The following is a 144179-nucleotide window of genomic DNA, read 5'->3' as shown; positions in this document are numbered from 1 at the left end:
TTTCAACTCTAATAACTTTTGCAAGGATAGTGCTACTGCTTTGAAAGTTGGCATTAATTATGGACAGAATGTGTTAATGAGACATGCTTAATTTCAGTTTAATCTGATAATCCCTTCATTGTTGTTACTCCAGTGGTTTACTTCCTGTTTTTTGTCCCATTCATCGCACAGCCAGCACGGTTTGGTAAAGATTAAGCGCTTGAATAGACACTGTACTTCAGAGCCTCTTTTCTTAGTTCACACTTTTTCTGAGGTTGTGCTTTCTTTCCAATATTTAGATAGGTTAGGAGAGTCCATTTGATTTGAGTTATACATCATTTTAAAGCTTAAAGTCCGCTCTTTCAGAATATGGTCTTAACTAAAAATTCATGTCTGGCGACTTTTTGTTTGTTTTGAGGTGCACTGTCACATTTGTGTGGGAGGAATCTCCTGCAGAACCGGCATAGATAGAAAACTGAAAAAAAAAAATCACTGATGTGCGCACGTACGCACACACGACTTTTCAACAACACCACGATTAATGGAAACCGGATAATTCTCAGACTTTTACATTTAAGCAACTATAAATTGTCTTCACTTGGTACAGCGTTTTAGACCTGATAGTGACCGGAATAAGAAATAAGTATGTTTTCAAAATATGATGAATCAAAGTAAGAAAATAAATTACTTCATCCGGTCATTGTAGTTGAGGAGTCGCTCTAGTCGTCTTTTTTTGCTCTGCTCCACTCCACTTTTCGACCTTTTACAGAAACATCGATAGCAACATTTGACAAATCTAGATATCAAAATGATAAATATGACAGCTATGGTTGTGAGGAACGCTACAACGTCCAACATTAAATACTGGAAGGTGTTGAGGGAGTGGATGGGCGATCGCAGATACTCGCCGCCGTGTCTCCCGATGTGTTCGATCCAGAAGGCCGCAGTCTCGGCTGGTGTCATTGGGCGGTCTCGAAATACACGGGAGAGTTGCTTGACGTTGTTTACATAACTGAAACATGAAGTATCAAACACAAATTTCATTACGATTTAACCAATAACTTTACTCACAATTTAATGTCAACATTTAGGTTCGGGTGTATCTATAGAATCTCCTGTTTTAAGCTGTGACATTAAATGGGAAAGCTATGCATATGAATAATCTGTCTTCAGTGAATCTATTTATGAGGAGAAGGCAAGATATCGATATCTCCTCACTCTGATAGTTCTGTAGTGTGGGTTCGAATCTTGCCCGACGTATTGACCCGCCAACATGATGATGCTTTACTCAATGTCCGTCAGCTTGACCATTGTTGTCCATGGTGTACAGGTTGGCAGCCCTACCCTTCAATCCTGGGCAATGTTGCTGGGCTAATGGTAATTGCAGTATAATCATACAGTGCTATACGAGAGGGCACTCAGGGCCCTCTCGTATAAGACTATGTGATTATACCAATGTGGGTAACTTGTTTACGTGAGAGCATTATCATTATCAGTGGTATTATGAGGTAATAACAACAGCTATACGCCATAATCACTGAGTGTCCTGATGCTCTAATGGAGGAGTAAATACATTTCAATTCATTTCATTCATTTTATTTTACCACGGACAAAAGTGCCAAATCGGTAAAATCTGTTTTTCAATGGGGCCGTGAATCAATGTACATGAATCATATCAACATAAAAAGAAATGATTTAGATAAAAACAAACAAGAACATCGACCTTTGCAGCACTACATCAACAGAGGGAAGAGTTTGCATAATATGTGTCGTAACACAAATATACAGAATAATTACAGAGTGTACCCAAATATCAAATATATAAATTATGAATAAAAACTAATATATAAAAATAAGATTCAATTAAAAATAATCTACGAACTAATATTGTTTTTTGAGAACTGACCTATAAAGATACCCCCGCCCCGCCTCCCAGATCATCTACCCTCCCTATTCATCGATAACAATGCCGAAATATTTTATATCAATCACATCACCATCTAACGATATTGTATTTTTCAATCTTTTACCATCTTAAAGGGAATGGCTAGTAACTGATCAGTGGGAATCAGTGAGAATGCTGGGGATGATTGTTCCAATCCTTGTGGTTAGCATGCCTGTAACAGTGACGGGGCGATTGTTAACGGCCCGTTTGGCCCGTTAACATTAAACTGCACATTACTTGAATATGAGACCATTCTGAAGTAAATAATTTTCACACAACAATAGACATATAATGCACTCTTAAATGAATCCCACAGGGATTGGAACAATCATCCCCCAGCATTCCCACTGATCAGTTACTAGCCATCCCCTTTAAGCCGATTTCGTGTGCCAACTAATAAAGAATCACATTTAGCTAGATTCAACTTAAGTTTGTCACAGGAAAAAGAATACGTAACATACATCAGCAAAGTTAACAATGGGTAATAACAATGATAGGTCCCTTTTATAGAGCAGTGCATATACACACTGGAGACGCGTCCATTGCTATATTATAATAACTATTATTACCCGAAACATTATTGAATATTTGCTCGATACATCGAGCATGTGTGTGGATGCTTCATGGGGAAGTCAATGCATGCTGATATGTCATAAATTAATGTTTGAAGCGCTCTGTCGCTGTTTCAATTAAACAATCGTTTGGAGGTTGTGAGATGCGGGGGAGGTAGAAATCCAATTTTAATATGATAATTTTCATCGAATGTTTTGAGATTTAAGGCACTGTGCAATGCAAATGCAGGTTGACTTGTATTGATTCATAGTACCTTTATCATCACTTATGTGGTGAAAAACAATATCTGAACATGTGCCACTTATTCTATAACAAATTTTATTCATTTTTTTTTTCAGATTACTTGGGTGTGCCCACAAAAACTCCTGTAAACCAAGATTTGCCAGTGATGTAAACAATTTTTATAGTTTTTGTTATGATCATCTAGACATCGGAATGCACCTTACCCTAGACCGAGCATAACTTGCGCGTTTGCATGCAATGCCTTTTGTAGATCATATTAGTTTTGATCAATCTAGAGAAAGGTGCATTCCAATGTCGTTTGTTAATCATATCAGTATTTAAGCAATGATTGACAGATGATGTCACTGTCAAAATTCTGGCTTGGATTTTTCTTTTGGGCGTATCCAAGAAATCTGAATAAAAATGGTGGAAAAAATAACGCCCATTCAGACATTCATTTGACCACATTAGGGATGCTGAGGGTATCATGAATCTACTCAACTCAACATGCATTTGCATTGCACAGTTCCTTTCATTGAAGACATCAAGGCAATCGGGTGATGCTCGGTATTCCGAAGGTTCATTTAATCGAAAATAAAAATAAATGGATTCGTATTTTCGAGGGTTTGATGATTCGGAAATGGGAAAGATTTTGCCCATAAGAACATTTCTGGTGTTTATACTCGAAAGGTTCGTGAATCGGACATTGAAATATTATGATAATAGTATGTTATTCCGAATGTTCGTTTAATTATCTAATTATTCGAAAATCTATGATTGGAACTTCCGAAGGTTTGTCGTTAATGTAAACATAAAATAAGTATTTGATAAGGTTCTTTATTCCCAAGGTGCTGTAATTTAAATATCAGAATAAAAGGTTCGTTAATCCAACAATGAAAATAAGCTTCATTAATCCGAAAATGACGTAAGGTTTGTTATTCGCCAAATTGTAACAATCTGTGGCCAAGGGGGGATGGTCATCGTTTCTATCACGAAGTTATGAGGGTGGGAAGGGGATGACCAGGGGAGCACGCAGGATACCTTTCGAAGGGGATGACCAGTATAGTGAGGTGCCCGCCCCTCGTCAGGGGCCCGAATACCGTCACCCCGCTTAAAATGGTTTTGAGCGCACTAAACAAGAATGCATGCCCCTGACTGTGTTCTGTACGCTTGAAACTTGGCAGGGCTACCACAACCAAGCAAATTGTGGTGAAAACCGAACAGTTTTTCGCGAAAATCTAAAATTTTCACAGGGCTATAGGAATACGTGTTATAAGTCACCCGTACGCATCTTTTACGTGTAGGCCTATGTCTATGGGAACATCACGGTCACCCGCACACGTCTTTTACGTGCTAAGTCTATGGGAGAGCGGGTGACGAGTTGCGGGCCCCTTCCTTAACGCGCAACTTTTTCGCATCGTTCGCGTTTGACGACGATAGCTGCAAATTTTCAATATCGATCCGTGAACTTGTGATTCCATTGGAATTTTCAGCATTTTTCCTGTATGTGAGTTGGATTTCAAAGAATTTCAGTGGCGAAATACGATTCAAATATGGGCAAACATTAACGATGACGAGGTGCGGGTCACCCAAGTATACATGCATTTGCGATTTTTTTTTCTCTTGCTTTCTTTTTTTGTTTGCCTTTGAGTGGCCACCTATAATAACTGTTTTACGTCATGCATGGTCATCCCGATCTTGATGTAGAAGACGAGAGAGGATGGCATATATAAAGAGGAGGAGGAGGAGGAGGTGGAGGAGAAAATACTTCTTGTTTTCATTAATAACACAATTACATATTAGGATTGTATTCCATAGTTCGTGTATAGTGTGTGTTTGTGTGTGTGTGTACATACTAGGTGTTTCAAAAAAACATTTCCCACTTTTGATCATAAATATTTCAAAAACTATTCATTCAAAAAAACTGTCATTGATATGAGTAATAGCTGGATAGTGTACAATTTGGTTGGAGGTGATTTCCACGTGAAAGCATAAATCAGTTTCATTAAATCTAAGATTGATTTTGAAGTAAGGTTTCAGATTTTGGTCAAATTTTAACCCTCTGTACAAAAATTGAACTTGGCACAGGAACCAATGATGTGTATGTGAGTGTGTGCTGACAATGGGGCTGAACAATGGACATGCCTGAACCACCTGTTGACCAGGCGTCAGTCTGGCACTCCCTGGCACATGAATGCTTAATCAATAATTCATTTGGATTGCCCTGGGCACTGCTAGTCTGAATTCATGCACGGTAATAAACACCACATTTCATTCCAGCTGGCGATCATTTTCAAATTTTGCTTCACATATCACTAAAATTAATTTGGGATATAAATAAGCATAGATGATCTAAAGTTCCTCATTTTAATATAACTGTCTACTAATTAAATAGTCTGACAATTTTTCTGCTTTTTCGATAAAAAGAGATCATTTTTGGTAAAGAGTTCAGCAGCATTTATCATTGGGGCGATTTGTTTCAGAGTAAATCTATTTAAGGCTCCGTATACACAAGTGTATAATACTCTAATTTATTTTCTTTACTTCCTGTCACCACGTTTACGATAGAACAGAAGGTATTCATTGTAATTTTGTTTTTCAGAAGTAGGGAGAGCACTGACGCGACTCAATGACAGTATCGACAGGCGTTTGACTTTACACAGATACTGCCAGAGGCTGAATAAAGACCAGCTGTGTTAGTGGAATTTCTCATGAATGAATAATGAAGCATTCAAACCCTGACCATTGTTCAGGACCATTGTCAGGGTGTTAACCACACACTCCCATACACACCCATTGCCCCCTGTGCAAAGTGAAATTTTATACAGAGGGTTGAAAATAGAGCAAAGTCTGGTACCTAACTGTGAAATCAATCATGGATTTCATGAAACTTATTTACGCTTTCATATTTAAACCACCTTCAACCAAATTGTACACTATTCAGCTATCACTCATATTAATGACAGTGTTATCTAATATCTAGTTTTTGAATTATTAAGAATCAAAAGTGGAAAATGTTTTTTGAAACACCTAGTACATGTTTGTGCATGAATGTGTATAGGTGGGTGTGTGTGTTTTATTCAATTTCCATTGCATAATATCCGTATCCAACACCGTATGTTGTCACTAAATGCAGCTTATTTCATTTTCGAATTTATGAACCTTCGGAACATTACGCACCTTATTTCGTTTTCGGATTAACAAACCTTCGAACCTAACGAACTGTAACCAAGGCAATAGTGGAGTTCTTGCAAGACATTTAAAAAAAAATATGAAAGAGAATAGCATGTAACGTGAATACATTCAACCTCTTTAGTTAAGTCTTGACTTGTTCAAAGGTTATTAACAGCCAAAAGTTCCTAAGGTCCTTTTTTTCTACTAAGCTACAATGTATGTGGAAAGGAAACAAGTGACGTATCATGGCAATAGAGGCTGTTTGACTTTTTAATTGAAATTGAGCTTTCTCATTTTAAGAGAGATTAATGACATTGCATGATGGTAGGGTAAATGACAGAAACATTCTGTGGGGAAAAAAAAGATACTTTTTGTGTTTCAGAAGTTAAACAAGCTTTTTTCTTTTTTGCCAAAGAAAACCTCGGAGAGGACTACCCTGCGGCAGCGAAGGGTCACTGTCTCCGTACTTACGTATCATCATTTAACACTTCGGTCAAGGTGTCGTAAATGATATCGGCGTTGACGTTGTACTTGCTAATCATTTTCCCGATTCCCTTGGCTTCGACCCTAGCGGCGATGTCCCACTGGTCGGCATTGATCGGGAAGACGACAATAGGAACGCCATGGTAGACGGCTTCGTGGTAGCCATTGTTGCCCCCGTGGTACACAAACACACGAGTCTGTGAAGCACCTTAAAACATATGTGAGTGACTGTGATACTTCTTCGTCCAATGTGCTTTATATCATCATTACACTTCACCTTCAACATCATGTTAATATCTATAAACCAAATAACCATCATACAATTCGAAGGAGAAAAAGGAAGAAGAAGAAATGAATATTAATGCACAAGATCATTCTATGTCCATTAGGAGTGACGGACACTTTGAATACTTACAAACAAGAAAATTTCAAATAAAAAATCGGTAGCAACATCATAACAATAATTATTCAATTTTCAAACATATCCGCACATACCTTTTGCAATATCAACTATAAACATCAAACTGAAACTATCAATGCTGCCATCTACGACGACTGATGCACGACACGGAGTTTGCCTGTGCAACTGACATGCCTCACAGACCAAACATCGGCAAGGACATAAAGTAAAATTTCTCGGCTAACCTTATTCTGTTTAATTGATTGGTTGGTTGTTTGTTTGCTTTTTTAACAGATTACCACCAGTCCTCCCGGTTGACAGATGTTGAGAGACCAACTTATCTCAATCTTTATCAATGCTACGATGCCTGACAGCTCAGATGAATTGTTACTCGGGTAATAGAACTTTGTTTAATGTTACTACAACAGTTAACACTCATCAAATTTTATGATAGGATATTTGAAAGTAATATGAAACGAATAAGTGATTACACAGAGAATGACCCAGTCAAACACGTCATTCTGTGCAATGAGGAGGAAACAGAAAAGAAATCAGATAACACATATCTGAATGAGTAAATTATAATGATTTCTTTATCACTCATGGGAAAAACCTTCTTTCCTGACCACTTTGGTACAAAGTAAATATGCAAAATATGCATCACGTGTTGTACTTGATTTATTTTGTTTGTTGTAGTATATTCTTGCAAGCACATAATGAGACACTAAGTTGAAGCTATACGTTCTTTTTTTTTTTACCATCATTTCATATTCAATTTTCTTCAAGGCAGTGATAAAATGAACTTGCTCCCCCACTCGCAAATTACTCTGTCAGTCCGTGGTAAAATATATCAGTATAAAAACAGTATACAATGCATTCAAAGTAAAAGTTTTAAAAAAGATTGTACGAGGGAGGGGGACATGTACAGAACAAAATACAAATAAAAACAAGAAATAAATGCAAAACGGCAAGAGTTGGTATTTGTAGGCGGGATTTGTCGTTGTTTCAAAATGTTAAATTGCACCTTCTGTTGCTGTAAATGAGACCTGAAATTATTGAAACCCATCATTTTACATTTCATTTCATTTCATTTCATTTATTTCATTTCCAACAACATTTTCATACACAAAATAACACAACATCAATGCAATGTAGTAACAAAGAAAAATACGTGAAGTTGACAATACTACGCATCACAAAAGCAAAGTAAACAATGAAAATTGAATTGAAACTAAAGTTGCAGGAAATGGAGGAGACATGCTAAAAAGCTAAGCTTGTATTTTGCAGTCTCCTCGTGGACAAAAAGACTAAATAACATCAAAAAGCAATTAGCTAGACATAATATATCGGTGTACAACACAACAGACCTATACATATAAACAAACAAACAAACAAACAGACGGACAAGCAAACACAAGCAACCTCTCTTGTAAAGAGAAAGATAGAGAGAAAAAAAAACACAGTAAAGGAAAAAGAGGAAAAGAGGAAATTATTTTGAAAGAAGAAACAGAAAGAGACAAGAGGACAGGGAAAGGCGAGAAAGGAGAAGAGATGAAGGGTCTATACCAGCACACGCGAGGCACATGATGCGGTGGATCACCGAGGTATATGTACATAATGTAGGAAAGGAATAGATAAAAGAAAAGAGTGGATATAACGAATATAAAAGAGAGCTCAGGATTAAGGCTAATTAAAATATAACTCATTCAACTATATAAGAATTTATGAACAACTTCTTCAGTTTAAATGTGAATGTGTTTAAACTTAGAACTTGCTTCATACTATTATCGAGAGTGTTCCAAAATTTGGGGCCAGTAAAAGAAAACATGGATTTAGCAAACATAGTCCTAGTTAATGGCAAATGAAATGAGTTGGATTGCCGGGTAGGATAAAAATGAACAGACCTATTTTTAGTGAACATGGACTCAAACACAAATGGGAGAGAATTATGGGTAAGTTTGTACATGAATTGTCCTAGGTGTAACAAATACAAATCCTTAACTTTTAAGATTTTGTTTTCATGGAATAACACATCAGTATGACTTCTCCACGATTCATTGCAAATAATGCGAAGAGCTTTTTTCTGTAACAAAAGTAGTCTTTCCAAATGAGAAGAATGTGTGTTTCCCCAGGCGAGTATACCATAATTCAAATAAGGTAAAATCAGAGATGAATATAACATTAAAAGAACATTTTTGGGTAAACAAAATTTAACTTTGTTTATAACACCTATATTTCTTGAGATGATACGGCTTATGGAATCAATATATAAATTCCAAGTAAGTTTACGGTCAATAATCAAACCTAGGAATTTGATTGAAGAAACTTCTTCAATAACTGTATCATTCAGATATACATTTCTAGGTACATTTTCTAAAGAGTTACTAAAAATCATACATTTAGTTTTTTTAATATTTATGGACAATTTATTTGCTCTTATCCATTGAAGTAATTTATCCAATTCAACATTTAAAACATCAATTAACATATTAGGATCAGAATGTGATAAAAAAACATTAGAATCATCAGCAAATAATAGAAAGGAAAGAATACTTGATGAATTCGGCATGTCGTTAATGTAAAGGATGAATAAAAGAGGTCCAAGCAAACTTCCTTGAGGCACTCCACAATTAACATTTTGCATAACAGATGTATGCCCATTAACATAAACAAATTGCTTACGGTTAGAAAGGTAACTTCTAAACCACTCCAAGGCCTTTCCTCGGATACCATAATATGATAATTTATAAAAAAGTATATTGTGGTTAATGGTATCAAAGGCCTTGGAGTAGTCCAGGAAAACGCCGATTGTATGATGAAATTGATCAATAGCTTTTGAAACTTTATCTAAAAAGGTAAGTATTGCGTGGGAGGTGTTGTGGTTTTGCCGGAAACCAAACTGATAATCAGAAATTATTTTATGAATATCCAAAAACTTCAATAATCTAAAATGAACAACTTTTTCAAGTAATTTCGAAATAGAAGTCAACAAAGATATAGGTCGATAATTGCAAACATCTTCCCTATCCCCTTTTTTATAAATAGGAATTACTTTAGAAATTTTCATGTCCTCAGGGACAACTCCGTTACACAAAGACAAATTAAAGACGTGTACTAATGGATCAACAATAAAATTGATAATATTTTTCAAAAGAACATTATCAATACTGTCATGCCCGGCACTTTTCTTGTTTTTCAAATTCTGAACAATATCTAACAATTCATTTCTCTCTAAAGGAACAAAAAACAGTGAGTTAGGATTACGAGTTTGTAAAAAATCAAAAAAATTCTTTTGACTATCCGGAACATTGTGAGCAAGATTATTGCCAATTTGTGAAAAATACTGATTAAAAATATTTGAAATGGATGTAGCATCATCGATAATCAAATTGTTATGTTTGATTGTGGTAATACGCGGTTTCTCCGTATTTTTATTAATAGCTGTATTAATAATTTTCCACGTATTTTGAATATCATGTTTAAACAAAGATAACTGATTAATAAAATATTTACGTTTCTCGCATCGTATTACTTGCGTGAGAACATTCTTATATGAAGTATATTTATAATGAGATTGTTGAGTGCGTTTAAGTTTATCGACATAATACAAATTATTCTTACGGTTAATCGATCTCAACAAAGATTTAGATATCCAAGGCAGCCTCGGATATCTTTTGTAATTGTTACATTTTTTTCTAACAATGGGAACATGTTTATCCAAAATGGAAATTAACCTTTGCATAAACAAATCATAAGATTCAGTTGGATCCTCTTTATCATATACATCAGTCCAATCCACTCTGTTTAGCTCGTCTTGTAACCTAACTATATTGTCAGGTGTTATTTTCCGGAAACTTACCATAGGAGGCTTTAAAGAAATTCTACGGTTAAGGGGTATATAAGTGAAGATGGGATAATGGTCAGTTAAATCTGATAAAATAATTCCAGAGACAGGTAAAGGGCTGATGTTACAAAATATATTGTCGATAAGTGTTGCAGAATGATTGGTAACACGAGTTGGTTTTGTTATAAGCGGTAAAAAAGACGAGGAAGTCATTATATCCAGAAAATTTTGGGCATTGTTTAAAGTCTGAAACTTTGACAAATCAACATTAAAATCTCCCATAATAATACAATCTTTATTATTAAAAGTTGGGTTTGATAATAAGGATTGTACGTAATCAAAGAAATCATAGATATTTGAATTAGGAGGCCTATATAATACTGACACAATTATATTCTTTGAATAAGAGACCTTAATTTCAATAACAAGTGATTCAACAATTTCACTCATACAGTTCAATTCATCATGAATAACATAATCCAGATTTTGTTTTACATATAAGGCAACGCCTCCGCCCATTCTCTGATTTCTACTATTATGTATGAAATCATAATCTGGGAGTGAGAACATAGAAGTAGAACCATGAGTGGTCCATGTTTCACTAAGACCTATTACATTAAAAAAGGATCCATGAGTGCCATCCATAAATAAGCGAAAATTATCAAAATTATGATTCAAACTCCTTATATTCAGATGCATTAAAGACAGATTATTGTCACAATCATTACCTTCAACGAAAGATTTGATATTGTTAATAGTGAAATATTCTGAACTTGGATATTGTTCATTGTCATTCTGACAAAAATTAACACTATCCTCATAAAAATTAAAAGGTAACTGATAATCTTTACTAGAGGGGTCATTATTTGCCTGTGTTTCCGTGTTATTACTGAACATTTCAAAGAACTCATCACTGTTTAATGAATGAAAGGCAAAGTCTTCGACTCGCATCATCTAGGAGTCAGAAAGAAATAGGACGTACTCGGTGCCATCGAGCGCCAGTGTGCGTTCGAGCATGCATGGCAGAGACCCCAGGAGGATGAGATAAGAGAGAGCATAAAAGAATGTAAGAGGACGAGAAGGAGGAGGAAGGAACAGAAAAAGTGGTAGAAGTAGAAATAAGAAAGAAAACGTAAATACCGGAGAATTACAAGAGAGCAAAGGACAAACAGTAGATAAGAACAAGACAAACACCACAAAAAACACATACCTATCGACTCATGACCAAGGTACATTTCCGAAAAACTAAACCCAATCATCGCTCTCCCTGCCCCCCCCCCCCCCCTCCCCGAGAAAAGTATGTCAAAACTGGTCAGGCAAGATAAGACTCCGAATAATGCATTTACAATCCTTTTTTTGTGTACAGTATTCAGTTAGTGCACTGGATGAAAGTTGCCAGTGAACCCGATGTTACACTTGCTCGTATGGGCTAGGCTGAAAGGGTGTGTACAGTTCTTGTCGAGGTGTAGATTTAGCTTTTAAAATTTTGCGAGATATTCAGAAACCACTCTAAGAGATGTCAAAGAGCATGCAGTTCTAAGGGGTATCAAAAGTTTATTCGATGAAAATCGATTTTGAAATGGCTGAGATATCCAAAAACAAGGTGAAACAAAGAGATCCTAATAAAGTTGTGGCATGTCGCCTTTTATTATGAGCACTTTTTTGGATATCTCAGCCATTTGAAAACCAATTTTCATCAAATAAACGTTGAATCCTTCTTAAAATAACATGCTCTTTCATATTTCATAAGAGGATTTTCATTATCTCACTTAGGAATGTTCAAAACATGAATCCCTACCTCAACCAGTACTGTACAGTCCCTTGAAGCTTTTCATTGGTCGAGCCTCGTCACGCCACGCTACTCCGTCACCCAACACACAAACTTGACGAGAATGCGTTCACTGGTGCATGTATTGTAAACCTTCGGTATGTGACAGTTATTGTTCCATCTCAAAACTGAACAAGATCAAAGCGTTCGTTACCAGTACATTGTCAAATACATCGTTAGATTTCAGTGCATCTGGGCAGGGGTTCACCGAACCACGCCCCTCTGTCATTTACATCTCAGTTCACACATTATCATATTAACGAAGTCTCATTACGAACACACTATACAGAGACTTGTCCAATTGTTAATTTCTGAGTTCAATGCCTGTACCAAAGTAACAATGATATATTCCCGGGCGGATCCAGAAATTTGCGACAATAAAAGGGGGTGCATGCACCCTCCCCCGTTTTCTTTTTGTGTCTTTTGTTTTAACAAAGTATGAAGGGGGGGGGTGCGCCCAGTGCAGTCTTCTCTGGATCCGCCATTGTATCCGGAAGTCATCTGCCCGTGACATAGGTTGTCCAGTGCTCCTATAGAGCATAGTCAAATAAGATGACATTGTTATAGAAAACAAAAACAAGAACAAGCTATTCTCAAGGACCTCATACTATAGAAGACTATTTCCACAAATATACATAACATTTTAGTAAAGATGTGCAACTCAAATAACTCGAAGCACACCCAGCCAACACAACCGATTGGAATCAAACATTAACAAGTATTTTAAATTCAAACCCTCAGTTGTTTGTTGTTTATAACGTAATAAAATTACTGAATAAAACATATTTATTTCAAAACTATCGAACAGTGTGTGAAAAAAAAACAACAACAGCTTTCTCAAAATTGCACTCAAAGCTTTACTGAATGTCTAGCAATAACCCCAGGTGGATCAATGGCAATGCACAACTGCAATACACAAAGGCCCGATGAAATATAATTAGAAAGATCAACAGCAACATCAGGCCATTCTTTTCAAAATATTCAAATAAAAGGTATGGTCCCTGTAGTCATGATAATTATCTACATAAAAGGATAACAAATACGTGACCTGTGTTTATTGACTTCAACTTGACTTCCGAAATGCTATGCTTATTTGAGGCCATTGAAGTTGTCATTGGAGCAGTGAACTCTCGATACATCCGAATTGTCAAATAGCCTAAGACCGCCTAAATAATCACACATAAATGAAAGGCGGTCGGTCTTACGTGATAATGATTTGAACATGAACATTAAATGTAAGAGTGAGAGAAAAAAAAGAGAAAAAAAAGAGAAGCAGCCAAGCCTGTAAGTCTCAAGAGAATAGAGAGTGAATACTCTGAGCGCTAAGAATACACAAAGACAAACTTGGAGTTCATGATGTTGGTATATAAAGACAAAACGAACTAGAGCAGGGAGGTGATCACCTCCCTGACTAGAGGGATTCCTTTCTACACTCTTGCCACGGGGCTTATCGGGCAGTGAACTCTCAATTATATGACAATAATAACAAAGAAAATCGAGTGCGCTGAAGTGCGCTGAAGTGTAAGGCGGTCAAACCTTACATAATAAATCAGCATTTAACAGATGTAGTACATACGCAATGAACGAGTAAAATGAACATGAACCAAGCCCAAGAAGCCTGGAATTCTCAAGCGCTTGGAGAAAGAATGCTCGGAGTGCCAGTAATAATATGCACATAAACAAATTTATAGTTGTTGTTGCAGGTACACAGAGGAAAGAACGAAAAAAAGCACAAGAAATTCCCTTTCCATATTTGTCATGGAACTCACAGGGCAGCGAACTCTCAAATACCGCATTAACAAAAAGAAGAAGAAAAGAGAAAAACAAAATCCAGTGCACTGAACTGAAAGGCGGTCGGTTTTACGTAATAAATCGAAATTAGATGTTGAACATGGAGCATAACGTCGGGCGCAAGACCTCGCATCAACAAAATGTCAAATGTTCAGGAGAGCCAGAAAACATGGCGGCCAAAGCACTAGAGTGAATGGGAAAGCCTTTCACTTGACCTGCCGTGGTGGCTTCAATTTTTGGAGTAAAACAGTTGGAATTGAAACCGGACATTACTTAACCCATACATTATCTGACCATTAAACCAGAAGAGTCATTTTCACCAAAATTTCAGATGCGAGGTCCCGTCACCCCAGCGGCGATACCCCCCCCCCCCCCCGGAAGTCTAAGGCTCATGAAAAGAAAATGCTTAAGCTCGAAGCGTCAATAATACGCATTAACAAACTTGGGGATCTAGTTGTCTTAACTAAAGACCTATAGGGAGAGAGAGAGAAAAAAAAAGAGCGATTCTTTTCACAAGTACACGAAAACCACTTTGACCACGACACCCATGTTCGCGGTGCACTGTAATTAAAGGCGGTCGGTCTTACGTAATAAGAGTTTGAACATGAACATTAAATGAGAGAAAAAAAAAGAATAAAGCAGCAGTGCCTGAAAGTCTTAGGCGAATAAAAAGTGAATGGTCGAGGTGCTAAGAATACTCACAGACAGGGACTTACGTATATAAAGAAAAAACAAACAAACAACTAGAGGGATTCCTTTCTACAATTACCATGGGGCTTATAGAGCAACGAACTCTCGATTACCACCTTGCTTGACCTGGAATAATAATACTAGTAATAATACAAATTCTAGTGCACTGATCTGTAAGGCGGTTAATCTTACGTAATAAGTCAGAGTTAGATGTAATACATGAGCAATAAACAAATAAAATGTGTTGAACCATGCCTGGAAGTCTCAAGCTCATGTAAAAAGAATGCTCGGAGCGCCAGGAATACACATAAACACTTTGGAGTTGTTGCTGTAGGTATATCAATAGAAGAAAAGAAGAAACTAGGCAAATTCCTTCTGCTAATTACTATGGAACCTATGGGACAGCGAACTCTCAAATACCGCTTTAACCAAATAGAAGACTGTTGGTAAGAAAAAGAAAAAAAATTCCAATCCACTGGACGGAAAGGTGGTCAGTCTTACGTAATAAATCACAATTATTAGATGGTGAACATGTGCTTGGAGTTCTTTTAAAGGAAAAATCCTTGAAAGAAGGGAAAAAAAGAAAGAAAAAAGGAAAGGTTCTTTTACATACAGAGTCGTGTGTGGTCACATAGTTGCAGGCAACGTCAAAAACATGACTTGAATTCTATTAAATAACAATTATGCATTTGAAAATCAGAATCCATTGGGCTATCAATCAAATGACACATTTTTTTAAAAATATATTTTGCAAAAAATCTTATCGAAAGATGTCACTTCTTAAGGGGATAATTTCGCGGAAGAAGAAAAAGAAGAAGAAAAAGAAAAGGCCAAAAAAGCAAATCAAATTCCTCGATGTTACATTACCGTAACAGAACTAAACAAGGGAATCAAGGCAACAGTAAAAAGGAAAAGAAATTCAGTACCAAAAGCCGATTATGTCGTAGGTTATCAGAGTATATGGCTTTGGCCGATGTGTGAGAAAAGGGCAAATAATCAGAAATCCAATTAAACGTATATTTTATTGTAAGGAAGTTATATTTTTAGTGTCGAAATAAAATTTGGTGGTCAGAACACATTCAACAAAATTATCAATTATTTCCATGTATATTTTAAAACTCATTACTGTCAACACTAAAACCTACGTAATGACAGTTATCATGGTGAATCACGATAACAACATGACTATTCACTCCATGACGCATCAGTACATGAGCCCAATTTTTCACAGATTAAATAGTTCAGATGAAATTATGAGGCGTTGGCAAAGAAAATAGTTACCTGATCAACACCATTCGATTATCTGTTAAACTCAAAATAGAACAGAACATGGCGTCCATCGACTATCTTCACCCCGCTTAAATAGTTGGTGCTGGCGTTGGACTTTACCGAAGGCTACTCCTCCTAGACAGTTTGGCGGGTGACGATATTGTAGATGTTCCTTACTCTATGATCCTCACAATTTATGCTTCCAATCAATGCACAGCGAAAAACAAAGAAAAATAGAAGAAAAAAAGCACAAGAAACGCACTGAAATCCATGGTACCATTGCCTCCGCGGCTTACACACTTCCAAATAATTCATGTAGCTAAAGTAAGACCTTAGCTGTTTCCGCTTCCATCGACTTCCATCCCTCCACTGGCGCTGTCTCCGGCTTTGTTGGTTGAATTGGCGGACGGCCTGCCGAACGGTCGGCCTGTGGCGATGGATGATTCCTTCCCCTGGCTGCCCCATCTCTCGACGAATTCCTTTTGGTCGGATACTGGTAGGTGGATCCGGTCCACAAGAAGTTTCCATGGCTCTGATTTGGAGAAATACGCCAGCTTGCCGGCCGAGCGAGCCGTTCTCAGGGCTGCTAGCTGTGTCATATCGAATTTTATTCCACTCTTTACCTCCTCTATATTATAAAATTTCTGCGTTCGATATTAATCAAGAACTTACAGACTGACAGACTCAAATATTAATATGTAAAGTACGTCTGAAGTTGCTATTTGTGCAATTTCAGCGAAAACATTATTTTCCTATAGCCTACCTTTCCCTTATCTCATTAACTACCTAACCACTCATTTTCCCATACGACATCACAGTGATGAACATTTCTTTGTCTAATACTCATATTTATAAAGTCTGTCTTTTGTGTTACGAGGTTAAAAAAAAATTCCTCCACTGATTTTTTTTTCAATGTCGCATGATTACAATATTTAGATTTTCATCAATTATGACTCCAAGATAATAGTATTCGTTTGTTGTTTGTTTGTTTGTTTGATTCTGATGATGCAATTTGGTCATAAAGGTATTTTACATTTTCATTCGTGTTTTTGTTTCCTTGTGCAGAGTAATGAAAACTAACATTAGTTTATGTTAGAATAAAAATGTTATTCCATTTGTGCTAGTGGCTTGCTTCCAAGTCTTTGTTGCGTGTTTCGACCATTAATTCAATATTCTTATGTGCAGTGCCATCGGCATACGAAGACACGTTACATTGATCAAGGCATTCCGCTAAATTGGTATGTATTCATAATGCTCTCCTGTGGAACGCCACACTCAATTACTCGCTTGGAGGATTGTGCCCCTTTTACTGAACGATTTCACAAAATGCTTAATAGGCGTTTTCACATCAGCCCGATAAAAATCCAAGCTCGAGATATTTTTTTACTTCCCAAGTCAGAAAATAGCGCGCTATTTCGAAACATCGGGCTGATGTGAAAACGCCTTACGCTACGCATCAGGACATTCCCATTGTCACGAGTGGAGTGACAGACGCTCTCCTCCACTGAGGTCAATTTGCATGGAATTTGTAAATAGGTACTTAAGCATGCAAATTGATGCAAACTTTTTAACATGTCAATGGAAGACATTCCAGACCGCTCTCGGTAGAGCCACGGTAGTGCTATGTGTGGCAAGGAGCGGCAGTATGACATCAGGCCTTGAAGGGGACATCACGCTGTGGTGCTGTCTCCGTGACACATGGTATGAGAATGGCCACTCGGTAACGGTGACAGGGGCCGCCACCCCAGTCAGTATAAACTAGAGATACCCACAGATAGTGGTAAGTGCATTAATTTTGAAATGTTTATGTATTCAATTGGCATAATTCGTTTGTGTAATGGATATCCGAATTGAGAGTGAATTGTGATAAATGTTCCAGTTAACATGTGATATAGAATATAGAATGGTTGTTATTTATGGTTGCATGAGCCGAGATACATTTGTATATTTATAATGAGGTAATTTGAACGTTGATTAGGATAATATGAATGTGCTCAAGTGCTCTGGCTGTAAGTGATCTGAATATTTTAATATTTGAAGGGTTTCCGGGTTTCCCGAAGGGTCAAGGGCCCACTGACACTGCAAGAGGCAGGTGCATAAGGGCGTAGACTGTCGACCAGCTCCGAGGCAGTAAGGGAGCATAGACTGTCGACCGGACTTCATTCCTGGATGCTGAGGAGACACCGCTACGACGTCCGTCGGGAGAGCGACCACGCGAACGGCAATCGCGAAGAGTTGCTACGACAGACCACGCGACAGTCCATCCCAGCACCAGCGTAACGGGGCCCCGTCGTCGACCGACATCGTCATCGACCTGCATTGTCATCGTCATAAGCCATCGTCACGCAACGTACACCCGTGACAGCCATTCGAGGTGAAATAAGTCCAATCTAAGTTAAACATAATAAAGTCCTAAGAGCCAGAAAGCCACTGAGCAGGAATAATTTATGTTCGTTTTTTCTCTTTTTATAATTTGCTGTAAAACGCAAGACTCACAGTTATAGACAATTAAAATATTTGAGTTAACTGAATGCACATTGTTTCCTCCGTTTCATCTTGTATGAGTTACAGCCTGCCAACAGTTCTCAGAGGTTATGAAAATTTCTTTGTTCCGTTTATTTCCATATATAAGGATGGAAATCGGGCAAATTCTGTGACAATTGGGGGCTTGTCCGGGAGAGAGAACTTGGCAAGGTTTATTCATACAAGAATTTGAGACGTGATTTGTGTAATTTCATGTTGTGTGTATAAGATATCACAATGGAATTAGAAAAGTACATACAGTTAGGTAAAGATTGTGGACTGCAAGGTGCAGAACTAGTGGAGTTTGCCCGCACTGAAAGAGACAAGTATCTCGAAGAAAAGAGACGAGATGAAAAGTTAGAAAGAGATGAAAGACAGGTACAAAGGGAAGAAATAACCAAGCAAAAGAGGATTGAGTTAGAAATAGCTCAATATAGGAGTGTCAATGTGAAGGGAACAAATAGTGTAAGGAATAGCTTACCAAGCTTGCCGGCGTTTCGCGCTGACTCTGACGATTTGGACGCTTATCTGTTGCGCTTTGAAAGATATGCAAAACAAAGTCAGTGGCCAGAAGAATGCTGGGCTCCTGCATTGGGGAACCTTTTGACCGGGCGCGCTTTGGAGGTTTATTCTCTCTTACCGGCAAATGAAGCTGATGACTATGAGAGTCTGAAAGATACACTCTTGCGGCAGTTTGCGCTAACCGAAGAAGGCTTTCGCAAACGTTTTCGAGAGGCGCGGCAGAAAATGGGCGAATCATTTGGGCAATTTGCAACGCGCATAACCGGATATGCTACTAGATGGGTAGAGATGTCGGGTACAAGTAAGTCCTATGAAGGGCTACTAGAGCTAACGGTGCGTGAACAGCTGCTCGAATGTTGTGATCGTGGATTATCTGTATTCATTCGTGAGAGAAACCCACGATCGGTGAAGGAGATGGCAGATATCGCAGATCGGTATCGGGACGCACACGGGCATGGCGGCTCCGGTAAACGCGCACGCGACGATAATAAGTCTCGTAACCAGGGCAACGAAGCAAGCCAAGCAAAGAAAGGGGGCGCTACGTCACGTGACAACCAGGGTTGCTTTGTTTGTGGTAAGCAAGGACATTTTGCTTCTAAGTGTCCAGACCGTAAAACTGACCAGTCGAAAATTACTAACAAGCAGTATGTGCCAAAGTCAAAACAGACGGGGGCAACATGTGTGGTAGGAGTATGCCCTACTCATGATGCTCACGAGAGAGGGAATGTTAGTGGCACACCTTCTGTCAAACTGATGTGTGGTCACGAGTTACCCCTTCTTAGTGGTGGGTGTAACGTAGGCACAGACATGCCGACATGTGAAGGTATGTTAAATGGTAAAAGAGTGAAGGTGCTGAGAGACACTGGTTGCAACACCGTAGTGGTGAAACGTCAACTGATAGAGGAATCACAGCTGACTGGTGAGATTCAAACTTGTGTGCTCATAGATGGTACTGTGAGAAAAGTGCCACTAGCAAAAGTTGAAATCGATTCACCATACTTTGTTGGAACAACACATGCTTTATGTATGACGAATGCTATCTACGATCTAATCATAGGTAATGTTAGTGGTGCTAGGCAGCCTGGTGACGAGGACATCGGATGGAGCGGAGAGGATGCTAGGGAGAAGCCGTCAGCTGAGGAGATGACGACCTCCGGTTCAGAGGCAGAGTCCGCGGAAGCAGGGTCTTCGAAAGGGACAACGCAGAACGGCATCACAACGACCTCCGACAGTCGTGATCGTCCCCACACTGACGAGAGTGTGAAGCAGACACCGACACCCCTACCTACAACCAACGAAAGTGCAGCAGTAGAGACAAGAGGCATGAGGAAATCGAAGGAACGGCCCTGGAAGAGACTAGGATCAGCAGACCAGCCGACGATCACTGCAACCAGGGAGGAGATGATCAGAGATCAGGCACGAGATGCTACGCTGGAGAAACTTCGAAAGTTCGCGGAGAAAGGTGAGGCTAAGGCTGTAGGGAAAGGAAGTGAGGTCAGATATTTTTGTCGTGACAATCTTCTCTTCCGTGAATACAGGTCTCCCTACGTCGAGAGAGGAAAGACATTCACGCAGCTAGTGGTGCCCCAGCCGTATCGCAGTGAAGTGCTCCGACTAGCTCACGACTCCCCTCTAGCAGGTCACCTACAGACGAAGAAGACGGCTGACCGGATTCTTGCCCACTTCTATTGGCCAGGGATTCAAGCCGATGTCAAGCGTTACTGTGCATCATGCGATTCATGTCAACGCACCACGTCAAAGGGTAAGATAGGGAAAGTACCGCTGACCATCCCCCCTTTGATTGATACATGTTTCCGTAGAGTGGCGGTCGATTTGATCGGACCACTGGAACCGATCACTGAGAGAGGGAATCTATATATCTTGACGATAATCGATCTTGCTACTAGATACCCAGAGGCGGTAGCATTACCACGAATCGAAGCAAAATGGGTAGCAGAGGCGTTAGTTGAAGTATTCTCGAGGTTAGGCATTCCTAATGAGATACTCTCTGATAACGGCACTCAATTCGTTTCAGGTGTGATGAAAGAAGCAGCTCAACTTCTGGGAGTGAAGCAATTTCACACCACACCATACCACCCGATGGCGAACGGCGCCTGCGAGAGATTCAACGGCACTCTGAAGCAGATGCTGAGGAGGATGTGCCAGGAACGACCTCGTGATTGGGACCGCTTCCTGCCAGCTCTTCTCTTCGCATATCGAGAGCTGCCTCACGAAAGCCTTGGCTTTTCTCCTTTCGAACTCATGTACGGCAGAGTGGTGAGAGGACCCATGACAGTACTGAAAGAGCTGTGGACTAAGGAGATCCCTGAGGAGGAAACGAAGACTACGTACCAGTACGTCATCGATCTCCAAAACCGACTCGAACAGACGTGTGAACTCGCCAAAGAGGAGCTGTCCAAAGCATCAAGGAAGTACAAGAAACACTTTGACGTGAAGACGAAGGAGAGACGCTTCGAGTGCGGCGACAAAGTGCTACTCCTGTTACCGACGACGAGGAATAAGCTGCAAATGCAATGGCGAGGTCCATTCGAAATCGTGCAGCGAATTGCCAGAGACGATTACCGATTGCTAGTGAACGGTAAGGAAAGGACCTACCACGCCAATCTCCTGAAACGGTACATTGGGAGAGAAGACGAGAAAGTCGACGACCTCGAGAACGAAAACCAGGGACAACTGGAGGCGAACTACGTCAGTGTCGTGGACGACCAGGTAGATGATGACGGATCGGTGCCCCTCTCATTTCCCTCCATCGAAGCGTCGGAAAGCGTGCATGACGTGAAGTGCAGTGACGAGCTAGACGAGGAGAAGATGAAGGAGGTAAAATCCCTCTTGCTGGAGTTCTCGGATGTCATGACCGATGTCCCAGGACGGACCGACATCATCGAGCACGCCATCGAACTGAAAACGAACGAGCCGATACGTTCTCGCCCATACCCAGTCCCCCGGTCACTGAAGGAGACCATCAGAGAGGAGGTCAACACCATGTTGAGGATGGGAGTGATCGAAAGGTCGACATCGCCATACGCATCCCCCGTGGTCCTTGTAAAGAAAAAGGACGGGAAGAATCGCTTCTGCGTCGACTATAGGAAGTTGAACGCCAAGACAGTTGTCGACAACGAACCAATCCCAAACATCGAAGAACTGATGGCAGAGATAGGAAATGCAAAGTTCTTCACCAAGATCGATTTGGCCAAAGGCTATTGGCAGATACCCGTGGTCGAAGAAGACCGGAAGAAGACCGCGTTTGTCACGCCAGACGGCCAGTACGAGTTCAAGGTACTACCATTCGGGCTAGTAAATGCCCCAGCAGTGTTCACTCGGATGATGAGAGCTCTGCTGGAAGGCCTGCCCCATGTCGTCCATTACATCGACGACATTCTGATCTACAGTTCCTCATGGGAGGAGCACCTGAACGACATCCGACAAGTCTGCCTCCGACTACGACAGGCTCACCTTACAGCGAGACCGACAAAGTGTCATGTCGCGTGTAAGTCCGTGGAGTTCTTAGGACACATCGTAGGACAAGGAAAGATGAAACCTACCCCAGAACAGATCCAGAAGGTGATGGCGACAACGCGACCGACAACCAAGAAGGAGGTGAGAGCATTCTTGGGGCTCGTGGGATATTATCGGAAGTTTATTCCAAACATGTCCACGATCGCTGCTCCCCTCACAGACGCGACGAAGAAGAATGAGCCTGACAAGATAAGATGGGACGAATCCCATGAGCAAGCATTTTGTACACTACGAGACAGACTAGTCGACTTCCCAATTCTAAGACTACCCGATGACGACAAGGAGTTCGTTCTACGGACCGATGCATCCGATGTGGGACTCGGCGCTGTGCTGATGCAGGAAAGCGAGGGGAAATACTTCCCCATCAGCTACGCTTCTCGAAAACTGCTGCAGCGCGAGCGCGTATACCCAATCGTAGAGCGCGAGTGTCTAGCTCTTGCGTGGGCGGTCAGAAAGTTTTCTTACTTTTTGTATGGCCGAGCATTCCAGCTGCAAACTGACCACTACCCGCTTGCTTATCTAACACACGCGCGAATGCAAAACCCAAGAGTCATGCGCTGGGCGCTTGCACTGCAGGCATATCAGTATCGTGTACAGGTAATCAAGGGCTCAGAGAATGTTGGGGCTGATTACCTCAGCAGATGCCCTACTGAGTAGAAATAGAGGTGTAAACAGCCCATGTTATCTCTATTATATGTGGGTTAATCAGAATGTAATTTTGCAATGAATTTATCGTTATATACATTGTATGCTAGGAGGTATATTGGAAAGCTACAGCATTACACAAATTATGTATGCTGAGTATGAGGTAAGATACGCAGTTGACTCATACATCTCTGAAATTATTTGACTGCCCTGAATCAGACACCCCAGTAAATACCGTGCATAAGAAGGTTTTGCACATTACATTTTATTTTGTAGCAACAGCTAATGCACATAATATGCGATTAGCACAGGTATCATAATATTCTCCAATGTTATACTGGCCAACAAGAAGAGTCTGTTGAAATTGTGCCGAAAATGTCAATTTTGTATTGTGCGGTGCAAAAAAGGTAATTTTATTATTGAACTGTGGCTGGTATAATAACGCAAAAGAGTGTTAAAAGAGATATGATGAAGTTTATATGTTATCTAATTGACTGAGTAAATCAGATTGTATAGTATACTGTGGAGTTTGTTGGTTCGATAGAATACTCATATAAACTGTCTCCATGGACAGCAGCCGATATTTGGAACAGTAGTCTGTAATGTATCACGACGAGTGAAGTTGTGAAGCAGTGAATTGTTATCAAGAATATAATGCTTTTGATTTAGAAGAGTAATGGTGAGAAAGTACTTACCTGCTACAGACATTTGATTTTTATTAGAGAAATGGCTATTGTTTCAGAGCGACTGTCATCTTAAATGGGGGGTTATTTGTCACGAGTGGAGTGACAGACGCTCTCCTCCACTGAGGTCAATTTGCATGGAATTTGTAAATAGGTACTTAAGCATGCAAATTGATGCAAACTTTTTAACATGTCAATGGAAGACATTCCAGACCGCTCTCGGTAGAGCCACGGTAGTGCTATGTGTGGCAAGGAGCGGCAGTATGACATCAGGCCTTGAAGGGGACATCACGCTGTGGTGCTGTCTCCGTGACACATGGTATGAGAATGGCCACTCGGTAACGGTGACAGGGGCCGCCACCCCAGTCAGTATAAACTAGAGATACCCACAGATAGTGGTAAGTGCATTAATTTTGAAATGTTTATGTATTCAATTGGCATAATTCGTTTGTGTAATGGATATCCGAATTGAGAGTGAATTGTGATAAATGTTCCAGTTAACATGTGATATAGAATATAGAATGGTTGTTATTTATGGTTGCATGAGCCGAGATACATTTGTATATTTATAATGAGGTAATTTGAACGTTGATTAGGATAATATGAATGTGCTCAAGTGCTCTGGCTGTAAGTGATCTGAATATTTTAATATTTGAAGGGTTTCCGGGTTTCCCGAAGGGTCAAGGGCCCACTGACACTGCAAGAGGCAGGTGCATAAGGGCGTAGACTGTCGACCAGCTCCGAGGCAGTAAGGGAGCATAGACTGTCGACCGGACTTCATTCCTGGATGCTGAGGAGACACCGCTACGACGTCCGTCGGGAGAGCGACCACGCGAACGGCAATCGCGAAGAGTTGCTACGACAGACCACGCGACAGTCCATCCCAGCACCAGCGTAACGGGGCCCCGTCGTCGACCGACATCGTCATCGACCTGCATTGTCATCGTCATAAGCCATCGTCACGCAACGTACACCCGTGACAGCCATTCGAGGTGAAATAAGTCCAATCTAAGTTAAACATAATAAAGTCCTAAGAGCCAGAAAGCCACTGAGCAGGAATAATTTATGTTCGTTTTTTTCTCTTTTTATAATTTGCTGTAAAACGCAAGACTCACAGTTATAGACAATTAAAATATTTGAGTTAACTGAATGCACATTGTTTCCTCCGTTTCATCTTGTATGAGTTACAGCCTGCCAACAGTTCTCAGAGGTTATGAAAATTTCTTTGTTCCGTTTATTTCCATATATAAGGATGGAAATCGGGCAAATTCTGTGACACCCATAAATCCACGGAGTTCCAGTCTTCACAATTGAGACGACAGTTGTACTCCGTGATCGACCATGTTGAAATCTTCTGTACATCCAATATTACTACCCAAACTAGATTATCCCGATCAAGTTTATGAAAACATCTATTTGTTATTTCTTTTTAACAAGGCAGCAGTAGTCAAACGGCTGAGTTTAAAACCTGATTGTTGGTAACAGAGAGCATAATTAATATTTTGCTAAATAGTTATATATCTGGTCGAATGTTACTGTATCTTTTCAAAGATGGTGTCGGTCTGTATCATAGGACGACAATGGTTTTACATTCAGTATTTAACCTCAGCTGCAATCATTTCTATAGCGATTCGTCACTTACATTGTAGGTCTGGTATAGCAGTAATTTGAACACATTTTGCAGGCAGTGTGTAATCTCTTCACTCTGTAAAAGTCGAGCGTTTCACCAGGGTGAACACATTGGGAATCATCAATTCAAAGTGTGAAACAGATCGTTACTATTTGAATGCCCTGCATGTGAAAAAACCACACCACAGTGTGAAATGATTTTCACACTGTTCAATTCGAGCGTTTCCACATAGTCGACTATGTGAACACAGTGTTAACACACTGTTGGACACTGCGTTCTTTCCACCAGGGAATTTAGTGACGTACGCATTTTATCAATATTTCTGGTCATCAGCAAGCAATTCAAATGAGAGAAATTCGGTCCTTTCTTCAGTTTGTATAGTTTGAAGTCGTGATTCAACGGCCTAATGTCTCGCCTTTTCTTTTAAGGTGTCAATATTATTTTCAATATCAAGTTCAATTTTAAACTTGATTCCATTTCGTCATGTTTTTGTAATTGATGGGCTTTATAATAGTGGCATTGCGTACAAATCCTATCGACATGTTCGTTTGCTTTTTTTTTGTTAATTGTCAGTGTTCATTCATTGTTATTATCTGTTATTTGCTCAGAAACATGGGCGCCATACAATCTTCTTTTCATATTATCATTATCATTATTATCATCATCATTGTTATTACTTTATAGTAGACATCTCTATAGTATACTTTCACCACAGTCCAATCAGTGTTCGCTGCATTTAACACAGAGAAGGCCTATTTCTCGAGTACTTTTAACCTCTTTTCTCACTGTTACGACCAAAATCACTCTGAGAATGATCGCACAAAAGAAACAATCAACTGATGTTCAGGCGGTTTATTAACAGTGATATTGTGGGTACAGACTCGTAATCGGTTTTCACATCAGTACAATAATGATCACTAGAAACAAATATAAGTCAGTAATGGAATCACTTACTCACTAAATCACGAAATCCCTACAGTTTCCTGGTAGTGTCCAAATACGATGCTTGATGCACAAATGAATGATCCGTGATGCACCGATGAATGATTCCTTCGACGTAAATCCAGAGACGCAGGTTGCGATTATCCTCGGTATTAATCCAGGTATATGTCCATGTGATAGATCCACAGTATAATGTTCCCAGCGAAATGTGCAGAATCCAGCGACCACGTCCAGTCGATGCGTTGAATGATGATTCACTTTATATTGTCCAGCTAGGAATCCAGCCCGTCACAGCTTTGCCGTAGCAATGTCCGTTGACATTAAAATATGGAGTCCAATGAAGGCACACTAATTCTCTGCAGGCAAAATGTCTCCCAGGCCAAGTATCTCCACAAACATAACAGGTCAGCAGGTAACACAGGACTGACTATAACAAGTCGCTTCAGAGCCAGAAGTGACGTAACTCTCAGAGCAGAGGTGTTGGGTACTCTGCCTACTGCAGAATTTCTCTAGCTTATAGGCCTATACTATCTACTCACCCCTTCTAGCACATTCTGTAACTCTCTCCAACCTGGGGCCACACATTCTAGCTAGTCCAAGTTCCAGGAATCCTGGATGATTCACTGCCTATCTATGTACAAAACATCATTGCCAAGAGTAACTTACCAATCACATTGGGCTACAGGGACAGTGCCTCACTCAGCCAAACATGTAAGCACTTCCCAGAACTTTCTGGAATGGGTGAAATCATTCTAGATTGAGTGAGCTATAATGTATTTCCTGTTACATGCATGTACTGTATAGCTACATTGTATACCACCTAGAAAATTCTCCACTTATCTGGTCAGCCTGTATGTACTATATCTATACCATATAGAATGTTCTCCATGAATCTGGTCAACCTGTGTACATACACATTAAAACAGCCATGCATACAGTACACCATACATATGTACATAACTACTAGTGTGTACATTTGTGACATCACAGAGTATGATAGGGACATCATATCATCATCTTCAAACTCACCCAACAAGTCATTCTGTGGTAGCCATCGCGCTGTCATGATGTTTGGCGGTAGCGGAAAAGGCAACTCAGAGGGCATCTGCCATAATACGCGCTGCGGCAATCGGCCGAACGCCTCGGCGAAGAACCGGGCTATCTCTGGCTTCTTCGTCGCCATGGTAGCGAATATGTGACCTAGAGTGAAGACAATCACGCCGTGTTCCCCTGACTGTTCAAGATAATCTGTATAATTCTGAGAATGACAAGAAACAAGGTGCCTCACGGAATGAAATATTACTGAATATATCAAAAAGATATTAATTCCTGTCATGGGTTACATTTTTTTTTTCGTAAGGAGTCACACAATGTCAAAAAGTATACTGGTTGGACCTAAAAATGCGGTTTCATTTTACCAGCAAAGTATTCGTAAATTATAATCATCTACAGATAGTTTTCCGATTCTTAAGCTAATCAACAGTTCATCGAAGAGCTCTAGCCTAATATTTTCTGCTTTAATATACATTGTATATAATTTCTCAGTTTATTTGATGGAAATGAAAAACGTAATTGAATTTTAGCTTGAACTTGAACTTGTCATTATTTCAATTGGACAATTTTCACTAAATGTAAGAATTAGTGTGGTAGATCAATCAGCCTCAAAATAAGTGAAAAAAGTTCTAATTATCATAGTCATCACGATAATCACATAAAGAATTACATGCACACTATTCCACTAGTACACTACTCTAAAATGTCAGCATACTTTCACATTAGTTTCTTAAAACGAAAGTGTTTCAAGTGTGGTCTTGAATTGCTTGCACAGCTCTAATAATATATTTGATATAATAGCTTCAATCGCATACTACATACAGTAGTCTGTATGAAATTATATATATTGAATACATTGCGCGTAAATCGGACCTTTCTAACGATTCAATCAATGTGCACAAATGAAATGGCGACATAAAATACCTTGTTGAGATTCTGTGCGGGACGAACAGTCAGTCCGCCAACATTCATCACGTTGGGCATTGTGGGATACGGGATTTCCGTTGTGAAATGCGAGTTGAAGAGATACAGATCGTACGTACCAGCCATGTGGCATCCTTTTCGAACGATGGGCGCCAGGCCCAGCTCGCTCGCTAGGTCGCAGTACGGAGCGAAAAAGAGCAACTCCATTGGTTTAGTAATAATGACTGAGAAGAAGAAATTGAGTAGCCTCTGGGAGAATGTCATAGGGTAGGCTAGACCAGTGAGACCATCTGGTCGATACGCCGGGTTATAAGGCGACCCAGCGTCTCGAAGCATGAAGGAGGGCGATGCATAGGGGATCAGAGCGACGAGGCGTACCTGTCGCTTCATCTTGCTTTCAATGTAGGACTTTATAAGGAGCCCACAAGGCAATGATGGGTCTAGTACAATCACCTCCACGCTCTCAAGTCGACGTAGTAAATCCTTGTCGGTCATGATGGCCCTGCATTCGTTGAAGAAATGTCCATTTATCATGTGAACCACTTCCAAGAAGCGTAGGCCGGAGAGTTCCAACATGGCGTCTACGGCCCTGTCTTCTAGTCCCTCCACCTCCTCGGGTGGTAGTGAGTGCGTGTAGACCTGGAAGGTCAAGTTGGCAAAGTGCGGATCACCCGCTCGATATCTGTATCCCAGTTCACCCACTAGTGCCGTTACATTATGCCCTCGATTGACCAGATTGTTACCCACGTAAGATGCCACCAGAAAGTGACTGTCCTTTCCTGAACCAAAGGACAGTAGTATATCCATTCCGTGACCCTCTTCGAGCATTAACACATGCATGAAAAGAACAACAAGTCTAACTTGTGATATCTTGCTCCACATGAGGGCCATCTTATTGGAACAAGTGCACGAACTTTGAAGCCGACCTACGAAGCTATAAATTGCTCATATTTGAATAGCTCTGCCGATGCGAAACAGGTTGGTGCTTACACAGAAGATAACATGCTGCAATATCATAACACACGAAGCACACAACGCGGGGTTTTATCGAACCTTGTTTGACCTTGTTTGAACTGCAGGCAGGTCGGTGTATACTGAATCTCACCGTGACTCCATTCAGTATAAAATCCCCTCCGCTTGCAGTAAGAACCTATTGTACGTACTTGAATATTAATAGTTTCCCGTATCTGCTGTGTTTGATACGTGATGTGTGTTGCTGAACCAGGGGTAGAATTGAAACTGATCACCGTTTTAGCAAATAAAGCCAGGTTGAAAAAAATGTTGTTTCGTCACTAACAGCTTGATAAGGAACACCCGTTCAAGAAGGAGGTACACGGTTCAACTACAAGAGTGCATATTGAAAAACATCGTCTCCACTTTTTATATTTGTGACCCGCTACAACAAAATGGTCCTATAGTCGGGCGCGGTCGATTATTTGAAAATTGCATGACACAATTCCCTAATCTTTCTGCTTTAAATTGATATATAACACATCTTATAAAAATAATCGGCTGCGGAGATATCGATGTTTAAAAGAGAGCATATCGAGACGTCTGGGAAATCACTGTTTCGAGAAAAGCGCCCTAAAAGTTCTCCTTGCGAAGCAATCACAATCAAGGGACACGCTAGTCAGTATTCACCTCCGGACAATAGAAGGTAAGCCCTAGCAATCCCCAAAATGCTCATTCAAACACAGCGTCGGCGGTCTCCTCACCGACCAATCAGTAACCAGGATGCATAGCGCACCCCGCTAGCACGCACCAGTCGACTGGACAGTGTGCGAGCTTCACGCTTCGGTTAGCGGCAAGCAGCGAACTGACCAATGAGATCACTCTGGTTGTTGTTAGGGGCGGAGCCTACGTGTGGCGCTCAATTCAAATGTTCGCACCCGTTTCTGCTTCGTTGAAACGGCAAAAAAAAAAAAAAAACATGGCCCAGAAAAACGCTATTTTTTGGTCTTTCCTTTAATAATTTTCCTTCAAAAATTCGACAGATGATAGAAGACATGTCAGACTCTAATAATATGTCAAATTCAGAAAATCTTAAGTTTTGACCAATTTTGATGCTCTGACTTCAAACTCGATTTTCACGGCTTCGACCATGCGCGACTTTAGGACCATTTTGTTGTAGCGGGTCACATTTGTTTGATAGATACTTTATTTTCTGCAAATCAATATACATTGTACATAAACTGAATAATCGTGAACATGGGAAATATACAAAGTATATTTGAAACAGAGTCGTTTGACTTGCATAAACAATGATATAAAAGGAAATTAATGATATTACAGTATGCATGTCTATGCAGCTGGGATTACAATAACAATATTATATTTAGGAAATGATAATGCAGAGGGCCGCCATTGTAAGCATTGCTTGAAAAGATGGCCGGCCCGAGGAAAAGGTAGGTAGGTAAATTGGTAAACAATACAAATTCTGCTTAATTCTGCAATATTAAAGGGTAACTCCATAACCTGTACAAATTGATAATGGTTTAAAGAGTAAAATGAGACAAGTTTATAGAGTGTAGTACGTCAGTGATTTTAAGCGGACCTGAAATAGAGTTCGAAAGATGAGTTGTTGTTTTTTTTCACAGTATAGTTTGATAATTGACATAACGTATGCAAATGAGCTGAGGTGGTCAGGTCATCATTTACTATTATATAGGTCCCACGTATTTCCCACAGGTATGTAAACTAAGAAATTTCTACATGAAATCAAGTTTTTGATTAATAACATGTAGTCGTTTCCTTTACAGGTCTTCATTCCTGGGTTATTGGCAATTGAAACACACAGCAACGACTGATGCGAGGGGTACAACATTTTCTTTTTTGATGCTATGTCAAAGAAAGAATTTCCATGAAGGTTTTTTGCTTAGATCAGCGGGGTACTTATATTATTACTCTATCTAATTTGTATATGCAAGGCTTACTATAATATACTGACGTAGAGCTTTCGATAAAACCTGTGAAACTATAAAATCATATGACTTGTTTTATTTGATTTATGAGAAACCTTATTTTCAGAGTTTAATTTCTACTGTATTCATTACCGCCAACATAAAAACTTTCTGGAAATACACTGGAGAATTAAAGGGGCATTCCAGACAATTTTCATAATTTTACATCATGTAGTACATAAATCGACAGCTCCATGTATATAGATTTATCGAATTTATTGTGGTTCTTGAGCAGAGAAACCAACAAACTGAAAATCTCAAACAAATTACACTGAACAGTGTTGATGACATCAGAACCTCACACATTTCAGAAATGTAGCAGTGTGATTCCACTACAATACCGCTTGCTCAACAAGTTCACCTGTGAAGAATCTATGCATGCCTTCTTCTTTTGTTCTGCTTCCTCGAGCCCCAACTCATGCATTCTTATGGTATGGCTGCCATGTCATTGTCCTTGTTCATTGCAATTTGTTATAAATTTTGAAAACATTCTCATTCCTCTTCCCAATCACTATGAATTCTGAAACTCTGTACTCATTTGAACTAATTTATAGTTGTTCAAATGTAAAGGTCTGAAAATCATCCGGAGGTCCCCTTTAATCTTAAAAATGCAAGGGAAGAAAGACTGCCATATTTTAGAATTGATTGTGTTTTCAAATTTGTATACCAAGACCCGTTTTCCAGGAACGAAATAATTTGCATTTCATTTGTTATAACAAAGGTTTCATTCAGTTGACAATGATTTTCAGTGGTGAAAATAAATCACCCCTATGGGAAAATTAACTACATCTGTCTCCTTTTTTAAAAATTCTCTGTAATGCTTGTCTCAAACTCGTAGATTTCTCCTCCTCTTTTGTTCCCCTTGCTTTCACCCATTCTTGTCTTATTTGTAAATCATATAACTTCCTTGAGATAATGAGTTAACAGTGCCCCTTTGAATCCTGATCGATCCATTGTCTGTTTTTTTTTTCACTTTTCAGGTTTATGCGGGTATACTCAGGACGCATTTTACAACATTACATTGTGACGAAAATACAACCCGTATACCAGTCTTGCGTGTGTTTCGGTAGCAGGAAAATGGCTAGATTTTAACTTTTTGCATAATACATGCATTATGGTTACAAGACGCTTTATCAGCTCGGGTAAAATGTGATTTTTTCTTTTGTGGTTTCCTTCCTCAGCCCACAATTTCCCCTTTGCCATCGAATGGAGACAAAACAGATATAAATAGAACTGCCTGATTTTTTTTTTTTACTGTTTCAACTAAAGCTTAACGTTGAATAGACATGTATTAACACTATTATGATAAAACAGAATTTCCCGAAATTTCATTATTCTTGATTATACTTTTGCATTTACCGACTCCACAAACATGTCCAGGGAAACTTCCCCTCTGACTAGCATTGAGACATGTTGATCCTAATAGAACAATACTAAATTTGCCCCCCCCCCCCTCAAAAAAAAACACACCTTACAGTCATCGTTGTTTGTATATGCCTGATTCTCTTTCATGTCTGCATCACCAATGCCTATATGCAATTAAAAAAAAAACAGTCACGTGACAATCTGCTGTACTTTGACGTACAAAGAACGCAATAGTCAAAAAAAAAAAATCGAAGACAGTGAATAGTACAACCTTCCTTTACATACTCATTGTGTCAAATACATGTTAACCTGCCCGAGTATACGCTCCGGTATTCTCACACCAACTCTTTCAACACTAATGGAATATTCCACAAACAAAAAAGAAGAAATTTGTTTTGCTAGTTTCAGTTTACGATGTTCTCGATCAGCATAAAGTAAAGCTAGATGTTACACAGACTTTTCATAATTTGTCGGTGATCATTAACATGATTTAAAACAGATCATCCTTTGCTCTTCACAAAAGTCCCCTTAAAGGCCCCCGTCACACTACAGCGAATGCCCAACGAATGCCAAGCGAAAGCCAAACGAATTCGAAAATGTGAAGACAGTTTGAATGTCTGACGTTCTTTGAATTCATTAGCTATTCATAGGGATTCGCAGAGATACGCTGGAGATTTTAGACATGTTTAGAAAATAAAATCGGCTCCAGCGTATCTCTGCGAATCCCGACGAATAGCTAATGAATACAAAGAACGCCAAGCATGTTACGAACTATTCTAGTATTACCAATGGATGTTAACATATCTTCAAATTTTCAAATTTATTGGACATACGTTGGGCATTCGTTGGGCATTCGCTGTAGTGTGACGGGGCCTTAAGCTAGGTGCAAACCATTGTGCGAGAGGAAAGCAGTGCAAGAGGAATGCCATTGTCAAAGGCCGATGTACAGGAAAAAATATCCCCAAATCGTGACTCCCCACTTCCAGTTTTGTTTAAAGTTATTGTTTTAACAGTTGAAACTGTAATTTGAGAGATGCCTCAGCCATATTTAGCAAAAGTAAGGGTTGCCGTTGCAAATCTTCGCCAAATTCACTTCATAACAATTTTATTAAAGTCAAATGTCTACCTCTGAAGGTTGAGTTGTGTAATGATATTAAACTAGCCGTGAGTAACTCTTGGCCATTCAATGTTATCCAGCAAAATCTATGGTGTCAATAGCATGATAGAATTAACATTTGTCATGTTTGTATTATCTGAAAGCACCTGAATGATATGGAATAATATTGAGATTATGGGAATTATTATCATGGTCATTTTTGCTGTTATTATCATTATCATTATCATTATCATTATTGTTATTACTATTGTAGTTATTATTATTATTATTATCTTATAATTGTCATTATTATTTTCATTATTATTATTATTTTATTATTGTTATCATTATTATCATTATTATTATTAGTAGTAGTATTAGTATTATTATTATATCAGTATCATTATCATTAAGATGCATTTATCTATATAATGAAAATAAATAGTGGTCGTTATTCCGTAGTTTCAATGGTATGAAAATGAAGAAGGTCCGTACTTCAGATTTTAATGCAAACCTTATTTCATTTTCGGTTCAACAAACTTTCGAAATAACGATTCTTCGAAATATCGATTCTTCGGAATAACTAAACATGCTAAATTGTAACGAGGAATCTTGGAATAACGAACTGAAACCGACGGTATCATACTTGTAAACTATTTCCGAACTACCCACTTCTGCCCTACCTGTGGGAGAGGCTTTCTTGCCCAGATTGGCCTCATCAGCCACCTCCGAACCCATCGAGCCAATTGATGTCATTGGTCATCCTCGAGAACGAGGGACGAACACACACTGCCTGTGGGATATTCATAGTAAATCGGATTATTCACCTATTTTTCTGTCTTGCCATTAAGTGATTACTGTCAACATTACTTTTTCAATAACTTTGGTTCGTACAGATGCTAGGTTGTGTGCAGTTCCAGGCAGCTCATTATTTTGTTTCCAGCATAATTCTTATTATGAATATATATATATATATACATCCACGAAACATGAGAAGTATTGAGATTTTTCTCAATACACTGTATTGCGCACAATTGATTAAAGCTCTGCAAGAGGAATCACAAAGGGAAAGGCGTTCAAAGATGATAAAACGGCATCAATAGTCTTATACTTTTAGAATCGACGTATAGTTTGTCACGCAGATCAAATTAAGCGAAAATGAAATATTTGGAGAAAGGATATTGCTTCTCGTTTTACACGATTGGAAGTTTTTTTCTGAAAGTAAATAGCAAGAGAGAGAGGAAAAAACACCGGATACTTTTATAATTGTCATCCAATCATTAAAGAGTTATTCGAAATGTGAACCGGTGTTGGTTCGCATCCTGCCTGCCGGTCGATTTAGATTTCGTTTGAATTGACTTAAAGATAATAATAAAGTTTTGGTACCTCAAAAGTTTCCCTGAATTTCCTTGTCTTAGTTTGTGTTTCAGGTTAAAGTACCTTTCATATAACTAACACTGTGAGACTTACTCGCCCCAAAGTGCTCTCATGTCTTAGTAATCATACAATAATGGTTTCGTACCAGAGCAGAGCGGGCTCTGAAAAATTCAAACGAGCCGTTCGCATTGAGTTTGACTCGACGCGGTACCGCGAGAATCAATATACACGTATTGTACGAAACCATCATTGCATGATTACTAAGACATGAGAGCACTTTGAGGCGAGAAAGTCTCACCGTGTTAGTTATATGAAAGATACTTTAACCTGAAACACAAACTAAGACAAGGAAACTCAGGGAAACTTTTGAGGTACCAAAACTTCATATATCTTTAAGGAAACGACCTTGTCTTGGTCTCTTACAGTCATTGGTTGTTTCCGCAAGTGTACATTTCTTAGCCGTCTATCTAGCTTTATAAAATGTAGGTCTATTGATATGTCTATACCTATATCAGTATCAATTTATCACTCTCTCTTTAGACTTGCCCACAAACTACACACAAACACTTACATGTATCACAATATTATATACATATATATATATATATATATATATATACATATATATATATATAATTCATAACAGCTTAAATGCAAATAAAGGAAATAACTGAAATAATATGGGATGATTTTGGAAAAAAAACCATGAAATTGGTATTTGTCTTTATTCATTCAAAGTCTTGATATAAGTCTGTATATGGGTATCTATCTCACACTGTATAGTTCTTGCTATGATAATAGGGCAGGCCTATTTCCCTAAGCATGACAGTATCCAATCCAAGCAGAAAAGGGCACGATACATTATGTACGCCAAGCTTATAAGATTTTATAGGCATGTATAAACATGTCAATATATATGTACATATATATGTATATACATATATGCATATATACATTGACCCTATATTTATATATATATACATATTATATGTATCAATATATTATATATATACATATATTGTGCGTGTGTGTGTATGTGTATGTGTGTGTGTGTGTGTGTGTGTGTGTGTTAGTCGGTGATGACCGCAAGTTCCTGCTATTTTCGTTTGAATACTTCGATAAAATTCACTTTACGGGTTGTGTTTGTTTTGTTTTGTGTTGGTTTTAAGCTCATGTCAGTGTACAATCGTAATGCGACAAACCACACATCAAAAGGCTTTCACAATGTCAAACACACAGATCTGTTATCGTCATCAAAAGTAGGAAATGTGTTCCTGACCTGGAAGTGTGTAAGATTCCCGCAACGATAAAACAGTGACGTACAGTGTGTAATATTCGAACAAGCCTTGACAGTTATTGCAGCGGAGTGCCAGGGGCAAAAAATTGATAGAGCCGCAGATAGGATCAAAATGGATCACTACGCTTCCACAGTTTTACCTGTTCTTGTACTTCTTGTTTCGTGCCATTTGACATCGGGTGTGTCAGCGCTAGAGGAGAATCCAAACTTTGTAGAAAGCACCACCGCTGATGGAATACTAAGAGGGATTGAGAGAGAAGTGTCTGGGGTGAGGCATGTCGTATACCTCGGGGTGCCGTATGCTGAGCCGCCTGTCAGACCGCTGCGATTTATGCCACCGAGAGAAATTTCCCCGTGGACTGGTATCAGAAATGCTACGGGGTAAGCTATAAAAGCATCTTTACTATATTACCAAAAGTTACCTCTTAATTTCATATAACATTATGATTACTTATACAGATTGCAACTATTAACAATAAAGAAATAATTGTTACTTGTTAAAAAATCTGTTCACATTCTGCATATCAATTCCCAATACATTTGAGATTGCGTCCAATTAACATTGTAGGTCTATTCTAGTTTGGTAATTTTCAGAAAAGTGAAACTTTAAATTACTGTTCCCGTAGCTGATTATTCAATGTTACCGTATCTTGAAGCACCCAATTTGCGGTTGGCCTTGCGGAAGTACATGCTCACAGCAGCCTCTCATGAGCGTGATAAAAATGTGACTGTTCGGAAATGATAGGGCAGGGCTATTTATAACGTAACCATGTGTTATCACATGAGATAACCAACACCTTAGACTTGTATCACCCCTAAATGTAATATCAACGCTAAATGTAATATCGACCCTAAATGTAATAACAACCCTATAAATGTAATACATTTTAGCGCTAAATGTAATAATCGAGTCAACCCTAAGTGTAATACATTTTAACCCTAAATGGAATAACCGGAGACAACCTTAAATGTAATACATGTCAACCCTAAATGTAGTATCGACCCTAAATGTAATACATCTTAACCTTAAATGTAATATCGACCCTGAATGTGATACATTTTAACGCTAAATATAATAACAACCCTAAATGTAATACATTATAACGCTAAATGTAATAACAATCCTAAATGTAATTCATAACAACCCTATTAATTGTAATACGTTTCAACGCTTAATGTAATTAAGACCTTAAATTCAATACACCTCATTATAGAGAGTGTAACCAACGCAGAATATCGGGCAAAAGGTCAGGGGGTATACGAAGGGGATATAACGCAACTTTCTCTCGCACTCTTGAAAGTACGGCAATAGTTGCTTAGATTTGTGTTTGTTGTTTACCCAGGTAATAATCACACAGTCTTATTAAATCCATTGTTTGCTGCAAAGTTAATTAGATCCATGTGACATAGTTCTTAAATCTATTACCTTTTTCATACAATCACACAAACATTTTGTATTCCAATCTTTATTCAGTGTTCATGATTGCTTACAGTTTCGTTGAAAAAGAAAAAAAATGGGCAAAAGTTAAGTCAGTTTGCCTTACTCATACACTCATATATCAGAGGAAAGTCAATATACAAATGGTGACTCAAAGATGATAAAAAAGACATCTATTTCCTTTTGCTTTACTGGCATTTTTAAATTCATTTCGAGTACCCTCCCCACGACAACTTGTCCAAGTTTCGTGTCACTAAGTATAGTAGTGATTGCCAGGAGTAGTGAACAATGTCATGAGGCTAATATTTCGGACAGTGATTTTTGCTGCCATGTCAATGTGTGACAGATATTTCGTCATTGAATCATTATAAAATTATAGATAATGATGGTTCATAAAAAATTGCAAAATCTTTCTAAATCTTTTTAATTTCTAATTTTCTCAATCTACTCGCTCTATCATCCCGTTTCATCAGTAGGTTTATATATTTGTTTCTTGCAATATTATTCATATTCAGAATTTCCTTGCAAAGAATTTTTACCCATTTTTAAATCTTTTTCATCAAAACTGTAAACAATCATGAACACTGAATGAAGATTGGAATACAAAATGTTTATGTGATTGTATGATAACGGTACATATTTAAAAAAAAACTATGTCAAATGGACCTAATTAACTTTGCAGCAAACAAAGGAATTGATAAGACTGTGTGATTTTTACCTGGGTAAACAACAAAAAAGAAAATCTATGAAAATATTGCTGCTCTTTCAAGAGTGCTATAAAAAGTTGCGTCATATCCCTTTCGTATACCCCTTGACCTTTTGCCCGATATTCTGTGCTGGTTACACTCTCTACAATGAGGTTTTTAAATTTAGGGTCTTAATTACATTAAGCGTCAAAATGTATTACATTTATAGGGTTGACATGAATTACATATAGGATTGTTATTACATTTAGCGTTAAAATGTAGGACATTTAGGGTTGTTATTAAATTTACATGATTTAGCATTAAGATAGATTACATTTAGGGTCGATATTACGTTTAGCGTTAAGATGTTTTACATATAGGGTCGATATTACATTTAGGGTTAAAAAGTATTACATTTAGGGTCGATTATACATTTAGGGTTGACATGTATTACATTAATGGTTGTTATTACATTTAGGGTTGACACGTTTTACATTTAGGGTTGTCTCCGGTTATTACATGTAGGGTTAAAATGTATTACATGTAGGGTTGACTCAATTATTACATTGAGCGTTAAAATGTATTACATTTAGGGTTGTTATTACATTTAGGCTTAAGGTGTATTACATTTAGGGTCGATATTACATTTAGCGTTGATATTACATTTAGCGTTGATATTACATTTAGGGGTGATACAAGACTTTCATTTAGCCTCGAACTTGGATAGTCATTTTCTTTTTCTTTTTATTATTATTGTTTAATACATTGAATAATCAATCAATGCAGTTTGATGTTATATAATCTAATTAAATTCTTTTCAGTTCATAATGAGTTTTTCTAATTATTTCCTTTTCCTTCTTTTTTACTTATTTTTGTAGGGGTGGAGGGAGGTGGAGGAGGGTTTACGGAATATGAATAGAGTGGCTATGATAATTAGCTACCAAAATACTATAAAAACAAGTAACGTGATTTTTCTCGTATTTTCAGTTTATGGGTATGTAATGTCAGCAAAATGAGATGTAAAGCAGTCATTTCAATGGTTATCTATATTTCAATTTCCTTGCAAGGGGTCTCCAAAGTTGATCACCAGATTTGGAATTTGCCGTTATGATATACCCCCCCCCCCAAAAAAAAAAGAAAAAGAAAAAAAAAAGAGTGATATATTTCGTGTACGTTGAGTGCAGTTACTATGGTAACCATGATCTGATTCGTCAAAAAGGAACACAGAAAAAGAACCAGATCAGTTCTGGGGTAGTCTAATGAGCGATTACCAGACTGACTTGCAAGGACCAATAGACAAGATAAGAGCGTGTGAATTTATCTATTAGCAAGCACTGTCATCTCTGAAAAAAAAAATACAAGAAATGTAGCGCACTGGTCGTGAATCAATAAACATGATAGGCCCGTATATACCATTATGCAGATAGAAAGAAATCGAAACTTATGATTTGGAAAACGTATAGACTGTCACTCTGCAATATCTTACCTAAGTTCGATGATAGACACAATAACCTGACGTTAAACATGCTTGCGACAAACATTATTTTACATAATAACGTTAACAACAGGGCCGCTGACCCGTGTATTCAGCAACTGCGACCAACACGTGACGATGGCGGGCCTCGATTTAGCGGAACTGCTGACTGCCTGACGCTGGATATCTACGTGCCATCCACAGCCGCGGGGACCCAATCTGGGAATGCGAGTGGAAATGCCTCCTCCTCTCATGCCGATGGAACCGGAAGAGGAAAGGCTGTTCTAGCCTATATTAGCGGTGATCCGGAAGTAGGCAGGGACGGTTCAACCAAGTTGACCCGCGATGAGATCATCGTGGTCGTAATAAGACATCGCTTCGGTGTCTTTGGATATCTGTCTGTTGGTGCGTAAATGCATATCACTTTAATCAATGTCCATATTTCCCACTGTTTCCGCCACATTGTTGTTCACTTAATTGTTTTGACATCATAAACATTAAATCATTTGGAAGCAGCTGTAAATGCAGTCACTGCATAACCGCGTAACCAGTGTTAAGGTTTCTATTGTATCTATACTAATAACATGTTTTGAAAAGAGCTGTAGGTGTATTTTTATGGGGTTTTAATCTCACACACCTCTGCACAGCTTGGGATAACGCACCACAGATTTAAAGTCAGTAGTGCCGACAAACGATGTTCATTCCAATCCTTCACAAAATAGCAATAATATTTTCACCGTATTTTCACTAAATCTCAGCATATGACACGTACTTTTCTTGTTCCTAATGTGAGTGTAGTTGTTAAAACTCTTCGTTATAGTACACGAAACTATGTTTTTATGTTATTATCATCTTTATTATCATTTTCACCTTTTGTGTGTTTAGATATTAATCAATAATTTTCATAGTAGGCCTATCACCTTCTCACAACATGATTTGCTTTTTCTCCTCCTTTGGTCTTCTCTTTTGTGTTATTTTTGTAGTTAAGTTTTATTACAAGCCTCCCATTTGTTTTAGCTTTACACTCCTCCCCCCCCCATATAATAACGATAATATCGCATAACAGACATGACGATCAATTGAAGAACAAAATAAGAAACTATCGTGTTGGCAACTGGAAGAAAGGGAGAGAAATCAGGAATATTATTGTGCATATAAATGCAAATTATGATGCATCCATCAGGTGGTATGATAAAACGCGTAAATGAATATGTTCGATTGGACTTAACCTTGAAAATCAGAGAGAACATTTTCGTGACTCAAACGTACAAGTCGGTGATCCAGACAATTCCTTGACTTCCAAACAATTAAGGTAGTAACATCGCCCTTTTACCCGTCACGGGTGAATGCTCTGAATGCTCGCCAGCCAGAAAAAGCTGAAGAAGTGACTCTAACGAGTCATAGAACTGTTCTATCCTTCATTTTCACAAGTGCAGTCTAACAGATTTATTTACCCACTTTCAAATAAGAAATGACATATGTTTAATATCAGTAGTTGATTGTATGTTGTATTTTGGAATCAGTACCCTTCATTACTATTATTATTATTATTATTTTTTTTTTTTTTTGGGGGGGGGGGGCATACGCAGGTACCCCTGATGCTCCAGGAAACCTTGGTCTCTTAGATCAGGAGCTAGCTCTCAGGTGGATACAGAGGAACATTGGCTCCCTTGATGGCGATCCTCATCGAGTTACAGTGTTCGGTGACTACCAGTCATACGTCAGTCTGCACCTGTACACCACGAGCAACACCGGCCAAAGACCGCTTTTCCAACAGCTAATCGCCGACAGTGGAGCTACGACACCCGCAGACATTCTACAAGAACCACCTGTTGATGCCACGTACAAATTGGGCCTCCTGCTTAACTGCACTGTCTCGGAGAAAAGTGCGATTTTGCAGTGTTTACGTTCAAGATCAGAGGATGACATTGCCGCTGCTGGGGCTTTGCTGAATGATGATGACAATGTATCAAATATCTGGCGACCATTTTTCGATACAAACGTATTGTCAACGTCTATTACTCGGCAAAATGTCGACGTCATTGTTGGGTTTTCCTCTGCTGACAACGAGATTGGTCTACGAGCGGCAAGAAATCGAAATATTGACTACGTTGGTAACAGTATCCTGCCTCCATTTTTAAACAATGCCTCTACGAAACTCTCTCGTGTTGTACCCGGTCTTCTGCAAACCCTCATCCGACAGCAATATGGTGACTGGTCACAACCGGAAACGCAAAGTTCATTGGGATTTATTAGCTCGGCGGAAGTTGTGAGTGATCTCGACATTCTTTTGCCAAGCTATTCTTTCCTCGAAGACGTAACCAGTGAATCTGCCACATCAGAAGTGTATCTATTTGTGTGCGAATCAAACATGACCAACCCACACAGATCTCGCCTGCTGGACGTCTTAGGGTTTCTCGGCACGAACTTCAGCCAGACATTACGCTTGGTTGAAGAGCGCCAACTATCGGATGACATTCGTCACTACTTCATGAATTTCATCATCGATGGGTATGTAGTGTGATCTTTTTCATATTTGTGAAATGACGATGTCATGACGAAAGGAAATTGGGAAATTCAGAAAGAAGTCAATTTAATTCAGATTCACTCTATGAAGATGATGATGCGTCGTCTTGGTTCAAGGTGCATTGTATGTGCTAGAACGGAGTTTAGTCCGCATTAAGCACCAGTTATGTCTACGTTATTGCTGACTGTTTTTAGTACTCGTGATTTTAGCTACCATTATTATTTACCAACGTTTTTTTTTTTTTTCAGCGATCCAAACAGAGGTCGATCTGGCGAAATGAATGACAGCCTTACTCCAAACTGGCCGACGTACGATACAGCAGACAGACGTCATCTTGCGTTCACACTTACCGGCATAGAGGTCGGCGACTACTACAAGGCGAGTGATGTGGCATTTTGGAAGGTAACGGTCCCGCAGGTGGAGAGCTACCTGGATACAATGGACTGTGATATCACCTCACCTGGCAACGTCGTAACGACTGGAGCAGAACTGAACACATCTCCTACATTGATATCCGACTCCTCTTTGTACAATGACACCAGCGGAACGACAACGGGTCCTTCAGATCAGGTTGTTGTCCACATACGAAAACTTCGTTTGGAGCTCACAGCTCACCAAGCTAGCACGATTATCCAGGTCCTGCTGGCATTGTCAATCATCTCATTCTGTCTAGCCATCGCTCTCGTTTTCGTAGTCGTGAAGACTCGGCTGGATCTGCGAGCGAGTCTCGAGAAGCCTCCGAGTCGACCAAAGAGGGGAGCGGCCGCGAAAAAGAGCATCCGTGGCTCGAGCACGGCGTGGTTGTGGAAGCCCAGAGATCGTGATGATGCCGCGGCCGATGATGCTGAGGAGGCCCAGAGTATTCAGGACATACTGAAGTTGGACACGAAGATTTAGGAATAATGTTATTCACAGCAGTGTAGTCTAGTGTACTTATACTTTTGGAAATATCCTAATGACTGCTGAAAATCAAACAAAACCAGAGAAGTAACATAAAACAAGCAAACCCAAGTCGAATGAAAAGAAACAACAACAACAACAACAACAACAAACGCCATCTTACGCATATTTGTGACTCTGCACCTCAAAACAAACAAAAAGTCGCCAGACATGAATTTTAAGTTAAGACGGCTCTCCTAACCTATCTAAATATTGGAAAGAAAGCACAAACTCAGGAAAAGTGTAAAGTGAGAAAAGAGGCTCTGAAGTACAGTGTCTATTCAAGCGCTCAATCTTTACCAAACCGTGCTGGCTGTGCGATGAATGGGACAAAAAACAGGAAGTAAACCACCAGAGTAAAAACAATGAAGAGATTATCAAATTAAACTGAAATTAAACATGCCTCATTAACACATTCTGTCCATAATTAATGCCAACTTTCAAGCAGTAGCACTATCCTTTCAAAAGTTATTAGAGTTGAAAGTGAAGTGTGTGGACAAGGTTTTTCAGAAATGAAAAAGGGATTCTAAAGACACACATAATCACACTAATCTACCAAAAATGTTCGAGATAAACTGCTAAAAAAACACACTTTCCTGCCCGTTTTATGAAACCAAATTTTAGCATACTGTAAAAGAAGACCCGCTCTTTCAGAAAATCTGAAAAAGTCAAGTTCGGCTAGGTTGACCCATTTCACTTATTTTCAGTCCTCACACAAATTCAGTGTGTGCGACTTTATGTTTGTTTTGAGGTGCACGGTCACATTTAGAAAATATTGCTGAATAATGTCTAAATATTTTTGTGTAATTTTTGAAGGGAAAAAAGCATTTAGAGGTTGAGATAATTTTTTCTTCGAGGGAAGTCAGAAAGAAGCAATTCTCGCGAAACATTGGAAATATTCTTCGTATCAAAATGACCATGCACCTTAGTTTAAACCACTGTGGAAAATAATGAAACCATGTGTACGTAAGAGTGTAAGTTCTGTGAACGAGAGAATTTGATTTTTGTTATTGATTGCACTTTTATTGTAAATTCTCTGGGAACTCATCTGATTGAGTATAGCTACTGGTAACTGACTGCAAAAATATTTTCAAGACAAGACATTGTAGTTGGAAAGCATTTATGTGATAAATCGTTTTCATCCTTAGCCTGGAGGTAGCGTCAATGCCCGAGAAGCAGCAGATGATAGGTTCGATTCCCGATGGATACTTTTTTTTCGCGACATGTTTGTTAAAATATAGATCAGCAATTGCGATCTTTCAAATTTCATTTGAACAGAGGGCAGACAAATTGAAAAACTCATACCTCTTAGAGAAACATGTCTTTGTAATAATATGAGATTGCATTAGTTTCACGTTGAAATGTAATTTTGATAATGTATATATTATTGCTTAAAAAATGGACTGTGCGTGGCTGCCGGTAGAAATAAAAGAACAAAAAAGAAGGAAAACCAGATATTGGACACCGTATAAGACATTCTTAATCGGAAAAATTTTATTACTATCAGTCTTTATCATACAAGAAATGTACAAACAGCCTACATGGCGTATATATACAAATAAGTAGTTTTCTATCACTTTATCATTGTTGAATTACTCTTTTCTTTGTTCTTGACTTTCCTGTAAACAAGTAATGATGCATATTATTTATGAGCACTACACAAAACATTTGTTTGCCGCGAGTTACAACACCTGCTCGTATGCAAATCAACAGCTTCATCCACAAAATATAAAGTAATACTATTGTGATACCACTTGTTTCTAATTGCTAGATAGCTTTTCCTAATCTTAAGCGAGTTATAACTAGGTCAGATCTTGTTCTGCTGCAGATAGTGAGTAATAATTATTGCACCTTCGAAACACACACGGACAAAGTAACTCAAAACAGACAAAGCTACGCAACTACACAGAATAGATTATGTCATCATCTCTCCATTATGAGCTTTCAAAACATTCAATTCTCTCAAGATTTTCTTCATTTTGAAGAGCTGCCTATTATGCAAATTTGATAAATGATTTGATATATCCTACTTTGGAAAAGACCAAAAATATCGTGATAGATATTTACGTTACCATGGTTACATAGCACGCTGATATCAAGGAATTGTTTTAGTATGAATACAAATAACCATATAAGCCGTAGAGAGAGAGAGAGAGAGAGAGTCATCTTATTTGAAATTTCATCCACTTTTGACATTTTTAACCAATATTAAGTATGAGTCTGGCCGACACTGATTGTCCAATGGAAGGTCGCACTAATTAGACTTCTAAAACGAATTAGTCTTGCGTTTTCATCAGCCAGTCATTTTAAGATAGCATAGGCTCATACATGGATCATCTCCTTACGTTACGTGTTCTTTGATTTTGTCTTTTGTCTGATTTTTGTCTCCAAATATGAATTCCCTGCAGATTCATATCATATGAGGCTCGTGCGACAATTGCCCCGATCTTATTTTCACCAAGGACTCCGGGTTATGGTTAGAGTTAAAGTTGTGATAAGTGTTTAGGTTTAATTTGATGTGAGCATTAGGATCAGGGTTAGGGTTATGTTTGTGGGTAGGTTTATAAAGTTATATTTGGCCAAGCTTGCAGATGTTTCATGGGAGCAATTATCGCAGAAGCAAATGTCTTGGAACCAACACTTGAATGAAGCTTCCACTGTTCTATTATTTGCACCAGTGATGTGCTCAAGAAATGAAAAAGGAATATCGGTATGCTAATATGCATACATTATAATTAATGCCTATAACACAGGTATAATTTACATGCCCTTGGATATTGTTAGCTACAAAACATTTTACAGTGTGCGGCATGGTACGGGAAGTCTGTTAATACTAATAAAAGTAGGGCGTTTGCAGATTCGATAGGTATGGGTAGTTCATGTGGACTATCGAATAGTAATGACATGTCACAGTACTAATACAACTACATTTTTGTGTACGTTATCTACTGAATTTTGATGAGCAGATAGGTAGTGTCGAGCTAAACGCATGCCCACAAGTACGCATAGTATTGAAAGGCTTCATACTGACTTCCGCCATCGCTAAGGAAAGCCACAGAAATTCAGTGCGCTCGTTTTCTCCGGATTTACAAGCGATTACAGCCATACTTCATTTGGGACATACACGACAAAAACAAGCATGCATTTGCAGCGGAAGGTAGAAAAGAAGGAGGTTAAGCGATTTCAATCCTTCTACCTTCTTGGTGAACAGAGAGCCCCTAGCTGTAAGTTCATTGTTCGCTCTGAATATTTGTTCATTAATTAGTGTTCACTTTTCAACTGCCTGTTGGCCTTAGATAGAATTTTGATCCTCAGAGATAAGCACAAATCGTAAAGCATGGTACAGCCTGCAATAAACAGAAATCGTTTGGTCCCAAAAGTTGTTCATTGTTCGAACGAGAAGTGGATTACATAACAAGACATGAAACGTGTTCATATACTTAGGAAGAAAATGTCGCAACAGTAATCATTTCAATGCATTAAATACTTGAGTCACGTGGTGACCTTAGGCGTTTATTTGATCGTTTGTAGATATTTAATCCTTTTCCAAAATACAATATTGTTCGCACGGAAATGTGCTTATCACGATTGTTACGTTCAATGATATCACAAGATTTCACATTATACTGCATCTATATGGCATGTATTATGCATACAGGTACTCAATACATTAGTAGTCATGAAGAAACCATCATTCCTAAACTCTGCCTGGTTTCTCCATGTGTATTTTTCAAACAAATTTATGTAAAACATGAGTCCTCAGAGAAAGAATCGATCACAAAAAAATTTACATAATGATACCACTATTGGAAAGGATCTGAGCCCATAAGGTTGAGTCCTTCCGGGTACTACATCCGCAATTGGGATGAAAGTGAAGTTGAAAAATGACTACCTGCCAAGCTAACATAATGGCAGGGTCCCTATTTCTGCGCCTTCCTTTCAGACACTATAACAACGAATGGTAATTATGATGATGATCTCACAGTAAGGCTGACCTCAAAGGAACGATCTCACAGTAATAACTTAATAATGTCATTCTTGTTGTCACGATTGTTATAAGTAAGTGTCTAAATAAATCTATTGAGAACGAAATTGATTTGTAGGTTTTATTTCGTGTCACAATTTGCGGTACTCATGATGAATGTACAGATTTTTGCAAAATGAATTAATGACTAGTTATTGTGCTTTCCTGTCTGTAACTGTAATATGTATATATGTATAGAACGTTGTATTTTGCTACTCAGATATTTCTTTCCGTTTGGTGGTCTGATCGTGCGCCTGAGATTCCAAATAGATTGTTACATGTTGTTTTTTTATCTAGGGCCACCAAAATATCATTTTCAAAGACTTTAATGGCCCGAACGGGCCACCAGAGGTAAAAGTTAGCGTCTAGCTCTTGCTAGTGAGATGGAGACAATATTATGCTTCACGTGTATCACTGTGAAGTGTCCTACCGTTCCTATCATTAACAATTATCACCATGCCATTATCTTTTTATCACCAGTATCATGATTTCTAGCGATTTCTCAATCCGACTCATTTTTACTTGATGTCTACTATTTCATTCTTGTAAATTGTTCTGTTTTCTATATGTACACTGGATTATTGCAAGCGTTGAAATGTTATGTAATAATGGTGCATATTGATGAACGCGTCCCCGTCGTTGTTTTCAGGTGTGCTTAGGTTAAAATCAGAATCCAACAGTGAAAGCATCTTTAATCCGGATACCTATAGCAGGGCTCGACATTAGAGGTGGCCCGGGGCTACCAAAGATTAATGCCGGATCATCAAACGTCCAAAAAGGCCTTCCTTTGGTGGCCCGATCTGGCAGCTATCATTCAAAAAGTAATTGTTTCATTTTGGGCAAGTACATTTCTTTTTTTCGGGCCACCAAAATTTAAAATTCAAAGATTTAAGTGGCCCGAACGAACCCCCAGTAAGAAAAAAAATAGTGTCGAGCCCTTCTTATGTGCTAATACTCACTATCGGAGTACTAGCTGTTTGAAGAAACAATGAGAAAAATGCACATGATATTCTGCGCTATCTACGTTTACAATTGACACAAATATGTAATAAAGTAAATAGCAGTCACTACAGCATGAACATCTCAGCGTAATAAATGAGGTATATCACTAGCTTATGACGACCTCTAGTGAGTAAACTGAAGACATCTTGTAATGATTATTTATATGTTAATCAGCATAGGTTTTCAAACTCATCCATAATTGATTCTTCACGATAACGAAACGACGACGAAAGCCAGAGAATCAGGAGAAGGTTCGTTCTCTGCTTTTCATTCTGACTCGGCAGTGGCGGATCGGGGGGGGGGGGGGGGGGGGGCACCGGGCGGGCGCCTCCCCTTTATTTTCTATGTTTTAATAAGATAGATAAATAGGAAAAAGAAATGAAAGGAAGCGCGTGCGCCTCCTTTAATTTTTCAAAAAAAAAATATCTTTGTCAGCCGATTGTAGCGGCACCAGAAAAAAAAAACCAACAACAACAACAACGAAAAAATGCTTGTCAGCTGATTTAACGAAGAGGTGGCGCCATAATTTCTTTTGTCCCCCCCCCCTTTTTTTTCGGAATTCCTGAATCCGCCTCTGCTCGGCAAACACACACACACACACACACACACTCATACGCTGACGCACACACACGTCCATACATTTGCATTGCTTAATTTTTACAACGGTCGCATAGGCTTTACAAGTTCCACGAATGTTTCCGACACACACTACCAATGTATGTATGGAAAGTTCAAAATGCTTTGATCTGCACAGAAGTCTCTTACCTGCGAATGGTTATATTATGAGCTAGTTTGTGACAATTTTTGAGCACTGCTAAGGAAGGCACTAGATATGAACGCCACAACCTTCTCTGTTCGATATGCCTCAGGTGTATTGGTGCCCATCCCTCGAATTCGAAACATCATCTCAACATAAATATGACGTGGACATGATAATCACTCTGCTCGAGCAGTAACCTACCTCTTCAGTGACAATCTATATGAAAACAAACAAGAAAAGAAACTCAGTCTTCTGGCCTCCTGAAAGCAAATGGCCTTAATGCATCTCTTTGTATTTCGACACCCATTGTAACATTGCGCTGCTTCAACACCGTGGAGACAGTACACTGGTATCAGAGGGTCAATGACGTTAGCAACATAGTGATAATTGCACTGGAGTTTGGCACGCCCTCTTGCGATACTATTTCCTTTTTTTTTTAACAGTCGTCCACCATTAAACGCTCAAGCTTGCGACACACTCATACAGCGAGTGCTCTGCGAACAGCACTGAGGCCGTTTTGCGTTGTGGTGCGCTTAAAAAAGGAGAAGAAGGAGAAGAAGAAGAAGAAGAAAAAAAAAAAGGTTGCGAGCAGATTATAGCACAAGATATTAGGTGATCATGTCTAGTGTATGAACATCCCTAGTAAGCCATGTTTTTCCATGTTGAAAAAAAAAAAAACAAAAACGGGAGAATTGCTTGCGCTTTTATTGCGATGTTTACATTGCTGCGCGCGAAAAACAACGACAAGCCCTTCCTTCCCCCGCCAAAGAGGAGGCATTTAGAAGAGGTTCTGTCATCCAAAGCCTTGACCCTATCAAAATTTTCAGGAATAAGAATATTTTAAAAATAGCAAACACAGATTGGCTGTACTTGATATACTCAAAAAAAAAAAGGGGGGGCGGAGGATGAAGAGCAACGCTGAAAGATTATACCTTACTGACTCTAAAATTTTTGATTTGCGGTTTGAGAATGTTAATCAAACCCTCGGTAGTACCGGCTACATGATGAATATGCACAACCCATCATGCAAATCTATTGTACCTGAAATAATAAAGCGGATCGAATCAGTTAATCAGTTTGATAGCTCGTAAAAGACAATCTACAAATCATTTATAGGCAACACTTTGACCTATGCTGCACCAAATTTCGATCATTACATGAAAATATGATTTGAAACCAGAGCTGGGATGTGCATATTGCATGGTTACATTTATAGCATAATTGCTAGTTCTCTTTTTTATTCATATTTCCTAGTTTTTCTTCATCGTGCATCACAGCGCTTTGACAATGCTGCAGTTGAATTAGATTGCAAACATTAACGAAACCTCACCGTCGTTAGAGATTCACCTTTTAGATATTCATATACATTCCAGCGCGACATGCGACCATAACATCTATGAATGCTGACATATCAAAACTATCATATCTTATGTTACAAACTTTTGCAATATAAGGAAAAGGACATCTATAGTATATAAAATGTACAAATGTAAACGTGTCAGCCTTATATGAATGAATTATCAGAATCGAAGTCATGTACTTCTAATTTGTTGAGAAAGCATAGAGTCGATAAGTTGTTCAGAGTTTTTTGTTCTATTTGATATGGAATTTCTTTGTTCTCTGTTTCTCTTGGTTGGTTTGATAACAAATTACACTTATTTCAATACGAGCACTGCATATTGGACATAATTTCATGAGTTTTAGTGTTCGATCATGAAACATATCCCCTGTTCGTATCGATTTCCGTATCGAGTCCTGACCTCGGCGTCGCCTCGTTGTTCGACTGTGAGCTCCTTATTCCTTTTGTTTTCTTCTCGAGCCTGGTAAGCCGCTGTTTGAGTTTCATCTGCGAGTTGCTGTATTCCTGCAAGAGACGATGGAACCGCGTTTGAAGACGGGTCACACTCACATCGAGTCGTTCCAGCTTCTCGATTTGTTCCGCCTGCTCTGCGGTGCGCCCGCCGCGTTTTGCCGCCTCCTCGTCGATGAGTCCATCTTTCATGAGTATTGTGCGTCCGCGCTCTTCCAAGATGACGCGCGCTTCGGGGTATTCTTTCAGCGCGTCGAGCAAATCGTCCTTAGACAGACAAAAGACATCCGAGTAGCCAACGCTGCGCACATTAGCTGTCCGCCTATTTCCCGATAGACTTCCTGGTACGTTCAGAATACTGATCTCCCCAAAGTAGCTGCCATCACTCAGAGTCGCAAATACCGTCTTTCCGTCCTCCCCGACTACCTGGAGTTTTACCCTGTTTAACGATGTACATCTCGCGACCAATGTCCCCTTTGCGGCACACGTAATCCCCAGGACTAAATACCTGCGGTTTTCAGTTTCAACACGAGTTCCACAAGAAGACCGGGTTCACAATCAGAGAATATGGTGACACGTCTTAACGTGTCCATATGTACATGTATAGCAATTTCTGCACGAAGTTTCTCTGGTAAGGTATTCAGAATAGCCTCTTCGTCTAGAGTCTTTTTTTGTTGGACCATATGTAGTCGAACCATTTGATGATGCGTTGCTCCAGCTCTTTACTAACTTTCCTCAAACTCATGTAGTGCTTCACGCCGTCGATGCGGTTTTGAAAGTCCGCCTTGCTCGCGTTCATGTGACTGATCATGGAACCGACGTTACCGACGATGGTAGCAAAGATGAGAACGCCGACCAGGAAGTCGACAACGACGAAGAGGTGTTCGGTATCCGTCACAGGTTTTGGCGTCTCTCCTATGGTGGTCAAGGTCAAGGTTGACCAATACAAACTATAGATGTATCTTCTGGTCAGAGAATCTGTAGGACATTTATTGCCATTGCAGTCGGTTAGATTGCTGTCGTACACCCAGGTGTCGCTTCCGAGACCAATGGCTTTGGAGATGGAGAAATAGATGCACGCGTTCCAGTGGATGATGACGATGATGTAGATGACGAGGTTGACAACGCGGAACACGTTAGGGAAATTCGTCACCGTCTCCGTGCGCTCGAAGAACTCCAGGGCTCTGCCGAACCGCAGCAGCCTAGGCAACCTCACAATAGTGTAGATGGGTCCAATTTGAATGTACAGCAGATCCAAGGGAATGATGGAAAGCATGTCCAAGTAAAACGTCCACTTCCGGTCCTTCATGTAATTGTTCCTCAGCTTTTTCGAGTCTACTACCAACATGCCTTGTTCCAGGTAGCCTGAAAAGATAAACACATGGTAATGAAAACCAAAGGTAGATTATTGAAGTCATTTGAATCTGACAGCACTGAAAGACAAAAATAGAGAAAAGAAGAAGGAAAAAAGAAGAAAAAGAAGGAGGAGGAGGATGAAGAAAAAGAGGAAGAAAAACCACAGCATGCAAGAAGAAGGGGCCCTGACAGGTAGCGGTTTACTGTAACTGAGAATGACGGTCAATGTGGTGAATCTATCAAAACGGGAGAATAAGAAGCGAGATTACCACAACACATTACTCATACGATTTATTGCTTCATAATGAAAGATTCAACAACCTCGGAAATTCAAAGAGTTTAATAAGCAGTTGGTTGCTCAAAAGGAAAAGAAGGCACTAGAGACACACCTTCACTCTAGACTACAAGACATGGAACTTCGTGTTGTCCCGATTAAGAGTGGAAACAGTTTGAAAGTTTGATTTAACTATGATGTTTGCATATATATATATATATATATATATATATATATATATATGAGAGAGAGAGAGAGGGGGGGGGGGATGAAGGGAATTCGAGATTGGTCATGTGTTTTGTTTTGTTTTTGTTCAAAAGGTTCTTACATCAGAAGTATTTGATTTCGTTGTGAATAAATTTGAGTACATGTGTGCGAGTGTCCGAAAGTAATATGCACGTCCAGGCGTATGTTGGAGTGGAATACACAAGTGTCTTTGATTCTGTACTGTACGTTCTACTGTATACAGTGAAGCCAAAGTTAACATATTCTAGTGTTACCAGGGGCAGATCCAGGAATTCCGTAAAGGAGAGGCGCCTTTGCAAAGGGGAAGGGGGTGGGGGAGCGCGCACCCCTCCCCCGACATTTTTTGAATTTCTTTTGTTTTCACCAAAAATAAAGAGGGGGCGCGCGCCCGGTGCGACCCCCTCTGGATCCGCCACTGGTTACATCATAAAAACCGGAAACACATAGTCTCTTCTAACTTTGAAAATATTTATGGACAGCGTCATCTGTGTAAGGGAGGTAATTGGCACATTTGCAAATAATCTGGGCAGTCGTGAATAAATGATACAGCTAGTCACCGGGTTTGAAAATATTTCGACAAAGCTAGTCATTAAGGCTATTAGTTTATTCCTCAAAGTTCCCTAGGCTCAAAAACACCTCACAGAGAGGAACTCATAACCCGTATTTAAGGTAGTGAGGAGCGTTAAGAACTCGGCACACCGAGCACGGTAACGGCAACGGTCCGGGTTTTTTGTTTTCTTTTGTTTTTGTTTTTGGTTGTTGTTGTTGTTGTTGTTGTTATGGTGCGCCACAAGGAACCATGTCAGGTTCTGCTACAATATCACTTCTTCGGTAATAATTTTGTCACAAAATAAATCTTCAGCTGGTGATTTTGATGCTCTTGATTTTGACATAAGAATAAGATTTGGGATCATCGTACCGGATTATTTTTAATATTATTATAATTATTGCTATTATTATTATTATTATTATTATCATTATTATTATTATTATTATTATTTATTTATTTATTTATTTATCTATTCATTCATTTATTTATTTTCTTATCTCATTTCTTTTTACATGAACCAGACTTAGTTCCTTTTGGCGCACTATAGCAAATAACAGGACCGTTGCAGTTACCGTGCTGGGTGTGCCGAGGCCTTAATTGTTTAAACAGATAACTGTCTATTAATTATCAAGGAGTGCGGAGGAGCTTCTAACGTGTCGTGTCTCTACTTTCCTCTTGATAAATTGATAAAGGGTCATAGTCATAGCTATAAGGCTGAGAAGCAATGTAATCAAAGAATCTTTTAAGAATGCATCATCTTTAGGAAATTAATGTCTAAAGAAAAAGAAGAAGAAGAAGAAGAAAAACAAGCAATCACAAAATCGATGTTTGTGGATATCGTCAGCAGTTGTAGCGGGCCGCAATTACCCCGTCTAAAAAAATTAAAAAAGAGAGAAAAGAAATATCTTTTTCAACTTTTTCAAGGCCATTACTTCATTAAATGATGTTACATTGTATTGTTAAATGACTATTTCTGTATAAGTCATATAGATCTTATAGGTATAGGCCTTATAGAAAAATTAAGAAGAGCTATATAACAATACCCCACTCGTTTTTGATAATGGAAACTCATCTCATTCACGTCTGAGGGATGTTGATGAATCACTGTGGACTGCTATTGTAACGATTGATTATGCACTTTGTGAATACAGTGTAACATGTGAAGTTGTTGTCAAACTTTAATCTCAAAACATAAGTAGAAGGTTCTGGACCGGGAACCTCGATTATTTGAAAGAGGAAAGAAGTACTTTACATCAACGCCTACCAACTTTCTCCAAACAAAGACGAGGGGGTGGGGGTGGGGATGGGAAGGGCCCTACAAACTTCCGAGAATCAGTGACCCACACATCGACCGTCACGTGATCAAGTCGAAGACGGGTCATTCTACTGATGAAGGTTGAAGCATTGACAGGTAAAAAATTGGGAAGTAAGTGGTTTGTACGGAGATCAGAAGTTTAACACCAATTCAGATTGATTTCCAAAATTCGTGAACTTCTACTGTAACCTTGTCTACCGAAGGATTAAAGTGTGCCCTATGCAAATAGACACTATTATTGTTATCAACGTACATGCGGCAAATTTGGGAAGATGAAATGAAGTATTGAGTATGACTATCCTGAGAAAGGAAGACAACAACAACAACAACAACAACAAATCATTACACGTACGTATATAACAATTATTTCAAAGTGAGTTTTGCTGGTACCTGTTCTGAGCTGTACACATATGTCAAGGATGTAAATGACGTCGCAGATGTAGTCCAGCGAAAACCACAGCACTGAGTACTTGGTCTGAAGTTGGGTGAACGACGCACGAGCGATGATGAGATACCAGTTGTAAAGCACTGCCAGTGTGATGATGAAGAGCCAGCGGGTGTACATGGTGCTTGAGCGGTCAAAGACAATGATGCGAGGCTTGGCCCGCTGTGCATTCCTGCAAGTTTTGGAAGGTTGCAAGAAAAGATGTCAGGTGGTATTATCATATAGTTATTAAGATTATTATTCTGATGTGGCATTCTGTCCAACTGAACTATAATAGTCTGCATTTGGACATCATCGATGAGCATTGCACATATCTCTCTCTCTCTCTCCCTCTCTACCCCCTCTCTCCATCTCTGTCCCAGACTCCGAAGAAATATCGGTTTATTCGTATGTGTTTGTTTGTGTGTGTGTGTGTGTGTGTGTGTAAGGAGGAGGGGCGGAGGTTCCAAGTTTAGCGGGCTTGACGATCGATGATACTCTTCCACAAGCACCACTCCACAGCAAGTGTTCCTCTGTAATACCCACTGCCCATGAGGGAATGTATAGGGGATTTTGTTAAAGGTATTGTTTACCATTGGGAGCAGTGATTTTAAAAAATGATTTTGAGTTATCACATTTGATGTATATGTGTAGGTTAGTTGTATCACAAAACATCCTACCATATAAAAACGTCGCAATAAAGTCTAAAATAGAAGATATCCCTATTTTTTTTTCACTAAACCATATAACCTTCTCACTATACAGCCATAACTTTTCCAGACTAACGGTTTAGTCTAGAAACAATTTCATTATGACTGCTGTTCACATTTTGTATATTTAACATTGATTGTAAAATATTTACATTGGTTGTTTCTGTCCCTAACTCACATTTTAGAACTACTTTGTTAAAGCACTAAAGCTGCGTTTTTGTTTCATCTGCACATGCCTTTAAAGTCGATGGGTTTTTTTCACAATCTCATAAGGGGGGGGGGAACACGAACCCTGTTGAGCACATTTATTTTTCCTGTCACCTTGATCATAGAGCATGATAATCATTGAATATCTAGTATCCACCGGATAAAAATCTTAACATCTCTTAAAGATGGGCCATCCCTTTGGCATTCCTTCTCAAATAGCACAGAACATGATATATTCCACCAGAACGACAAGACTATTGTAAAGCTATAACATTTCTGTGATATTTGAAGGTTTTTGTTAGCCTGTAAAATTCAAATAATGCACCAAACGCTCACCGTAACATTATTATGTGTACGAGGCACAGCTGCATACATTAATCCCCCTATGGTTGTAATACGATACTTTTACTTCGAACAAAAGATGTGTATGTTAAAGTCGTCAGAAAGGAATAATTCACTATCTTATTTTACTGTGTTATCTATGGCAAATCACAACACATCACTAACATGAACTACATAAGTGCATCACACAGGTCTGTACATCTAGACTAGTAGTTTAGATTTGTATTTTTTCGTAGTACGAAATAATTATTCGAATCTTAACGGTCAATTTAACTCAACAAATAAAGACCCTCTTGAGTTCAAGATTTACAGGAGGTTTCCAAATAGTGTTTTCTTCAATACCTAAGTGTTCTCACCAAATTTTCAATAATTTGCATGAAAACGGATGACCTATCTTTAATATATTTTCATCTATGCAGTAAATATATTTTTTTAATCTGTGTGTGTGTGTGTGTGTGTGTGTTTCCATGCCTGGAAATGCCCATATATTTTATAGATAGTATCACTATACTTCATCTTTGTCACTATAATCACCATCTCATCAGTTATTGTCACTCCTGGTTCAGTTGAAATCATCCCAGGGTTATATACTGCATACGGAAATCTTATTCAACATAATGAACATAATATACCACTCTCAAATACTCGTATACAAACGCATGCAAGACAACGAAGAGCACTTAATCTAACTCTTTCAAAAGACAATTTTGGATATTAACATTTGTCTCAGTAAATGTCAGTGAGGGGTCAAGTTAAACCGCACCTTTCATTAAAGAATACAAATTTGTGAAATGCTGTTAACATTTTGTTGAATTTTTCTACTTCTTTGACATCACAAATTATCGTTAAATTTCTCATTTTGAAAGGACGGCCGTGCACGAAAAAAACAAAACATATTTTGTACAGCTTCATCTCTGTTAAAGCAGATTTCAGTCAATTTTCTTCAAGTGACTGAATGTTTTTGTCGCCATTTATTTCTGTCTCTGCTGAATTCACATATGATTATGTTAAAGGGGAATCTTTGTAAGCAAGTTGTTATATTGACACGTGCACTGTTGGTTAATTGGTTTGGTTTATTTCTGCATTTTCTCTCTCCAAATACAATAACAAAGGAAAACAAAGTGATACAGAGTATGCAAATAAAGGAAAGTATAACACACAAGTCAATGTAAGAAATGTCGTAACAACATCAGTCTGTGATAACATTATGAATCAAAGCAACATGTTAAGGCATACTGTATTTATATATGAACAAAGGAGAAATCAATATATACAGAGGACCGTCATCATAAGCAGAGCTTGACGTGGATGAGGCCCGATCTTGAATATACGAATATATTACAACACCAATAAACCTACACATAATTATGTGGTCTATTGTTCAGACCACATCATTATATGCATTGTTTTTTTTTAATCGTAACAGTCTTCCTCGTTCGATCAATTTGAAATTGGCAAAACTAATTTTTCGAGTAAATAATTATGCTAACCTAGCTTGTTTTCTTCTTCAAGCTTTTTTGGTCTCCAGTTATGTTGACTGGACAAAGAACAAAATTAGTACAGATGATGAAGCAGAAAAAAACAACAACAGAAAAAACCTTTAAAAAACCCCAAAACACTGGTGCTAGGACTACGTGGTGACAGACAAACTATTGTAATGCTTGATTTTAGAATTTTAGACAACATTGGAGAAGCCACGATTCAGTAATCTGTACAGGTGGTTATAAAAAGTCAACATGTTTTCGTTTAAATCGCAATGTCTCTGTTTGTGGGGATAGTAAAAAAAAAAAGGGGGGGGGGGTGTGAAAGATTCATTCAGAAAGCTATACGGGATCTTTATATTATCATCTCACCTGTTTTCATGAAACAGGGATTGTACTTACAGATTTATGGTCAAATTTGCAGAGAGGATGAGCAGATGAGTTCATTACCTTACTTTTTTATTTTATGAGTGTGCACAATGATATTCTGAGTGCATCTTTTTCTTAGCCTAGCAACTTAGCTTCGCATACAACAAAGACGTCACACTTGCAGCTATATCACTACAAATGAACTATCACCGCAAATGTTTCAGTGTATGCAAGTAAAATAAACATCTTTATGCGAGAATGATTTCAACTAAACGCAGGGTACGTGTATGAATATTTCCTTGATGAGATTATGTTAAAAGAAAGGAAACACAGTGGAAAAAAAAAGTATGCACGCTGGCGGAACACTATCTAAGTGATGACGTCATATCCTAGATCAATTTATGCTGAAAATGAACATTTAGTAGAGGCAGGTATATGTACGCTGATGGGATATTTTTTTAAGGGATGGCATCATTGTCGCATTCAATTTGCATGTGAGTGCGGCCATGAATCACCATTTCGTGGTAGCACAGAATAACCAAACTCTCTTAATTCATTATCTATCAAGGTTATATTTGATAAGAGAGGTGTTATGTCTCATCTCCCTGATTTGATACCACTCTTTTATGGTCAATTTTAATACAGTAGGCCCTTTCTCATAATAACAGGGAAAGATTGAGTCGACATAATGTCATCGATACATGTGTATGCTATACTACGCCTAAGCGTGTGGGTGTACGTACATCATAAGAGTAAAAAGTTCGAAACATATTGATATGGACAAAAGCCTACACACATGCATATATACACTTTGTCTTACACCTACATATATATATATATATATATATGTATATATATATATATATATATGTAATATGTTTTCTTTAACTTATTATCCTACAGCGTTGGCCTATTCAGTTGTACAAAACTACCTTCCAAAGGCGCCCTGAAGTTTTGCATGGATTTTTACAAATGGGCCATCATGAAATTACGTTGAACTTAATATGTACATGAATAACACAAATCAAACCATTGTGATTCAAACAATATCCATGTATCATACAGATACACAATCAGAATGTCAATATCATATAACTGAACCGGGAAGAAACTGAGATATCTGAATGAACGCAAAAAGGTAAACTAGTTAGAAGAAAGAAGATAAGAAACCCATCAGCACTGATGGCATGCACACAGACGTGCGCATAACCTTCCTCTCAAATCAAATTAAATTCTACAGCTTTGTAATATATATATATATATATATATATATATATATATATATATATACATATATTTTTAAATGTGTGTGTGTGGGGGGGGGGTGCCGTGCAATATCATTACACGGGAGTGCATTCTAAAAAGTGTATGCGAATGATTTTGCTTTGCATTCCTTGCATTCCTTGGATGGGTTACTTGGGGCTGGGAGAAACGGTATTGAATATCGCGTTCTAAATACATACATGCAATGTACATGCATAATTATACGCATACATACGGTATGCGTATTTCCTGTAAGAACATATTCCTAAACGAACATACTAAATACCAATGCAATGAAAATATGTATTAAGAATAGAATATCAAACGATGTTGCAAACATCATTTCTAATTTCATCCATGTTCAAGGGAGATAAATGCATTAACAGACTTATTGGCATACCTGTTCTGGTGATGAATTATGAGTAAGAATTCCGGGGATGTGGGGGGGGGGGGGGGGGGGGGGGTATACTACCATGACTACTGACTTTGCTATATATTACATATAAAAAAATTCTAATGAATGAAATTAACAAACCCTGACGTTCAGAGAAACGACACTTTCGTACGGAAAAGGTCCGAGCAATTATCATAATGAAAGCAGAGACATTAGGAGCGAACCCTAACCTCGATGCGTATACTGAGTACTGGCATTTTGTGAAATTGCTTCTACATCCCGTTACCATGGACACACAGTGGCATAATCTGACAGGTCTCTCTTCCTCCCCTCCATCCCTCCTTTCTTTCATCTCTCTCCTGCTCTCTCTCTCCCTCCCTATTCTCTCTCTCTCTCTCTCTTCTCTCTCTCTCTCTCCGCATTTTGGGAAGACTGCATCGGGAGCTGCATTGCCTGTATACAAACGGATTTAGTTTCACTCTTCATGGTCTTCGCTGGTTGATTATTACACATTCTTTGGCGAGCTCTGTAAATGGAAAGGTGACTGTAGGGGTTTTTGCCAATGTGTATTATACATATATCAATGTGCGTAAATCTATTCATCCCCTTTTGTCACACATACCTGCCAATTTCTATTTCTCTGTATGAATGTATTCATTTTGGTGATTGATTATCTGTAAAGCTGCATATCTAATTATCTTCTACAGCTAACAGGTCATTTTACCAGTCATCCACTCATTTAAATAATTTTGATTCGTAACAGAATTGCTAGATGCTGGATGCTGCATGTATCATGGAATTTGCCTCCCTGACAACACACACACACACACACACACACACACATACACACACACACACACACACACACACACACACACACATATATATATATATATATATATATATATATATATATATATATATATATACAATGTGTATATAAATGGGTTATTGGTATACCTGAGGTGGCAAAACCTTTTTGGTGTCAGTTTGCTTGTCGGGCATAGATATGCTTATCAAGCTATGATAGCATTTCCAAATGAGTAGCTTAGTCATAATAAATGATTTTTAACCAATTTGGTCTCGTTTTTATATCCCTATACTTCTGAATCGAAACGAACAGCTATACAAAGAAGAGCACTGTCTTCTGCATGTCCACAGGTGTTCTGTTGTAAACGCGGTGTTCTTGGTCTTTATTCAAGGCAGCGAAGGGAATATCCAAAGGGTTATGATGTCCACATCTGTCACGCAGTGCGTGTAGTCTTTATCTACATCCATGTACCGTTATCATATCTAAAGTTCATAATAAAAGGGATTATCTATGCTGTTTTTATGCTACCCTCTCAACAAATACATCAGTTTTAAACAAAAATCACTTTGTTCATTTACAATATTATTTATCATAATGTATTGTAGTGTACCGGTACATTGTTTTTGTATTATCTCTCATTGTCAGATGGAAATAAAGCGACATTGGCGTGGCATTAGCGTTTTCACCGGAAAATGATAAATAATTGAAAAATATGGTAAAATTCACGAGGAATTGCTTTTTGTTGTTGTTGTTTTTAGATAAAAGGATATACACTGTATCATAAGCTTTGGATATTCCCTTCGCCGTCTTGAATAAAGACTAAGCGCTGTGGACCTCATAACCTTTGGATTTTCCCTTCGCTGCCTTGAATAAAGACCAAGAGCACCGCGTTTACAACAGAACACCTGTGGACATACAGAAGACAGTGCTCTTCTTTGTATAGCGGTTAGTTTCGATTCAGAAGTATAGGGATATAAAAAAGAGACCAAATTGGTAAAAAATAATTTATTATGACTACGCTACTCATTTAGAAATGCTATCATAGCTTGATAAGCATATCTATGCGGGGCAAACAAAATGACACCAAAAATGTTTTGCCACCTCAGATGGTACCAATATCCGGCCTGGCCCATGGACTAAGTATGTAAATTCATTATCTGCTCCTACATCGCAGATATAAGGTGATGATAAAAATAGAAATGCTGCAAATTTTGTGCTGCTATAAGACACAGTATATAATATGATTGTCATATAAAATATCTTATTTAGTGGGTGTGTCATACATAAGAACATCCTAAAAATGGTTGTTGTTAGAATGCAGATATTACACGATACAGGGGAAATGGGGAAAAAAAGAAAACAATGACGATAACTCGCAGTTCTCATAGGCACATGATAAAGGAACTCATGAGGTATAAATTGTGCTAAAAGCGTCTCACTTTAAGTTGATGATCACATCACGTCGGGAGACTCGTCACGTTTGGAATGTGTTTGGAGTAATGGTTTAGAATAATCATTTTCAAAATATTGTCGCGCTGATATTAATCAGACATCATCAATGCCTACAATGGCGATAAGATCAGAAATACGAATTATGTATCTCAACATGCATACATACGTACATTCATACTAACTCAATGCACTATCAATGAGAAAGGTAGAGGTTTCATCATAAGGTAACTACCACGTCCTAAATGATTCAAAAACATATTTTTTTTTTTTTGTAACCAGATTGGTCCTCATTTTTGTTCGTTTTTGTTTAAAGATTAAGGGGAAAAAAGTCGTCAGACTACATGTAATTTGAATCTAAATGTACCGCTGGTCTGTAGGATACAGAAAGCAATGCTCCACTGGACTATGCGAGATAATTGAAATGGTTTTCAAGTGAAGTGCTATTCGTACAAGTACTACATTCATTATTCATTATCTATTATTTATTAGAGAGCAGAGCACATGTCTGATCGCGTGAGAGGTTCGTAGTGGTCGCGAGTTAACCATTGAGATGACGACCCACTGCAAGACGAGTCTCGTGCCCCCGGGGGGAGTATTTTGACACGAAGGTAGGTCAAAAGTGTGAGAAGATCTCAGCGGTCGTAATCACCTTAATTCATTTTTAAAGACATACATGCCACAGGTGCCAAACGCTTAGGAGAAGGTTCTTTAAAGTACATGCATACATGGTATATAATTTTACCTTGCCCCAGTTGTCAGCCAATAGCGTGGACATCATACAAGTTTGTTTCGGGCATAAAACTTTTTTAACTGTCTGAATAATTAATTAGTTCCAAATCAGAAACCAATGCTAGGCAATCTCATCAGGATTTTGTGAGAAATGTTCATATACATGCATGGTTATTCTTTATCAATATGTAATTTTATACGTATGAATATGATATATGAATAAATACGTCATTATTATTATCTAGAACGTATAATTTTAGATGTAAGCTTTAATAATATATTGAAATGTCATAGTTTTAATTCAATAAGGAGAAAATATGAAACAAAAAGCATGATGTTTATGCGATTGTATGATATTCCCTCACATGGACTCCAATATCATGTCACACAGGATTTTGTGAGAAATGTTCATATACATGCATGGTTATTCTTTATTAATTTGTAATTTTATACGTATGAATATGACATATGAATAATAAAATTACGTCATTATTATTACCTAGAACGTATAGTTTTAGATGTAAGCTTTAATAATATATTGAAATGTCATAGTTTCAATTCAATAAGGAGAAAATATGAAACAAAGAAGCATGACGTTTATGCGATTGTATGATATTCCCGCACATGGACTCCAATATCATGTCACACATCATTGGCAATTGTGACTAATGTAACACATTATGATTATTCAAAACACTTGTTTTTATATTTAAAAAATGGCTTCATGGTTTAGAGCACCACTGTGCACTCGATTTGAGCAAATTGATTTCACGTGATGCAGTTTTAACCAATCAGAAGTCATGTGTAAATAGGTGTGCTATTGCACGCATTTTCACATAAACTAGGTGTTACAAAAAAAACATTTTCCACTTTTGATCCTTAATAGTTCAAAAACTGTATATCAGATAACACTGACATTGATATGAGCAATAGCTGAATAGTGCGCAATTTTGGTGAAGGCAATTTTGAAATGACAGCATAATTCAGTTTCATCAAATTAAATATCAATTTTTCATTTAAGTTTCAGAATTTGCTGTATTTTCAACCCTCTGTACAAAACTTTAAATTTGCACAGAGGTCAATTGGTGTGTATGGGAGTGTGTAATTGACACCGAGACAATGGTCCTGGACAATGACCAGGATTTGAATGATCTATTATTTATTCATGAGGAATTCCACTATCACAGCTAGTCTTTATTCATTCTGAAATATGGTGTATGCAAGCACTTGGAAACATGTGCTTACTTTTTTCAAGTTCAAGTTCAAGTTCAAGTTCAAAGTTTATTTCATTTTTCAACAAAAAACATATGTTTCACTTCATTTTGTAACAGAAAATAAGGTAAGTAGAACATAGTGAAATAAAAAGAGTATAACAATTGAGGACCTAAAGTAATCATACATTGTATTGCAAGAAAGAAACATAAGTGATCAAAGCGAAATACATGTATACCGTTGTTTTAAATGCGAAAAATGGAGGGACCCACTAAAAAGACAGAGCTTGTAGTATGTGGGTCCCTCTGGAGAAGAACATCAACGAAAAGATCCTAAATTGAACCGTCGTATATACAAACAGATAACAAAGTGGAAGAAGTCTGGAAGCCCACTAGAAATTAGATTAACAAATAAATACATTTACATAGACGCGAACTAACATAAAACAGGACTAGACAGCAAGACAACTACTAAAGAAAAGGTTGTAAAGGACAAAACGGGCGGACAAGACTGACGAACTGAAGACAAAATAGCAGACAAGAACGCAAACAAGAGACAGAAACAGTAACAGAACAACAGAAACAACATAAACATAAACAGCGATCTTCGGCAGAAGCATGCCGAGAGAAACAGAAGATAGTTGCTGGGGAAAGCGAAATTTTGACGCCTTGAAGAAAGACAAGAAAATAGAAAATAGAGGGGTATATGAACCGAGGTAGCACACGGAGAGTCATCTACTAGACTCTATGGGTAAAAAATGGCATAGATGACAACATTGCAAACCTCTTCGAGTAGGGGGCAAAGTAAACAGGTTAGTATAAAAAAAAGCCAAAAGGTTAATTCAGTATTGTAGAGTCATACGATTGCAATAAAAAAGACTTCAGTCTCCTCTTGAAAGAGTATATGGATGGAGCATCTTTTAAGTCATGATTCAAAGAATTCCAATAATTTGGGCCTACATAAATAAGTGAGTTTTTAGCAAAAATCGTTCTTAAAAGAGGTAAATGAAATTCACCAGATCGCCTAGTGGGATATTTGTGAAATGATTGATTTTTGAGGAACATAGAATCAAAAATAGATGGAAGCAAGTTATTACAATACTTGTACATAAATTGCCCTAAATTAAACAAAAACAAATCTGTCATTTTTAAGAGCTTGTTGGAGGCAAACAACATATTTGTATGAGAACATACAGAGGAATTACAGATAACACGAAGAGCTTTCTTTTGTAAAAGAAACACTTTGTCTAATAAATTCTGATGAGTGTTGCCCCAAACTAATACTCCATAATTAAGATGAGGCAATATTAACGACGAATATAACATAAGTAATGATTTTTGTGAAATATAAAATTTCAATCTATTTATTATACCTATATTACGTGATACTATATTACAAACATTATCAACATGTGATTTCCAGGAAAGTTTGTCATCCACAATGACACCCAAAAATTTGGTATGTGAGACTCTTTGTAGATGAGAGTCATCTAATACTATATTCATACTTAAACTGACAACAGTGTTACTAAAAAGCATATATTTCGTTTTTTGAGCATTGAGTGATAGCCTATTGGCCCTGACCCAATTTGTCACTTTCTTCAACTCAATGTTGATTTTATGAACAAGAAAATCAATATCATTATGGGCAAAAAATACATTTGTGTCATCTGCAAAATGAATAAAAGAGAGGCTGTCGGATACGCGACAAAAATCATTGATATAAATAATGAACAATAACGGCCCTAAAAGACTTCCCTGTGGGACGCCGCATTTGACTTCTCTGACATCTGAATCATAGTTTTTAATTGTTACAAATTGTTTTCTATCAACTAAATAACTCCTGAACCACTCCAAGGCCTTCCCACGTATTCCATAATGCGATAACTTATAAAGTAAAATATCATGATTGATAGTGTCGAAGGCCTTGGAGAAGTCCAAGAAAATACTAACTAAATGAGAATGGTTATCAATTGCATGAACAACTCTATCAACAAAATGCAAAAGAGCATGCGTAGTACTATGTTTCTCGCGAAAATCAAACTGATAATTCGTAATAACCTCATGTGCCTTCAAAAAATTAATCATTCTCTTATAAATGAGTTTTTCTAAGACCTTGGACAATGACGATAATAATGAAATTGGGCGATAATTGCTGATTTCAAACTTATCACCTGCCTTAAATATTGGGATTACTTTAGCTAATTTCATTTTATCGGGAAACACACCGTTAAGAATTGACAAATTGAATATATGAGCATGCATGCGTTTCACCCTTTGCTAGGAATTCATACTAGCAGTGCCCAGGGCAATCCATCATGAATAATTAATAGAGCATTCATGTGCCTTGGAGCAGAGCTCTGAACAGGTGGTATCCTGGTTCATTGTTGAGGGTCATTGTAAGTACAGACTCGCATACACATCATTAGTTCCTGTGTAAAGTTCAGGTTTTGTACAGAGGGTTAAAATTTGATCAAAATCTGGAACCTAACTTTGAAATTAATCACGGATTTCATGAAACTGATATAGGTTTTCATAATCAAATCACCTCCAACTAAATTGTACACTATTCAGCTATTACTCATATCAATTACAGTTTTGTCTGACATACAGTTTTCCAGCTATTAAGCATCAAAAGTTTGTTCAATTGACTTTGTACTTCATTTATGAATGAAAAAGAAATTCAGAAATAAAATCAGAATCAGAATCAGAAAATGTGGGAAATGCTTTTTTTTTGTAACACCTAGTACATATAGTGACAGCAATGGACTAAACCAGAACATGAAGGGGCGGTGCAAGGAGGGTTAAATAATATTGCCAGCAAAACTTGAACACATTTTTGTAATGATTTTGTATGCGGACTAAAAAAAAGGTGAAACGGGTCAATCTAGTAAATCTTGAGTTTTTCATATTTTCTGAAAGAGCAAGTCATCTTTTACATTATGCTAAAGTTTGGAATTATAAAACAAACGGAAAATTTTGTTTTCAACAGTTTTTTTTTTAACGACACCTGTTTGTAGAATAGTGTGACTAGGTGTGTCTGAGAGTCCCCTTTTCATTTCTTAGAAACCTTTTACACACTTTTCATTGTCAACTCTAATCACTTTTGGAAATATAATGCTACTGATTTGAAAGTTGGTATTTTAATAGTCATGGACCGAATGCGTTAATAGAGCATGATCAATTTCAGCTTAATCTCATAATCCCTTCATTGTTGTTACTATGAAGTTTTACATCTTTTTTTTTCGTCCCATTCATTGCACGCAGCCAGCTAAGGGTCAGAGTAAGCGCTTGAATTGACCCTATTCTTCAGAGCCTCTTTTCTCATTACACACTTTTCCAGAGTGTATGCCTTCTTTCCGATGTTTAGATAGGTTAGGAGAGTACATTTGAATTGAGTTATACATCTCTTTTTTTTTAAGCTTAAAGTCTGCTCTTTCAGAATCTGCTCTTAACCTAAAATCGATATCTGGTGACTTTTTGTTAGTTTTGTGATGCAGGGTCACATATAATACAAGTATTTTTTTTTTAATGATAGCTACCATTTGTGGGTGCATGCAGATGCAGTTAAATAATGTGAAAAGAAACATGTATCCTACGCGGACTTTTAGCATCAAATTTCTCCACTCTCGCTTGTGGATGCTCCATACTCGTTTCATTTTTCAGTGAATGCAGCGAATCAAACATTGAAAAAAAAAGGTTATTTGAAAACGTTTGCGCGCATTACATCTCTGACTAAATAAGTGTAATGTTAGATTATATTCGAGTAAAATAATGGAGGTTTATATTGTGAGTGGACATTAGAGGTTGTTCTATCACACTGCTTTATACTATACAGTACCTGCTCCTTACTTTGTTTTGCTTTGTTTTGTTTTTTCATTGATGATATTTGTATTTGTAAATAAGTATTTCAAATGATTATTTTGAGTGGTTCACAATATACAAGCTTGCTTTTTAGTGGACCTCTCAATTCTTTTTTTATCTCAACTGAAGCATAACTTTGTATATTGCCAGCATGTATTCTTATGTTTATCTGCATCATTTATCCTTTGCAAAGTCGAATGTTTGTTTATGAAATAATTTCTGATTTATTCTGCGTTATGTTTTGTTGGAAAAATAGGTGATGTTTGAACATACTTAATTATTTATCCTTTATCAGGAATTCGAAGAAATTGTGAGAAGCTATTCAAAGAGGAGAGAATGCCACAAATGCCATCTCTTCGACTTCAGTGATGATAAACAAAGTGTGAAAGAAATAGGAGGCATGGTTTGAAGTAAAATTTCACATCACATGTATACTAAAGTTGGCTTAGTAAATAGAGTAAAATGAGATAAACAGAATGGTGAAATACATTTCATGAGAAATAGGATGAAATATATGGAAGTTAGGAATTTATGAGTTTTAACAGGTCGTCACAAAACAGCGACATTGGACGCAACATTGTACACTAAAAAGTATGTTAAAGTGCTGCAGTCAGTTATTACCTTCAAACTTTGTCATCAGCATTTTGCACACACAAACATTAAATTGATCTTTTTTTTTCTTAATCCACGGTTCAAGATACTGTTTTCTTTTCTACTTTCTTCCACACGTTCGTGATTACTGTGCTATAACAGGACTACAATAGCATGGCGGAAAGAATCTAGCTTTTTTCTTACTGATTTCACGTTATGAAAGAACTTTCGCTATACAACATTGTAAACAACGTATGGATACATACTGTCGAAAATGTGTTCATGTACAATGATAACGCAGAGACGTATAAATCAAATCAAATTAAATCAAATCAAATGTAGTGAAAATTTATTAACAAGTCGATAGAATTGTGTTCAGACAGGGTTATTATTATTATTATTATTATTATTTTATTTGGCTTTCAATCACAAATACATTTTTCGAAATCAGAAAATTGTACATTGGAGTGGTAAGGGGGCACCAGGTTGGGTAGCCCGGGTCTGGAAAGAGCCAACTAAATGACTTAGGCCCTCAGGCCATCCTCCCCAACCCACCTGGTGCACTCAAAACAGTCAGTTTACAATATAAAAAATACAAATTCATTAACAGGCATACATAAAAAACAAAAACAAAACAACTGTTTCTTTGTAAGTGTCAATTTGAGATATGTGAACCTTCCAATCTTTCTTATTCCATTCAGATATCAGAGGTCATTTTCTAAATAAAATACTACTAAGAAAAAAAAAATTATACATTGCATATATGTATGTCAGCTCTTAAATGACTACCGACATCAAAACCTATACTGCGTGTGAAAATGCATACAGTTAATGAACAATGTATGAATTTGAAATTTCCATGTAAACTTTGGATACCAAGGATTTTTAAATGAAATGCTAATACATTACATGACAACCCATGAGCCAAATCCCACATTGATGGATTTCCTCTTTGTTGGCCTGCGTAACAAAGCGTCAATGAGAGTATCGATTTTCCTAATGATAAAGAGAAGCTGTCGTTTGATGATGTATTGCGATAGTCAAGATGTCATTGGTTGGATTTGGGGAAAATTCGATGCAACATTTTTGTTCTTGCGGGGTTTTTTTAAAAGTAAAATGTTCTCTTCGATTTTAGGTAAATTCTAATGAATATTTAAACTAAACAAACAGAACATTAAAATTATCCGGAAAAGTGGACATAATATGATTAAGAATTCAATGGCCTTAATGTTCACAAATTTTCCGACAACAATGATATTTTTCATAGCCCCTTACAGATGATAATAATGCAAACTTGACCGTTACTGTTCGATATTCTGAAGGTTCGTCATTCGCAATGTTTGTTACTTTCTACATAGAATAAGGTTCGTTATTCCGAAAACGAATGAAGAATGTTCGTAACGAAGGTTCGTTAGTAGACACCGTCTAGATTTTCGGTTTAACGAACTTACAAAATAACGAACCTTATCTCATTTTCGGATCAACTAACCTTTGGAACAACTAATCTTCGGAATTACGAACCTTGTTCTGTATTTGAATGATTGAGCCTTCGGAATATTGAGCTTTTCTTCATTTTCGAATTAACGAACCTTCGGAATAACGAATATCGACCGACTAGATGAGGTGATGACGTCATGTCATAAATAATCTTTGCTTCCAGACAATCTTCAATAAGTGTCAAAATTCAGCAATGACGATTTTGTAAAGGGAGATTACAAAGTGACTGATGTACTGAAAAAATATCTTTAGGAACACCTCAAAGAAAGCGACAGTTGCGAGGCCATTACGTCACATTCTTGCCTAACTTGTTTATATTGTTGCAACTTGATTATCGATGTTTGTAAAAACATGTTTTAAGTTTCAACGTTTCATGTTATTACCTTCCAACCTTTATACGATTTCTATAAAATTGTCCAAGTCGCGTGACCGTGATGACCGTAGCGTTGTTTGTTTTTCTTCTTCCTTTTTTCTTACATTCATTCCTAATTTTGCAAGGAAGATTGTTTTTATTGCTTTTTCAAAGTGAAGATGACTAAAAGATATCGGTGAAAAACAAACAAACCACAACATGCAGGCATAAAATATGAAACAGAACCCCTCGCGACCTTTCATAGTATTTTGGTCCAGTGCGTGATGGTGGTATAGGCCCAGTGGCCAGTACAGCCGCACATGATTATATTCAATTTGTTAATTGAGAGCAGGATGGTGGCATTAAATAGCAAACACCATATTTAGATTGCGAGGTGTGCCTTTAGCGTTGCCATTATCACCCGTGTTGAAATTCCGTGGGGAAGGATCTGGGACGAAGCAGCTCCAAGGCTTCCGAAACGTAATTTGTGGATGTGTGCTGCCTGTTAATCAAATTGATGAGTTCATGTCTATACGCCTGGTAGGTTCCTTTGACTCCTGCAGATCGTCACCATGGTGAGGGGATGGCTGATGATGGTAATATTTTCCATTTTCCACCAAGGGTTTTACCAAACGGCTGCCACTCTCCGAGGCAAAGTAGTCCTTGAAACAAGAGACTGTTTGCCACGGGCTCCCGTGAGCTTTGCCCGTTCTGGCTGATGAGCCTGCAGTGTTTGTTGTTATTATCGCGCTCAGGAGCCACGCAAAGATGCCAAGTCGTACGTGCAAAGGCATACTGCTGACTGTCTGTGAATAGTCGCAACCTATTCTTCATCAATCAATCATGGATTGGATGTTGTCAGTCCCAACAATCGGTTCCAAAACCACACCTCATACACGTGACATTATGCATTATATCAAGCGAATTCTTAGTTTCATCACGGACACACACAAGCAAACATGCGTTTTGCTGCAATGTTCGTTCTAATCAATTTTCATGAATAAGTCTCCCCTGATTTACCCAGATACACATGTAGACATGCACGCAAGTATTAAGATTACATGAGTAACAGGACTTTTATTTGAAAGGCTCTGTATGTACCAATGTGTTTCTGCCTCTTTTTTTCAGTGCTCTGAATGTGTGTGTGTGTGTGTGTGTGTGTGTGTGTGTGTGCGTGCGTGTGTCCGCCTCCCTGATGTGTCTGTGTGTGTATGTGCGTTTCGGTGATTTAGTAAATTGTAGTTTGAAAAGCTTCTGGTAAACGAATTCCTTCCTATCACAACACACTACAAAAAACTGCATTACGCAATGGGTCAAAAACTGGTTAGCCTCCTGTCACTTTGCTCATCATCCGACCACTGCTGAGTTTATGTGTAACATAAAACGCGATAAATATAGTAAGCATTATTCTAAATTCGGCAACATCTCGTCGCTCATTGTTCGGATGCCCGACAACTCTGTATACCGTGGCGAGAGTCCGAAAGTCCCGCACTTCACGTTTGAGTGTCGAAAGACAGCCATAATTACCATAGTCCTCGTGATTGCTCGCCGGCCTTTCTCACTTTCCTACATAATGCAGGCGCATGCAGTTACCATAGTGACGCGCCCGCATCACTTTCAGCAACGGTGGATGGCGGCGCTCAATCAGGCGACGTACCATCCCTGCTAATTACATTACGAGCTTGCTGTCTATTTGGTTAGAGACACGAATAGTTAAGTGTATTCGTGTAATGCAAATTATATTACAATTCCCTAACTGGAAAAGGGAGTTGGCTATTCCGCTTTTTAGAGTTGCCAATAAGTCGTTGGGGGTAGACAGTAGGCCTACTGGTGAATTGAACAAAAGCCTTGTCTTAATCTCGAGTATTTGTCTCAGTGAATTAGGTAGCGTTTGGATTAAAAAAAGTGTTTTCTTTTCTCATTTTGGGGTTTTCAATAAAAATCATCTATTCTTTTCCGTTTCATATGGCCTCAGTTGGGTGATATCAAGTGTATAAAGTTTTACTTCAAGATGACTGCACTCGGAGAATCACGTCATGCATAAGCGTGCCAAAATTAACCTAATTGTTGGCATCTTTAGTTTTCGTTTTCTTCTTTTGTAAAGAAAAGTAAATAGAAGTCCATATACATTATGAATACCTACCCCTCTCTACAACGAAAGTGGTATTACCGCTGTACAAAAAGGCAGCTAACAAAAAGATTAGATAATGAAATATCGCATGTCTCACCATTGTATCCTAACTTTAACCAGCCATACATTAAATACATTAAAGATCCTGTTTACCTTTGGGAGCAGTGATTTTAAAAATGCTCAAGATATCACTTTTCATGCATATGTGTAGGTCAGTTGTATCACAAAACATCCTACCATATAAAAGTCTTGCAATAAAGCCTGAAACATAGGGAGATATCCCTATTTTTCTTATTAAACCTTAAGACGATTTAGTCTGGAAACATTTTATTAGAACTATTGTTGACATTTTTTTATATAACAATACTTAACATCAATGATACTGGTTCAAATTTTACATTGCTTGTTTCTATCCCTAGCTCATATGTTAGAACTATTTTGAAGTACTAATGCTGGTTTTTTAACTTGTTTCATCTGCAAATGGTAAATTATGCCTTAAATGACATGTTAGGTAAAGATACCAATTATTTAGTTACTGAATTTTTAATTTCCAAACACTTTTTTTGTCATTGTAGGAATCGCTTATTGCTCTCATAGACCTTAATTGTATTTTAGATTACAGCGTATTGTCTTATAAATGTTAATATTTTTAGTATACTGTTTTGGTGTATTCGTTAGTCTAGAACAGACGCATACTACTGTCTGCCAGTAGTCACGATCTATTCTTCAGTTATACTTCCCTCATGGATTTGATGATGTCAATCCGAACAATCGCTTCACAGAGCACACGACGTACAATCGCTTCACGAAGCGCACCATGTACACGTGACATTTTCATTAAATCTTCTGGGGGATTTTATGTGTGTGTGTGTGTTTTGTTTTGTTTTGGTTTTTTTTTTTTTGGAATCGTCATTACAGACAGTCGTTAGACACACACAAACAAGCATGCGTTTGAGATAAATATATATCGTCGCAATCAATACCAAATGAAGTTTTTCCCTATTTGCACGGATACAAATGCAGACATACCCATACATGGCGTAAGTACTATTGCGATTAATGTTCTAGAAGTAATAAGACTTTTATTTGGAAAACTGTCTGTCTGTAAATATATCTGTGTGTCTGTCCCTTTCTTTTAGTGTGTGTGTGTGTGTGTGCGTGTGTGTGTGCGCGCGCGTGTGTGTGTGCGTGTGTATGAGCGGTATTTCGGAGATTTAGTAAACCCTTTATTATTTACTGTAGTTCGCAGAGCTTGACGTTAACCTTTACCTTTTTATTACAACACACTGTGAAAGCGGATAAAAAAATACCAACATCGTGCATGTGCATATCTCCTTACAATTTAGAGCAATGTTTGGCAGAATTAAAATGGTCTTATGATGATAGCGTCATAAAATTTTGATAATCAAAATAGGTTGACTGCAGAAAACGATGTGAAGCATGAAGAAAAAAATCCTTATTTCAGCCTGGATAATGGTGCTTTCATTTCGAATCTGGGTAAATTTATGAAGTGAAGGAACACACGTACATATGGAAGCAATGGTTAGATGGTAATCAAAAGTGGTTGAGTGGAATTATAGTTTCAAAGCTTTTTTTTTTTTTCGAGTACACCAACTTGTTTTTCTGTAGTCCTGGAATTTACAAAGGTTTACATCTGGAGGGTCTTAAAAAGGAAAACTAGTTTCCACAAATGGGAAAAATACATAATCATGTTTTGATAATGTACGCCGAAACAAAAATATTTCCTTCTAAATTCAAACGAAATCAAAATCAGCTTCGAAATGAGATTTATTTTGTAAATGAATTCATCTTTATCTACCACATGTATACTCAGTTCTCACAAAGCTGATATGGTATACTTTTAAAACGTTTATTTTAGTATTTGTTCTATCACTGTGCAGGTGTGCGTTCATATAAATTTCATGATGAAAATTATACTGATGCGACCTTTCCCAGAAATCAGATATCAAACGAGTGATTATCTTCCCGCGTATAGCGTTATCCTTCCAAATACTCTTTGTACTTTCGCGATTGGATACGCATGACATGCATGCAACACTGATAGCTATAGACTCCGAGTTTGAGGACAAAGGAACAGATATTTGAAATGCTACCGCTTTCATAGTCGATGTCAAATTTTGAGAGTTGTATGTCACGGTGGTTTGCTTTTTTTTTGCGGGGGGGGGGGGGGGGGACTACTCTATTCCTGAGCGCCGTCTTGAAGGTGAAATAACATTACAATCCAGTAACTGATATTCGTGCATTCCTCCCTCTTTTTAAGTCTTTCCTGAGTAATTCCGTGCTGTCTTGAAACGTAGCCTGATACCGATTAGCCTGGTGCTATATCGAATTTTCGAGAAAAAAAAAATGTACACAGTTTTATGTTCCACCACGAAAATAACAGCACAATATATACTCCATAACAAGGGCCATTTATCATTGCAATAATGCCTCACACCTAGGAGAAGACTGGTAGCCTTTTCTGCGTACAGATTCTTTCTATCTATGGAAATTATATAAAACTGATCATGTGTACTGTATACATGTAATTTTGAAAGGCATATTATTTCAACATGCATTGCCAGTAACTGGAAATCCCTATTTCCAAAGACCATCAATATCAGACAGAAATCAATGCATATTGATTAGATTGACGATTTCGGAGGATTTCACATTTTGCATTCTCACCAACAACTCTAATACAAATTCATGAATTCATTAGCTACACAAGTGACAGACTTTAAATTAGTTTGTCTATTGATCAGCTGATTTTGAGGTGCGAATATGCTCTTGTTGAATTCCGTTCATTGGCATTTTCAACATGAAAAAAAGTAGAAAGTGGCTAAAAATAAAAAGGAAAGAACCAGAAAGGGTAATCTCATCAGGCAACGGAGTAAAGTCTGTAGAGCCCCTAAATACCTTATCCCTCGGCGATGGATAATGTGTATGCCAAACGTATCTATTTTCCATCATTTCAGCTCTGCTTGAAGGTGCTTAGTGCGAAGACTGTGGCGGAGTTATGAAAACTACGCAGTCACGTGACTGTATTTCCTTTGTTAAAGCAGCTTTAGGTCGTTGACTCCGAAGTCCTTCAAAAACGTTCAAGACAATGAGATGAAGTAGCTGTAGTCTCTCCAATATCATGGAATCAAAATATCTAATCCCCTCCTTCTGGCTGTTCCCTAATTGAAGTCAAATGCGCTTTCAACACTCTTTTTCAAGAAGGTAATTCGGTGCGAGTGATGTAACCTGAAAGTTGAAGTAAACATCAAATAATGTCGAAAAAGGTCGAAGTACAAGAATTTTGAATGTATGACAGTTGAAACCTTCAGTCTGGAGGAGTATTATAGAGTGTAACTTTATTTTCAAATCATTGTTTTTATTTCCACTCGTGTATTCACGCTGATGTTCTGTCCTTGTTTAAGCAAGGCCTGCATTGTTTTTCTTGTTATAATCCAAACATGTCTTTCTACCTGCTATATACTTTATGTCTGACTTCTCTTCCCTTTATATTGTTTATATTCCGTCTATATGTCTATCTTTTTTCACTTCGTTTATGTTATTGGAGCTCTTATTCGTCTTCTTCTCCTTTTTCTCCCTCTCTTCTTTTCCTTTCTTTGCTTGATTGCGTTATATGAATTATTTCTTTATTTTAGTTTTACTCTTTCTTATAATATGTGAACACTTGCGTATATAATTATGCTATACGCTCATGTATTGCACCATCCCGTCTGTTAAATGAATAATACTGAATAAAATGAAATGAAATGAAATGAGAAATACTGGAATAATTATATTATTATTTTGGTTAGTCCACGCATTTAAAATGGAATGTCATAGTATAATTACATTGTTTGGGGAGTGTAAGACAGTTCAGAAACTGTAGATTGCATCGCACCACAATTTGAATATATATATATATATATACATATATATATATATATATATATATATATATATATATATATATACATATATATATGTGATAAAAACCTAAAATGGCAATAGATCTAAGGTTTTTATCACATATATATATATATATATATATATTACGTGTGTGTGTGTGTGTGTGTACATTGCAATTGGAGGCTATCTGTGATTATGACCGAAATATTTTATTTTTTTATTACAGAATATGCTAAAACCAGGGAAATTTTCAGACATTCCAATAATAATTCATCTACAAACTGTAAACATCGCGTCCAGTGCTTTCGCATAAAATAGTCCAAGTCTTGTTTCCGTCTGCCTTTTGTTTGGTCTGTTTGTGAGTGTGTGTGTGTGTGTGTGTGTGTGTGTGTGTTTGTGAGTGCGTGTGTATAGCTATTATAACACAGCCGACGCGTTCATGCCCACAAGGTGCATTTGTGAAGCTTAACGGATTGTCACTTTGGCATAGAATTTACATGTCGTTGAAGGACAGCGTTTCTATCATCAAGTAATTATCATGGCAGGTCGAGGTCTGACCGAGGCGAGTCTTTCGTTATTCTCGTTGTTATCTTCATTATTGTTTATCGCGCTATGGAAGAAAGTAATGGACGCGATTCATATGAGTCGGCTTTTCATTGCGCGGAAGGCTGGATAAAATGCATTATCTTAATTACGCGTTTGGCAAATGGGTTCCTCCATCTATTCGCATCCACCCCGTGAATCAAATTTGATGGAATTGGATTCCGACGTATGGGGTCCCTATATATATTCCGTCATACCGTTTTGCCTTTACTAAGCTCCATGTAAGAATTTGAATAGTGAATTACGTCATGAGTATTTAAAAAGTGTAGCAAGAAGTCCCGGAGGACAGCAACATGTCTTGCAAGAATAGCGGGGTATGAATTGAGTCTTTTCCCTTGTGACATTTTTCCTTTTTTTTGTTGTTGTTGCAAGATCCAGGTGCATCGTACAAACACATCTAAGATGTGTGTGTGTGTGTGTGTGTGTGTGTGTGTGTGTTTGATTCAAAGTTTTATAATGAAGATATCCCTGAAATAAACGCACATACAGACAAGAATTCTCAGGTGACGTAATATCATTGGGTGGTAATCACGTGATATTTACGCAGTCAGATGACAGTTCTGTGGCCCCTCTGACGTCTGACATTCGACTATGGTTTACTCGCAATTCCATCGTGACTCTGATGTAGGAATAAAATCAATTTTCCGAAAGGAGCGCTATCTAATAAATGTATTATATAGTCAGCATTAGCTGATGGATGTAGTCATGAATTTCCTTCTTGTAACATTCATTTTGAGAATGAATAAGAAAAAAGTAATAATTCTAGAAATGTTATCCCATTTGGACTTCTTTTTTGTTGTTGTTTTCATTATCAAATTGAAGTTGCTGCCAAGCAAATGAAAAAAAAAAATCACCTTCAACTAAAATACATCGTTTACTTGATCATGCACATCTACACTTACGCGTTCAAACCCATACAAAATTTGACATGCGTCTATGCCCATACAAACGACTTACGTGCACATTTACGGAGACACCTACACATATCATACTAAAGAAGAGGTGACAAATGGAACATGGTGAAAAATTTTGCGGTCGGTGTCTCAAGGCAGAGGGGAAAGGAAAGAGGAAAGGAGTGAAAAGCTTGAAGTGGTGGTATATGGTGGATGGAGGGGCGGGGAGAGGGTATCGTGAAGTGAGCGCCATTTATGTTCCCCCAGTTTGTAGATTCCCCGTTACCATGCACTGATGCGTTTCCTACTTTAACAGAGAAATTTCTAGTCTAGCTGATCATAATAACTGAAGCAATATAAAGCCAACGACATGTGAAAAATTCTCCAAAATTCAAGACTTGACTCAAGGGTGAGAAAACGTTTCATCACATTAACGGTGATATCCTATGCATCAATGTTCTACTGACATTTCACGTAAAGGATATACTTCGATTATCAAAGTCGACTGGTCGTACAAAAACACATCGCTCCAATGGCTGCCTTGCTAAATGTCTCATGAATATTTATACAGCTTTTTGGGAAAAACAATAGACTTTATTAATATTGTTTTCTTTGCGGCTCATCTGTCAGGGCAGCTAGACGACAGCCATTCGAAATTTGAGAGCCTTGGAAACTAACATTCGATTTGAGACTTCTTCATACAGTCGGACCTCTCCTATCCGGACATGTCGGGACCGGCGCTCATCCGGATAAGGGATTTGGCCGGATTTGGAAGACTCAATGTTTAAAATACACGTAGCTGCCTACCCAATTGTAGCTATATGTACATGTATCAATTTTGCGTGAACATGTAACATCCTTTTCAATTCAATTCAATTTCAATTTATTTTCATATTTCTCGATGAAAAATTACATCAAATATAACAAAATTTAATTAAATACATGACATACATAGAATATTGCAAATAATCATGTAAAACATAATAGTGGTCGATCTGTTAAGTTTGGAATCTGTGAATGAATGCTAAAGAAATATGAAGGAACCTACTTAAAAGCGAGCTTGTTAAGCGTAGGTCCCGGTTAAAAACGAGTTTAAGATTGAGAAGGGGAGCACAGGTACAACAATGACCGGAACATAAGAGAAAAACAAAATAAAAAAGTACAAATATACAGTTATATAGCAAGTTCTTCTCTAGTGCAGGTTGCGTTCAGAATTTTCTGATAACTTGCTCTATGACCAATCGCCTGTACCGTGCCCTGATTTTGAATAATTAAAGTTTTCTGTCCATGTTATCGCTGTGATTGGGGGCAGTGTATGCCTGAATGCATGTTATTTAGATGAAAATTTGATGTAAATATATATAGGTTTTCCCATCCATTTTTGCACTTTTGTCATTCAATTTCGTCCCTAGAAGCACGTGGAATGCAAATCCTAACTTCAATTTCGTCAATTGTCATTGTAATTCGTTTTTCGTCAAACATTTTCGAAGACATAGCATTCAAAAATCGTCAATTGTCATTCAAATTCATCCCTCCCGCTGACGGATCACAGAATGTGAAGATCAAATTCGTTTTTGTTTACACAATTTCATGAATTTTTCATTCAAATTAGTGTCAGTGTTTTTCGTATGCGAGACGGTACGTCTGTTTTGTATCAGTGTGTACTCGGATTGCGTGTGTGTGTGTGTGTGTGTGTGTGTGTGTATGTGTGTGTAGGGGGAGGGGGGGGGGACACTTGTGTGTACTCAGTATGTTAACTCCTGAATGTAAAAAATGTGAGCGGTTACAGAAAAAAAAAAATACATGAATGACTGGGAAATCACACCGGATAGAGATATGAGACGAATATGAATTGAAAATTAACGAAAATGATTGACACAAAAAAAACAAACATAATCGATCCTGCTGTTTGAGTGCTGCCAGTGAGACTGACGAATTTGAACTGTAAAATGACGAAAATGTATGCCAAAATGACTAAAGTGAATGGACCTTTATTTGAAAATGAACGACGATAGACGAATTTGAAAGTAAGATTGGCCTATTCCCAACATCCCGCGACGAAATTGAAGTAAAAAATTTGTGAAATTGAATGAAAGAAGTTTTGAAAATGAATGGGAAAACCTATATTAATTATATTTTGAATAATATGTAATTCATGTGAGTTTGTGCAGGAATTTTGTCTGAGTTTAGAATCCCCTCTCCCCCGTAATTATCATACACATTGAAAAAAAAAATCCCAGCGAAATCGCGTTAGGATAATTGAGAGATCCGGATGAAGAGAGGCCGGATAGGAGAGGTCGGACTGTATTCTTATGAGAAATGCAACAAAACAAAACGATAAGATACACACTCATACACACATACAAGTGATCAGCAAGCATGTTCAAGCAAGATGGTTATTACTTTGCGTTTCTCTCTCCCGTATGGCAAGCCCATATTACTTTTTAAAAAGTTTTTCTGATATCACGAATTCCCTTTCGTGATATCAAAAATTCGAAATTTCTGATATCACAAATTCAATTTTTTGATATCACAAATACCCATTGGTTTTACACGTAAAACCAATTTTTGATATCACGAAATCGAATTAGTGATATCACAAATTAAATTCGTGATATCACGAATTCAATTCGAGATATCACGAAATCACATTCTTGATATCAAGAAATACATTTTGTGATATCACTAATTCCAATTTGTGATATCATTAATTTACATGGAATTTCAGCACATATCTTTCGCAAAGAAATAATTTGATTTCGAGCATTAGTTTTGCGCTGAAATTCAACCGTAAATTCTAGCGTTTGTTGAGGGCAGAAATACACAGGGAATTCGAGCTTTAGTTCAGTGCAGAAAACCAACGGGAATTTGAGCGTTAGTTGAGCGCAGAAATACACACGGAATTCGAGCATTAGTTTTGCGCTGAAATTCAACTGTGAATTCGAGCGTTAGTTGAGAGCAGAAATACACAAGGAATTCGAGCATTAGTTTTGCGCTGAAATTCAACTGTGAATTGGAGCGTTAGTTGAGCGCAGAAATACACAGGGAATTCGAGCATTAGTTTTGCGCTGAAATCCAACTGTGAATTCGAGCGTTAGTTGAGCGCAGAAATACACAGGGAATTCGAGCATTAGTTTTGCGCTGAAATTCAACAATGAATTCGAGCGTTAGTTGAGCGCAGAAATACACTGTGAATTCGAGCATTAGTTTAGCGCAGATATTCCTATGGAATTTCAGGTGTTATCTTTTCATAGTATATAACGATAGTTACAAAAAAAAAAAAAAAAAACCTAAATGAAGAGTTTTGGCAACTCGTCTTCATTTAAAGTGATTAGGAATTGGTTTTAAAAGAATCGATGAAAATAAATCGTTTAGCAACATATCTAAAATGCCATTATTGATATGTCGTCAATTACTTCAAAGGCATTATTATATTTTTTTTTCTCCATTTCTCGCCACTGATTTGACAGAGACTGGTTGACTTACAACTTTTGTTTGCGTTTCTCTTTACTCTGTCACGTGAAAGATACTCTCTCCCGACCTCCCCCTCTTAGTCCTCCGAGGTTAATAAGAGAGATTTCTCATTGCGCAGATTAACAAAAATGAAGTCCTTCGTACCACTGTTTTTTTCTTACTACAAATTCTAACTGTTTGTTTACCATGGATACTGCTGCATAAACTCCTCATAAGATCTGGATATCTTCACTCTTCTTGATCTGGTCTGAAGACTTTTGGGCTTGTGCATTCCAGTTTTGTTCTCCCCAGTTTTGATTCTTGAATAAACTTGCCTATATGATTACACTTTAAATTATTTTACAAAATCATAAACATAGTGGGGCAGGCAAACTGTACACCCAACACTATTGGTCTTAATGGATACACCCCTTTGTTTTGGAGGACTGATTTTGAGGAGTGAGAAAATGTCTTTAGGAGAAACACGTTGCTTTATGTGACCACCAGCCGACACCAGTGGTGGACATTAAATTGGCAAGTTTACGACTCCCTCTCGCACCCCGCATGACTCACAGTCTCTCTCTCTATATTCTCCGCTGCTGACATACACAGACCAGATTGTTGATTGCCCTCGGTCGGTCCTCCGCAATACAAACACATGGTATATGCTTTTATAACACACATACACATACAACCGCACATAGTTATCATCGATTTGGTGGAAGAGTCTTACTGTAAAGGGGATTACCACATGAAAAATGTATCATAATCCACAATAATGTGGTAATAGATGACAATTTGAGGACCAAAACGATGAATTAAATGTAGGCCTTAAGTGAACATAGTATCATTGAATTCATGATAACATGTTGCAAAACAATTGATTTGTATCAATAATTCATCGAATATACCTTGACGATTATTTAGGGAATGATGGATGTGTAAATCTCTCATATATAGTTATTGGTATTTTGAACATTGTTCTAAAAAAAGTTAGCAGTAGTATACCTTCCATCTGAATATCAGCTCAAAAGTAATGTTCCAATTCCCTGTGTATTTCTGCGCTAAAAGAACACACAACAAAACAAAACCGCTCGAATTCACAGTTGAATTCCAGGGCAAAACTAACCCTCGAATTCCCTTTGTATTTCTGCGCTAAACTAATGCTCGAATTCACAGCGAGTTTCTGCACTAAACTGACGCTCGAACTCCCTGTGTATTTCAGCGCTCAACTAACGCTCGAATTCACTTTGTATTTCTGCGCTAAACTAATGCTCGAATTCACAGCGATTTTCTGCACTGAACTAACGCTCGAAATCCCTGTGTGTTCCTGCCCTCAACTAACGCTCGAATTCACAGTTGAATTTCAGCGCAAAACTAACGCTCGAATTCACTTTGTATTTCTGCGCTCAACTAACGCTCGAATTCACAGGGATTTAGTGCACTGAACTAACGCTCGAAATCCCTGTGTATTTCTGCGCTCAACTAACGCTCGAATTTACAGTTGAATTTCAGCGCAAAACTAACGCTCGAATTCACTTTGTATTTCTGCGCTCAACTAACGCTCGAATTCACAGGGATTTACTGCACTGAACTAACGCTCGAATTCCCTGTGTATTTCTGCGCTCAACTAACGCTCGAATTCACAGTTGAATTTCAGCGCAAAACTAACGCTCGAATTCACTTTGTATTTCTGCGCTCAACTAACGCTCGAATTCACAAGGATTTACTGCACTGAACTAACGCTCGAATTCCCCGTGTATTTCTGCGCTCAACTAACGCTCAAATTCACAGTTGAATTTCAGCGCAAAACTAACGTTCGAATTCCCTGTGAATTACTGATATCACAAATTCGAATTTGTGATATCAATAACTCAATTCGTGATATCACAAAATGGAATTTGTGATATCAGAAATTCGCATTTGTGATATCACAAATAAGAATTCTTGATATCACAAATTCAAATTAGTGATATCACAAATTTATTTCGTGATATCACAAATTCGAATTTGTGATATCAAAAAATCATTTTGTGATATCACGAATTACCATTGGTTTTCACGTGAAACCTATTTTTGATATCAAGAATTCGAATTTCTGATATCACAAATTCATTTAGTGATATCTCAAATTGAATTTTAGATATCACAAATTCGAATTTCTGATATCACAAATTGAATTTGTGATATCAAGAATGGATTTTGTGATATCACAAATTCGATTTCTTGATATCACAAATTAAGTTCATGTGCTACACTTACGGGAATTTGTGATATCACAAATTTAATTCTTGATATCACAAATTGAATTCTTGATATCAAAAATTTTATTTTTTGATATCACAAAATGGAATTTGTGATATCAGAAATTAACTTTAAATGTAAAAAAGGCTTGCCATACTCCCGCTCCGTCAACTCGGCAAAAGTTCGAGAAAAATACTAAAGGTCAAGTGTACACATGCATGCACGTCCGATGGCGCAGCGCCAATTCTCGCACGATGATGCACCAGCGGAGGACCATCGTAGGATGTGAGTCGTTTCCATGACAACTGAATGGCTGTCAAGGACCAGCGCGCGTGTCGGAAGTGAACAATGTTATAATTCTCGGTCCTCTTGCATCGTATTCGCGTAAGTATCTGTATGTGTCAACAACTAACTTTATGTAGAAATCACACGAGCTCTTCGCAATCTAGATGCGTCTCCAACTCACAGCAATAGTTTACTCAGTTAAAGTTGAGAAAACTACAAAATAAGACAGTTAGACAAATTATATACCATCAGTAGTCTTTGTTTTGGGGGATCAGAAGCCAGATATCCAGGAAGTCAAAGGCTAAGACTGTTTTTGAAATTGAAAACATGTAATGATCATAGCATTGATCTGTTTTTGTGACTGAATACCTGGTCTCTTGCACACCTGGAAGCCGCTCCAAATCAAAACCGATTAAAAAACAAACAAACGAACAAATAGAAACAAACAAATTAGCAAAAAATTTTGTCTGGTTTCAGGCTTTCTTGCAATATCTGAGATATTTCTTATTTTCTCTGTTTATTTATTCGTTTTTATGACAAAGTGGAAGAACTTATGCATCACGAAGAAGCTACGATATAAGAAACACAGCAACCATGCAGGAAATCCCTATTCTGTGACTTATCATCACCTGGCCTATTCCGCAATGGGAAGTTAGACGTCTGCATGTGGGCTTACTGAGTATGATACTGTTGTTTGTTTGGTTTTCTTTTCTTTTCTTTTTTCATTTTTTAGTAGTTTTATTTTCACCAGATAGCGATGAGCTGATGTAAATTGTTGAGTAGGTGTAAAGTTCCATTCTTATTTCTGTGAACCTACTTGACCGATATAAATCTGAAAATGAAGATATCTTTTTATTAATATTCTACTTTCTTTTTATTAGCTTTATTCCGGCCGAATGTCGATGAGCTGATGTAAAGTGTTGAGTAGGTGTAAAGTTACATTCTTATTTCTGTGAACCTATTTAACCGACATAAATGAGAAAGCAAGGATATCTTTTTATTAATTTTCTATACTTTCGTTTTAGTAGTTTTATTCCTGCCGAATGTCAATGAGCTGCTGTAAATTATTGAGTTGGTGTAAAGTTTCATTCTCATTTCTGTGAACCTATTCGACTGATATAAATCAGAAAATTAGAACTTTTTCTAGTTTAGTCAGGTGTTTGCTTTCTCGGGCAAACGTTTGTTACCATCATGATCATTACTTTGTCTACTTTGTCATATGGATGTTGAAACGTTAGGATCTGGTTAAGGTTTTTTTACTGACATAAATTACTTTTTATGACAGCCTCATTGGGTCATCATGACATGATTATTTACTGTTTTTAGTGTTCAGAACGAATAAAACATAAATTTGTAACCTAGAGTGCACAAGAAAGCGGTCCTTATTAGAAGATGCTTAAGATAACTCTGATATCTAGCTAGCACCAGTATTAGCTTGTTTATTACAGCATTAAGCTTTGAAAGTGACAATTTTTCAAAATAGCCTTGGTCACCTGGAAATGAGCACTGCTACGTTATTCTCACAATATAGATGAGGGAGTATGCAGTAACTCATCGACTTATACCATTGATTTTTTTATGTATACTTTAAGATCGCATCATTCTGGCACCTATACCACTGATGTCGCTAGAGGCAGAAGCGGAAGTGAAGTAAATTTAAGATAGAATTTGAAATTGAATATTTTACAAATGTGAGAGTTACAAAATAAAGATGTGATTAAGATTTGCATATTGTAAATATGCCTAACATATTTCTACACGGTTCACCTATACAAATTGTACATGAACGTGGACGCATGCTCGCTCACGCGCGTGCACACACAGACACACACACAAATATAATATGTACACATACATATAATTCTACATTATACAACACGTAAAATGAGTCAATTTCTTGATGTATAGATACACGATATACATTAGAACTAAACCGTAGAATTATGACAAATGAAATTAAGATGAAAGAGACCCCCCCCCCCCAAAAAAAAAAAAAAAAAATTACCCTGGCAGACAAAACAGAAAAAGAAAAAGAGAAACTTTGCGGAGACAAAGACATACAGTATACCAGACATAAAGGATAGAATGCTCGACTCATCATAGACGAAAATGCTGAAGTCGATATGACTGTGCGTCACGTGCAGAATGAGGTACATGACTGACATAAAGTTATGCTTTTGGCAAGGAATAACAATGAGTGCTAGCAAGGTTTTCAACAGGGGATGTGGTTATTTTCCAAAGGTCATTGTACTGCACCTTCTCTCTATACGGCTGTGAGAATTAAGTTCCACTTTAATGCTTACCATTACAGGTGACTACAATAGACTTACTCCCCAGCAGTGAGGTAGCTCTGGAAAGACTGTAGAACTTGGTTTTTATTTCATCTATCGAATACCCTCATAAAAATACGATGTACAGTGTTCAGTCCTGTCCTCTACACTTTTCTTTTATAGCTGTATGAAGAAAAAGTGTAAACAGTCTCTCAGTCTAATCCTTCCACCATTATCGTAATCCACCTACCTCGCGGCTTTGCCTGTAAGAGACAATGATAATCATACCTTGTAGACGTTCCCTTTAGTCAATGTTCCACTTCCCCGAAGTTATATATCCCCGACTTCTTTGGTGAACTTAATATTTTTAATCAAAAAAGCATATTATAGGAAAGAAGAAATGAATGATACGCCAATTAGGTGTTTACAGTCAGCATCGAGCCCTGCGCGTTGCTTGATATTGACCGAAGTTAGAATATAATTGTTAATTCTTTTATTTCGATGATGTAAGTGAAGGCAAGGTATTATATGCAATTGTGCTCTCTCTTTCTAACTCCTTTTTTTTTCTCATACGGCAATATCAGTGAATATCAATATCCCTAGGGTGATGCCAAAGTAACATTTGTTGTTTCATTTCTTTTTTGCTTTGCTTGCTTTCCTTTAAAAGTGAGATTCATTTCTTGATATAAGTCATGTTTACCAAAGTGAATACGAAACTACCTTTAAAGCTAAAGTTAAAACCTATATAACTAAAAACCAGTATAAAAATATCTTCTCAGCCAGACAAGGATCACTTCGACTCTATATAAAGTTGTTTTTTTTTCATTCATAAGGATACTAAATAGTCTGAAATTACTATAGGTTTTGCCATTCATTTACAAACTTTTTTTATTAAATTTCACAAATTTCTACTTCAATTTCGTCGCGGGATGTCGGGAATAGGCCAATCTTACTTTCAAATTAGTTTTTCGTCGTTTATTTTCTAATAAAGTCCATTCAATTTAGTCATTTGGCATACATTTTCGTCATTTACAGTTCAAATTCGTCAGTCTCACTCGCAGCACTCAAAACAGCAGGATTTTGTCAATCATTTTCGTTAAATTTTCATTCATATTCGTCTCATTATCTCTATATCCGGTGTGATTTCCCAGTCATTCATGTATTTTTTTTTTTTGCTGTAACCGTTCACATTTTACATTCAGGAGTTAACATACACACAAGTGTCCCCCCCCCCCCCCCACACACATACAGACACAGACACACACACAAGCAATCCGAGTACACACTGATACAAACAGACGTACCGTCTCGCATACGACAACATCTGGCTAATTTGAATGAAAAATTCATGAAATTGTGTGAACAAAAACTAATTTGATCTTAACATTCTGCGATCCGTCAGAGGGAGGAATGAATTTGAATGACAATTGACAATTTTGAATGCTATGTTTTCGAAAATGTTTGACGAAAAACGAATTACAATGACAATTGACGAAATTGAAGTTAGGATTTGCGTTCCACGTGCTTCTCGGGACGAAATTGAATAATAAATCTTTGAAATTGAATGACAAAAGTGCGAAAATGGATGGGAAAACCTATACAATAGTTGCATAAGCAAGTTCGCAGTTCCACTTTGCGCATGAGCAAGAAAGGGTCAATCGTGCAAACAGGCATGCTGGTTTTTAAATTCACTGGGATAAGCGTAATGATCATTCATGTAACCCTTATAAATGCTGTTTGCCAGTGCATACACCTGACAGCAAAAGTGGTATTTGGCAATATCAATGGAAAGAGATTGTTACAGCATACAATGCAAAACAGTGAAATGAATGATTTCCAAAGTGTTAATTAACAGATTATTCTGCTCATCTGGTCTTTTCATTCTTTGTTTGAACAGGATTGATTATTCCCATGCATGGATTGTTACGTAAAGCTTAAATGCGTTTTGTCGCTCTGAAAATGAGTGAAGTGCCCCTAACCGACTGAGAAAAAAGAAAGAAAGGTCATTCGTACCAGCCTCCCAATAAGCTAACTCCGAACTGGCTTATTGAAAATGATAATTTCATTTATAAGATAGAAATAGTGAAGAGTATACATGTCAATGATAATACAGTTGATGAAAATGTTGTTTTATTGTAACTGTCATTTGAGGATAATTTCGATTCTAATGAAATTCATGACAATATTATGTGAAATACTTGCCACAAATGGCAATCCAGTGCACACGATTGTGAATCAAAACCGCAGTCAACCACTGAATGGTACAGGCCATTTCGTGCGTGCGTTTCTCTTCCCCCAGTTCTGCACTCTCGAGGTCTTTCCTAATCATTAATATGCGGCAGACTTGCCTTGTCATCTCCTCGTGAAAGAGCAGTCCTCGAGGCTCTTCCAAAATCAATTCCAATCCCAGCGCAAAAAGATTGCCCTCGGCTATTCGAAGATCGAGTAAAATATCGCGATGATTATATATCACGTACGCATTCGTTGTCCAGTGAAGACACCGGCGCGTGTCTCACAGCACAGTGTCCGTTGCGAGATCGCGGATTTGTGGCAATTTACTGCATGGTGCACACTATTGGATGGTATCGTGCCGCAGGGGGTAACAAGAAAACGCTATCAAACGCTTATCCCTGTATTCTTACAGTTGTATGTATTTATTATGTTTTTTACGCGACTTTGTCTTTTATCGAGTATGTTTTAACATCGATTATTTGGGGATTCAAGCTGTGAAATACTTGTGAAACCATTCATGAGTTCATGTTAAGTTTTGATCGTAATGCTATTAAAAAAAAAAAAAATCCGAAGAATTCTGAGGTTTAGGAATCATGCAAAATGATACTTGCACCTGAAGTATTTTCACAACACAGTTCAAGGAAGAACAGTTAATGGAAATTGTTCAATGGCACATTCACCTTTATGGCAGGAAGAGAAACAATTATTATATCATCACGTTCTTAACGTATATATCCTGTCGGTTTCATGTCAACCTAGTTCTTTTTGTTCGTGTTTGTTTGTGTGTGTTGTGTGTGCATGCATGTGTGTTTATCAAAATGGTATTGTAAATCATTGAGACTGATGACCAAGTTTGTATCCGAAGACAAGGTTGAGATGATAACACATCTAAGAGTGTACTGTTCAGATTTGATCCCGAAGTTCCTTTTACATTCTACAGTGAATGTCACAATTTGAAATAATGAGTGCAGAGGAATTAGTTGATATAACTGGATAATTTTTAATAGTCAGCAACCCATGGCTTCAGCTTGTTATTAGAAAAACACATTTGCTCATAACATACAGAGAAATTCACTTAATGATACTGATGATTTTATGGATACACTACAACATAATTATTTTCATACACATATCCAAGGCTTTCATTTTGTATTTGCATTTTATACGGTGTATCGCTTTGTTCTCAAATTAAGATGAACGTTGTAGATTGATGTGGAAGACGCAAAGAAAAGATTTGTGTGTGAGCGTGTGATTTATGTGTGGAATATAGTCATTGTGTGTGGGGAGCAAAACGTCTTAACCACTTAACGACTTTTTGCGTCTTGTGTTCTTCGTTTAATTGTAATGTCCCTAGCATTTTTTTTCTTTTACATGTGACCTTTTTTTCAGTGATGTTGACTCAATTAAGTGTCTGTGCTTGCATACTGGATCATTCCATCTTCTCAATATCAAAATAAAACTTAGAATTCGGCAAGTAAGCATGGCAAGACACGGAATAAAAGCCTCCCTGCTGAGCTGGATGAGCCCAGTGTGACGTATAATAGACACTGCTGAAAGGAAGATGGCGACCAAAGATTTGAGCGCTGCCTATTAAAGGCGCGACCTTAGTGCCTTCAGCACAGGAAGACTGGCTCAACATTATGAAAATTAAACCAACCCAACCACAGACCAGGCCAATGACGTCATCGCATTGATCTTCGCGTAAGAACAGAAAGAATAAAAGCGCGGGTTACTCGGACGAAAATATATCTTCCCTGCCGTCCACTGTATGTATACAATCGCAGCACATCGACATAGATTAGTGTCAGCCGGTTGCATAGCAACTCTTTGCCATTGTGACACTAGATAATATTCCGTTGACGACCAGTGGAAAATCCAATATTTGTTTTGGTATTGATTTCTCCTATAATTTATGTGATTTACAACTCGAGGAGGGGAATAGTAGTAAATTTTCCCACGACTGGTAACTTGGATCAGTGAGTTCATGAAACACAATAAACAGAGCAGGAAATACCCTGTTCCCCCGCAATCACACACACACACCCACACACCCACACACACACACACACACACACACACACACACACACACACACACACACAAAATGACTAACTTAAACTTAACACACCACATATCCAGTTTTATTCATTTTGATAATTAATGCTTCTCCACCTACTTCAATGCATTTTGCATGTACAAAAATGACTTGTAACTCCAAGTTTTAACTTAGCTCGATCTCTTTAGGTTCAATAGAAGATGATTTTTTCATATTCTTCCACACATCTAACATCCAATTTTATTCATTTTGATAATGAATGCCTCGCAATCTTTTTCATAGAATACTACTTAAATAACAGGTATCTGTAAGATTTACTAGTGAGGTGTTTTAATGCCTGAAAAAATAAGACAGTTATAAAGATAAATCCCAACACGAGGTCTGTTCTGTTTGTCAAAAACTCCTAATGTTTGCATGGGTGTGTATATGTGTGTGTTAACGATGCAATGGAAATCCTGCTTTTTGCATTGTCATGATTTCCTGGAGCGTCCTGTGCATAGAGATACCCGTCCAACCATAAATCCTCCTCCACGCCTCACTCAGCATTCAATCATACCACATCAGCATAGATGGCTGTATAAAGCGTCGCTTGGCAACCGCATCCCGCGCGCGGGCGGTCTCCCCCGAGTCTTAGCTCTCTCGTCGAGAATTTCAACAAGCATAGGCAGGCAACACACAGAGCGAGGCAACGATACACGTTGGAGGAGGAAAGGGAGAAGGCGAGTCCATGAGGAGAGACGTGATTTGCCTCCTGATCTGGTGATTAGTATTGCGACGCTTCGATTCTCATGATCTAACAGTAATATTGAGGGGGACTATACAAGAAAGAGCATTTGCTCGCAATGTTGTTTAATCTCCCAATCAAACATGTCGTGCAACTGCCGTATGGGGAAGTTTGCATGCGCGATATTGTTAAACGTCAGAGAAATCGGAACATGTCTGACTCCCCATACTGACTTACACGCAGTACTGTTACTAGGAATGTTAACTCAGCAGGTTTTTTCTTTTTTATTTGTGTTGTCTGCTCTTGTCTTTGTTTTTCGGCGATGAACCTTTCATTCTAATCCTCTGAAGGAGTGAAGACCATTTTCATGATTTTTTTCCCTATTTTGACCTGAGTTTTCAGTGGGTTTTGTTTTGAGAAGAAAGAGTAGATCCCCCTCATACGACTGAACCACAAGCTGGTCAAATCTCAATAAATTTACTGCATCAGTCTGGCAAACACTGTAGTTCTTTCGACTTGTAACTCATAGTATTAACTTAGCTCGATCACTTCAGGTTCCACAGAAGATAATTTTTGCGTTATTATTCTCTAACACATCTAACATCCATTTTCATTCATTTTTATGATGAATGCTTCGCAACCTTTTTCATGGAATACTACTTAAGTATAACACTCTTTAGGATTTACTAGTGAGGTGTTGTAATGCCTGAAAAATAAGACGGTTATAAAGATAAATCCCAGCAGGTCAAACACCTAATGTTTGCACAGGTATCTCGATATTGTGTGTGTTAACGATGCAATGCATTATGAGTGTCCTATGTTGTCACAAATACTACAACTAACATCTTTTTTTTTAAAATTATAGGTTTTCCCATCTATTTTCGCACTTTTGTCATTTAATTTCAAAGATTTGTTATTCAATTTCGTCCCGAGAACACGTGGAACGCAAATCCTAACCTCAATTTTGGCAATTGTCATTGTAATACGTTTTTCGTCAAACATTTTCGAAGACATAGCATTCAAAATCGTCAATTTTATTCCAAATCATCCTTCCCGCTGACGGATCGCAGAATGTGATGATCAAATTCGTTTGTTCACACAATTTCATGAATTTTTCATTCAAATTAGCCAGATGTTGTCGATTCTTTATTTTGAGGATGAACCAACTTTAAGCCGACATATTTTTACTCTCTCTAGTAAATTGTATCCTTACACATTATGTTATCCATTCTTTGACATTAAACAGGATACAATTCTACACTTAAAATTTTGTCTTTCATCATGTTTGCCTAGAAATCGTTTGTCAGTGTTTTCGTATGCGAGACGGTACGTCTGTTTGTATCAGTGTGTACTCGGATTGCTTGTGTGTGTGTCTCTATCTGTGGTTCTCTGTGTGTGTGTGTGTGGGGGGGGGGGGACACTTGTGTGTATGTCAACTCCTGAATGTAAATGTGAACGGTTACAGAAAAAAGAATACATGAATGACTGGGAAATCACATCGGATAGAGATATGAGACGAATATGAATGAAAATTTAACGAAAATGATTGACAAAAGACGAAATCGATCCTGCTGTTTTGAGTGCTGCGAGTGAGACTGACGAATTTGAACTGTAAATGACGAAAATGTATGCCAAATGACTAAATTGAATGAACTCTATTTGAAAATGAAGGACGGAAGACGAATGTGAAATTAGATTGGCCTATTCCCGACATTCCGCGACGAAAATGAAGTAAAAATTTGCGAAATTAAATGAAAAAAGTTTGAAAATGAATGGGAAAACCTATGACAAAACAACCCCTCCTTTTTCATTCTTCTTCTTTCTCACTCGTTCCTTTTGTGTAGGATTTTCTGTATCTATGTTATACGAGTCTTATTAATTCGAAGAAACTACACTCCAATTAGGCATAATGCCAGGAAAAAAAAATCTCAGTGAACAGACACGCCATAATGCAGATACCACAGATAAATCCATTGATGAGATATAGAGATAAGGCGCTTTGCGAGTCTGCGCTTAAAGCTCTACCGACGAATACGTCCATTCAACATTTCTTTTTTTGAATTCATCGTGGCGGCTGCATATCTGAAAATCTTTAACCACTGCCTCCTATTTGACGTAGTGCATAGTCGACCAAATTACATCTAGACGCACAAATACGGCATGAATTAACGGAAAAACGTGCAGACACACCCATCGGACATGCAAACTCGGTCACTGCATGAATGACCAGCTTTGTGAATGATGTACCTTTTCATATAGACGTGTAGCTTAGATAAATTTCTTTCAATATCGAAAAGAATTCCTTCGGCACCCACCGCCAGTTTTCAGGCGTTCCAATATCTTTAATTTGTTGACATGGATATCCAGATATCTACACCGTCCTTCTATTCGTTTTCGTTCCTTTTCACAGCTTCTTTCCTGTTCTTTTTTTTTCTCCATCTTCATACTTATTTTCTGATTTTGAAAAAAAAAAGTTACACTTATACACAGAACTGTACAAATACACTCGCATACTCACATGAAATGAATGATTAAACATGTATTATCTCAAAAATATTACTGGAGTGATGGCACCAAATAAGCTCTCTTTTTCAGTGTGGTGGTGGTAATTCTAGTATATAGAGAAAAATAGGGGAAATTAGAAGTAGCAGTGGTAAATAAATTATCCAACATCACAGAGGCGGTGATGGGGGAGGAGGAGGAGGAGGGAGGGGGGGGGGGGGACGAGGACGAAGAGGAGGGGGATGAGGAGGAGGGGGGTGGGGACGAGGACGAAGAGGAGGGGGATGAAGAGGAGGAAGAAAAGGGGGATACAGTCGAGAAAGGCTTGTGCACTTATCCATGGTGAAAAACGAGGACACACACACGAACTTTACATTTAAACCTAGGACGCACAGAAAACCGAGGACGTCCTCGCTTTGCAGACCATTCCAAACGGTCTGCTTTTGCATGCAGGGGTACATGTTTGTAGGTCCTCAATTAGCATTATTGTAATAAGTCCTCGGTTGAATGGTAATATACGAATGAGTCCTCGGTTGACAGGAGTCGTACTTACACACAGGTCCTCGGTTATGTGGTAAAATTCTTGTGGGTAAAACAGGTCCTCGGTTTCCACCATAGACGCGTATGTGTGCACACGGCTTGTGTAAACGTACCCATTTCCGGTTGTGCCTCCACCGGACATGTTGTGTGTTCCTTCCATCTGCGGTCCTCCCAGGGCGAATCTCTCGAGGAAAGAGTCTGCTCTCCTCGTAGGCTCCTCCGTACCACCTCTGGTCATCCATCCTTTGATCACCTGGAAAGGTTAGACGGAGAAGAAAATACTGACAGTTAACTGCGCTTGAAGTACTAGGAATTAATGTAAACATAAATAGAGGGTGTGTCTGAGTATGTGTGTGAGAGACAGACAGACAGACATACAGAGGAAGAAATAGAAAGTTAGAGAGTAAAACCGATTTTTATATCAGAAAGTGATGCTTGGGAGATGGTGATGATTGATACTTATGATGGAGTGAAGAAATCGAATACATGCAGAGAAAGCTATTGATGTAGACGATGACGATGATTGTATAGATGTATTTATGAGATTTCAAACGTGTGTGGGCAAGTTCGTGTGTCTCGGTGATGTATGTCCTATGTGCGTTTACTTTCATCATAATTATGTATATACGTATACACGGTTTAATTAGTAGTGTCTGTACATTGTAACATTGTTAACTTAGTATCAGATACCGTGCACTTTGAAATAGTAACTGTTTGTTACAATAATATCCTTACTAGGTTTTTTTTTATACATTTGACAGCTATATTTTCGCTGCATGAATAGTTTCTGAATGATACGTATTTTATCTTACATATGAGTGATCCACGTTTTACACTTTTTTTTTCTGTCTTCCTTGCAAAGTATATACAGCTACATTGGTTATTCTACATAATATCACGTATATGTTTTATAATATACTTCATGACTCACGTGCCATGATGTACTTCTTACACGTCGATAAAGCAATATGATTCATGGAATGTATGCTTTGTATCTTGTTTCAACCTTTTGTTGGATGGAAATGAATGAAATTTAAATTTAATTGAAATTGAAATTGAAATTGAATTGATATTAGTGATGATGATTTTGGGTTAAAAACATCCAACTATTGTTCAAGGTAACGGTGACAAATTTCACTCTGATGATTGATGTAATCGTTTGGTTAATGAAGTGCTATCTACGCTGATCAGGGGAAACTCGTTACACGCATTCATGATTAATTGTAGCAAAGACGCTGATGAATTTTGCGATAGATAAGTAATGAATCAGTTGTAAGATGATGCTAGAGAATTGGAGACGCTGCATGTCCTGAGGAAACAAAAATGAATGAATGATAATAGTTGTTGACGAGTCAGAGATTTCCAGTTGATCGCTAATAGATACTAATCCTGTTTTATCATAGTCATTATCATTTTTGCTCGATGTATGAATATCTTCATTAAATCATAAAACGGAGATAACAACATTAACTGAATACCTGTATAGCATGCCTGTCCCTCACATGAGGTGTATGTTTCTACTACGCACCATTTCTCCTGAATGGTCTTGTTCTAAAAAAAAAAAAGAAAAAATGTAAACAACAGAATGCCATGTTCTTATTGAAATGTGATTGGATGCTCTCAACTACAGTGAAATTCCAATGCTAAAATGTATTGTGAGCAGTGATCTAGAAAATGTTCGAGTTGTCACATTTGATGCGTATGTGTAGACTAGTTGTATCACAAATCATCCTGTCATATCAAAATTTCGCGAAAAAAAAGCATGAAATATAAGGAGATATCACTATTTTCATCAATAAACCATAACTGTAGACGCTTTAGTCTAGAAACACTTTTTCTATTGCTCACATTTTATTTAAAAGGATGGTACAGTACTGGTGGAGATGAGAAGTGGGCTTTTAACTTTTTGCGAGATACCAAGAAAAAAACATGAAATAGTACGTAGCATTCCATTTTAAGATTAATTCAAAGTTTATTTGATGAAAATCGTGTTTGGAATTATTGAAACATCCAAAAACAAAGAAAAGCAAAGCGACCGTAATAAACACACTTTATTAGAATCGCTCTGTTTTGGATATCTCAGCCACTTCAAAACCAATTTTCATCAAATAAACGTTGAATTCCTCATGGAATTACATGTGCTGTCATATTTCATAAGAGGTTTCTCATTTCTCACCAAAAAAATGTTAGAAACCTGAAATTAGGTCTCAACCAAAACTATACGATCCCTTTAACAATATACTTTACATTGATTATAAGGACTACTTTTTTTCTTTACATTGGGTTGTTTCTATCCACAAGTCACATTTTTTAACTATCTTGATGCACTAAGGCTGGGTTTGTTTCATTTGCAAATGGTAAATGATGCCTTTAAAGGGACAATCCAGACGATTTTCATAATTTCACATCATGTAGTACATAAATTGACGACTCCATGTATAGAATTGTGGAATTTATTGTGGTTTTTGAGCAGAGAAACAATACTTTGAAAAACCTTAAACAAATTACACTGAACAAGGATGATGACATAGGAGGTTCACATATTTCAGAAATGTAGCAGAGTAATTCCATTACGATACCGCTTGCTTTCGAGTTCACCTGTGTATAATCTATGCATGCCTTCTTCTTTTGTTCTGCTTCCTTGTGCCCCAGCTCATGCATTCTTATGGTGACTCTGCCATGTCATCATCCTTGTTCATTGCGATTTGTTCTAAATTTTGAAAATATTCTTATTCTTCATCCCAATTATCACAAATTCTAAAACTCTGTCCTCAGCATAAGTAATTTATAGTTGTTCAAATGAAAAAAAAACCCTGAAAATCATCCGGAGGTCTCCTTTAAACCTTTCATTGTTACTTTGGCTTCATTGATATTGCTGTAGTTAGTATTATCACGATTACCGGTACCGTTCTGCAGTGTTTGGTTAATCATCATTAGTATTTTCATTATCTTATAGACTCTGTATCATACAATTAAAAGGCATTCGTTATTTACCAACGAAACCACTGGAGGCGGAGTCTCAGTTCCATTCGACTGCTTCTGTGTATGAAATAGGACTTTGGCCTGTTTCGAAATCAGGGCACATCGATGACCATTACATTTTTACGCAGCATTATTGCTACAATTACCATTTCACTCTCATCATCTGAAGAGTGAAGACTGATATTGTTTGAACAGAAATACCAAACAGTCAGCATCTATTCACCATGTTCACGTGTGAATGGATTCAAACATTACCGAAAAGCCAGTATTGTATGTGCGCTGCTTTTTCATCGCTATCAGCGTCATTTCCAGGAATGAACTAAATGTAAAATTAATGTATTTTTGAGGAAATTCTTTCATAGTGATATTTTACTGCTGATGTCATACGTACTTTTATGTACAATTTTGGGATGGAAAGTCACCATGATGATTTTAATCTCTCCTACTGCATTCGAGAGGTCAGTGCGATGAGTGTTCCGTTGAAAATCTTAATTAGTTTTCAAAAGGAGAGGGAAGCACTGGTGTTATTTCAAAACCTTTTCTCATTTATCTCGTACGTTAGGCAGTGTTTGTCTTTTCGATGGACATGCGTCTCTATTGCTTTTTTTCATGTTTTATTTTGATCTATTTTATCTTTTGCAAATCAAAGTGTTATATCTTGTTGATTTCGACTTCATTGTCAAGACCTTGCACTCTCTTCCTTCGGAGAGCTAGTTATGTATACTTATGGACTGAGTTTGACATACCCTGCTTGAAAGATACAGTGTCCACAGTGTGACACAATAATGTGAAACATTATGTGAAACATTATTTGAAACACAGTGTGAAATCGCTCCACACTGTTAAAATCTAAGCGTTTTAATATTACAAACACATTGTAAATCATCAATAAATTCACAGTGTGAAACAGAACATCATTATGTGAACACTGTGCGACAAACCACACCACAGTATGAAATTATCTTCACACTGTTAAATTCAAGCGTTTTAATGTAGTCGACTACGTGAACGTATTACGAACACACTGTGGCATACTGTGTTCTTTCCAGTAGGGCAATTTCAATGTTAAGTGATATATAGAAACATGTTTCAAACTTTAATGGTTTTACATGATTGTAACAATGCATTTGATGTGCGTGAAAGCTGCAATGATTTCGCTGCATGTTAGCAGTACAGTATGTTAAACATTGTCATGAACATTCAGTATTCTAATTGGAGTCATCATTAATATTGCAATAATTTACCATTATAGTTGGTACCCACTTCTTTTATTATTCTATCATCAATCATTTTTCTAAGTCATCAGCAAAATTTATCTTCATTCCAACTGTTAGCTATCTTGCGAGTTACTTGAAGCATTAATATCAGGCCCAAACATGCTTCATAAGGTTCCCTAGGCACACTGTGGGATGATAGTACTCAATTCATCCCGTCTGTTTGCTTTGGATGTTTGAGGCGTTTGTCTCGCCTGCTTGTAACTGCCTTTTAAAAGTGACATCGTATGAATCCGTGTCACGTCCCATCCATCAAAACGTACGCAATGGGAGCACCATTCACCATGTTTACACACGCCATTTATCCATCAAAACGCTCTCTCCCGGTCCCAGTACACCACGGGATGTCCGTCATGTCCTTCTGCCAGTGCGCATGCATGCACGTCAGTTGCTGTAAACTCGCATTAACTGTGTACTTCTTCTCGTTCTTTTTTTTTTTTGCAACAATGTTACGTCTCAGTCACAACTTAACACATGTAATTTATTATCATTTATATGATTTAAAAGAATGTAACACAAGGTGCACATTGGAAGACCATTCAAGCACTACACTTATTCATAACACCCGTGGTTTGCCTCCTTGTTTCTTAATCTGTTAGTGATGGAAAAATACAGGGAATGAGTAAATCAGATAAAAACGGGATTTGTGGCAATTGTTCCTGAGGCAATTTTGAATACGTAGAGATAATAACATTCTTTCTTTCAGGTAGACTCAGTCGGTAAGCCTAATGATGTACATCTCCCAAGGCAAATAGCCAGTGGAAGTGAACGTGTGCCAAGATTTTGCAATGGTTGTTACAACAGTGTATTGAAATTGCATCTTCTATGATATTTGAATGGAATAGGGTAGATAATTCGATCGGAACAGCTTCTTCTTCAATTCATTATTCAAGAATTGCTTTAACAAAGTTGTAATTTGTAAACAACACAGACAAACATAGACTAGTTCATATTCTGTGATATTGAAACGATTTGTGTACATAATATCCATTTGGTTAATGTTCATTTGAAATAAAGAAATTGTTGGAATTGATTTGATTTTTGTCATTTTTCTTTTCTACCGCCATTCTGTTGAACTCATGTCATGACATACTAATATTCATTTACTTTAGTTTGTAATATATCTTTGGTTTGACCGTGTCATTCTATTTGAATTTCTTCGGTATATACTTATATATCTTTACATTTTTTAGGGCCACATGAAAGGCCATATGCATTGCTTATTGGTGAATGGGTAATACTGACAAAAGACTTGAAATAGATGTTAAAGGTCCTGTTTAATACCTTTGGGAGCAGTGATTTAAAAAATGTTCAAGATATCACATCTGATCCATATGTTTACGTCTGTTGAATCACAAACATCCTTCCGTATAAAATTTTTTGCAATAAAGCCTAAAATACAAGGAGATATCAATATTTTTTCTCATTAAACCGTAACCGTAGACGGTTTAGTCTGGAAACATTTTTTATTATAACTATTGTTCACATTTTGTGTATTTAACAATACTTAACATCGATTATACGGAATCAATCTTTTACAGTGGTTGTTTCTATCCCTAACTTACATTTTAGAACTATTTCAAAGCACTTATGCTGGGCTTTTGTTTCTTCAGTAAATGGTGAATTATGCTTTTAATAAAGTATTGATTTTAAACTACTGTAAACCATCAAGTTTGCAAATACTAGTACATAATTCAGGCTTTTTCAATTGTCACATACGTAATCGGATGAATAGTAGGCTGAAGAGATAGAGAGCTGCTAAAGCTACAACAATCTTTGCCAATTAGTTTATCAGATTTGACTCCACATCCAATTCTGAGTGATTTAGACAGAACACAGACCGGTGTTTCCCCGACTGTAAACCTAGCGAGTCAACCGAACAAGCTGCATTGGCATCGTGCGCTGCATTCACTCAAGCATGGTCTACTATGTTTGTGACTTTCTATTCCAGTGCATTGTCTGTTTAACGCAGAGAAACGATATTTCATCTCCATTTCCTTACGAGGAAACTAGATGCAGGGTTGTTCGCACACATATCGAATTCACCCGTGGTACCACTGCCGCGAATAAATGCAAAGATGTGGCAAATTATCATAAAAATGATCTTAGAAGAGGCAGTCGACAACCAGTCAATCGGTAACACAATACATGTTTTTTGTGGACTGCGCGTTCGATGTACGACGGACCCTGCTTCCAGGTATACTGTTTCTTGCGTCATGGTAACGCGCATCACGGATGCAGACGTTTTTGATTGCTCGTTTTCTCGCCTGTGCGGTTGGCAGCGTTCTTACGAGTGAGAGGAGAATTGACAGTGGTATGATCACATTGATCGGAATGTAACTCAACAACAACAACAACAACAATACTACTACTACTAATAATAATAAAAACAACAACAACAACATCGTCATCATCAACATCAACAACAAACATGGTTGTAAGTTTTCTTTAATTTGTCTCGCTCTGTACAAATGAAACTTGTAAAGAACGCAACTGCTGATCTACATTTTTAATAAACATGCTGGAGACAAACTAAAGAAAACTTATAGCCCATATCGTCACCCCTCTGCTTAATATTCCCTTGCTTTCATTTAATCAACAAACATGTTTAACAATTAGGAACAATCCTCTTCGAACCTTCGTGTACCTCTCAACTAAGTTTGCTGAATCTCTAAGTCCTTTTGGTGAGGAAGGGATTTCAAAGTTCTGACGAACTAGGATCTAAGAACTATCATTGATTAGGAGTAATCAATTCATTAGCATTAAAGGGATCATTTTCTATTCGATAATTTTGAGAGCGATCAACTCCATTCTAATCATACTGTTATTACCAAGGGAAAAAAATTGCAATGGTCTCGCGATGTTTCAGAAATAATCATGTAAACAGGTTAATCAGATTTCCTGAAGTCATCTTGTGTTTATCAAAGATCGTTTCATGATAAGAGGATCTCGTATTATCCGTGCTCAAGCCCATTTGCCTCTTACACTGCGAATGTGTTCAGAACACACTGGAAGATATACATCAAACTTGATTCACCCTACCCCCCCCCCCCATTCCACCTTGATATGAAACATACCTCGAGGAAACGCATTACAATTCATGACCGTTGTAACAGCGAGGATAAATCATCCAATCATCGATTACGCTATCAAATCCTGACAACACTGCTTGCTGGATGATAAATGGCATCATATGTGACATTATATTTGTGTAGAGGTCCTCGAGGATCAACGACGTTCAAGCATTGCTGCCAAATCTACGTCGAGTCATTTTCTCACATGATTTAAGATATATTCTAGAGTGGAAATGTGCTGTCAGAGAGAAGAAAAGAGAGAATAACAAAACAAAAACAAAACCCGAAATATAATGGGAAAGGAAAGGATGAGCAAAAAAAGAAAAGAAAAAGAAAAACATTGTCAACAATGCAATAATGGAATTGCTTACTGCACAACATACCTAACCACCAGGTTACGCGCGCACACACACACACACACACACACACACACACACATGGGCATGCACATAATTTGCATAATGTGCATGCGTGCATGATCGTATCACTACAGGTTCACCTCCCTCACATTATGTTTGGTTATACCGGTTATCCTTGAAAGGGAATTTCCCCGTCAACATAGCTGAGTGAAAACAAAACTGTTGAAAACGCACTAAGTGACACTCCATCTTAAGACATAAATGGTGATAATATAGTAACAAAACATAATGTCAGTCTGGCAATACACAATTCCAACAAGCAGCCAAACTCATTTTCATAAAGGATATACGTAGGCCTAAATATCAAAACTTCGTTCCCGTGGCTAAGTTGGACCAACGTCTGTTTACCAGCGTTTACTGAGAAGCACTTGTGTCGTAATCATTCATCAGGACACCAGTAATTTAATTGTTTTTGCCCTCCATTGAGGTGGCCTCAGAATGAAAGTGAAGTCTTGACGTTCAGTGAATGAGAAATGATTTATTTCATGGACGTCACAAGTGCAGAACTATATCACCTTTAACCCATCGAATCCCAATAACCACATTTCTTTGCTTTGGGGCTGTTATGAGTTCTAGTATTTTCCATACACGTACGACCCTACTATTCACAGCCAGTTTTTCGTAAGATAAAATACAATCTCATGAGCCCTTTTGCTGTTCACATGTATTTTCGTTTGTGTCGGCTGCAATATTTTCAAAATCTTCTTCATTCCTAAATCTATACCAGATTCTACAGATATGTATACAAACGAAAATCGAATTTGACAAATTTCGGAATTCCTATATGACTAATGAAGATTTAACGAACTAAACCAATTTAATTCAGAGGTGTCAATTTCATTCAGGACAAGATGAAAATCTGCAGCCTTATTTCCCTAGGACGGCATGGGTCAAAGAGCAATGTCAAAGAATGAAGAGTTTGGTCACAAAACGGCTCAAGTGACATTTTAAACAATGTAATATCCGTCATCAGATAGAGCAATGTAAGACCTTTCCAGCGATACCTCAATTGGTACGTAACAAGAAATATTTCGGAGTTATGATGAAAAATATCTAACATTTTCGTATTATTTTGTTTCTTTGTTTTCACCAGCTTTAATTGTAAATATCTTATTTCAAAGGGAATGGAGATAAATCCTTTTGCAATCAAACACCTCATAGTATGTAGGTTGGCTTTACTAAACAGAGAAAACTTAGATAAGAGAACGGTATAAATTTTATGTATACCAGGCAGAAAATGAGAAAGGTAGGAAAAGCTGAAGTTTTACATTTTATTCTTTTTTTCCTGTAAATGATTTGATGATGATATAACCTCTCAACTCCCTAAGAAACCATTTTGTCTATAGTTCTTCTTTGCTCATGAACAGAAAGAAAATCATTCGTAATAAAAGGCATGTTGTTGTTTTTTTCGTTCACTGAGATAACAAAGCATCTGTTATGTGACGATTATTCCAGTAATCATTATAAGTCGTGCTCGCAAATACATCTACATGACAGCAACAATGTGTTAATTGAAGCCAATAATTTGGCAATATCAGCAGAGAGAGAGAGAGAGAGAGAGAGGTTTCATGATAAATCCAAAGCAAAATAATCGAATGGATGCTTCCCTAAGCGTATTGACGGGCCAGTCTGGTCAATTGGTCTACGCAAGTACATTCGATTGCCAGTTCAACCACTTACAAAATTGTCTTACAAGTTTTAGTCCACAAAACATTCTCGCGTAATAAAAGTATTCAATAAACACTTGTGTGCAGATCAATGATAAATTCTGGAGCCTTAAAGGAGACACCCGGATGATTTCAGACTTTTGCATTTGAACATCTATAAATTGGCTGTACTGGGTACAGAATTGTAGAATTTATTAGGATTGCGATAAAGAATAAGTATGTTTTCAAAATTCATAACAAAATCACAATGAACGAGGATGATGACATAGCAGCGTCACATAAGAATGCATGATTGGATGCTCAAGGAAGCAGAACAGGAGAAGAAAGCATGCATAAATTCCACACAGATGAAGTTGTCGAGCAAGTGCTGTGGTAATGGGATTTCATTGCTACTTTACCATGTTTACTGAAATATGTGAACCTCATATCATCCTTGCTCAGTGTAATTTGTTTTTGATTTTCAGAGTATTGGTTTATCTGCTCAAGGACAAAAATGAATTCCTCAAATATGATACATGGCACTATCGATTTTAATATGTACTACATGAAGTGAAATCATGCAAATCGTCTGGAATTCACCTTTACCAACCAAATTTTGCCAACTGGATTTCGCCTAATTTGCGTATGTGGTTATCATTTTGTGGAAACGTATATGTATATAAGTAGGTCTACATTGAAATAATTTTCAAAGTGTTCAATTCATTCGCATACAAGATCACACGCACTTGCACAGAAATATATAAGATGAATGTCCACAATTATGTTCTAAAAGCATTTGCCTAAAAAATATCGTTTGCTTTCTTTCTCTTGCTCGCAAGTTGAGATTGCTCTCTCTTCTGTTTGAAGGGAAAACGTTCTAATTTTGCCAAAATCCTGCAAGTAAATCTACATTGAAAGTATTGCTCTTTACGAAGAAAAAAAAGTAGCATTCTCAGGATTCATAAACCCCAGCACTATGAAATAATGCAAAAGAATTAGATTGAAAAAAGATTGTATTTATTTATTTATTTATTTATTTATTTATTTATTTATTTATTTATTTGGTAGGGGAAGGGGTAACTGAAACATTCAATATCATTTCACTCATTTTGCAATTCTTCTTGTTCGTATCCTATTACACTTTTTTCAGTGGCTCTCAATCATGCAGTTTTAATGTTTGTTTGTTTTTTCTAAGGCATTTTTCTGAGTATAGCACAGAACATGATATATTCCACCAGAATAACAAGACTACTGTAAAGCTATAACATTTCTGTGATATTTGAAGGTTGTTAGCCGTTAAAATTCACATAATGCACCAAATGCTCACCGTAACGTATTCTGTGTACGAGGCATAGCTGCATATACTAATCCTCCTGTGGTTGTATGATACTTATACTTCAAACAAAAGACATGCATGTTAAAGCTGTCAGAAAGGAAGAATTCACCAGCTTCTTTTACTTTGTTATCTATGGCAAATAACAACACACCACTTACATGAACTAGATAAGTGCATCACACAGGTCTGTAAAACTAGACTAGTAGTTTAGATTTGTAATTTTTCCTAGTACGAAATGATTATTCGAATCTTAACGGTCAATTTAACTCAACAAATAAAGACCCTCTTGAGTTCAAAATTTACTGGAGGTTTCCAAATAGTGTTTCTTCAATACCTAAGTGTTCTCACCAAATTTTCAAAAATTTGCATGCAAAAGGGATGACCTATCTTTAAACTGCCAAGTGTCCTTATCAAAATCAAAGACAAACTGAAAGTAAACTATAAGGAAATCTTAATACACATGCCTTCAGAAGGGTGTCTTGAAACATGTGAATGATAATCTATATAATAATACGCACAGAAGAGGCATATATAAATTGTGACCGTGCACCTCGAAACGAACATAAAGTCGCACACACTGATTTTTCGTGAGGACTGGAAATAAGTGAAATGGGTCAACCTACCCGAACTTGACTTTTTCATATTTTCTGAAAGAGCGGGTCTTCTTTTACATTGTGTTAAAATTTGGTATCATAAAACGGGAAGGAAAGTGTGTTTTTTTTAGCTGTTTATCTCAAACATTTTTGGTAGAATAGTGTGATTAGGTGTGTCTTTAGAATCCTTTTTTCATTTCTGAAAAACCTTGTCCACACTCTTCACTTTCAACTCTAATAACTTTTGAAAGAATAGTGATACTGCTTTGAAAGTTGTCATTAATTATGCACAGAATGTGTTAATGAGGCACGGTTAATTTCAGTTTAATCTGATAATCCCTTCATTGTTGTTACTCTGGTGGTTTACTTCCTGTTTTTTGTCCCGTTCATCGCACAGCCAGCACGGTTTGGTAAAGATTAAGCGCTTGAATAGACACTGTACTTCAGAGCCTCTTTTCTCAGTTCACACTTTTCCTGAGTTTGTGCTTTCTTTCCAATATTTAGATAGGTTAGGAGAGTCCATTTGATTTGAGTTATACATCATTTTAAAGCTTAAAGTCTGTTCTTTTAGAATATCCTCTTAACTAAAATTTCATGTCTGGCGACTTTTTTGTTTGTTTTGAGGTCCAGGGTCACAATTAACATGAAAAGAACATGAAGAAAACACACAGTGATAACATTTTGCACCTGGCTTTTTCATGAAGAATGCGGTACTTATGCACACATGCCTCACGGCTACAGCCTTGAAATTCAATCGGAGAACTTGATAGCGTGGGTGAAAGAGCAGCAACATTCACCAACGCCACGCGAGTATCATACAGTCTGGGGTAATAGCACTCAAGGAGCCCAGTACACGGGGACATTGTCAGTGGTGCTACGTAAGAGTAAATTAACGCCGTATTAACCCCGGCAGCTTGCAAAGACGCTTAGTATCAGGCGGGTCTATGGGTATCAGTCTACAGTTGAAAGTAGACAAACTGCAATCTCCTTAATTACGCCACGAGGGACATCTGTTTAGTCTTCCGATCGCGCGCTCACGCAGGGATGTCTTGATTGGGTCCTGATTGGTTAGTGAGCGTTGCTATGGGAACCTATATTCCATCAAATTACAACAGGTGTAGAGTGATGAGCAAGGTAGGGGCATGCAAAAGTGGTCCTTGCTATTACGTCGTTCGGACAATGTGATACTTTATCCGACCTTAATATGATACTCTTTCCCCGTAGTTCTAAAACTTCATTATGCACTGAAATATTGGTAAAGCGTGTCCACAACCAGTAAAACAAAGAGGATAATATAAGGCAAACATTCCCTACGAGGCCCACATAGGGGCAAAATCTACCTGGATCTAATATCATTTATGCCGTATCGTCAGTCAAAGAAAATGATGTGTTTAATGACGGGCAAGAAAGCAGTGACAAAGTGTTTCCTAATATTGCCAAATAAAAACGGAAACATTCAGCAACTGATTGACAAATTGCCCTACTAGACTTATCGTAATCATACTCATCAGATATGGTTATCAGATAGGTTGTAAACAAACAGAATGAAAAACTGAAAGAGATAGACCTGGGCCCCGTTTCATAAAAGATGTCAGGATGTCAACTCTTGCTGGAATGACAACTTCCTATAGCAACAGCCAATCAGGAAGCTGCATTACCAATTCATGTCGTTACCATGACAATTGACATTCCAGCAAGAGTTGTTATCATATCAACTTTTTATGAAACGGGGCCCTGAAATATTGACATGATTGATACGTTATCATAAAAAAAAACCAGACAGGAAGGAAATTATTTCTGGCAACGTCACACGTCTTCACATGATTCCCCCATGATTTGTTTGTTTGCTTGTTTGTTTGTTGTTTTTTTTTTGTTTTTTTTTCTACTGGGGGTGCTTCTCTTACAGAATCACACGTTGATGTGATTTATACTAAGTCATGATGACAACTTACACCATTCGTGAAACTGCAGTAAAAAAAAAAACACGGTAACGAGGCCTATTCAGTATTTGCTTTGAAATAAAGAGAAGATTTCATGTTACAAACATAATAAAAACTATAAAATGTAAGCACGAAGAAAGACATTTTGGAGCCTTATTGAAGTGCACTATGAAGTTCCCCTTCAACATGTTAATGTATGCTTGTTATGTTAATGTTAATGTATTATTGTTATATGCGTTTTTTTCTTTTTTAAGTGTTTTCTTTCAGATGCAAAAGTCATCCCATGCGCGAAAGTTACGGTGGATTTGAAAACAAGAAAAAAAAAGGCGCGGTGCATTTAACTTTAGGCCCTAGGCCTAATGTTAAACATGTTTAAGGAGAAATAGATGTCTTGCAGTGACTATGGCCTGACTTGTTCTTTATTTTGTTTTGAGGTCGAAATCTTTTTTTTCTTATATAACCGTTTGAAATAACATTATAGGTCATTGGCATGAAGTCTACACTGATTTCACGGATTGAATTATCTTTGACTGTTTGATCTTCACTGTGTTTTCTTTTTCTCTTTCAATGCAATTAAAATCCAATTCCATTGTGCTTTATTTCCATCAAACAAAAAGTAATACAGAATACCAAGTATGCATTATTGGTCAATTCACATTTTTTGTTTGTTCACAATTTGATCGATGTGCAATTCTTAAAGTGTTATACAAAATTTACGTACGAATATCAATAATAAGAGAACAATGCACACATTGCAGTGGTGACCAAAAATCAAATATATCCTGGAAAAGAGTGATAAGAAGCAAAGCTTAAATTATGACCTAGATTACTCGGAAAAAAAGTATACCAATGATACAAATATGCAAAATTAATCTATTTACTCTTAGAGCTTTCAGTCTATACCCTCTTGGTTGGACTAGTGTGTAATTCTGCTCTTCATGCCAATAATAGTTGGTGGATATCCAGGTGGCGCACTGTCACAAAGAATCACAACTGCAAATGTCCAATTTTAGTCTATAAAATGCAATTAGGATATAGCGTATCATGATCAGTGGAATTTTGGATCTCCAACGTGCATTAAGCCTATTTCTAGGAGTGCATGAGCTTACTGCAGCTAACAACATTATAATAACCTAAGCGTCTTCAAAGGATATCCATTTTTTTTTTCGCAGCTCTTGAAATCTCCAGAGTGGAAAGGCAAACGTCGTTAAATGACTCCTGTGGGTCACATGTACAAACGGTTATTAGTGGTTGGTATATCAAGAATAACACAGATTGTCAACTTGTATGATATCACTGTTGCTTGCATATATCATATTGTTGAATATTCTTGTTACTTCCCTATTAACTTTCATGTTCATATTTCACGTTTCATTGACTCCAAGAATTTCTCCAGAGCGTAGAGACTTTATTCTGTTATCTTTCCGACTTTTCTGACATTAAATCTCGTTGCAGTATGTACAGCATCGAAGCTTCATTGTGCTGTAATGGAGTGTGCGTATGTGGACTATTCATTTTGTACATCCCTACGATCAGGAATTATTAAATTGCAATACATTATATCCGATATCCATAGAGTTAACATCGTGTTTGATTCTACCGCAGATGATTTCCCTGTAAGGAGATTAGAAACAAATGAAGAGTTTGTTCGCTAAAACCGATAAGTCCATTTTTGAAGATTTTGAAGCACGGTTTATGTCATAAAGTACAAAATAATACCTTTTAAATGATATATTGGTCACTACATATCAAGGTACATTTTTAAAGTTATGGTCAAAAGAAGCAAAATTTTTCTTATTATTCTCTTTATTTTTCTTGACCTTTAATCACAAATATCTCCATTTGGCAAATATGGACTTATCGGTTTTTGCGAACAAACTTCAAATATTTTATGAGCAGTCCGATAGTGATGTGATTGGTGTACAATTACTATCTTCTGCAAAATGATATGACATAGCTTTAAAAAGAAAAGTATGTTTATTTCAAAAAAGTCCTTTCATAGAATGAATCTATTTCATTCTCTCTTCGCTGCTAAGTAGCTGGGACAGAGTGATACTTTAAACACGCAGTGTAATGAATACGGTGGAGAAAACTAACCTGTAGTGTGCCCACGATCCTTCCCATGGCGCTAATGCGCCTCTCCCTCTCCTCCTCGGCCTCCTCCGCGGTTCCCCCCGCCGTGCCTTCCCCGCCTCCCTCTCGGTCCGAGTAGTCACTTTCCACGGGAACACTTTGCTCTTGCGGGACCAGTTCCTGCTGGCTGGAGAACTGCTGACCACCGTCATCATTTTGGCTCTGGTCCTGACCAGGCGGATCCTGTTTCTGATCCATTTTGCTTCCTCTCTTGTCTATTAGATGCAAAGCACTTTTATGTCACTGCACCATCACGCGTTTGTTAGTTTTATATCATTTATCTGGCGATAAGAGACCCAAACTTTGTTCCGATATAAATTCGCTGCATTGAAAGTCACGATATTAAGTGACATGTACTAATCAACTAATCATTACTACTGCCATAACTTTGATCTTGATATATGAAGCATAATATATATTTCTACTATATAATAAAGACAGTGAAATATTACTTTACATACTTTTCCCTGGTAATCATTTCTCACACATCCATATATTGAGGCTTTTGTTCGGTACTGAAAAAGTGACAGCGGAAAATATAGCTGACGTGAAATTTATAGAAAAGTGCTCTATCTTTGAAAGAATTTGTTCGTTACAAGTTTGTTCTATTTCTTTAGTTGTAAAATCGTTAAGGCACTAAATTTTGATCTTCACTCTTAGACTGTCATTCAAGTATTTTTGTCGTATATTACCACGAAGATCTAATGACATAGAAACGGAGTGAGTATGTGTCCATCCCACTTGTTCCACACGCGTAAGATCACATCCGTAATTTACTGCTTGGCTCTGATTAATGAAAGAATAATGAACATTCTATGCACCCGACACGATAGTGTTGTATGCTAAAAGGGTGCACACGCCAGGTGACGACATGCGTTAAACATGGAAAGCCGTTGGACATTCAAAGACGATAAAGCCATCAAACATGGCCGACATCTGTCCCTGCAAACTATTCCGCTCTCATTCTCGTTGATGAAACTCGCTGCATGCATGATATTACTAACCACCTATCAGTCGCCTCGAATAACATTCCAGTATAAAATGGCAGATGTTTTACCGACATTTACGAATACGATTCGGTATAATAAAGTAGAAAAATGCGTGGATGGAAAATCACAGTCAACTTCCACCTGCTATAGCTACCGTGAGTCACCAAGGCGACGTTGCACCTGCGTGTAGGAAGCCACAGTGAGTGAGCGCGAAGACGTTCACACTGTTGTCGGCCAGTTTGACGGTTATCGCGAAAGAACACTCACTGATGATCACTTCTCAAACGAACGAGATGATACATCTTTCCCACCTGTCAAAAAATTGTCTGTATGTGACAATGATGTTTCCACTTTCTATTCCAATAAGCTGCAGCCAAGTAAACAGACAGCTAGAAACGACATGTCGTGTCTACTTTTGCGAAGAATGCTGTTATCGACGTCCCACTGGAATCCAAAGAGAAAATCAGGTGTGAATATCTCAAAGAAATGTCTCAAAGAAAATATGAACGAGCTACTAATGTTTCCAGAATGAATGATTTTCTCCTGGTTTTGTCGCAAGGCACTTAAATGAGTCTCCTGTGTTAGTTTGACCTGCAGTATTCTCCAGTAAATCATTAGAGCAGGTGTAAAATACGTAACCCTCACTCAGGACAGATTGACTACTTCTTTGGATCCGTACAAGTTGGCGGTAAATAATCCGAGCTTATAGGCCGTCCTCTTGCGAAGATGATAAAAAACAGATAAATGAAATCCAAAGGCCATAAAAGTCAAAGCGTTAAGTGTCTCTTTCGTGCGTTTCCAAAATGGCTTTCCCCCATCTCTCAGTGGCACAGTAACCCACAGGGCTCGACTGAAGAGGTATCCCACTTGTTGTGTGTCATGGAGTCGTCTGCGCGCGGAAGTCTCTTTGTGAGGGGCTTTTCGCCCCTGATTGCATGCAAGAAGCGCGGGCGGGCGCAGTGAGTCCACGTAGACACTAACGGTTAATCGCCTGCCCGGGATCACCACACAACTCACCATAACAATCGTGATGCGGGCGGTTTAAGATAGGGGGAAAAAACAGACACGACAAAAACAAAAGCGACCAAAACAGCCGGGATGGGAATACACACATGAGAGCGATGTAGCTGTTCGTAGTGAGCGCTGTTTTTTACCCTCCAAACTGATGATTTAGATCTCATCAGCATGCGTAACCTCGGCTTCCCAGTCGTTTTAACGACAAGCCAACAGGTGCATAGATTCTCACGGGTTGCTGTCTTCGGTAGATATTAACGTTTCGTTATGCAGCTGACGCTGCTTTCCTGCGGAGAGTGCAAAATGTGTACAAAATATCGATTTCCACTTTATCAAAACCGATAATAACTGCTTGACAGGTGTCAACTGCTGACATATAAATCTTGATACTGTAATTATCTTTACATTACGAGGGCAAATAAACTCCGCTCTACTGATTCTAAGCGTGAGCATATAGTTTTCAGCATTTTATTGATGAATGCAGCTACACACGCAACCTTATCAAAATCATATATATTTCTTTTTACAATAAACAAACTGCGAAATCAAGTTTAGAAATCATGAAATATGCAACGTGTCACTGGTCTTCAATTTTTTTTGGGGTTGACTTTATTATAAGACTTTAAAGGTTTAGAACGGTGAGTCACATAGTAACAAGAACAATTTCATCCCTTTTTCATATTGGTATCAATCTTTACAGTATTATCACAAATTACACATATTACCTACGATCATATAATTATGTGAAGCTGCTGCTTATAATCGCGGTCTCCTGCTTCTCTGTTATTACAATGTCTAGAAATGCACAATTCTAAAATCAATTCATTTAAATCCTTTTTTTTTCTATATTTCCTTTATCGTAACGACATGACACATTCTGAATGAACAATTAATCATCAGTTAGATAATTAAACAACTGTTATTTTCACGATTTCCTTCTGAACCTTTCATTTTTTCGTGTGTGATATTATGCTATACGTCTTTGCATCGAATACTGTCATGTTCTTTGTACTTTGAATTGATTAGTAAGATAGTGTGCTAAGCTTATGCGTTGTGTAATGTTATTTTCTTAATGCATGTATTCTTTTATCATGTTTGATTTGGGAAAAAAAGGCAGAAATAAAACCAAGCCAAACCAAACTAAGCGCACTGATCGCTGGATTAAATAAAATGAATGAAAAACACTAACATAGCCATTGAACACAAGTCTTCTACAGAAATTTTGCTTGAGCTACACTTCTAAAAAACCCCTCATCATTATTTATTTCCATGTGATTGAACGTTTTCTCATATTTTATTCTAGAAATATAAGCATTCTGTTGACGAATTGTGTTGACCTTTGGATGCATAATTTCATTTCTGATTAAAAACGAAAAAAAAAAGATCATTAGCGACTCCATTTGGGCGTTGCTCTCCTAAAAATGTTGATTTACTCTGTCAATTAAACTGTTTATAAGCACCAATTCATTACCAAAAGAGAACATAATGAATTTTATTTGACATTCACGATAATAACCAAACGCTGACATGTTAAGAAAAGATATGGCTGAATTATCTTCCTTTTTGATCGTTTGTTTGTTCGCGTTTGTTTTTGTTTTTCATTCCAGTGCAGAGAAGATGAGAAACTCTGGAAATTTGCAGGACGCAAATAATGGACTCGAAGCGCAACTACGCGCATATCTCTCGCCAACCCATTTTGGATGCAGGCATCTACACGCTCCAGCGATTGGAGATATTTGCGCGTTGCCAGGGGCAACGGCGAAAATCTAATTTGAAAGGCGAGGAGGAGCCATGCTGATGATCATCCCGGAGCGCGAGGCAAAAGGGACTCTGACTCATGGCTGATTTGTCCATGAGAGAAACAGAAGGAGAGATGGGAGGGAGAGGGAGAGAGGAAGGATGGGGGGGGGGGGATGGAGATGGAATAGAGGAGGAGGATGGATGAGGAAGAGATTGGACGTGATAGAGAGGGAGAGAGATGTGGAGCGAGAGAGGGAGGATGAGAGCGCGAGAGAGATGAGTGATAAGAGAGAAATAAAAGGGAGACAGTGAAAAAGAACTTGTACAGGTGTTATATAGAGAGAGAGGGAGAAACCACGGGGAGAACGAGGAAAGAAGAGAGGAAAGGAAAATAGAGTGATAAGAGAAGTAGGGAGACGGCTAGAAAGATAAGACAGGAATGTAATCAAGATTACACATATCTGTCTTTATGTGCAACTGTATGTCACACATATATTATACATATAAAAAATATATATATATACATATATAATATATGATATATATATGTATATATATACATATATATACATATATATATATATACATATATATATATATATATATATATATATATATATATATATATATATAATGTTCATCTTGGAACTTTCCACGTGTTGGACTTCGAATGTTGTAATTATAAGAAGAACGAGTCTCAAACACGCCATGTATCCAACAAGAAGGGTTTTTTTTTTTTTTATTACAAAATTTTCGGCCTGCCTCAGGCCTTCGTCAGTGTAGTGCACATGCTGAGAACATGAATCATGAATCATAACAACAGATGTTGTTATGATTCATGTTCGCAAAAACTTATCATTGTCTCAGCATGTGCACTACACTGACGAAGACCTGAGGCAGACTGAAAATTTTGTAAAAAACAAAACAAAAACAAAGACCAAAAAAAAAAAACCAACCCCCCCCCCCAAAAAAAAAAAAAAACCTTCTTGTTGGATCCATGGCGTATATGAAACTCGTTCTTCTTATAATTACAAGAACGAGTCTCAAATATGCCATGGATCCAACAAGAAGTTTTTTTTTTTTTTTTTTTAATTTTCAGCGTGCCTCAGGCCTTCGTCAGTGTAGTGCACATGCTGAGACAATGATAAGTTTTTGCAAACATGTACCATAACAACAGATGTTGTATGATATATATGATAAAGATTCATGGAAGGAGAGAAGAAGGGACAAAGGAAGAGAGGGAGAGATGACAGATGAGAGACGTATGAGATGCAGAAAAAAAAAAGATAAGGATGGGGGAGATGGCGTTGACAGAAAGGGAGAGGGAGAGAGAGTGTGTGTGTGCAAGTGGAAGATGGGGTGGAGAATCTGATGTGGACAGTCGTGTACACACAGAGGGATTGGTGAGACAATATCTGTGATGAGAGCATTTACCGGAAAACGAAAGTGAACCAGAGAAATGACATGACAATCTGACAAACATGTAAGACGAGGAGCAAAAGTATTAAAAAAAAGACACTAAGAAAAAGATGGAGAAAAGAGAGAAAGAGAAAAGGGGGAAAAGGAGAGAAAAGGAAGGAGAGATAGAGAGAAATATGACAAAATGGAGTAGAATGAGCCATAATGGGAGATGGTGCAATAGGGCCCTGAAAAATCATTTGATTTGATCATATTCCTTCATTCGGTGTCTCTTGAAATTGCACTAAGAACATGAAGAATACTTTACTGAGAGTGTTTATGTGAGTCAATACAATAGAAAGTGAAATAAGACAAGTGGAAAAAAATAGGAAACATTTGTTCCCGCGGGCAATTACTATCAAAAGCAAACAAACAAACAAATTATTCCATGAGCAGGAAACAAAACAGAAAACAGAAACAAAAATAGTTTCTTATTAAAGCACTTTTAGAGAAACTTCAGAGAACTGTAATGTTCTAATACAAGTACATTTGTGTTTGTGCGTCATAGATGGTGTTTCTTGCAATACATTAACTCTCATCTTAAGACGCTTTCTTATACACTAAAAGTCAAACAAGGTACCATGTTTCTTTTTCTTTAATGAAATGTCCATTGTACTACGTGGGAAACTTGTTGCCAAGTCGGAAACCCACACACTACGCAGGGGAAAAAATGTGTGGGGGAAAGAAGAGGAAAGAAAAAAAATACAGAAATGACGTCAAGAAAGGGAAAAGGAGACGTTAATGTGTGTATGTGTGAAAAAGAGACAGAGAGAAAAAGAGAGCTGGAGGGGGGGGGGGGGTAGTTGATACTAGTAGTTGATAGTCCTTGACTTACCTTGTCATTTGAAGAGAACTCCCGGACGTGGCCATGACGTAAGCATTAAACAGTCATTACATGGTAAATAAATCTGGTGATCTTTTTAAACACTTTTGAAACAAAACTAAGAGGCTACCATTAAAACAGTTGTCAGATGGAAATACATTGTTGTTGTTGTTGTGGTTTTTTTTTTTTGGGGGGAGGAGGGGGAGACCAAAGATAGGTTTAGAGATTTTGAGCGATCGAATTTTCAATATCATTTTCTCGATGTCGATCATTTTGGCTGTAAATAATGTCCTGATCACACTAGATAGACGTCCGTCCATTATTCAGAGTCGTAAGATGTAAAAGTGACGTGCTTTTATTGGATTCTCATATTACGATCAACGGTCATTTTTTTAAAGTGTTGGGAATGTCAACAACGTTATGTTTACCTTCCCAGATTTATCACCAGGAGCAGGCGGTAATGGAAGTGGAGTGTCATCCGAAAGCGTGAATTGGCGCTTTCTGTTGTCATGGTAATTAAGGTATAAAGGTTACATTGCTCTTTCCCTTTTTATGCCTCCGCCACGAAGTGTCGCCGGAGGCATTATGTTTTCGGGTTGTCCGTCCGTCCGTCCGTCCGTCCGTCCTTCCGTCCGTTCGTCCTTCCGTCCGTCCGTCCTTCCGTCCGTCCGTCCGTCCGTAATCAATTTTGTGGACAGCGTATCTAAAAAACTGTGAGAGGTATCCTAATGAAACTTGGCATGTATATGTATGAGTGGGTGAAGTTGTGCCTATCAACTTTTGGGTGCACACGCTCGAGGTCAAAGGTCAAAAGGTCAAGGTCAAATGCTCAGAATTATACTATTTCCCCTATATCTCTGCAATGCCTGGAGGTATTTTATCAAATAAAGATTCCCCAGAGAGAGTTTTGGGTCATGAGGTCAAAGGTCAAGGGTCAAAGGTCAAGTGAAAATGTTAAAATTTCACTTTTTTTCTCCATATCTCACAGATATTTCAAGGTATCTTCATGGAACTTAGTATATATATGCATGCACTGACTGGCAGTGATCAATTTAGGGGTCATGGGTCAAAGGTCATGGGTCAAAGGTCAAGGTCCACTCATCAAAATGCCATTATTTCCCTCTTATCTATGCAATGCCAGCAGGATTTTTTCTTGAAACTTAGTGTATGCATTTATTACCCAATACAGATTCTCTGGGAAGTTTCTTGTCAAAAGTCAAAAGTCAAAGGCCAAAAGGTCAAAGGTCAAGTGAAAGTGTTAAATTTCACTTCTGCTTTAAACTTATAAAAGGGTCAAAAGTTGGGTACAAATCCTCAGATACCTGCACTCTTATTAGACAGTATAGCCATTAATCCAAATAAACCTAGTTCAAGGAAAGCGAACATTCAATGCATGTGTGACAAACCTGTCATTTTAATATTTTGCCAGTTATGTGAAACTGTCATCACACATTGTCAAGACATTGTGCTTTAGACCTATTTGGAAAACCATGCATTATGGCGGAGGCATACCAGTCGCCATAGCGACATTTCTAGTTCTTTTTCTAACTCACGGTCAAACACGTAAACATCCAGATCAGATCTGTAAGTCCCATTCGCCTGTATATTATTTCTCCCTATCTTTTTCTCAATCTCTTCGTATCTATATAATCAGTTGAACAATTCTCGTATTGTTCTTTTTTTGAGGTACATGTAGATTCAAATATGAAGAAAATGATTAAGAACTTACACTGTTGGTTGACTATCAATAGGTCTTTTATCCTTCTTATTTCTTCACGGATTTTGCTTGAATGCTCAGATAAACAAGCAACACACACACACACACACACACACACACACACACACACACACACACACTCACACACACACACACCCTACATTATTCCTTTTTATGAGTACATTCTGCACAATCACATGAATGCATTGTATATAAACATCTTTCTCGCAAGCTATCCCTCAGGAAATTAACGCTAAAGACCACCGGAAACAACAGTTAGATTATCCCTAAAGTGTTTGTGTCTTGAACGCGATGCAGTATAATTATAATGCACCACAAAACCATCACCATGTTTGAATAATCACCGCAAGACTCAGGTGGAAGGGCTTACACTGACACTTAAAGGGAAGGTACAGTTTTGGTTGAGATGGGGCTTCATGTTTTCAACATTTGAGGATAATTTATTGACATAATGACAAACCTCTTATGAAATACGAAAGAGCTTATAACTCTGAGAGGAATTCAAAGTTCATTTGATAAAAATTGGTTTTCAAATGACTTACTGTAGATATCCAAAACAAATCAATCCTAATGAAAGGTAGGACCAGCTCTTATTAGGATCGCTATGTTCTACTTTGTTTTTGGATATCTCAACCATTTCAAACCCGATTTCTATCAAATAAACTTGGAATTCTTCTCAGAATTGTATATCCTTTAACATTTCACGATGTGGTTTCTCAGTAGGCCTATCTCGCAAAAAGTTAAAAGCTGAATCTTCACCTCAATCGCCATCCCTTTAAGTCAGTCGACAATAACAAAAATACCAGATATAGGGGATATAAATGCTTGATCGACCGACAGGACCATGGTAAAGTGTTTTGCTTCAGGACGTATAGAGTTGATGATATCGATAATCTAAGCGTGGTTACAATCGCACGTGCGTCTGCATATCGTGGCAGCGGAAATGATCTAGACGTGAATCGTCAAGTCGGGCGCGCCCTCCCGTGTTTGCCAATTACATCATCGTAATTCCATTGAAGTGCACTCTCGATGGGTGTGGGGGGGGGGGGCATTGGTTGCTAGGATCAGACTTCAGAGTTTAGGGAACTATCCTTGTCAGTCTCTAATGTAAAAAAAAAAGAAGAAAAAGCCCACACAGAATCTAATCAAGGTGCATGAAGAAGAGAAAATTGCTACCCTATACAGCGCAGTCGAGATGCACTATCTGTTATATGTTTCATGGCTGTATGGTTGTGTTTGGTTGCATCGTTACATCAAGAACACGGTTCACTTGATTTTGAGGTGTGATCATAATCAAATAACTAACCAAGACAACCTGTGATGTTGGCCACACGCAGTGACTTTCATACTTGCTTGGGATTCCGTTATCAGGTTATGATGATCCAATGATTTCAAAGACAGTTAAAGGGAATTAGCATCATGAAATCATGTTGCTTAGTATGAAAACAGAAAAAAAAAATGTAGAGAAGAAGATCTGCAAAAATTTCCGAACCCCCCCCCCCCCGAAAACATTACAAGATTTATGATTTTGATTTGATTTGATTTGATTTGATTGATTGGTTCCTGTATCATCATTGTACATGCACACTCATGTACATACAGAAACATAAATTGTTCACATAATATTTTTCTTCATCGCCTTTACACAATGTACATCAAAAACGTATAAGTAATACAACAATAAATAATACAGTGGGGCTACAGCATAAGCGTGGCTTAATTTAAGTGCAGCCCCCGTACATAATAGACATCGGAAAGAGAATAGGAGGGAGGGATGACTTGCGTAGAGATAGGATAGTACAAAGGAGAAAGGTAAAGGAGAGGTTTGTCTGTTCTCACTAAAGGCCTACACAAAGTAAGTTCACCTGTATCACTGATCAGCAAGGCATGACAAAATATTTTCTCACCGAAGTACAGGTGAACAGTTAATACAGTTCATGGTCGGTTACATGATAACGTAATAGATTAAATGCGTCAATATTTCTGAAAATTTCGTGTATAATACACTAACAATGACAATGAAATTACTGATATCCAGAAAGCAACATTGTTTTTACAGCTTTCCTAAAAGAGTACATGACTTTAAACTTCGAATTTCAGAAGGAAGAGAATTCCAAACATCGGGTCCGGTGTGTCTGACAGATTTCAGAGCCATTAATTGAAATAGTGAGAAGAAAGAAGATGGCAACTGACCGTTATGTAAGCGAAACACAAAGAGTGAGTTTTGCAAAAAAGTAATGTCATTTAATTTTCAGTTTTTAATTCTGCGAATAAAGGATCCGAATGGTCTCGATAACCTGAGTTGGTGCATAGACGTATAGCTTTCTATTGTAGAAGTAATATACTATGTGACTTTTTGAAGTTGCCCATACAATTTTAAAAGTTTATGGAATGATACAAATTGGCAATCCTCTGTAATTGAGGAATCAAGCCCATTTTTCTTTCGACTCGAACACAAAAATTAACAGATTTTCATTTTCTTGCGGAGAGCATTTTTCATCAGACCTGTTTTTGGTATAGATTGATGCTTTTCTGAGTGTCCTCCTCTGGGGAAAATGTACGTGCCCTAATTCTTGAGAAAAATAAGAATTAGTGAAAGTTTGCATACAAAAAAGAAAATGGAGAGTTCTTCAACAACTAGATTACACACATTTTCATGTTTTCACTCAAGTCAACATTTTCATAAGGCAACATGATATCAGCTTGGGCTTTAACACGCTTTTAGACTTACGAAACAAGAGACAAAAAGGTCCTCACTGAAATGTACGCCTATGCCAACACAGTATTGTTTGTCATGAAATCCAGCTAAAGAGCAGATTAATATATCATTAACGGCGTAATAATATAAGTGATAATAATGACAGTATTATTGTTATTATTATTATTATTATTATTATTATTATTATTATTATTATTATTATTATTATCATTATTATTATTATTGTTATCATTATTATTATTATTGTTATTATTATTATTATTATTATTATTATTATTATTATCATTATTATTATTATTATTGTTATCATTATTATTATTATTGTTATTATTATGATGATGATGATGAAAATGATAATGATTATGCTAATGATTATTATCATTATCATTATCCTTGATAAGGATGAAAATGATAGTACTGATAGTAACAACAGCAATGGTAATCAAACTACTAGTCAAAGATTGAAATACTGGTAAAAACTAGAATTACATTGTAAACTACAGCAATGATGGGAGCAAAAGAGAAAAGTAAAGAGAAGGGGGGAAAGAGGAAGAATGAAGAAGGAAAGGAAAATGATGATGATGCAATACCAGAATTTGCGATTACAATGATAGGATTATGATGTAATTATGATACCTTCGACAATTATAAAGAATCATTCAATCAACAAGGTTGTGTATGTGTGTGTGTGTGTTTTGTATTACAGTTTCGTTCATTTCAGCTCCCCTCTCATTTTTATTGCTGAACTGAAATGTTCTATGCATGGTGGGACCAGATATCCGCGAAACGCATGATTCGAGACACACATATATCCACACACACACGCACACACACACACACACTCACACACAAACACACACAAACACACGCACACACACGATGCACACTCTCTCCCTCTCTCTTTTTCTTTCACACACAAGTACATACACACACAGACAAAAAGGAAAAAAAAACATTAGTAACAAGAACGTACTGGAAAAAAACCAACAAAGGTAATGGGCGAGAGTTTATTCGTCTAGACTGTTACCAACATCATGTCAAACGCCACCACTGATGCCATGGAAACAGATTTGAGTTCAGTTTTGACGTGTTTGATAACTGAGAGAAGGTTGATGACTGATGACCCCCCCCCCCCCCCCCCCAAAAAAAAAAAAAAAGAGAGAGAAAAGAAAAAGAAAAAGACAATTACATCATATGCTGTCGTTTTCTCTAGTTAAACACAAGACATTAGTTGAACGAAAGATGACACCATTCTGGCGCCTTAGTTCAAGCAGAGGCTGAAACGCAATTATTGCTATGTTATCAGATGCTGAAAGGAAGGTCGCCTTGGCAAATAGTTGTTATGGCAACAAGAGTGAATTATGTCATAGTCCAAGAAGTCACTTTGCCCTCGTGATGCAAAATGCATATGGCATGTTTGAAGGTAAAAAAAAAGATGAAGTAAAGGAACATGGAAATCGCGATAGTATTTTCTATAAACAGATAAAAGAAATAAGCAATGATAATGTGTTCGTTATTCCAAAGGTTCCGAAAACGAGATATGGGTCGTAATTTCGAAGGCTCGGTTGTGCCCATCTTTTTTTTATTTTTTTTTCCTCCATTTCGGATTGAAAACCTTCAAAATAAAGAACCTCATTTAAGGCGGGGCAAATATTCACCATCTTTCCTCTCCCGAAATGATTTGACTATTAAAAATTGGCCATAAAACGTTAGTAATTGTTGTTATATTAAACTATAGATATAGATAGATAGATGGATCGATCCATAGATAGATAGATAGATAGATAGATAGATAGATAGATAGATAATTAGATAGATAGATAGATATAGGCATATGCATAAATCAATAGATTCTCATAGATATTAAACGGTAATAGCAAATAAAATGTCGCAAAACGTTGCTGTACGCAAAGTAAGATCTGCAAAAATTAATGTTTGAAGAAGGCAGAACGGCGCCGAGATCGTCCCGTTTCCGAAACGTGACGGCTTTGCGTGAAAAGTGCTGTGGCGCATTAAAAGAAAATGCAATTCAAAGGCTTGCATGCCATCCAGTGCTCCACTATAACATGCAATGCACATAAGATCCCAACTCGACAAGATTTGACCAACACGGATATGGATGCTTTCAGTGGTCAAACATGAATTAATGATGACAAAATACATGCAGAATCACGAGTTTACAGAGCGGTACACCGGTCTTACTCCGTGCGGAAGCATGCTGATTTCGAGCAATACCAACGAACAGGTTTTTGACGAAACCAAGTGTTATGTCGCTTGCAAAGAGATAGAATGAGCATTTGTGGAACAAAACCATGCCGTCGGCCGTGTATGCGTTTATATCTGCCTCCAGTAGTTATGAAAAGTTCTTTTTTATGTTTCATTAGAGATTCTGGTTGGATTTGTCATGAGAATTGAATATTGCCACTATGTGATTTTCTACAGTCATGCACTGACAATACAGAGTAAATCACTTACATAATGAAACCGAGTAGTTTCTTGTCACGACGACTGAAAATGTCTAAGATTATATTAGGAGATGAGGGGAAAATATATAATATGAATCACTGCTTCTTTCTACGTCAGGACTTATATCGATGCAGAATTCAACATATGCTTTTGGGAATTCTACATTCCCAAAATAATTCGCACAATATCATGTTTGTTAAGACGGATTATATAAGAAGATGTGATGCGAGATTGTTTATTCAATCTCTTTTGTTTTGTTTTGTTTTGTGTTGTTTGTTTAGATTTTTTTTTCATTTTCCCTTTTATCATTTTGCTTTGCAAGCAAGCACAACGTCTTGCTGCGATACGCAGGGAACTCAATGGGCTTATTATCTTGATTACATGATACCGATTATTCCGAAAGAACATTCACTCAACTTGTCAATGAGTTCACATTCTTCATCTGTCTTTGTTGTTGATGCTTGTTATCATTTTACACCCTTTTCCATCTTCTCTTTTCCCTTTTGTTCCACCTCATTCTCGTCTTCCTCTTCTCCCTCCAGTTCCCGCGTTCTCCGCTAATTTTGCGTTCCCTTATATACTCTTTCTCCATCTATTCACTTTTTCTTCTCCGGTTTCTTCTTTGTCTAATTCTGTTCCTTTCTTTTTATAATCTCTCTCCCTCTCTTTTTTGGTGTCTTGTCTACCCAGGAACCCTCACTTGTTCCTCTCTTGTTCAATTAGCTGTTTCATAACACCAAAGATAGTATAAACATGTCAAATGGCTACAGTATGTTTGCAGCAGTTGGTGAACAATGACATCTATATACCTCATTTACCCATAGGGCTACATCCCACGAAATTGTGAGCAAATGTTCTCTCATGGAATTTAAGATCTTTCTAATCGCACTAAATAGATATTGGCACACGTTTCACTGTCCGTTGATGGCAGTCATGTCAACATTCCATTTGCTACAACTGATTACGAAATTACGCAACACGACACAGCATCATAAAGACGTAACTCTTGATTAACAAATTGCTATAAATGGTGGAAACTGTAATCAAATTAATGCGACTTGAATAGTAACCTATACTCGAGGCACTATTTGTTCATTTTCGGGGACTGCATTTAAGCCATTAACGTGCATAAACAATGTTGATACTGCACACAATTCGTGTTCAGAACAATTAGGTCTTACTGGGACCAGCACCCACATAGCTTTCTCATAATTAGCTCCGGAGAACTAGCATTATCGCCCGCATACAATGTACTTTTCCTAAGGACTACAAAAATGTCTAACTCGAATGCATTTCTTTTTAAATGAATAACATGCGCTCGTTTCAAAGATCTGGATATGATTGGATTAGACACGTTAATATAATCATTATGTATTATTATGTAATGTATATCAGCACTCACCAGCACTCACCTCATTCTCTGTACACAATTGTCTATTCAATTTTTGTTGTCGCAATGTGATGCCAGAATGACTCTGGTTTTTTTTTCTTTTCTTTTGTTTTCAATAAGTCTACATGATGTATGTTTTGCCCATTTTCTTCTTTTTTTCCGTTCTTTTAAGGCTGTCGTGTCTTCAAGCTATATGCTTATTTGACGACAGTCTTCAGTATTCACACTCCCTAGACATGAGCCATAATTCAGTCAGATCATTTTGATTCACTATATCCCGAATGGTTCCCGTTTGACGTGTTTTCTTACTCTTTTCTTCAATTTATCTGTACACGTATATCTCAATTATGTTTGGATGTACACACTGTGTGATTTACTGTCTTGAAAATAAAAAGAAATGACTGTATTTCATTTGTAATATATATTCAATGCAGAAAATTCCTCATAAATTCATTTGAATTGAATTGAATTGAACTGAATTGAACTGAATTGAACTGAATTAAATTGAATTGAAGTGAATTGAATTGAATTAGTGTTCATTTAAGGAAATGGTAATCATCATAAGAACAAACAGACTAACAAAAGCAGGGTGGCTGTATACATTACCACGACAACACCTATATGCTTAGAAGAATCATAGAGGGGGAGGAGGTAGATGACGCACTCATTCATATGGCAACTTTTCCTTTTGAGTAGCTGTTGTAATCGATTCGCCACTCTCCTTTGTCAATAGGGAAAAATGTTATATCTATTTATTCATTAGTCATGTTTTTACTGGGTGGCTCTATCAGTTTGTTGCACACTGTAAAAGTCCTGCATATATTATGGACAATACACACATGTATTCGCATAAACATCAAAACAACATAATATCAACAAAAACAATCATAGAACATGAATGTAACATACATAACATGTAGATAGAATGAAACAGTAGTTCTAGAGAATACATGACTGCAAAACGTGTGTATAAATAATTCAATATTTCTGGTTCCTGATACGCCACGCGATACCTCCCTCCTCTAAGACCAAAAAAAAAAAAAATCGGAACTATCATTATTCTTGAGCAGCATTAAGAATAAAGTGCATGCTCTCCAGAATTGTACTAAACAGAACTGTTTTGATGAAGCATGCCTGGTATTCTTCGGTTTTAAGATTTTATATTTGGAAAACGATTGTCTTTGAGAGTAGGGGTGACCATTTTTTTAAAGCAAACATAAGATTACATAAGAATAAACATCTTGTTTCTGTATAATACAGGAAGAGATTTGTTGGGTTGCTTGTTTATGATGCTGTTTCAGATGACTTCCGTTTCACGAAGCGTGTAACAAAAGCGAAAAAAAAAAATTCATTCACCTAAAGCCATAGAACAACAGACGATGGGACTAGAAGACAGAATAAACACACAGAAAACACACGCGCACACACACACACAAACACCTACACACGTCACGAACATTCACACGAGAGACACGCGGTCAACTGCCTCGTGTTCATGGTCACGGGTAGCAGAAAAAAAAAATCCTAACAAAACAACAAATGAAGCTCGTGGGCGGATTGGAAAATATCATTCTGCCATCTTACACCTGCTGCAAAGTGCCTGCAGGCTTTCACGGTAAACCTACCGGACCGCATCCTCGTTTCAGACGACACCGTGTGGCGGCTAGAAGCGCCTCTCAGCGGCCTTCGATTCCACTTTCTCCATGGCGATACCATTATCGGCTGAATTGCAATCACCAATCGGTATCGTTGGGATGAACACGTTTCATGATAATAGGCCACTGCCGTCGCCAAGGTAACAGAAAACGCTCCCTCCCATCTCTCCGCATTTACATAAGGATCACGGCCTTATGGACACGTACTCTCCTTCTCTTTCTCTCTCTCCCACTCAATTAAACGTTGCTGCATAAGCTACTGCAACGAACGTTTTCTCCGTTCTCAAAGTGGATTAACTGTAGCTACAGTAATGAGTTGTCCTTAATCCACCTTAAATACAAATTTGTGTAGATGTCTTTTTTTTTTAGTCAGTATGTCACATACATACAATCTGATAAATTGTTTATGTCTCGTCTCTTAAAAAGCCATTTCGTAAGGAATTCGTGGCTCTGATCTATACACAATAGTTTATTCACAATAATAAGATGACTGCTTTTGAACATTATTGACACCAATGATCACATATTACCACTAAGGCTACCTGTATTTCATTTTCATTACGTCCACTGGCAAAGGACGCTGCTAGGCGCAACTTCCAGTCGTTCAGACATCCCCTCGAATTTGAAGAATTTCGTATCCTTTCTGCATCTGTTGTCCTTATGGCCATGACTTTTTCAGTTTTATTCCTAGGCTAAATTTACTAAAACTTCTATGCACAAGGTAAATTTTATACCTGTTTGCTGACCCAACCAATGTCCTATCTTATGAGACTGAGAGTAATCCCAGGTCATTTTGAGCCAACAAGCCAGTTCGAAAGTACATTCTGTGCATGAGCAGATCGTAATGTCAAGTGAGAAAAATAACAAGAGACACAATGTTGCTGTGAGCAATGTCATGGACAGCACCTAAATTTCCTCACGTTGCTGCGAAAGAACACTGATTTTTTTCCCTAAACATTCAAGGAGCTTGTTAACATAAAGTGTTGGATAATTCAAAGTATCTGGATATCTAGCTTTACGACCTTTCGTCTCGGCAGTTTAAAAATTTGCGGTCATTCGAACCATTGCCAACTATCCTGTCTTCGCAATTACAGCATCATCAAATATTGACATACAGCTTCATGAAATAGGCAATTCATATGCTCCCATTATGATACTGCTTACAACAGATATATCTTCCAGGGTTGATAAGATCGCATTATGATCCATAATTGTAACAATAATTACTGCTAGGCCTATTACCATTATTTGATTGCTATGACCATTATCAATGTCTTTATCAATACGTCATTTGCATCGTTAGGTTATGAATCTTATCATTATGATTACACGTAGAATTGTTGATTCTCATAACATCACTACTGGTATGTGGTGTTTTTGTTTATCACTTCAAAACGTGTAATACCATTGTTTGGCAGCTGTTTTACTGCGTTGTTGTGATTTTATCTTCTCGATCTCTCCCTGTTGATCTCCTACTCCTATTTCTCCCTTGCATTCTTTAAACTGGATGAGCTCTCGCGGGATATCAGCCGAAACAGACGAGAGGTAAGCCGTGATCGAAGCCTCGAAACTGTCGATCGATTTTTGGCGCGATATCCATTACAAAAGAGAGATCTACGCCGAATGTTTCTACTGGGGGTCCTGCGTAACATGGAGAGCTCCACTTCAAGTGCTTGCAATGAAGTTGTGTGACCCAAAAAAAAAAAAGAAAAAAAAAAAGAAAAAAAAAGAAAAAAAAAAGGATATTCGAGCGCGAAGAGGGAATATCGGAGGAAGAATTAAAGAGATCAAAACAGGTGCGGCGAAAATAAGATGGAGGGAAGAGTACTGGAGTGCTCACAGGGAGTGAAAATGTTGACGTCATCGGAGTTTTAGCAAAAGAATGGTGCAAAGTGATAATACAAACCGATACAAAAGAAAATGATTTGAATTACCGTAATATCAGAAACTAGATATATCGCTACGGCGACTGATATGCCTCCGCCATAATGCATGGTTCTCCTAATAGGGCTATAGTACAATGTCTTGACAATGTGTGATGACAGTTTCAAACAATTGGCAAAATATTAAAATGACAGGTTTGACACAAATGTGCTGAATGTTCACTTTCCTAGAACTAGGTTCAATTGGATGAATGATTAAAATGTCAGAGTGCAGGTATTTGGGGAACTGATGATTTTTACTTGACTTTTGACCCTTTTATAAGTTTATGCATAGAGTAATTTTTCAAGGTATTGAGAAAAAGTATAATTTCAGTATCAAATGGGAAAATAGCATTATCTAAACCTGGCCTTTGACCTTTGACCTCACAGTTCCAAAGAGAATCACTGTTAGGTTGAACATGCATAAATATGTAAGTTTCATGATGATACCTTGAGTTACTTTTGAGATATGGAGGAAAAAGTGCAATTCAGCACTTTCACTTGACCTTTGACCTTTTGACCTTTGACCTTTTGACCTTTGACCTTTTGGCAAGAAACTTCCCACAGAATATATATTGAGTAATACATGTATACATCAAGTTTAAAAAAAAAACCTTCATTCATTGCATAAATGTAAGGAAAGTAGTGATATTATGAGGAGTTGACCTTGACCTTTGACCCCTGACCTTTGACCCATGACCCCCCAACTTCCCTAGATAATCACTGCCCATCGGTACAAGCATATATACTAAGTTCCATGAAGATACCTTGAACCATTTGCGAGATATGGAGAAAAACATGAAATTTCATTTTTTTTCACAAAATAACCTGTGACCTTCGACCTTTGACCCTGTGACCCTAAAATCCACACAAAGTATTATCCCCCAAGGATATACCCTCATACCAAGTTTGATGTAAAACCACCAGACGGTTCTTGAGATATCGACAAAAACAAAACGGGACGGACGGACGTACGTACGGACGTACGGACGGACGGACGGACGTACAGACGGACGGACGGACGACCCGAAAACATAATGCCTCCGGCCACTTCGTTGCGGAGGCATAAAAATTAACGAGATTTCACTGCTTTAGGCCTAATTCTGTCCGAGACTCATCATTACCTTCGTCAAAAAGGTTGATTTTGCAGACGTTGGTTCGTTTTGCTAAACAAATCAAATATTTATGGTTGGACTGCGATAAGGATTTCATGAAAAGATGATACATGTTATGACACAAGGAAGAGATAATCAATATTTTGTAGTGCTCCAGATCACCATCTAGATCCGGGATTTTTTAAAAGGATTCTTCACCACTGGGGAATAGGGTCACATTGTGCGGAGGAAGTTCTCTGAGTGCTTGTCTATTTTTCAAAGTCGTGATTAATGTCTTTCTGTCATGCGTTTTAATCTCTCCCTCTCTCGATCTCTCTCCCTCTCTTTTCCTCACTGTCGATGTGATTTTCACACTCCACGAGCACTTTATTGCGTCTGAGTTTACAACCGTGAAATTGATTCCCTTTCTCACTTCGTTGAAGACATGGATGGGAAGCAGTGTATAATACAAGTAGTGTTTACACGTACATAGTGATAACAACAAGATTTCAAACGACTACATACATGCAGGCCCACTCGATGCAAGAGGTCCTTGAAATTTGTGTGTAGTGTCTTTGACACTGCCTAGTCCATGTATTTCATAATCTCCCTATTCAGCAGGGTTCCATTCGTGGTAATGCCTTTTGTTTCAGCTCACAATCAAAATGTGTCATTAACATTACTTGGTATTAAAGCCCACGCATAGTTTCATGACGTAATGCTATTATTACTCTGAGGTGTGTTCCGCCTTATTGCTATTGTACTTGTATATGGATCCGTTATGGATGACGAGGGTATGTTTATTAGAAAAACAACAAAATACATACATGTAGTATACCCCTTTAGTAAAAGCCCACATAAAATGACTAATATCTTTGAGCTTTTCAATTATGGTTAGTTGTTTCAAATCAAGGGCCAACGGGAAATCATGTATCTAGATTTTCAATTGGGCGTGTTTTGTTTTGTTTTGTTTTGTTTTTTTGATTTCAAAGTCATTTCACAAGTTTCACCTTTCAAATTCTATCTTTCCTAGCATGATCTATGATACAGCTATAAACTAGGCGAGGAAACATTTTCGCTTACTTTCTAGAAAACTGAATGACTGATAAAAGGTATAGCAAGTGAGAAACAGAAAAGCTAAGAAAAGTCAAATTTTGCGTTATAACTTACTTCATTAATTTAACAAACCTGCATTTTATATTCATGGTATTGAAGAATAACTAGTACCGGCCTCGATCTTTTTGCTTTTTTGGTCAAACTAAAATGCCTTGAAACAAAATTTTAGACGGTTAAAGCATGTCCCGTCACTGTGTTTTCATGCAAACAGAAAAGTGTGTTAACATCATTCCAGTCGACTCTGTGACAATGAATATTCATTTTTGTTTTTGTTTGGTCTGATGAAGTGTCATGTTTGTATTACATTTCAACGACTATTTTATGTGTGATCTATTCAAATGTATTTTTCTGTGTGCATTCATTTCATTATTTTGATCTGTCTCCTTGACAGTTCAGTAAAAAAATTGCCAGATGGAAGCAGTCTTTGACTTCAGGAATAATAAAACAAGCCCTAATTAACACAAAACAAATGCGTTTTATATACAAACATACTGATTTTGCAATTGTGCTGCTAGCATAAACTGTGTACAGCTGTATCAACCTGTTGATGAGCTGATTTTGTTATAACATGTATTCCCATAGACACCTACCGGAGCATACTCGGGACTTGAGTAGTCAAGAAAAGGTTATCTTTAGTCATCACTTTTGTGCTGCATGGTATGCTTTACAGACCATCAATTGCTGAATTCTACACTTACTAGAAGATGGGTGTTCCCAATTTTCTTGTTTAATGCAAAAACATAAATGCATGTTCCAGAACACAGGGAAATCTCCTTTAAAAAACGTAACGTAAAAATATTATAAAAACATCTTTATACAAGCATGCTGACACTACACTGTCTGAGGTCCACTGCAGAGGGCTTTATATTGCACACTTTTATTTGTTCTCTGACATAGCATGCTTTACAGTATACAACATGTATTTCTATTGACCCCTATTGTGAATTGTTTGCCAATTGACACAAGTGTGGGAGTGCCTTTTTCACCTATATGCAAGTTCGGGGTTCCAGTCTGGGTATGAGTAGAAAAAGGTCATTTGTACTGAGAGACAGGCTGGTTTTTATATTCACTGAGATAAGCATCTGTGATGTTATACAATTGTAATTATTCATGTAATCCCTATAGATGGTGCTTGCCAGTACATCCAACTGACGGTAAGCCTGGTATTTGGCAATGTTAAAAGAAAAAGTTTGTTAATGCACTTAATAAATATTAATATAAAACAATGAAATGAATGCTCCCCTGAGTGTTGATTGACAAACCATTCTGGTCACGTGGTCGATACAGGTCCATTCTTTGTTTGAATACGAATTCCATGAATTTCTATGTTGAGCAAAGCTGAAAAATCATGTCGCTTTGAATCAAGTAAAGTGCCTAACCAACTGAGAAAAAGAAAGGTCATTTGTACCCATGAGCACATGAGCTATCTCTGAACTGGCTTATTGGCTATGATGTCTCCCAGGCCCCCTTCCAGATTTCGGCCGTCGACTGCGCGATCGCGACGAAAATTGGCACACAAATTGCCTATGATGTAATCTAAAGTACCATGAAGTTAATTTTTTTAAAAATTATCATTTACACTAAATTATGCTAATTTATGCATAATGATGCATGAAATCAGACAATTTGGTATGAATCACTAAATAAAGCTCAAAACAGGCACATTTTTTGTGTAAATAATCTTTTTAGTGTCCTTAGCAAATGTAAGAGAAAAAAATTGCGCAATCAGAAAAAATTTCCTAAGTATTTTATTGTTTTTTGAATTTCTTATGTATTTCCTTGTTTTTTCGACTGTACGTTTTTCATTGTTTTTTCACTGAAATTTGTCCGCGACATTGTTCCGAACAAGAAAATATGTTAGTAATTGATTTTAATCAATAAAACCCCCAAATAATCATGCTTTTATGAAATTTGCCTGTAAACACAGTTTGCATAGAAATTGTACACAAATTCACGTTTTTGAGCAATTTTTGGTCTGACATGCACGTGCATATTTATGCGCAACTTCGAAACCACGCGCCCGGGCATCGCAAATTTGGTGTCAAAAGATGCGGGATACTCGAAAGAAAAAAGTCATGAAACGTCGCGGCGATAGCTTCTTGCGATAGTGATACATCGCGCGAAACGTCGAGGGGGGGGGGCCTCGGAGGCCCCCCCGGCCTAGTTAGGATTAAGACTCATGAGTGTCCTTGAGTGGAGCAAGTTTATTCTGTCTATCAATATTTCAAAGGAGAGAACTGAAGACAGACAAACAAAAAGAAAGGACATGGAAAGACTTGACAGCACAGGTGGTATACGTGTCTATCAAAGTTTACTAATGCCATCTCCATGAAAGCAAAACAAACAAAATATACCTGAACTCAACAATGTGTGAAAAATAAGTCTTGAAGACAGAAAGAAGTTTGTGTATATTATGTCCACATTTCAGGGATAATCTAATATTCTTAGGTTTCATACACGAAGAACTCCAGCAAAAATAACAGATAGCTGCACAAGGATGTAATGATGTAATACAATGGCACCTCGTTAAAGGAGGTTGGATATAGCAGGCAATTTTGCAGGTCCCACTCCTTTTACTTTCTTTTGTTTTTGGATCCCTGATATAACAATATGCCAGATATGAGGAAATTTCAGTGTTTCCTAGCAGCTCTTTATGACAAGGTTCCTGTTAACTTTGAAGAAAATGAACGCATACAGACTGCAGTACTGGCAAGAATACGTATTGATATAACAATATCAGAAAGTAATACACAATATATCATACAAATAGTACTACCACCATGCTCTCATTTTGACAAGCTCTTGCAATGCATAACTTAGTCCCAATAAAATGCTCTGACAAACAAAGTTTGCTGAAGCTATAAATGTCAAAAAATATAATATATTGTAACTCCACAAAAATACAAGATATGTCGGTGGACTCTCACCCAAGAAGTGTCTGTTACATCAGACGGTTCTTATTACATAATGTATATATTGAGCATATTGGTCATAGAGCACTGTCTTTTCTAATGTCAATGACTGACGGGACTCCATATTGATACGGAAGGGGGTTAATGTTAGCCTGGTTTGTTCATCAGGCCGGACTTGCAATCCCAAACCAACTGTCCTCCGATATAGGTCCGTTTGACATTCAAGTCATCGTCCAGAAACAGGAGGTCTGCATCCGACCCGTAGTCCAGTGTCCCCTTCTGGTCAGTGACACCTAGGAGCAGTGCCGGGTGGAGAGTTGCAGCTTCTATTGCTGCCACAGTGCTGCACCGAGTGGCGGTCTTTAAGAATCGCACGCAAGATGACATCGTTGCAATACTGCAAGGACAATGTGAATTTAGGCATTGCGGTGTTATTCCAAAAATGTCAATTGTCTTTTGACACAATTATTGAATTGAGTTCAGCTTCATCATTTATGAACACCTGGTCCGATTTTGTAGCAAAACCACCTTACTGCAGCTTGCACTATGATAATACACGTAGTTCTCAATTCATGTTATCAAATCAGCAAATGAATGTAACGCAAGACAATCACATTATTGAGCAACTTAATGAAATCACTAGCATCAACATCAAACCTTCAGAAAATAATACATGTATCTGGTTTAATTTGTACTCTCTCGGAAGGATAAATTCCATGTTATCATCAGGTGCTGTTCATTCACTTTAAACTTCATCGATTTCATTTTTAATATCATCATCACACCTGACAAATTTCATTTTTTCAATCACATATAAAGTTTGGCTTGCTATGAATTGATAATGAAAGGTCTGTAAACGTCCTACAGTATCACAATCCAGTAATAACACATGGTAAAAGAAAAAAAATTGTAGTAAAGCATTCACATCTCCCTATTAAAAAAAAAAAAGTAAGGAGAAAAACATACGACAACATAGGATTTGTACTGAAAGAGGCTTATGATATCCTTTCATGGCTTCAGGACATTTCCTAATCTGTTAACCCGTTGAGGATGAGTCCCAAGTATACTCGGGCAGGGGTCTATGGCAAATGCGTGTTGTAGCAAAATCAGTCCGTCCTCAACGGGTTAAGAGTCAAGCTGTAAAACTTCCAGACAACCAGATCGCTGATTTCAACCAAAGAGGGCAGCATTGCAGGAACTCACCTGCCGCTGAGGGTGTTTGTTCCAGCAATGTACGCTGCCTTCTCCGTGACTTCCACTGGTTGGCTGCCCAGCTGGTGGTGACCAGGATGCAGTCCCATGGCTGATATGGCATCCGTTACCAAGACAACACCTGGAATCATCAGCAAACAATGAGTTCAAGGATACAAATATGATTCAGAATGAAGGCCAGTCACAATCACATGACAATAACAATGTCATATTATTGGGAAATGAATCATTTGAAAGCCATTATGATACACCATTGACAATAGGATAATTACCTGAGTGTTGGATAAAGCTCTACTACCTTTTAATTTCCACCAAATGCAGTCTTCACAAGATTTTATCCTTCAAACTGGCTCCATATAAATTGAATCTCTGTTTACTAATACATAGTTGAGCTACAGATATTACATCGGCAACCAGTACATCAGAACATTTACAGTTAGAGGTCATTTTTTAAACATAAGCAACATCTAACAGCAGAGCTTCACAGCAAATGCTGGCCAGTTATGATTTAATGGATAGAAATTATCAGAGCTTTTTTTTTTTTCCATGTCATGGGAAGATGAGACAGTTTAACTTTACAACTTATGACACCTTAAATTTGAGTTGTTTTGAAGTATGACATGAGTGTTTACACCAACAACATGAAATCAACAAAACCTAGTATTCTATGAATGTTTTTTTTTTTAATGTTTTTTTTTTTTTTATGGGAGGAGGGAGGGGGGAGGGGAGCATGAAAACTGCTGTCCAACTGCTTGGAACTTGTACATTCAATTAATGCTTGCATGTGCACATAGTTTCAATCTCTAGGCACACTATGATATTCTGAAATCCTTAAAGGCTTTGCACTGGACTAAACATGAACAACTGTTTGGATTTCACATGCATTATGAAGACAGGAGAAGCCAATTAGAGAGGTGATAACTCTTTTTTAAAAATCCTTTCAGGAGGAGACAAACACTCAGCAAAACTTGATAATACTTTGACACCTACAGCATTCTGTAATTTTCCACCATGTAGAAAAAAACTTTCACAGGTTATTGTTCAATTAGTTCCTGCCCATGGTGAACATTGCAGTGAGGAGATAGTCACAACTCATGAAAATTTCTGAAGATATTGATCAAAGTATGTATGTAGAAACCCTCATCGCATGAAATCACATGCACAAGAAATTCGGCTGAACACAAAAAAAAAGACAAAAACAATCAAACAAGATTCAATTTAACAATAATTCTGAATATCATGTTCAAATCACTGAATGCTTAAAATTCTGCCTTTAGAAAGGAAAAGAAAACAAAAAAATATCACTCTTTCAAAAACATGCAGATACACACACACACACACACACACACACACACACAAGTGCATGAATTTCTCTCATTACTCACCATCTGGATGAGTCTTTTGTGCTATTCTCAGTGCAGCAGGGTGGGTATGTATTCCATCCGCTATGACACCATAGTACACACACCGATTAGCTGGCACAGCATTACTTGCTAATAGACCAACAATTCCTGGATCCCTGTGATGGAACTAAGCAATCAAAAGAAAAAAACGAAAACAAAATCAGAAGTTTGTCATTGCTATAAGCCAGTTCGTAGTTCCACTTTGCGCATGGGCAGAAAAAGGTCATTTGTACCAAGAGGCATGTTGGTTTTTAAATTCACTGAGATAAGCATCTGTCATATAATGATTATTCATGTCATCCTTGTAAATGTTGCTTGCCAGTACATCCACCTGACAGCAAACCTGGTATTTGGCAATTTGAAGAAAAACATTTTTTTATTTAATGCATTCAAAGCAAAACAATGAAATGGATGCTTCCCCGATGGCTGGTTGACGGACCATTCTGGTCACTTGGTCTATGCAAGTTCATTTATTATTTGAACACGAATTCCATGAATAAATTGTTACGTCTGGTAAGCATCCCGGTACCAATGTCTCTTTGAAAACGATTAAAGTGCCTAACCAATTGAGGAAAAAGAAAGGTCATTTGTACCAAAGTGCCCATGAGCTAATTACAAACTGGCTTATTGGCTAATAATGAAATGCACACTTACACACTGCAACTCAATTCATCAGAAATGAAGACATCTCAGCGCAAATCTGTGCACCTGTATTGATGCATTCGGCATTGAGCAGCACTTAGGACTGTTAATGCTGGGTATACATCAATGGGATCACAAAACCATGATGTTCCAAAAATCATATCCAATCCGTGTGGTGCATCGTTCCAGGTGTCGCTCAACCATGTCAGTGCCCTTCCCTATTGTGGTTACATTACAGAGTCTCTTGTTTGGTTTGTACATGTATGCATAATATTGTACTTTAATCAGATCTGTTGGTGTCTTGTGGTTTTACTCTTCTGGTTTCAGTGCTTTGTGACTTAACAGTTTTGTGGGTTTGTTTGTTTAAAGGGATGGTACAGTATTGGTGGAGATGAAAATTGGGCTATAACTTTTTTGCGAGATACCAAGAAAACACTTATGAAATAGTACAGAGCATACCATTTTAAGAGGAATTCAAAGCTTATTTGATGAAAATCGGGTTTGGAATAGCTGAAACACCCAAAAACAAAGTAAAACAAAACGATCGTAATAAAATGTGGGTCCCACACTTCTATGAGGATCACTCTGTTTTGGATATCTCAGCCATTTCAAAATCAATTTTCATCAAATAAACGTTGAAATCCTCAAGGAATTACATGCTCTTTCATATTTCATAAGAGGTTTCTCACTATGTCACCAAAAATGAAAAAAACCTGACGTTAAGTCTCAACCAAAACTATATGATCCCTTTAAGTGTCTGCTCCCTTCCCCTTTTAGATGAACAGTGGCTGGCACTGAGCTGACATACTTTACATTAAGCCCAGATTAATAATCAAATGCATGACTACAATTAGTACGAAAACAAGGATATGATCGGATGATGAACACATTAATAGAGAACCATTTCAAAAGCTGACAAAACAGAGTAAACAATGTAAATCGGGTCAACACCTCAGGTTTCGCAGCAGAAAAAAGAAGAAGAAGAGAAGATAGTAATTATTTCGAGAGTAGTCATACTAGTAGTAACTATCAAGTATACATGTATGTGACTGTAAATTTCATCACTGATTTGAATTTTGGGGGAATCCCCACATACTGGCAGCATGGCATTGAAGAGGTGAGTGATGAAGGAAGCTCCAGCGTGCACACTCTTTTCCGCTGTTGCAAGGTTTGCTGTGGAGTGGCCTGTGATAATGAAACATTTACCATAAAAACAAGTACCAATAAAATCATTGAGGAGGGCAGCTGAGCAGGTCATCAATGTCGAATATGAGCAAAATATTTTACATATATGTGACCGTGCACCTCAAAACGAACATAAAGTCGCACACACTGATTTTGCGTGAGGACTGAAAATAAGTGAAATGGGTCAACCTAGCTGAACTTGACTTTTTCATATTTTCTGAAAGAGCGGGTCTTCTTTTACACTATGCTAAAATTTGGTATCATAAAACGGGCAGGAAAGTGTGTTTTTTTAGCAGTTTATCTCAAACATTTTTGGTAGAATAGTGTGATTAGGTGTGTCTTTAGAATCCCTTTTTCATTTCTGAAAAACCTTGTCCACACTCTTCACTTTCAACTTTAATAACTTTTGAAAAGATAGTGCTACTGCTTTGAAAGTTGGCATTAATTATGGACAGAATGTGTTTATGAGGCATGCTTAATTTCAGTTTAATTTGATAATGCCTTCATTGTTGTTACTCTGGTGGTTTACTTCCTGTTTTTTTGTCCCATTCATCGCACAGCCAGCACGGTTTGGTAAAGATTAAGCGCTTGAATAAACACTGTATTTCAGAGCTTCTTTTCTCAGTTTACACTTTTCCTGAGGCTGTGCTTTCTTTCCAATATTTAGATAGGTTAGGAGAGTCCATTTGATTTGAGTTATACATCATTTTAAAGCTTAAAGTCTGCTCTTTCAGAATATGGTCTTAACTAAAAATTCATGTCTGGCGACTTTTTGTTTGTTTTGAGGTGCAGGGTCACATATTATATACAGTTAACCTCATCAAAGGGATCTGAAGTAATATGTCCATTCAAACAAAGATCAAGTTTCACAACTCTCTTTACTTCTATTGTCATTATTAGCTCTTACCATGCTAGGTTCACAGATTGGTACGCACACTGGAATTCTTTCTTTGCCAATTGACACAGATGTCCGGAAAACTGATAGTCAGTGAACAGAGATTACCTAGTCCCTCTACAATGTAACACTAATTGAATCATCACGGCCTTGCTGTTGGACTTAGGGTGCGTTCGAGCGCTCTAAAGTGAACCAAAGCGAACTGAACCAAAACGTACCGTACCGAACTGTGCCAGTTTTGGAGCGTTCGAGTGCTCTGTCAAGAAAGCGTACCTCACAAGTTATTTTTAGAAAAGGTCACGCATTTTGTAGCAAGAACGTCATCCATCTGGCGCTTGAACCACTTGCACCTGTCCCGAACAAAGAGAATGATGTCTTTGCATTGTGATGTATGCGCATGATACACGCATGCTTTACAGCGAACTTTTGGTACGCTTTTGGTACGCTTTTGGAGCACATCGGGAAGTGGTCCACTTTTAGCTCGGTACAGTACGGTACGGTACACTTTAGGAGCGTTCGAGCGCTCGTCTGGTGCGGGTACGGTACGGTACAGTTCGCTTTAGGAGAGCGCTCGAACGCACCCTAAGACTCATTGCTACAACCAAGTGGGCTTGCGAACTTGACAACTATACCAGGTCAAGTTCGGATGGATAACCAAGTGGTGATGACAAAGCTTGGTGCTAGAGCACTCAAAGACTTGAAGCATACTGAAATAGAATCAATATTTTTGATGGTATAAACAAGCAAAGACTCAAACTGAAATTGCTAAAGATTGAATTTAGCTTCATGAAATCATGCTGCCATGACAAGACTGCAAAGGCAAATTGGCAACTATTGCCAATTTGGCTGCTCTTTGTAAACTTGCTGATATGCTGTGAACAACACTGACCCACTGACACTGTTATTCCCCTCTTCACCAGGTCTCTCACTGTCTGCTCTGCATTGTCCAGCTCCGGGGCTAGTGTCACTATGGAAACATCATCTAGGCTGGTGTAAACGTCCAGCATGTCCAGGATGCCTCTATGAAGAGGACAGATCAGATTGGCAGGATGAGCCCCTCTCTTCTCCACGCTGATGAACGGCCCCTCTAGATGGACACCTGTCAGCAACATAGTTGGGAGGAAAGAATGAAAAATATCCATACTGCCAAGACAGTAATGCAACTAGCTCTATGAATCATCCAACACCTGCATAAAATATAAAAGAGACCTGGGGTCTGTTGCACAAAAGTTCAGATCAAACATAAGTCAGAAAATCAAACATAACTCTTTGAATACTTAATTCTGATTGGCTGATGTCTGACTTATGTTTGATTACATCTCTTTATGCAACAGGGCCCTCGTTTGATGCTCCGAGGAACCTATTGATGCAAACTTAATGTATGCATCTTGTGCATGAAAGCCTTCAAATCTGCAAAAGAGATAATATTTGGCCCATGGGTCTAGATGCATTCTTCACATGAAGGTCAATCATTCTGCATTTTCAACGACTGGGTAAGAATGACACAACTACATGTATGATGTAAACATAGATTTGCTGAGCAAGTTTTAATGGAGTCCTGTGACAACAAACTTTTGATGTACACTGACACCACACAAAATGATTTCTGAACAACAAAGATTGCTCTCTCATACTGTGACTTATTTCCATCTGAAACACTTATAGACCTGATGGTTCTATATATGTCTTTCTTACACCTTTTCCTGTGTACAAAAACAAAACAAAAACAAAAATAATGTACATATCATGCCTAATAATATGGCTCTGTTTGAAATGTAATGTAAACAGAGAGAATTAAGATAACAAAGCTTACCCAAAATACCGGCACCACATTTTCCACCCTTGGTTTTTCGGATGAGGGGAAGTATCTGCAGAAAACAAAGAATATACAAATCTTTACATATTGTACATATGTATGTACATGTATATGTTCACCTTATCACAAGAGCACACAGTTTGAGAAGTGAAAAATAATAATGAATATTATGCAGACACATTCCAATGTGCTGCAAGAGTTTAACTTTACAACTTATGAAACCTTAAATTTGAGTTGTTTGAAGTATCACATGAGTGTTAACACCGACAACATGAAATCAACAAAACCTAGTATTCTATGAATTTTTTTAATGTTTTTTTTTTCTTTTTTAATGGGAGGAGGGAGAGGGAAGGGAACTTTTGATGTACACTGACACCACACAAAATGATTTCTGAACAACAAATATTGCTCTCTCATACTGTGACTTATTTCCATCTGAAACACTTATAGACCTGATGGTTCTATATATGTCTTTCTTACACCTTTTCCTGTGTAAAAAAACAAAACAAAAACAAAAATAATGTACATATCATGCCTAATAATATGGCTCTGTTTGAAATGTAATGTAAACAGAGAGAATTAAGATATCATTATTTTCGAGTGACTTTAATTTCGCCAATAGCACCCAACTTGTGAAATTTGCGAAAGTAAAAACCTCGCAAAAGATGAAAAGCATTGATAACAATGTACACACATACTACCTCTTTGTAGGTGTCTCGGTTTGATGTGATAACAGTGGGGCAGAATGAGGTCACTCCATGGGCAAGGATTCCCTCGGCGACCCTCTGAAGGCCTTCCTTCACTTGGCTGGGTTCTGAGGAGAAGTCATAGCCAAAGCCACCTGCCAGAGAGAGCAGCCATGTGAAATCAACCCTTTTGTGCTTTGGTCACCCATTGTAGTTGCTTTGCATGATTTCCATGAATGTATGGAAACTACTGATCGTTAATGAATAGAGATTGCCTAATCCCCCAAATCCTACTACTTCACCCAAGGGTTCCTGTTGGACTGACGCACACTGCTATTATAAAGTGACGAGAAGTGATCCCCTCGTCAAATCAAAATGGATGCTAAGATCCAGATCAGACAGCAGACTCCCAACTCACATCCGAGGCATCATGCAAATGTCCTTTCCCAACTCTTACCCGTATTTTGAAGGATGGGATGACAAAGAAAGGATACAGCTGTATTTAAAGCGGATGTGGGAAAACTAAAATAAATTATGGAAAATCTGACAAAAGAAATGTTTTTGCACTTGATATGCAAAACCTTAAAGCTAAATGGTCAAGTGGTTCCTGTAGTCACTTTTTCATGATTTGCAATAAATGATGTAGAGAACTTTTAAAACTGCTTGCAAGACAAATTTGCAAATTTATACTAATTCTTCTTTTTTTTAAATGGATGTTTTACGGATTAGGAGATATTGCAATGAATGATGTCAAGCACTTTTTTATATACAGCTTGCAAGACAGATTTGCAAATTTATACCAATTCTAAAAAAAAAAAAAAGAAAAAAGAAAAAAAAGAGAGGATGTTTTCAATACTGATTAGGAGATACACTACCACACCTCACCATTGATTTGGACATCAATGTAGCCGGGAACAATGAGTGCATTATGGCAGTCCACCTGGCGGTCAGCATACCCTTTTTCCTCCCAAAAGAGCTTCCTGGGATCAAGGATTTTGCCATCCCTGACCCAGAGGTCATCCCTGATGATCTGCTGCTGGTGAAGAATGTAACAGTTCTTGAACTGGGTGATGGGAGATGAAGACACGCTACCGTTTGAAGGCATCTTGATACCAGCTGATGTTTCCCAAAAGCCACTTAGTTAGTCACACCCAAGCAGATACACTTGTATACTGAAATGGAGCAAAAATGAACAAAAATAATACTCAACAGTTCTCTATGAATTAGGAATGTGGACTGTCATTCAGTTTTTGGAAGGACCATATTTTTTTATTATTATTTTTGTTTTAAAACATGCAACTGCACATTCACATAAGCACAGCACACACACACACACACACACACACACACACACTTAGATCTACTTACGGCCTAACATTTATTAGTAATAATATACCGGCAACAGTTCCTAAAACCCTACCCCCGAACGTTAAAATTAAGAGGGCTAACATTATTCTTTACAATTCGGATAATAATGACTAAAAAAAAAATAGATTCTTAAGTTATCAGTTACAGACAAAAAAAAAAAAAATGTGTCTGCACGAAGTACACATGGCTGTCAACAAGTCATCAATCATCCAGAATTCCTACATAAACTTTAATTCATGTAAATTTATTTTGGTCTACCGTCTAGAAGGTCTATGCCGAAGGTAACCCCGTCGCGGGGCGCTGTAACACAGTACGTATTTGTCCGTATGGGGTCGCTGCTGCGGTTATGCCGAAGGAAGAAATTGGAAAAAAAAAAAGCAAGTTCCTCAACTAACATGAATTTCAATAGGTGGGTCTTTCTCAGGCACTCTTAAAAATAATCATGTAGAAGTGAACACCATGCAAACCTAGCATTCCCTTTGTGACTTGTCGTGCAATTTCTTGTGACTATCACGGATACTAAGATGGATCATACCTGATGACTTCACGGGATTTCATGGATCACCAGGGAAGAAAAGTAGATAATTCCGACCCCAAAGTACGTCGGTCGTTGGCTGCTTACGCCGAGCTGGCGGAGTTATCACCAATCGATTATAGTAATGTGGACAGTGATTAATCGATTGTTACAGTCTGAACTTTGCTACAGTCTGGAAATGTGAATTTTCTAGGAAGGTTATGGGAAAAGTGTGGTACTTTACAATGTATCATTATTATTATCATTATGTTAATTTGCTACAGTTGAGTTGGGAAGAGATTTTTTTTTTTTTTTTTTTTTTTTTTTTTTTTTTGGTATTGATTGACCAGGCAAAGGAAAAGCTCAATTAGTTAATGATGTTATAACTTTCAATTGGTGAAGAAATTACCTTTTTTTAGGAAAAGGAACTAGAATAATACACCACCAACAGAGTATTTGATTTTAGAACAATTTTAAGTTAGTGGAAAAATTAGCAAATATTTTACACCTAATACGCTTCCAATGCATTTGGGAAAGTGGGAAAACTGGAAAAGGTCTTGAGATTTTGTTTTGGCCTATTACACATCTACCAGAAAATGCCTTTCGACACACTCAAACTGTGTATGTCATTCAATATTTTAGTTTTATGTTTGTGGAATTGTTTAAAAGTTTGTTTGTTTGTATTTTTTATTTGGTTTGTTTTCTTTTTGACGAGGGGAAGGGGGTAGGGGTATGGGGGTAAAGTGGGAGGGAAGTTTTTAGGGGGTATCAATAGTAGGATAGTCTGTTTTTGCATTGTTTTTGTTCTTAATAGGAATAAAACATACAAACAAACTAACCATTTCGTGGTCACTGGTATATAATACAGGTCCGTCAAAAGGTGGAAAGGGTGCAACTGTCACTCTTGTGGCCATTGTTGGTAGGGTCTATCGAATACATTTACATGTACAGTGTTAAATTTTGATTGTCACTGTTTGTGGGTGTCATGTATGGATGTATGACTCAAGTGTGATTCTTTCTTCCTCTTTTTTGATATTTCCATAACAGTAGTCATAATGTTGAGTTTAGGCTCCACAAAAAATGACTTTTTTTAATGCCATAGTCCTGCATGAGCAATTAGTATGAAAATAATCATTTTCCTCTGAGCGACAGGACAGCTATCAAACGTACATCTATAAAACGTAAGCAACAGACTCATCTCTCTCTCAAGACAACAACAAATAACCCAGTAACAAAGACAAACAACAAACGCCTAATATATGATAATGTCTACATGAAGATTTTGTTTGCAAAAGTCCATATTTGCCAAATGGAGATATTTGCGATTAAAGGTCAA

General features: G+C 37.6%; 4 protein-coding genes and 1 pseudogene across 4 annotated transcripts; 2 read left to right on the top strand and 3 right to left on the bottom strand.

Annotated features, from left to right (window-relative positions):
* Positions 1-18958: 18958 nt before the first annotated feature.
* Positions 18959-23437, top strand: LOC139719963 (uncharacterized). Its single transcript, XM_071631342.1, has one exon. It carries the CDS (start codon positions 18959-18961, stop codon positions 23435-23437), a length of 4479 nt encoding a protein of 1492 aa, XP_071487443.1.
* Positions 23438-26538: 3101 nt separating this feature from the next.
* On the bottom strand, positions 26539-34816 carry LOC139719962 (UDP-glucuronosyltransferase 2B17-like). Its single transcript, XM_071631341.1, has 4 exons — positions 34762-34816; positions 28658-29475; positions 27710-27938; positions 26539-26543 (listed from the first exon to the last, which is right to left on the bottom strand). The coding sequence occupies exons 1-4, from the start codon at positions 34814-34816 to the stop codon at positions 26539-26541; spliced, it is 1107 nt and encodes a 368-aa protein (XP_071487442.1).
* Positions 34817-40400: 5584 nt separating this feature from the next.
* On the top strand, positions 40401-42874 carry LOC139719961 (pyrethroid hydrolase Ces2a-like). The gene is made up of 2 exons (XM_071631340.1): positions 40401-40755; positions 41976-42874. Exons 1-2 carry the CDS (start codon positions 40401-40403, stop codon positions 42872-42874), a joined length of 1254 nt encoding a protein of 417 aa, XP_071487441.1.
* An 8242-nt stretch (positions 42875-51116) lies between these two features.
* Positions 51117-110284, bottom strand: LOC139719937 (cyclic nucleotide-gated channel alpha-3-like; annotated as a pseudogene).
* Positions 110285-132528: 22244 nt separating this feature from the next.
* On the bottom strand, positions 132529-142888 carry LOC139719936 (N-acetylglucosamine-6-phosphate deacetylase-like). Its single transcript, XM_071631317.1, has 9 exons — positions 142865-142888; positions 141847-142133; positions 140977-141116; positions 140273-140327; positions 139349-139558; positions 137476-137564; positions 135720-135864; positions 134326-134455; positions 132529-133519 (listed from the first exon to the last, which is right to left on the bottom strand). Exons 2-9 carry the CDS (start codon positions 142064-142066, stop codon positions 133270-133272), a joined length of 1239 nt encoding a protein of 412 aa, XP_071487418.1. The 5' UTR covers positions 142067-142133; positions 142865-142888; the 3' UTR covers positions 132529-133269.
* Positions 142889-144179: the final 1291 nt, after the last annotated feature.

Source organism: Diadema antillarum, unplaced genomic scaffold, assembly GCF_040938485.1.
Source record: "Diadema antillarum isolate AM-2024a unplaced genomic scaffold, OU_Dant_1.0 scf00000117, whole genome shotgun sequence".
NCBI classification, from domain to species: domain Eukaryota; kingdom Metazoa; phylum Echinodermata; class Echinoidea; order Diadematoida; family Diadematidae; genus Diadema; species Diadema antillarum.
Note: the sequence above shows the minus strand (reverse complement) of the source record. Positions and strands in the feature narration are given on the sequence as shown.

Coding starts and splice junctions, on each gene's coding strand:
- LOC139719963 (XM_071631342.1), top strand. CDS start 18,959: ATGGAATTAGAAAAGTACATACAGTTAGGTAAAGATTGTGGACTGCAA.
- LOC139719962 (XM_071631341.1), bottom strand. CDS start 34,816: ATGGGTTCGGAGGTGGCTGATGAGGCCAATCTGGGCAAGAAAGCCTCT. Junction 29,476..34,761: donor CAAGAAAGCCTCTCCCACAG/GTAGGGCAGAAG, acceptor TAATGCTCGAAG/AGGGTCACGGAATGGATATA. Junction 27,939..28,657: donor CCGCACAGAATCTCAACAAG/GTATTTTATGTC, acceptor TGTCATTCTCAG/AATTATACAGATTATCTTGA.
- LOC139719961 (XM_071631340.1), top strand. CDS start 40,401: ATGCTTGCGACAAACATTATTTTACATAATAACGTTAACAACAGGGCC. Junction 40,756..41,975: donor CTTTGGATATCTGTCTGTTG/GTGCGTAAATGC, acceptor TTGGTCTCTTAG/ATCAGGAGCTAGCTCTCAGG.
- LOC139719936 (XM_071631317.1), bottom strand. CDS start 142,066: ATGCCTTCAAACGGTAGCGTGTCTTCATCTCCCATCACCCAGTTCAAG. Junction 141,117..141,846: donor CATTGATGTCCAAATCAATG/GTGAGGTGTGGT, acceptor TCTCTCTGGCAG/GTGGCTTTGGCTATGACTTC. Junction 140,328..140,976: donor ACCGAGACACCTACAAAGAG/GTAGTATGTGTG, acceptor TGTTTTCTGCAG/ATACTTCCCCTCATCCGAAA.